Source organism: Sinohyriopsis cumingii, unplaced genomic scaffold (assembly GCF_028554795.1).
Source record: "Sinohyriopsis cumingii isolate HCF-2022 unplaced genomic scaffold, ASM2855479v2 utg000360l, whole genome shotgun sequence".
Lineage (NCBI taxonomy): Eukaryota > Metazoa > Mollusca > Bivalvia > Unionida > Unionidae > Sinohyriopsis > Sinohyriopsis cumingii.
The window spans coordinates 3,435,001-3,568,751 of record NW_028315892.1 but is presented as its reverse complement, the minus strand read 5'-3'; the positions used below and the strand labels follow the sequence as shown (position 1 = coordinate 3,568,751).

The 133,751-nt window shown below is 35.4% G+C and overlaps 3 protein-coding genes and 1 pseudogene across 12 annotated transcripts in view; 3 read left to right on the top strand and 1 right to left on the bottom strand.

The window, feature by feature from the left end:
- The first annotated feature begins 17,083 nt into the window (after window positions 1-17,083).
- On the top strand, window positions 17,084-23,117 carry LOC149774269 (uncharacterized). Its single transcript, XM_089945582.1, has 4 exons — window positions 17,084-17,337; window positions 18,849-18,911; window positions 19,666-19,768; window positions 21,244-23,117. Exons 1-4 carry the CDS (start codon window positions 17,214-17,216, stop codon window positions 21,821-21,823), a joined length of 870 nt encoding a protein of 289 aa, XP_089801708.1. The 5' UTR covers window positions 17,084-17,213; the 3' UTR covers window positions 21,824-23,117.
- Window positions 23,118-31,044: 7,927 nt separating this feature from the next.
- On the bottom strand, window positions 31,045-91,183 carry LOC149774268 (uncharacterized). Of its 6 annotated transcripts, none has more exons than XM_089945531.1 (14): window positions 90,927-91,182; window positions 76,320-76,354; window positions 73,119-73,166; window positions 70,683-70,753; window positions 67,006-67,326; window positions 64,358-64,491; window positions 58,972-59,104; window positions 55,993-56,124; window positions 52,618-52,683; window positions 48,226-48,291; window positions 44,103-44,174; window positions 41,790-41,843; window positions 37,059-37,121; window positions 31,045-34,412 (listed from the first exon to the last, which is right to left on the bottom strand). In XM_089945531.1, exons 4-14 carry the CDS (start codon window positions 70,744-70,746, stop codon window positions 34,168-34,170), a joined length of 1,350 nt encoding a protein of 449 aa, XP_089801657.1. In that variant the 5' UTR covers window positions 70,747-70,753; window positions 73,119-73,166; window positions 76,320-76,354; window positions 90,927-91,182; the 3' UTR covers window positions 31,045-34,167. The 6 variants fall into 6 exon arrangements, with proteins under 6 accessions (XP_089801657.1, XP_089801659.1, XP_089801658.1 ...); XM_089945533.1 differs by lacking the exon at window positions 90,927-91,182 and adding an exon at window positions 81,454-81,472; XM_089945532.1 differs by lacking the exon at window positions 90,927-91,182 and adding an exon at window positions 81,325-81,366.
- Window positions 91,184-103,279: 12,096 nt separating this feature from the next.
- On the top strand, window positions 103,280-121,576 carry LOC149774267 (uncharacterized; annotated as a pseudogene).
- Window positions 121,577-129,613: 8,037 nt separating this feature from the next.
- Window positions 129,614-133,751, top strand: part of LOC149774266 (uncharacterized) — a 46,784-nt gene continuing 42,646 nt past the window's right edge. For 3 of the 5 annotated variants that reach the window (XM_089945579.1, XM_089945577.1, XM_089945574.1), the window contains exon 1: window positions 129,614-129,993. The gene's annotated coding sequence lies outside the window, so the exon portion shown is untranslated. Of the gene's footprint in view, window positions 129,994-132,664; window positions 132,764-133,751 lie in introns of all 5 variants that reach the window. The other 2 variants (XM_089945575.1, XM_089945576.1) reach the window with 2 other exon arrangements.

Below are 133,751 nucleotides of genomic sequence, written 5' to 3'. Positions count from 1 at the left end.
ATTCAAAAAGAGCTGGAATGTAGACGGATGAATTTTTGTCACTTTGTATTGGTAGATCCATCTGGAGTTGAAAAGGTCAAAATTGTATTTTATTCTATCCGTATGTGGAATCTGCCAGAATCATTTTAAAAAACCACACTTGGTGACATATTTTTCATTTTGAGTTATATCAATAAAATAATAAATTCTTGGTATTGGAAATAAATCTGTTTGGGTGACACTGTTCGCTTTTCTGTAGTCAGTGCACATACGAAAATAATTATTTGGTTTAGGCACCAGAATTTCATAACTTTTGCTTGGTTCAATAAAATCATCCTCCATCAAATATTTAAGCTCCTTTTTCAAACATTCCTGTTTGTGTGGATTCATCCTCAAGGTTCTTTTTAACAGTGTTGGAATCTATAATTTCAGTATCATGGTAGACTTCTTTGTTCCAGTTGGAACATATGGGAAAAAGTTCTTATATTTACATATTCGCTGTTTTAACTCATTCGTTTCCCGTGAATGTAGATTAAAAACTTAAGAGTTCAGATTCTTTAATATTTCAGACCTTCGAAGACTGGTTAAGCAAAATTCACTACAATCCATTGCAGATCATTATGTAACTCGTCACCGTTTGGGACAGGAACAAACAAAATTTATCGAATGACTTAGCTAACTCATTCAAATTACTCCATTAACGTATCGTGGTGGCAGATTTATTTACGTTTCAGCCTCCCAGGAGTATCGCTAATACAGTTTAAGTAACTTACTTTCTTTTTAACTGTATATGGACAATAGTATATAGCATGAAGCGGACTTTGGTGAATGGCAGAAGAACCAGAACTTTATGACCAGGTTGAAAATTTTTGTTTTTGTGGTTTAGTCCTACGATAATTTCTTCTCTGTTTCGACACCGTGTATATTATTTCTTGCCATTTCACAAGCTTTGGATAGTTTATATTTAAAACCAGAGACATAAATTATCTCGCTGGTTCACGAACAGTGCGTCCTGAAAACAAGTTCAAATGGAATAAATCCAAAGAACTCTTGAGCTGACTCCCTAGCAGCAAACAACAAGAAGTGGATACCTTCTTTCGTATCTTTTCTGGTTTCAATTCAAAATCTGATGAAATATTTCCAACGCCGTATGGACTTGAACTCTTGGATACCTAATTCATTCACACATTGTTGGAATCCCTAGCATGAAATTAGAACTTTGATCAGATTGTAGGGACCTAGGAAAGCCAAAATGCATAAATAGCTTTATTAAGAATTTTACTATAGTTTTGTCTTAATATTCCGTAAAGGCATTGTTTCTGGAAACATTGTCGATGCGCACATTATCATGAGTTACTAATTTTTTAGATATACATAACAAGTCAGTTTGTCATATTAGATAATCATATAAATACTTTATATAATCCTTGCAGCTGAACCATCTGCCATACAGGTCATACCAAGCATCACGATGGTAAAAGAAGGGGATACATTGAACGTTACCTGTCTTACGGACTGTTATCCACTTTGTTCTGTGACATGGAGCAAGCTGGATCCGTTCTCAGGCCACAATAACGTTTTATTGAAAAATGATGTATTGCAAATTACGAATGTTACAAGAAAGATGTCAGGGAATTACTCATGCAAAGTTCAGAATCTTATAACTGGCACATCTATTGAAGGAACGTTATCACTGGATGTTCACTGTGAGTACAGTGTTACGATTACTAGTATTTTAGTTATTATTATTAATAGTAGTAGTAGTGAATGTAGTAGTTGGTAGAAGGGTAATACATGTTTCATCTTAACACAACATTGAACGATTTAAATCTTCCATATTGAGTAATTGTTTGCATGAAAATTTGTACCAGTAATCAGAACCAGTAGGTATCAGTCAATCTTGAAATTAATAAACAAAATTCTTTCGGAGGCGTAAATTGATTATGTCATGTGTCAATTTCACGTCCTTATTTCCTTATTTAATTCATATTTTGTATTGTGTATTTTCTCATGTTGGCATTCATGTTCACAGTATAGGAAGTGACGTCAACACATAGCACTCCTTACCTGGTTGCAACATTGGGTCATTCCATGAAGCTTAACCATTTTATATTCAGTCCCCATAAACCCTATATCATTAAATTGTGTTTAGTATGACAACCTCATTAGAAACTCTCTTGTTGATAACGTGTTGCATAATTAACAATTATATTCTAACCTACCCTAAATATTGCATCTTAGTTCATTTTCTACTTTCCAGATGGTCCAGATAAAATTGTTCTTAATACATCCAACAACATTATTGAGTTGGACGAATTTGATTCCATAGCAATACTTTGTGCAGCCGACTGCTTCCCATCGTGTCTTATTAACTGGACTGAAGGGTATGTAAACAACCTAATAGGAGATGCAGTATTGAAGCTGGTCAATGTGTCAGTCAATGGTACCTACACATGTCTTGCGTGTAATCCAAGCCTTCACACATCCAAATTGTCACAGACAATCAACATAGCAGTTAAACTTGGTATGTATACAGTTGCATAGTTTTAACTGTGGTCATCGTTATGAATGGTAAGACCATTTTCTGGTATGGCTTTAACATTTATGCCACAGCAAAAACGACTTGTGTGCCTCTCCTCGAAATTTAAATATAACCATAAATAGAGATGCATTTGGCATTGCCGTTCAGTAATACGTTTAAACGACAACGTGCTGAAACAACACCAACACTAATCAGACGCCCTTCTTTGTTATTAATGGCAATAATAATACTATTGCAATATGAAACCAAACAACCAGAGTAGTGATGTTATGCCTTGCTTGCCCCCTTTGCTTTTGTGAGCCCTGGTATACGTCACAGCCTTAATTACCCCATGTATCGGCAAGCGACTTGGATCTATGTGCAGCCTTTGTATGATTAGCATTACTAGTCTAGGAAATAACCAGTATTGGAGGTAGAGGTTATGGCGTATATCAGAGCTCAAAAACGTTAAAGGGGGCAAACACATGATAGAGCAATACTACTCAAACTACCTAAAGCACATATATGATTACCATTAGTAATCCACGAACGTCAAGATTATTTAACTCAACTTGTATTGTCTGTAAATCCGCAATCGTATGATTCCTTATTTCTGCTAGATGAATTTTAGTCTGATTGTTCTTTCTGTGAGTGAAATTCCTATCTAGGCTGTATGGCAAGGCGATTTCTAAATTGCTGCCGTTCTTCTTGTGATTTTTGTAGGTGGTGATACACATTATCTGTGCAGGTGCGGCTGTTTAAGGTACACGTGGTGCGCGTCGTTAAAGCAGTATTCGTTCATGAAGTTGGTGCTCTTGTAAACGTTGTTGATCTTAATTTGTAAAATAGTTTTGGTCGTTTCTTGATCTCAGGAACTTGTCTTTTACGCATTGTATTGCTGGTTGAGGAAAGGGTCTTCGTCACTCTCTAAACTTCTAAACGAATTAGAAGTTTGTACAGAATGACTCCACAGATCACACTTATATTGTTTCATTCTAGTAAACTTCCTAGTACAATTTTAGGACATTCAGAGTGTATATACGTCTCTTGTCTCTTTGATGAGATTCTTATCAAGTGCTCTTTCCAGCTGCAAGGAATTCAAGATAAACAACTTTAGGATGCATGAAGATTGCCTGGCGCACATTTATTTTCAAAGAATTGAACCAGTATTTGCATCTCTGGCTGATATTCAGAAGGCAAGTCTAGTGTCCCGGAAACTTACAAATTAATGTCTTTATCGACGGGTACCTTTTGCGAATACACCATTAGCCTCTCATATTTCACCAATGTACTTCTAAACTTCGTCGAGCGAGTGCGGAAGATATGTAATATTCTCTCTATTTGCTCTTGTGGATCTTTTGATTTACTTGGTGCGTTTAACTATGTTACGAACCGGTCCCGGCTCTTCTTTTTTTCCCATTAGCATTGCTACTTGCTTCACCTGTGCGTTTATGCCTTTATCATATCATCAGCATGCTCGCCAATTTCCTTTGTTAGTTTAATAAGTGGCTCGGATATTTGTTGAAAGCCCATTATGAGGTCTTGTTAGACTGTCTCGATGTAACATATCTTTGTCCTTTTTGCGGCCTTCTGTAACATCACAATCAGTTTATGCTGGTCTTGAGCGGTTTTACGGCGCTGTTTTTGACACTCTTCTATGACATATCTGTCTGACATTTATTATAATATTTTTTTTGTTAACCTCGTGTATCCAGACCCGCATGATATTTATCCCCGGAAGTTCCTGTCAAATACATGATCAAGAAGTGAATATTTCTAAGACCATGCGCGTGAATGCCATAAAATATCATTAAAACGTTACAATTATCACAGATTACTTTAGGCAGATGTACAAATCTTTGGATGAAGTAACCATGTTGACCTCGAAAAAAATATGTTCTGGACTGATGTGATATTGAAGCATCACAACGTCCTGCACGACAATATTATTAGGAGCTTTCATCGATGGTGAAAATGAAATGTCGTTTTGGCGTTGATACCACCCAACAGTGTGTGCTGAAGATCTTTCAAAACAATGTAACACAGATAATCATCAGCCGATGGTGCAACCGAAACAGACGATCCCACTTTACCTATCCTAAAATTATTTTCCACAACCTTGTTTTCCTGATACAACAAGACAAATGATTAGCGCACGAAATGAGTTTAAAATATATTACCATGCTTGGGTGGTTTAAGTGTTACTTGCTTGGAAAAGATAATGAAGTCGAAGTTTCTTTTTCGTGATACCTATGAATAATGCATTATATAGTACAATCATGTATTTATATTGTTTAGAATGTTGCCTCCAAACTCGTACCCGAAATCAATTTCGAGTTCAAAAGACGTAACTGATCAGCTGCGATTACTGGAACTTGGGTTCGATGTTGGGTAAATACGTTCACGTTTATTAGACCTGCCTGGTTTAAACAAAGTCTGCAACGACATCGCTGCTTCAATAACAAATGTTCCTTGGAAGCCATTGAGCAAATGGCATCGTGAAAAACATATACCTGGATACAATTACTGTGGGCCTCGTACGATGATGAATATACGACTTGGTTCTAGCAACCATCCAAAGCCTTGTGAATCACCTATCAACAGCGTTGATATTCGATGTTACCGACCTGATCTTGCGTAGCAATCATCAGAAGATATCCTTGCAAGTCAACCAACCGACGTGGATCTCATCCATGACTTAAATGCGGTTAATCTAATTCTAAGAGAATGAATTGCAAGATGGATCATCGATGGAAGTATGAAAACCGAGACAGGGCTGGGCGGACGAAACCCTGTCGGCAAATTCACTCATTTAAAACATATAATATTTATACAGACAAATAATGGACACAACAAACCGGAACGGATTGATACTTCAAGACAATCAAGATGGTGCCGTCTGGGACCGTCACCAGGAGATTAAACCCTCCTAGCCGAACATTTATGCGATAGGAATTGCACGTCGTTCCAGCACATTCAGAACTGCCACCAGGATTAGTTTCAATACGTTAATGATTCGCTGTGCGCTTAGCAGTCGTATGCTGGTTCACGACAGCATGATGGTTAAATGCATAGGTGCATAGGGGAGTATCCATCGCTTGGTATCTATAGGCGACAAATTCACTTTAGCGCATCGGGAAACATCCATGCGATTTTTTTGGCACCGTATCATATTTGCTGCGTGTACGAATTAAATTCCGCCTCAAAGACATTCCACGTACACGTTGTATTTGATATACTGTTCCACCTGTGGAACGCCTTGAGCCTTCTTGATTTTCTTAGGACACCACCCACGATTAAATATATTTTCAGTTTCGGTCCCATACACTTTTCAGTTGGGTGCCTGAACATTCGTCTTTGAACTTATCGACATCATTTTTGTTGACGCTAATAAACAACGGATCTTTGTTTAATTAAATTTGGATACTTGTTGGTATCATATTCATTTATTAAACATGATTGTACAATGTCTACGTACACATGGGTGGCAGTGATATGCATTAGCAGCAAGTGTAGGTTCATAACATCTTGACCCGATCCTGAGCAAACGATTTGAAATTGTCATAATAAACTCATAAACCGTATCGAAACGTCCAACACACAGAAACCAACAAAGATTAGTTTTCTCAGATTTAGTATTGATTATTTAACTGTGAACGTCGACAAGTCTGGCATAAAAATATCTTCAGAAATTCAAATCAGTGATGAGCCATCGAAGGTTTTCTTGTTCACAATGTCGGACAAGGTCAACTCGCATTCGTTGGAGCAGGTTCTTAATAGTTTTCTTAAGCTTGAAAAATTCCTTCTTAAACTCATATGTGGTGTTTATTCTCAGATCCTTTTACTTCTGGACACATGATGCCATCCACGGGTGCTGACGTAATTCAAAACTTGATTGATCTAGGTTACATGCATACCCAATCACAGATGCAGCTGGAGGATTCACACGTGCAGTGCATAGGTTTGCTGAATCTTAAAAGGCGGTAGTATATTGTTGCATTCAATGAATTTAAGTCCCGATTCATTTGCAATCGCACACTGATACGGGCACAGCAAAATATTGGGCACATATAGTGTTTCTGATGCCACCGGATAATCGCATTGCACATCATGCTAATATACACTGTATTATAGACCAACTTCAAGATATCCATGGTCAATGTTGATTTAGCAATCTTAAATGTTTGTTACGTCAATATTTATGTGACAAATCCACTGAAACCCCAAATTCGGCAACGGTTGTAGCATTTCCAAGCCTTAAAGCTTACATGATGTATGGGCAATAGGTTCACACCCGTCCACGTTTGGCTTGTTTGCTTGAGCGTGGCTGTTATTGACTTTAGAAATCCAGCCACGTAGTGATCGCTCGATAAATTGGTGAGCGATTTTATTTTGGACAACAGAGCATCACAAGCCATAACCGGTGATGAGAAGTAACGGACGGGACCTAACTTAAACAAGTTCATGGCAGTTTCTTGAAATGTCTGAAATCATATCAGCAAGCAAAAGCACACCAGGGCGCATATACTGATTTTGCTAGCTGTCCATGCTTTCGCATTCTAATGCGGACCAAATCTTTTTTTCTAAAACACCTTCACGTAACATGGATGAATGTAGTGCTTCGATCGTTTGCAGAGGAGTTTCAGCAGACTTGTTCCAGTCGCTCATGTACTCATATGGATATGAACCTTTTCTCTCGATGGTCTGTATTTGGGAACTAGCGCTCTGTGGACAATATGTGCGAGTGGATTCAAAGTTCGTCGCTGTTAGATTGCACACTTACTCAAGGACAACTTCGGAAGTTGCAACGAATCGATGAACTTCAGTTGACCCAATCTGAAGGTTACGTATTGCTGAATGTTGTTAGGGATGACGCTTTATTGAGGAGGTTAATGCCGTGGCTACTGCATGCATCACTACATAACCATCGTACCCACACAGGTTATGAAACACTAGAGAGATGTTTGTTTTGTTTTGTTAAATAGACGATTATAGATTGCATGCGTTGTGTGAGGCTCCTCTTTACGCACCAGTGACGTGACAATTGTCAGGGAATTTAAAATGTCCGGTTCCATTGGTGGAAATAATCGCTTCTTCATGGATCTAGTGATACAAATATTATCACGAGTTATAATCATGTCTGATGGTAAATTGAGTTCTTATCAAATCCATTTCGCTGTGCCTTCAATCGATTAAAAAAAAAAAAAACATCTAATCTGAATCCATGCCACTATACAACATTGGTGGTCCAATTACTAATTACTAGAAAAGAAAATCTGAATTGCACTTCTTCAACGATTGGTGTTGATTTGGCTGTTGACGGAAGCAGAACTGGATGCATTCGAGTCTTTGAAAACAAAGCTTTCCCCTGGAACATTGAGACAGTCAATGACCGCTTATATAATATAAGGAACTTTCATCATGCGTTGCACGGTAAATCAATTTCAGAATACATGTGACTAGTTCTGGCATTATTACCAGTTAGTTCAATAGTCCAACCACAGTAAAAGTTATGGTTGGTGAGCATTTGTTTGGACCCTTTTCTGTAAATTTCTTGAACAAAACCTTTTGGTTTGAATTTGATGATCGCCTGTCCTGATTTCCTCACATACTTGCGCTGCTACTCTTCTGCACCGTGATATAAAATTTTGTGAAATAAACACTGCTCTTTGATTAGGTGGAACCCAATTTCTATATATTACCAAGAAAACATTTGTAAATGTTGGTGTGCTTTTGGATGTCTTAACAAATGCAGCTAAAACTATCGCAAAAAACATCAAAGATAGCAGACCCTTCAGACGCAACAAGTTAGTTTTTCTAGCATTATATTATACAATACTTTATCTTTTACTTTCCATGATATACTTGACATATATTACTTGTTCCAAATCTAAGGTCATACCCATGGTATTCAATTTAACAGTGTTCTATGAAAAGGCATATCACGTCTTTTTAGCCTCTATCGTAATATTATATGATGCACTCAAACTGTACATTTGTTTTGTCTGCATAATGTTCTATATTTCAGTAATTTGGTACATTAATACAATTGTTAAAGATCTCCATAAATTCCTTCAAAATATTTTCGAGAATGCTGGTTGTTTTTTCATTATATACTATGATAACTCTTTAATATAATAGGATATTTATTCTACGGTATGGTAATATCGAAAAAATACGCCATTTATATTTATGTATACCAACAGCCTCGAGTACTGTTAATGACAGATAGTTATTTTAGGCCAACTTGAGGTTTCCAGCTCTCTTGCTAGAAATATTTCAGTTATTTGTCGATATTAGCAGAGCTGTTCTAAGACGATGCAGATTGAATGAAAAATAACTTATCTCTCTCTGAACTTAAATGCATGTAACTTGAAATGTTATGATAAAATCTCCATCGGTTGTATCTGGATGGTGTAATCACGTAGCAAGCTGATATATATATATATATATATATATATATATATATATATATATATATATATATATAATGTACACATTTTAAACAAAAGTCTGGTTTTAATCATCCATGGGTTGTAGATAGCATGAGCAGTGATAATCTGCCCGGTGTTTGGTTTTGCCTCTCGTGGTTTCATATACTTTAAAACCTATATTTTCGATGACTGGGGCATTTGTAGATTATTGATGCTAATCAAGCATGGGTTGCACATAGTATATAACTCGCTTGCCATGTCAGACTGTGTTATGTATATGGGCCCAAAAGAGCAAAACAGGGCAAAAACGTCATAATGCCACTACAATCGGGTCCCGCAGAGCACTGCCTATATTCATCAGTAGATTCCAAATATAACCATACTATATATGTGTGTGTGTGTGTGTGTGTGTGTGTGTGTGTGCTGTATTTACAGTTGATACGTATGATCAAAGTGCTGCATAAACAATTACACAATTACGAAATTATGACTGGATAATACAGTTGGTTCTTAAGTTTCCTCCCGGAAAAGCTGGGACAGTAAATTTTGAATAAGACTCAGTTTGGTGCAAAGAAATACTACGTAAATGTCTTCTTAAAAGATCAAATCATCATCCTCACTGTGTGAAAGTAAAACCAATGTTTCTCACTTTTACAGATGAAACATTGATTCCAAAGATAGGCATATTCAGGCATAATATTTCGGATTCTTCTCTAGTGTTACATTGTCATTCATTCCGCAAGTCCAAAGGGAAGTTTTCCTGGATGGTTAATGGATCACTGGTAAAACACAGTGATATATATTCACCTGACAATGCTTTCCTTTCTGTAAGACACTTAACAGCGGAAGACCAAAAGAACATATATACATGTAAAGAACCAGGAAGTGAACTCCACAGTGATCCTTTTCGGATAAAAACATGTAAGAAACTGAATATGTTTGTGTTTATTTATTTGAGGAAATAATGCTACACGTCAACCTTTGAATTTGTTTTCATCTTTCAAGTACTAATTATTCTGCCGGAAATGGTACGTACGTACGTTAAAATAAGCATTTGTTGGCTAATATCATGCCTACATCCATCCATGTGAGTCCAAACTAATATAAACAAGTTGATGTATTGAACATGTGAAAGAGGTAATATAAATATGATAAAATATGCTAACGTTTACCTAGAGCTTACATTTTTATGTCAATCTGGCATTTCGTATGTACATATTTTTCCATCTTATTATAAATTAGCACAGATTGATAGACAGTACAATTAACAGTAGATCGAATTACCGACACCCGATCTTTAGAACCTTTATGAGCTCGTAGTTATACGTAATTGTGACAATTGTTTGTATAATCCTTGCAGCTGGACCTACCTCCATCAGATTTAGTCCAAAATACTTGGTGGTCAAAGAATATAACGGGCTAAATGTGAGCTGCATTGCAGACTGCTATCATCTTTGCTCATTTCATTGGTTTAAATCTGATCCGTCTTCTGGACAAAAGAACGTTTATTCCGAAGAGAATGTATTGCAAATAACGAATATTCGAAGAGAGATGTCTGGGCAGTACTCATGCAAAGTTCAAAACATCATAACGGGGACATTTAATGAAAGTTCCTTATCATTGGATGTTCTTTGTGAGTATCGAATTAGTAGCAGTAGTAGTTTTAAAGGTCATATGATTATTATTATTATTATTATTATTATTATTATTATTATTATTATTATTATTATTATTATTATTTTAAGTCATTGTGCAACAAATGTAACGTATAAAAACACACAATCTTATGGATTGAGTTTTGTACCAACTAGCAGTATCAACAGGTTCAATCTATTTATGAAATTAGAGATGGCTCCATTTTTCAGAAACGCACAATAACGTTGTTTTGTAATGCTGGAACAATTGAATATACTAACCTCTCAGGAAATATTCATATACTGCGTACCATTAGCAAATTAATATTTTAGGAGAATGTTTGTTGAACATAACCCTAAACTTGTCGCCCGGAAATATTTACAGGTCTTCTCTTTGTTATGTTTGCTGTTTTGCATCAATTTTAAAGTTACGGTAAGTACCAAACATATTTCTAATCCAAGGCATTGTGTCAGTTCTATTCTATTGTATTTTTGATGTTACGGCTAATTTTAATCGTTCACCTTTCAGATGGTCCAGATAAAATTTTGTTTAATACATCCAACAACATTACTGAAGTGGTCGAGTTTGATTCCATAACAATAGTGTGCACTGCAGATTGCTTCCCTCCATGTCTAATTAGCTGGACTGAGAGATATAGAGAAACCATGATGCGACGCGGCTCAGACCTGAAGCTTGTTAATGTCCAAACGGATGGTACCTACACATGTCATGCGACAAATCCGGAAATTTCCAATGCCACAATTTTAGAGACTATCGTCATAAAAGTTAAATATGGTATCACTATACTTTATTATTACTATTTATGTTTATCTTATGGATACTTACACAGTACTAAAATTACACAAAAATAACAGTACATAACTTATGAATTTCTCTGCAATTAAATGCCACACGATTTGTCTTGAAATCCAGAGCTACCTTAATCGATATACACCCAAACACCAGTTAAGACTATTTGCTAAGATGTTAGTTTGTTTGTATAAAATCTATAACTATATAGTAATATGTATTAAATTGTTGTGAGAGTTGGTAACGCAGCATGCAAAAGACCAAAGCACATGCTTAAAAGGCAATAATGGGGTTAACTAGATAGTCTCAAGGTCTCTTTGCCAAGAGTATAGATTTAGAATCAAATTTGGTGAGACAGAGTATTACGTAAACCAACAAAATGTGGTCATGTAACAGCAGCTTACAGTTATTCTTATGTGATTAGATATTTGCCAACTGTAGGAAAACGGAAATCTTATATTCTTCTCACCTTTGCAGATGCAACACTGATTCCAAGGATAGTCATAGCCAAATATAATGCATCGGATTCTTCCATAGTCTTAAAGTGCCTCTCATCACGTACGTCAGCAGGACGGTTCTCATGGAGAGTTAATGGATCTATGATAATCAACAGCGATAAATATTCTGAAGACAATATGTTTCTTTTTGTAAAACATTTATCAGCTGATGATCAATATAACTCATATACGTGCACAGAACCCGGAAGTGGATTTCAGAGTGATCATTTCTCAATGAAAATATGTAAGTTGAGGAAAACTGTGGTTTTCATTCATTTTTTGAATCATTTATTTCGATGTTTATATGATACACCTGTCCCTGATTCTTGCCCATGGCACCAGCAATCGTTTGCAACACCATCGTAATAAACGTATTTAGCCTAAATAAAGAATTTCACAAATATAAGCAGAATATTGCAAATAGTTTTTAATCTTTTGACATATTAAAATATAATAAAGATTTGTTTATTATTCCTATTATATACACGAACCTAAAAAAGCCATTATGAGGTAAACAACATAGCATTTAGAGAGATCAGGTTACACAGATAAATCCTAAACGGGTTTTAGTCACGGATAGGAAGAAAAAGAGAAAGGATAGAAGTTCCGCTGTAAAAAGTTTCAGGGGGATCGGAATATCAACACTGTTTTAAGCCTGTCATCTGTGAAGTTATCTGACTCAGGCATAAGTCTCCACTCCTAGGATCGCAAGGCTAATGGCTATCGTAAGTGTCTTAGATACATCACCTTTGTAGTCAGTCAAAGCACCAAATTAAAAACAGAGCCAATTGACGAAAGTGACGTTTGGAAGAAAAGCAGGAGCCTTCTTGTCAATAAGTCAAGGTGACGAAGAAAGTTTATTTCAGTTCGCAAAATCAGCACTCACTCCGTAGTTGCTTTGATTTTTTTTCCTGTTTAACTTTGTGCGACGAGTTGTAGATTTATAATACTAGTCATGAAGATCATATAGATTTGATCCTTCCAACAAAGATCTAGCAAGTGATAAGGCATTTATAGCTGCTAATAACAAGGACAATAAATGTATATCCTAACGTGGTTCAGAGAAAAAGAAATATTTTCCGCTACTAATGCAGTAACCAATTCATATTTTTCACTATGATATATTGAAATATACCAGTGGGTTATATTGATCTCGCCTCAGTGGTACTTCCAAATTTATCTCGACAGTGGCGATATCAACTTTTGGAATTATTTTCGATTCGTTTTATATATTAGTTATGCCTCATACATGATCTTCAGGCATGTATTCTCATATTTAGGACATTTTTAATTTTTTTTGTATTTCTCTGTTTTACCCTTGTTCTCTCTTTCTCTGTATTCGTCCCTCTCTACCACTCTACGAGCTCTCTCTCTCTCTCTCTCTCTCTCTCTCGTCAGGATGAATAGTTGCTCAAATATGTAAAGACTATCGACCTTCTAATATACAGTCATGAAATCGATCAAATGTACAAAATTATTATGTGTCACCCAACCATATCGTATACTTGTTACACTTATTCACAAATAGTGTACATTATTTTATAAATAGTCGTCATTGCATATGGTAATAAAACAATTATGTTGCAAAATGTTTGTTCTAAACATTAAAATAAGCTCTTCTTCGAATCATATTTTTTGTCTGATATGTAAATACTGTTATGTAGAACACTGATATTACAAAACTGTCCTTGATTAGAACTGTTTTTAATCTGGTTTAGATTTTGATATTCCAACAGCGGGCTACATTTCGAGAATTGTTCAAATCTAATAATAGGAAGCTTGTTTAAGCGTTTAATGCATCGGACACTTATTTTCAGCCAGAGAACCAGTCTACTGGTGGAGAATAAGAAACAGAATGCTAAATTGTTTTCTAGCAAATAGCTTTAGTTGTTTTCCCTCCAATCTTTATGTTAATTCTCTTCCGTTATTCTTCTGTTAAACCACATATTACTGAAGATAGCTATATTGTCTTCTAAGTTAATTACAACATATTTTAAAGTACTAATTCAATTTTAATCTCTTGATAGTTTTGCTCGATTTCAAAACTCAAGCAATTGTTCGTTGTTCTAATTGCTTTTGAAATTTACTATACTATTCGAGATATTTCATAATTTCTAAATGCAAATATTCAGTGCATCTATCTTGCTGTGCGATGTGTTTTTATTGTATGTTTCCTTTCTCATAAATTGCACGGCTTGCATAGCATTATTAAACGTATTACCTCTCTTTTAAGTGTTATATATATATATATATATATATATATATATATATATATATATATATATATATATATATATATATCTTGCTGTTGAAAATCTCCATTTGTGACACCTGTATTCCATAACTTGTTTCGCTATATTATTCTTTCCAATAATTCACATCCAAAGGGTTATATGTTTTGTTATGGACACATTTTGTTCAAAATGTATGTTGTTTTATTAAGTACTCTGCTTGGGATACCTAGATTTGAGACTGGTTAGCGAGTCAAGATTAAGTCATTGCTTGTTGCTTGGTCAAAAGTTACAGCTTGTCCCTCTCTTATCACTAAGGATTTGAAACCACAATGACCTCTCAAAGTTTTCCCAAATAATTCCTTAACTTGCAAAAATGTAAATTGCTTCACCTAGGCGAAATATTTGTGGCAGTCACACCGTGAACATATATTACTTCACCGTCCTTATGTGTAACGCTTACATTTAATCTGTTTATGATATCTCTTAGAAGGAGATTTTAATAGCTACTAACACTGCCTGAATCGAAGTCACCATGAGCGCTCAGCAACTGAAACACCCATCACACTTGTAGTCACATTTTGATTTAGCTAATAGAATATTATATTTTATATTTCTTTCCGACACCTTTATCATGTTTGAATTCCTCCATAAACATGAGCCTAAAATTAATGCCACAGTTTGTCCGTGGAATACCAAACATAAGTTGAACACTTTGCATGATTTAAGGTTAATTGTAAAATGTACTTACACTATATTTCATTTATAATTTTAAGTCGTCCTACACTCATGATGAAATCTGAGCAGACTAACTTAAATAAGAATTAAATGAGGCAGCAAAGTTAAATAAACACAATGGCTAATATTGCTTGTTAATACGTGTGCAACGGACGTGGTGGCTACTGTAAACCCTGAACAGCAGAAACAGGAAGAGAGAAAATATTAAACACTGGAAGAAAGAAATCAATTACTCTTACAAATGGTAAAGACTAGAATGCGAGGAATTTGTAAATGAACAGTTTCTGAATCAAATATACCACAACGTTGAATAGCTTTGGTTCGCAAACATGAATAATAATTATACACGTGTTAAATCAAGACAACAAGCCCGATTTTGTTCTTTTCCTTTTTATTTTCTGATACAAAACAAACGAACACAAATGCCTTCAATGGTCAAACACGACATGAATATATGTTATTTATAATATGCATCAAAATGGTCACATGAAACAAGAAAACAGTAAACGCGATAGACTGAAGTTATTTAAAGCTTGCAATATTATCGTTGAGGTGAATATGGAGGATGTATTTAGTCTCACCTACTTATTTAAGTATCAAACAAACAGTCATAAAGTACTATGGTTATAATCCTTGCCAAGAGGAACAATACTTCGATTGCAAGACCAACGGTAAACATCTTATACCATTTATTTCAAAGATTTCCTTTAAGGCGAAACATTTCAAGTCTTGAGTTTTTCACGAACTTGTTTACTTTACTAAGAACGTTTAATGTTGCATATTCTCGACTGAGGTTGCAAGTAATGTATGTTAATATTATCCGGCTAGCGCTCAAATAAGATGGATAATATCTCAGCCTAAATCATGAAACCCATGACTGAACTGCATGCTTATTTTTCTTCATATAGTCTTTTAAAATTTTATATGCTCATTTTGTTCTCCATTAACTTTACATTGTCAGAATTGTGCAGTAGTTTACGATATAGCATTCGCGCGCACTTTATATTGAACACACGTTAATAATGGAAATATTTTCTAGTTGTAAATAAACAATATGCTAAAGCAGCTTCTATGTGGCAGTCCCCGAAACATGTGCTTTAGTTCATTCAGAAACAAACTTAATCAACTAAAACGTAAAGCGCATACTACGTGGGTGTACATGATTTGTTTACAAAGCAGTTATCATACAGCCATCGCTGCACCTTTCTGATATTACGTTCAGTCGCCTGCTTCGTTGAAAGTTTTTTTTAGTCTCTAAATTCATCCACAGTGTCAACCTTGGCATCTCTACTTTCAAATGGTTCAAACAGTTGGTATACTTCATCCACAAATAAAATAACTGAAATGTGCTAGCACACGACTAAATTCAAATTTATCTGAGACGGAGTTATGTGAGCATTAATAATGTTTTTGTTGTGTAATGATGAATATGCGCTTGTGCATTTAGTTTGGAATACGGAGTACATTCAGTTACTTTGTTTCTTGAAGTGTATTTTTTAAAAAATAATTAAGCCTTATGAAGTATAAATAATGAGAATATAATAAAAAGGTTACTGCATTTGTATGGGATAATATGAACTCCTTTTATCGGACAGATATACTGCAGTCCGAAGGCAGTGCACTATTTCTAGCCAAAAAACTCTTTGATATTTTCCCATACAGATGCAGTAACCTATAATTACTGAACGTCATATTAATGGTTTTCTTGATACTGCTTAACAATAACTGATATTAACTTCATTATATATGTCCTTTAAGCCACGCGGTTCAGTATACCAAACTTTCTCAATAGCTTAAACTTCAACGATTGTATCCAAAACCAATACTGTTTATTCCCCAAGCATTTTCTCAGAGTTTGAGGACTATTGTACTTTTGAGAGGATGCGGAATTGAGGAATGCCCCATAATAGGTAGTATAGGTATTTAACGTTTCAACGGATCATTGCCTCTTTGTTTTTTCATGCAAACATATTTCCTAGAATTAATATTTAATCGATGATAGTTGACTAATATTCACGCTTTTTTTTCTTCTCTGTATTGTTTTACATTAATTGTAAAGTTATTTTACCTTCTAAACCAGACATAGTAAAATGATACACAGAAGTACTAGGACATAACCGTGAGCAATTTGCTATATATTGTAATCACTGATGATTTGTTTGGTTAATGTTTGCAATTTAAGTAATTTTGTCGGAAATGCTACATATATTATCTATCCTTCTTTTTAGACGGCCCAGACAAAGTAGTCTTAAATACTTCCGAGAATAAAACAGAAGTGTATCGATTTAGTTCCACGACCGCATTCTGCTCTGCAGATTGCTTCCCACCGTGTCTGTTTAGATGGACGTTCTCATATACAGACACAGTTATGGAAGGTGCAAAACTGACTATTGTCAATGTGACATCAAATGGTAGTCTCACATGCCATGCCAAAAATCCAATGAATATGAATTCTACTCTCTCTGAGTCAATTGATATAATGGAGAAGCCAGGTAAGAGACAGCATTGAAAAATTATTTTATGTAAGGAGATTTATGTGAAGATATTTGTGTATATATATATATATATATATATATATATATATATATATATATATATATATATATATATATATATATATATATATATATATATATATATATATGTGTGTGTGTGTGTGTGTGTGTGTATTATACAAGCTAACATATTATTGAAGGTTATATCAATTTAATATTAATATGAAAATTTTAATTTTAAACGAGGATATCACTTATTTCGCGTGACATTAATATATGTTATCTTCATAAGTCTTCAAAATATTAGCATTAATAAGCGACGAATCACGATAATATTCATTTATTGTATTTGACACAGACAGTAACCAAGCATTTAAATTAAGTCGAAAGAGGTACAATTGGAATGTAGCCAGCAGAAAACCATTGCATACGTTATACAACGTCACGAAGTTTGGACAACGCCTGGGGGAAAATAACACACTTAAAACAAAGCAAGATAACCAGCGTGGCCGAGTGGTCTAACGCGCTCACCGTTACTGATCACTGCCATCTCACCTCTGTCTCGGTGGGTTCGAGTCTCTGGTTCGGCCAATGTGGGTACGTTAGAAAGCTTGCCAGTAGCTTCTCGTTGGTCGGTGGTTAATTCCGGGGTTTACTCGGGTTCTTCCTGCACCATTAATATTGGCCTCCATTTAAAGCCGATCTTGTGCTGGAAAATGGCGTTTAACCCTTTTAACAATAACAATACATAAAACAACATCCCTCTCAGGGGTCAACCAAACACACACACACACACACACACACACACATACACACACACACACACACACACACACACACACACACACACACACACATACACATTGATACACATGAAATTAAACGAGTATACAAACACAATCTATTTACAATTTTAAGCAGGTAACAAAATAATATGCACAATAATAAACATACATATGAATAAGAGAGTAAGACGGCGTACCTTCGTCGCTAGAAATGGCTCTATTTTTAGCAAATCAGTGTGGTTCAACAACAAATGTAGAAAGGATTTATTATCGACAATTTAAGATGGTGCAACTCCATATGCAATATATATATATATATATATATATATATATATATATATATATATATATATATATATATATATATATATATATATCGAGGAAAAAAGTGCCTGTCATATTGCATTACAAAATGTTATATTGCCATGTGAGGAGAAAGTATTGCCTAATCAACCATTTCATAAGGATGTTTTTCTATCCATAAATGCAAATCACGGACAATGTACACCATTTATGAGCTATATATAACTTTTAAATCCCAGCTGAATCGGTCTCATTAAAATGGTTGTAGATTCAAACCTCGCTTGTTCACAAAAAAGGTTTCATTTCATATATCATGCTCCTTAAACTGTCTCAAAGTAAAGAAGAGTAAACAATCAAAGACAAACACGGCGGAAACGTTCTTATTTTATGCGTATAATGTATTTCCTCTGTGCATTGCAGTGGACATTCGTCAAACAACGTCATCAATAGACAAGGACCAGGATAGAAAAGCTACTACCATAGGTAAAACAGTATTGTCTGCCCATATATGTTGACATAAATCAATGGACTCAAACGCATTTGCAGAAATAATTATGCACAAAAGGACAAAATGCTATTGTATGTAAAAAAGTAAAATATAGTTCCGTCGAGAAAGGTTCCAAATGAAAAAGTTCATTTTTTCATCTCAATATGCAGTCTAATTATTGTTCAGAATAATTTCTAAACTAAATAAGAATAATGATAATTCCATTTAATTAAAACACCATGCAGCAGAAATAATATATCAATATGTGAAGTGAAGACTGGTTTAAAATATGAAAAACATTAAACTTACTTTGTCGAACTAAAACTTGAATAAAGCAAATAGGTCGAACATACATGATGGATTGTAATTCTAGATACAAATAAGAAAATCTTACTTGCGCAATATTGTAAATAAAAATATGTTGATCATATGTGTATGATCAAGACACGGTGTATATCTACGACGTGGTCTAAATGCAACCTATTTATTTATCTTGTATTTTCTAATATACGTAATATATTCTGTGACATCAAATAAAATCTTTATCAAAGGCATAAAAACGGGAGAAAGTACGCTGCCTTTTTTTCTGACACGCTAATAACTTGTCACTTAATTTAAGCATTAGTGATTAACTCGAATATATATATATATATATATATATATATATATATATATATATATATATATATATATATATATATATATATATATATATGTGATAGGTTTTAAAAAAAACAAAATCTCTTTCAGACATTCCATCGATACGTTACCTGCTATACGTTATTACAGTCATTGGAGGAACTGGAGCTATTTTTATTGTCGTTTGCTGTCTGAGGAAGAATTATATACAATGGTATATGCCATTATTTGCATTCTACATAAAGTAAAATTGAAATGTTCTGAAGGACGATTATAACATGTACATACAGACATTCATATATATATATATATATATATATATATATATATATATATATATATATATACAGAGAGAGAGAGAGAGGGGTGGGAGAGAGAGAGAGAGAGAGAGAGAAAGACAGAGAGAGAGAGGGAGGGAGAGGGAGAGATACACTTTTAGTTTTTCAAATTTTCTTAACTTCTCAGACTAGAACAGAAACAACCGGTCTATGTGTTTGAAATGTGTTTTTAATAACTTCATCATTTTCATACGTAATACAAATGACTTTTGGATCGTTCAAGCGGTATCCGACGTAAATATTGCTATCTTGCGGGAATCATGCATATTGTTTATCATTATGTTTAAACACAAAGCCAATTGCCTCGAGTCAATTAAAACGTTTCAGTTTAGGATTTAGTTCAAATACCGCAAAGTGTCCACCAATATGCAGAATATCTCTCTGTCTTTGTCTGTCTGTCTATCACTCTCTCTCTGAATTTCAGATCGTGGTTACGAGCCTACCTTAAATGCATCAGTTCCATTGATTAAATGTCATATGGGAATGAAAGACGTCAACTGGAAAAGTGATTCATACTATAAATTGAAATACGTGTTAATTATTAAAATGCCAACAAAACAAACTTTCTTAATGATATTGTTCATTTCAGCTTAGGATACTTTTAAGTAAATGATATACGTTGTTAATAAAGGGATTAAAACAAAGAAGTGATATTGCTTACGGATGCCATGTTTTCAAAAATTCATAAGAAAGTGTCATTCATTTATCTTATGGAACCTATACATCAGAAGTTTACTTTTTATAGATCGTAGATCTGTCTTTGGGGTACGGACATATATTTCGGACGTTTACACCCCACGATGATATAAGTACGCTTAGCAATTTGTCACAGTGTGTGTACGCTAGAGAACGAGAGATATATAGAATATCCGTACGCGTTACAACAAAAGCGTTTACTACTGATTCAGCTTGTGTTGATGAAAATTAACTAAACCTTCCAGTTGTATAATAAATTGATTTTTAAATCATAGTTGCTTAATCACAATATATAGTTTTACTATTACTAATTGTGCCATAGTTAGGGAATCACTTAGATGAGGAACTATATCTCCTACCGTGATTGATCTCCATATAATAGAATGAGTTGATAATGGCTTTAATTACAGAATAATATGCTAAATTATGAATCATTGATATGCGTACATTTTTAGTCATGTTTCGAAATAATTATTTAAATCATACATGTTAATTATTGACGTCATAACTGAATTCTTATCTATACCCATGCATGCACTTTTATGACTATGAGAAGAATAATTATTGCTAAAGCATTTATTAAGATTTCACGTTTCAATTTTGTTACTATTGTATGTGATTGCAATCAGAATTTTTAAATTGTTTTCTATTTCAGCTCACGAGCAGCCCGAGTGTCAAATAATAATATAAATGCACCTTCTGATATAGGCGAAAGCAATCAAGAGGAAGCCTTATCGCAACATTACTGGACAATCGTGACTAATGCAAGAGGAGAATTTTGTACTGACCTTGAAAGCAATATTAATGTGGAACTCAGAGAGTTCGTCGATCAAGCTGCAAACAACACCCCAAGACACCACAATTCTGAAGAGCAGGAAGCATACTCCCATTCTTTCAATTCAGATCCCATAGATATTGCCACAAGCTGTTCAGATTCTGTAAAAAGTGAAGGATATATTAATCCTATTCCTTCAGATCCTACGAAATTCAATGAATATATCGATCCAAGATGGTCACATCCGATAGAATTGAACGAATACATACATCCTGTTCATTCAGATCATCTCGAACTTGATGGATATACTGATCCTACTCCTCCAGATTACAAAGGAGACAATGGCTCACACGATGATTCAATTCCATCACATCCCCGGGAACATGATGAATATACCGCTTCTGTCTGTTCAGATGCAATAGAACGTGATACAAATAGTGATCATGTTCCTAGCAAATAGTAGAAACTTATAGCTATTTCGATAATATTCCTTCAGATTCAGTTGAGATTGATCGGTGTATCGATCCCAGTCAGCCTGATACCATATGACTCGATATGCATATTGATCCAAGTATTTCTGATCCCACATACTTTGATAAGTAATCGAACCCATTTGTGCAGATAATGTCGAGTTTACAGAATACATCGTTTGAATCAGCTCAGATCAATTACATTTTGATGATTATATCCACCAAATTATGTCATTGCAATTGTCTTCTTAAATGCCATTATATGACCGATCACAAAGTCCTCAAATTGACATCGGTGTCACAAGTTCTCGTGATATGTGGCGTTTGTAGAACATGTTGCATTCTTTTACATCTGTTAGATTCAGATTTATATGGGGTTCCTTTCTATTGTACTATGAAAAGCCCTAATATCCACGTACGAAACGATAACAAACTACTCTGTTAGTTTTACAAATTATAGTATTAAATTGATCTGAAAAAAACTTACATCACGTAAAATTATTGAACTTTAGATTGGTAACGAAACTGATTCCATTGTTTAAAAATAGTTATCCAATGCATTTACTGTAGCAAGAACAATTTGAATATGTAAGTATGCCTCAGATACAAGAGTTATACATATAGGCGTCGATTATGCTTACGCCAATTATCTGGGTTAATCGTAGTACTGGGAAGCGGAGCGTTGAAAATCGGAAACACATATACACTATTTGCTATCATTTAAAGTGATAATTTCGATTTCATTAAAGACGCAGCACTGTATAATAATCTAATGCCAGCAAGATATTTTATATTCATAAAAGACCATCATATTTTAATATATCTTATGAATGAGATCAAGATGTTCACTAACTGGTTCTATGCCAATAGTCTGCAAGAAATTTCGTTATAGATAGCCATAAACTAACCTCTGATAACTATGTGAAATTTTGTGTCGGTAAAAGTGAAAGTTCAGATTAGCGTTATTTATCCTACTCACAATATCGACTATAAAAAATTCGTGGGTATCTTATATCATGCTTAATAGTACAACTAATTATTGGAATTGTACTAATAACAATATGTCAATTGTGACGTGTGGCAGTGAAATCTATTTCTACCTTGCTTGCCTTGACTAATCACTTTCACACGTGATTTCACCTGAAGATTTCGGCCACGACTTTCAGTGTTTAAAGAGCATATTTTAATATTTGACTAGTATAAACTGTATTTTACGTATTTAAACATTGTAGTGGTAGCAGCAGTTATAGTTGTCAGACCAACCTCATTAGATACGTTCATTCACAATTATACAGTCCAAGTTAAGATTGAACAGTCGAACACCTGGACCATTTTATCTCTACGAAATATCTTGTCTCCCTATATATATATATATATATATATATATATATATATATATATATATATATATATATATATATATATATATATATATATATATATATATATATATATATATATATATATATGTGTGTGTGTGTGTGTGTGTGTGTGTGTGTGTGTGTGCGATGTAATATAACTTTTGAATATGAAGTTACATGTCTTTGTCCGATTTGCCAATGTGCTTTATGTATATTATCGTAAAATTGATCAAATATTTTTCACAGAAATGTCGTATTTTGTATGATGGCAGATTGTAGTTTATATGTGTTTTGTTTCATGAAATATTTAAATCTCTTCATGCCGTATTCTTCAATATCTGTTTTTTGTAAATTTATATTGCACTATATAGCCAGCACTGTGATAAATAGCCATTGAACTGTACCTAATACATACATACATACATACATACATACATACATACATACATACATACATACGTGGGGCCCCGAGTGGCCTAATTGTCTAAAATGCTCACCGTTCCGGATCACAGCAATCTCATCTGTCTGCGTGGGTTCGACTTCAAGGCTCGGCTAGCGTGGGTACGTGGGAAAGCCTGCCAGTAACTTATCGTGGGTCGGTGGATCTTCCCTGGGTTTTCCACCAGTTATACTGGCCGCAATGTATAGCCTATCTTGTGCTGAAACATGGCGTTAAACCCTAGAACAACAACAACAACAACATGCATACGTGCAGGCAAGCATGGAGAACTCAGTTTCGTTGTCAATATTCTCTTGTACACGCATATCTTGGCGGAGCATGTTAGACTAGTAATATACTTGTTCGCCAAATTCAGCAAGGCCTACCTCAGAGAAACCCACCAAGTGTAGTATATAATATCTTAATTTGGAAATCAATATAGTTTCTTGTGGTACACGCAAAGAAAGAGTTTGTAATGATCTTATTGGATAATTGATCATTGCCAGAATTATAAAGTTGCCAGAAATGAATAAATCATTTGTATTTTGAATGAACAGATACGTCCAACACAGAAATAAAAACAGTTTTGTTACAGCACCTAGAGGGAAGAGGTACCATTTGTTTATGCTGTCAGGAAATAGCTGCATCATGGGCAAATCTACTCGTGATCTGCAATGAGTGATTTTCATTGGTGTGGGAAATAAAACTTTTCACATGTACCATTGCGAAACGGAATTTGTACTTGAAACGGACCAGCATCTAACTGTGTATTTTATTAATGTGAAAGTCTCTAACGCAAAGTCATGCATTGATAATTCACTTTTTGCTTCACTTTTTTATTGTAAAGGTAGGTATTAGCACGGAATTTTGTGTACTTAATGCGTATGTATTATGCATGCTCGCGATTTGTTAACTCTGGCAGTGTTAATTTTTTTTGTTTTTGTTTTCGTCATTATCTATTTCAAAATACAGTGTAAAGTTCACACATTGCTGCATTAGCATCGTGCCTGTAATGGTAAGCACGATTATCTTAAGTTCTCTGGCCGTTGATTTAACCATAACAAGGAGACTTATATAGTGGTTGTTGTTGTCGTAGAACTTAGCGTCATTTTTCAGCACACGAGGGGCTATTCATGGCCGTCAGTATAACATGTGGATGAAGAAGCCGGAAACAACGTGAAGAACCGTCGACCCACGGGAAACTACTGGCTAGCATTTTCACGTACCCTTACTGGCTGTACACTTTACAGATGGCCTCCTGACCAAAGCAGTGGTTTAAAGTAAAATACTTTACAGCCTGTTTGCCCAACCAAATCAGGTATTTATTGTATGTAGAGAAATACATAAAGAAATAACCGTCACGGATGGCTTCAAGAATAAACGAAAAAGACTTTCTAGTAAATTATCTTACAGTGGGCTCTGCCCAACCAAACCAGTTATCTACTGGTTGTTGAAAAATACATATACCAACAACCTTTACGATATAAACTGGCCTGTGAAATATAAAAATACATTATTTGTTATGTTATTCGTGTAATGTGACATTATTGATGGGTTTATTGAATGTTCCAGTATCTTTTTCCTAAACTTTATAGTTAGTCCGACATTTGTCATGTAACACAATGTTATCAGATATCCTATACTATGTTTCATGATAGCATTTTTAAGCTGAACATGCCAATTTAATACAATTATGCGTTATATACAGCGAATGGCGAGTTATGTTTGAGTTATTATATTCAGCGTGGTTTTGCTTATGGGATACAGGTTCATGAATGAACCATGCTATCATAATAACACTCGAGTGCAGTAGTTCTAATTAAATGATGTGGTATGTCTTAGAGCAAAGTCCTGTGCTAATTCACAACGTATATCCTGGGCCCAATTATTATATTTTTAGCTGTAACCTGTATGCTGCTGTCGTTGGACTGTAGTGCATTAAACGCGAGGGACTGAAACATCAGGACCAACGGATCTGCATCTTTTACGGAGGCTCTTCTGGGAACCTTCTGCAGACTGGGAGGAGTGTGCCATACGCTGTGGCTCTTTGACAATTTAACAAGAGATGTGTAACGGGATATATTTCATGGTCGTCAACAGGTCGACACGACATATACATGTTTGATTTTGTTTGTCAATATTCAGCATCACAATACGAATGATATCAATAATTTAGTATCACTATGAGTGACTATCAGAAATACGCATATCGTCTTTGTGGAAGAGATCTTCTGATATTTTTTGTAAACGTTATATACTCCCATGCTCTTATTGATAGTTGAAACATTGAAACATTGATTATATGTGTGCGTAAATTCTAAACATTCATCATCCATGGTGATAGATCCATACAGCAGTCATGTTTTGGTTATATGTTGATTCTGATTGATTACTCGCTGGAGTTACGTGTCTTGATTAGTTCCAGTACAGTACGATATAATTTTCTTATGTTAGTTCTTTAGCACGGTGCACACCATTCCGAAAGCCATTGTTGGGTTTATGCGCACGAGTATGGTGTCATATTTATTCTTCATTCAATTGCCTTATAAATACAACTCTCATTTATAAATTAGATTTCAGAGTGTCTACTAAGTCGAATTCCAAATCAACTTCATCCTGTTACACATATTCCTTTACGTTAGAACCAATAACGCCTGAAGTTGAAACTTAACGTATCATCATATTCGTATATTTACTGTACAGTATAATTGGCAAGACAAACAATAGCGCTAGTCATTTGGTAAACTTAGTCGCGCGTTACGCCATTGATGATGTGTATGTTATCATGTTGGTTTTATTTCATAAGTTTTCTTTAAGTAGGAATTTTTACAGAAGAAACGTAGCTGCACATTTTTACACAAGTATAAACAACCAAGGAATGTCAGCGGTTAAGTGACCAATGTAACGTGCTACAAGGTGAATCACGTACATCACTGAATTGATGGTCGTGTAAGCATATAATAAGTCTTTGTGAAATAAATGTCAACATATACAATCACATGTTTTAAATGCAGAAACCTGGATCGAATGAGTTGTTGAACAAAGGCATTACAGCAATTAAAGAGGTTTGTCCTTTTGTGCCTTGTTTTGGTTTAGGATGTTTATAGGGGGTGGCTTGTAACTATAATATGTGATACTGTATAAACAGCAATCTTGAGAATTCAACTTGAAATGTTGTTGTAAATTGTTTTCTCTTCCAACCTTTCTCCCACCTTTTTTAGTTTACACAATGATTATACGGACATCTGTCAGTCTGTTTTTCGTCCACAGCAATTATATTCTGTACATATATGTACATCTAGTCTGTTATGCTAGAGTATGGTTATGTGCTCCAAAACATGCGACAAATTAGCAAACACAGTAACTACAACCAATATAACGCATTCTAATGTAAACGTAATCTATTATTTAATATCCATGGAATGAAGCACCCATCCATGTACAAATGTAAGCACAGTGTTTTGTATAGACAAAACAGGTCACCAGATATCGTCGGCCTCAAGCATTGCAATGTATAAAAAAAATGTTTCATTGTTTTTTCTTGTTACTCTTGTTTTTGTTTTATTTTACACAATAAGGCTTTTTAATCCAAGAAAAAAAGAAGAAAAAATAACAATTGTGAGGCCCGGCAAAACAGCAACCGATTACAGCGTATTAAGGTCCCGTATATCTTGCTCATTGCAAGGACAGAAAATGCTAAAATAAAATAACAGCAAGCTGGTTGAGATCTGTTGTGAAAACAGGACCACGCTTAACCCCAATGGGTATACGCGCAGATAGATATACACATGCAATGTTATTTCCAAAAGCATTGGTGTATGGTTATGAAGATGGTTGTGATAATAATAATAATAATAATAATAATAAGAAGAAGAAGAAGAAGAAGAAAAAGAAGAAGAAGAAGAAGAAGAAAAAGAAGATTAAGTTATACCTAACAGGTCTCTGCATCGTAGATCATTTTTACATACAATCAAAAGGTAACGGATGAGAGGACTCCGACTCGTATAAGGTCGACAAAGAATGCTTTTTCAAACCATATTTCAATTTCAACATACATATTCTAGCGCATTTGAAATTATTTATTCTCATCAGGTTAAATGTGAAGACGACACGAAGGTTTTCATAGAGCATCTGCTTGAGAGACTACTTTCATTAACATGGAGCGAAAAACAACCCCACGAAATATGGACACTCTTGCTAGACTCCGATCGACTGCATATTGTCAACATGACTATGAGAGAGGCAAGATTCATGAAAAACAAAACAAGCCCGACATAATACCAAAATTGAATTGTCATGAAAGAGTACAAAAGGGAGAACATGAGAGTGCATCTAATGTTAGGTATAAAGCAGAAGATATAGAGATTATGCAAAAATAGAAGATAAAAAGCAATTAAAAATAATTTCTGTTTAGATTGTAGCCTTAAGATTTCCTCCGCTGAATTTGCGTGGAGATACAACTCATTCATATCTTAGATAAGATATAACAAACGTCACTTAGAAATCAATCATTTACCGGATCACACACCTGAGTAGATGTTGCAAATCAATGAAGATAAATACTCGAAATTAACGAACAACCATATCCGATTTCAGATGTTACCCACATATATAATATGTACCATTGCGACGGCTATGATATGATACAGACACAAACTATATATTCATTTTCTGAACATCTATATTTCCTTTTCTGTTAATATTTAGACCGAGGAAGATGCCATATTGAACTCTAGCAATACCTTGAAACTGTATATGTTTATTTCTCAGGTGAGCCCTCATTCAGAAATGCAAGCAGAAACATTGTATCACTTGTGCGTCTATCTGTGGTGAATTTGAATAGTTTCCGCTGCTATCTTCTATGCATTTCATTTGCTTATAAGATAAATGATTTCTGGTACTCTTCACTATTATTTAAATAGAAACGCATGAACATGAACCATCTGTGTACGAACGTCTATATGTTTTATACTGCTGAATTCACATGATATCTAAACTACGTTCTCCGAGAGTTTGCTGTGGATCAAAATATTTTGCAAACTTACTCTTGAATAATTAAGTGCAATATTTGTTTCGGATGGTTTTTTGGTGTGTTTCCTAACAGGTTTCGTAATCCTACATAACAAACTAGTATATTTCTCTATTTTATTTGTAGACCGAACCACTGATTATGACCGACTGTATTCAGATACAGCTTTTGTAAATGCTCTGAAACTGAGATGGGTTACATGTATTTTTATTTTAGAAAGCTGTTAGGGTGTTTCGTGTATTTACAATATTCTTTGGCATTCATAGGATCATCATATAGTAATAAAATTATAATAATAATCAAAATGCAAAGAATCAAAACAAGCATACAACACACATATATCGTGAAGAGGGAAGAGGAAGAATAATGAAGAGAAACAGGTAACACAAACACAACCGTGCTTTTTTGAGTGAGAGGAAAGCGCGAGTTTGATATAGCTTAGGAGTACTTTGAAGTCGTCCGGCCGATATGGATTTAAATACCATTTTAAATGCGTTTGTCCCTGACTCAAAACAAAACAAAGAACGCTGATGCAAATTTATTACATACCTCCTTTTTGCCAATTATAGATATGCTTAGATTTACTCTGTGAATGAAAAATAAAACTAACTGGGATTTGTGAACGTTTGATGCAATGTCAGTGGTAGAATACGAGTTTTAGTCCGGATATATTGTATTTGAGTTTACTGTATAACAAGGGTTGAGGCGAATGGAATAACATAATTACAGATAAATACAGTCAATTAAATTTACTTTATCTTTCAACAGAAGGAACAAGTCACAACATATTATGTGGTTAACTAGTACAAAACGTTGAGGGAAATGAAGTGCAATCGTTGTTGTATTCAATATTTCCCACGGGAGGGAATGTTCAACTTTTAGAGACGTCTTTACACAAAACAGAAACAAAATATGAAATATATTCTAGATTGTAATTCATTTGTTTTGATGATTTAAAATGGTGCAAATTTCAATGGAATTCTTTGCAATAAAGAGTTTTCCGTGCATGGAAAGAAGATGCATTGTACAGGCCTTAATAAATTGAGTTCACATTAAAGAGTGGTAAAAAATGTGTTGCTTGAAAGGAACGAAAATGATTACTCTTCAACCAGATGGGAAGGGGCGGAAGGCATGGAACATATAAAACATGCGAAAGACACAAATTAATTACCTTATATCTTAAACGACAACACCATAAGAAACTCATCGATCATAACATATTATGACATTGTGCAGGATGAAATAATTCCGTTGCGACATTTTCGATATACTGCTGGTTGGCACTGCCAAACTATAAGAACAATGAAAAATTTGCATGTAAAAATAATTTTTATTATCTCCAAAAACGGACAATATATGGTGACATAAAGGGTATAAACCTTTTCTATGACATCTTCTACAGGAAAGCACCATAGATGGTGCTCCCAATGGCTATGAGAGCACGTGGGTTTTAAGAGGTACTGTGATGTTCCAATACATGACTTATGTGGATTGACAAGTAATTTATATTCTTTACGGACTGAACACTCTGTACAAGAAAAGGAAATTAATTTGGGAAAAGGAAATTAATTAGTTTAATTATATTATCTCCTTCAGTCAAATTGCAAATTAAATGAATATGGCAAGTTCATACAATCATGAGATATACAACATTGGGTTATTTTAATTATATTTTATGTCAAACGTTCTTTTTATTCGACATAAGAAGCACATTGCCTCATACCCAATGTTATATACATTTGTAGTGAAATATTGTTGTGTTTTCTGCAAAGAAGACAACTTCGAACCTTGTATTCTATGTAAAATGTTCTACTAAAACTTGCTGAGTTCCCCTTTACATCTTTTGCGCTAGCATAAACACCAACCAGAAGCAAAGTAGTAAAGCCCTTGTAAAACTTAAATATGCAGTTGTAACCTTTACTTTAATGTATCACCATGATATGTCATAGTCGCCATATATTCCATATATAACCACTTAATACAGTAATTCATGTTGCACAGAAGAGTTGCGTCGATGATGACGATGTAGTTAAATAAGTTACTATATTATTAAAATAATTTTACAAGCTATTATATATGTGAAAGGATACTCAGTCATCACATAAACTAGTTCCCTTTTTAAAGAAAAGTAACACAGGATGCGTAAAATTAATAGATTCAAATGAGGAGCAAAATGCATTGAAAGAACTAAATGCCTCACAATGAGTACTACCAAATATGTATATCGTACCTTTTCTCGGGTTGACACAGTTTGTCTGTAGCTTTCGTGCAAATTATGTTAAATACGACTCAGCGTCAAATGGACAACTTTAATTAACGATATTGGGATTATAACTTATATGTTTAGTGCATCAAACCTAACTAAATATAAGAAGACAGAGAAACAAATAAATAGACTTTATTTTTTCATCAAAATAGAATATGACCTTAACATAATTAACAAAAATGAATCATATTTCGCGAAACAATAATTTCGTACGTACAAGATATACAATGAAAACGACTTTAAATGGCTTTACGTTGAGACTATTTCATCCTCATATGGAGAAACGACTGCCTAAAACTTACATCGTAGACTTAGATGGTCACATTACTAAATAATGTTTAAAAACCAATACCTTATGTAGAAAGTATGGCAAGGGGTATAATTAGCAATGCGCTATTGTTCGCATCATCCAACATATTCAAAACGATTAAGAAGAGAGATATACACAGGGACACGAATAAATTAAGTTTTCAAAATTGTGTTGTTCTGTGAATGCTTCTAGCATTTACTTATTTTTTCTACTTGTCAGGAATTTAGATAGATGTAGTACAGTAGAGAAATTATTACATCAAAATCAGTACACAACATATGTTTTAAACTGTTTCTATAGTGAAAGTAATACAGGTCATGTAGGCGTTCACTAACGACTATTTCAGTAATATGGGTGTAGTTAAAATTTCATTCTGCATACCCTTAAATGACGATTATTTACTTTCTTTGGATCCTCTAAGATTCATACACCTTTTTGAAGGTCATTATTTACACATCCGATAAGTACATATGTCATAGTCAATGCTGAAATACTTTGACAGTTTTGGAACTGATCAACCTAAAGGTTTGATATGGTACAGTCGGGATTGAATGTCCAGAGCTACGCAAGTCGAGAAGCAAATTCGTAATCCCGTGTAGTGTGACGATACTCTTTTTCTGTCACAATTTATTATCTGACCACAATTGTTGTAAAAGTCCACAGCAATTGATACATTTCTTCTGAAAGTTTCTTCCTCATAGTTAAAGCAAGAGCATACAATAATCACAATTGAATAGACTTCGCCTAAATAAACAGTATACAATTTTAAAACAATAATTTATATTTAATTTAAGATTAATAAATGATCATACATGACCTGTATGACTTTCACTATAGTATATGCCTTACGTATACGTTGCAGAATAACACCAAATAAATTTCGACACATACCCATCAACGTGAATACATGAAAACAATATTATCTGAGAAACGTTTTCAATTAAAAGGGTGAATACCTATCCAAGCTATTAAGAATGATTTGTATTATTTATAACATTATGTTTCTCAGGTAAAAATATTACATCATTTGTTACAAAACAATAAAGAAACTACACCTCTAATGAATGCTTCACATCGCAGATGAATCGAGAAAGATTAATATAGGAATATTTTCATAAGAAAGTATTGATTGCATTTATTACGCTATTCCTATGTCCAAAAGGTTCTTATGTACAAAATATGTAGGATGGCATTTCACGTTTTAAAGGACCAAATGCATCTCAGCAGAAACTATGAAAAATTTAAATTAATCTTGGTAATACCACGGTGTACTTATTTACAAAGGTACACATACATTTTGAATGGCATTATGTCACTTGAGAGACGAAAGGGTCGCTTTTACGCATGCGTTAAACCTATTCCCTACATTCGTAGTTATTTTATCCGTTTCTGCTCCACAGGGTTATTGTCTGTATACATGGGATATGCATAATCAGTCCATACCAATTTTGATTTTTTCCCTCATTTTTCTTTTCCAAAATGTGCATTTATAAGAATAAAATTAACTCCTCAAATTTAATGACAATATTTCTATTGTGTAGTTACATACAAGATGTTTCATATAAAGCGTACGTAATTTGTGGTTTATTATTTTATATAGAAAACGATTCAGAAGAGATGGGATTTCTCGCTTAAACACATCGAATGAAAGCACTAATTGAATTTGACTTGATGCCTGCAAGACGCCATGTCAATTAACCAATCAATGTATATCATATGATTTGCGCATGTTTATAAACATTATGTACATTAGGCTTAAAGATTTATTTCTTTTCTCAATTTTACAATTTCGGAAATATTCAGTCTGACACACATCGCACTAGAATTAATAAACAAGAGATAAATTTACATGCTGAAAACGAAGATCTTATATGTATTACTAATTTACCTTTAAATGGCTGGTACAATCCCAAGAGTTTAGACACAGATATAGTCCATGCAGACCAGACATTATTGGTTGTACTAATTTGAACAAGTTTTCTGAATAAAAGCCATATTATTGGCAAGAACCACTATTAGGTCTTGATTCAAACCTCAGAAACAGTTTATAACTCCATCCAGAAAATATCCAGAAAATGTACACACTTATTTGGAATTACAAAATGAGTTAATCTGTGTAGCATAGAATATGAGAACTGCCAAGGCGCGGTTAGGAAATGGATGGAGTCAGAACTTGAAAACCAATCAGTTCCCCACTCAAGACAGCTGCTGTGACTAATTGGTCAAGACATGAAAATTAGAACCAGAAGGCTGCTGATTGGAGCACACCGTCTACTCAGCCTGGAATCTAAATAAGCTTGCATTGAATTCGTCTGAGATCTTCGTGATACAACTTTACATGCCAGTCTGATCGAATACTGATCCAGTTATGGGTTCTATAGTGTTCATAATCTTAGGTAACTAGTTGCAAGATTTTCTCGGTAAAATGTTTCTTATTCATAAACAAATTATTCCAAGATCGTGTTGATACAAACTGAGATTGGAGGGCATATTTAAATCTTATCCAAAATCAATCATATAATTGTGCACAAACGAGTGCCTATGGACAAGGGACGGAAGGATGATACACGTCGAGTGTTGACACAGAACCATAATCTCACATGGCCATAGCCAGGTGAGCTGAAATTCAATTATATAACTGTTTAATTGAAACTTCTTCTTAGGGTCGTTACAATTATTTTGCCGTTTGCATGCAAACATTATGCATACTGCTGTATGTTTAATTTTTCCCTTCAGAGCGTGGCATTCTGACCACTGAATACTTAAATACTTCAGTGGGGAATCATGTTATATTCTCTTGCCAACTGACCCTAACTGCTTGTCAGATCGTCATATATATATATATATATATATATATATATATATATATATATATATATATATATATATATATATATATATATATATATATATATATTAGAGCTTATATTCATTCAAAACGAATATTCATTTTTTCCTTAACTTTTGCTCTACAAACTGGGCACATATCTAAAGGAATGCTGCATTTGGCACAGGTTGCCATATGTTTGCAAGGCATAAAACATACACTCATTTTGCTGCCAAAGCAGATTTTACACATGGCAGCGTCACGCAGTTCCAGGAGCTCTCTTATTTGTTCTGGGTCGGTGCCTGGTTGATGCTCATTTCTTGATTCTTCTATCTCGTGTTCCGGTTCTACAAAGGAGGTAAAACGATTTGCAATATTATAACGGTACGACAAACTACCCTTAAATCTTAATTTTGTTAGCAAAGTTAAAACATTCTAAGAAATAAATGCCTACCAATTTTGTTATTGCAAAAATGAATGTAACTTATAAGCTTATTAAACGTGCATACATTATTTAATAAATACCAGTGAGTTAGTAAGAAAGTCCATTTTTGCCCCATGTAGCATAATATGACCAATAGTAATGTGACATTTGAATGAGAACCCATTCCGTCTTCCATTACAACGTTTGCAGAAGAGGAGATGGAGTAAATGCGTCATGAATTTCGAATTGTGAACATTCCGTGTGGTTGTCGAAAAAGGAGACACTAGATAAGGAAACCTAAAGTCCATCTACATCTAGTGGGCACTTTCTCAGATAATTTTAATTTTGGCTTACGGATTTTAGTCACAGTGCCATGGAAGTCGGCACAGTAATCAACACAGGACAGGCATCCAACAACATGTATACTACCGTAGCTAGTGCCAATTTAATATCAGTACGAAACTAAAATAGCATTAGTTGTGGTATTTATGGGTTGCTTAATTCAGAATAGAAAGAAGTTCCAACTCCTATATTATCCTCGTTGATGTAGACTCATGGCACGGCCAGATATTTGTAAAAACTTAAAACAGATTCTTTTAAGTGGTTTGGTGGGCAAGACAACTTTCATTGAAAATTACACTTTTAAGGATATGATGGTTGTGATGGTTTTGGCTTTAGAAAATGACGCTAAGGACAGCTGTTGGCTCTTATTAATTAATTTGTTAGCGTCAAAGCCGATTACGGTGGGTCTTGAGGCCAAACAGACGACATACACACGTTCAAGCAAAACTATCAGAGAACATTTTAACTTCTGGGGCAACTGTTATGTATAGGTATGTATAGGTTTGAACTGCATCTGGAATGCATAATGTTTAGCTTAGTTCTAGAAGCTCATGTGGGGCTTCATTGCAAAGAGGTTGTTACGGATCTAGTGCGACTTGTAAAAGGAACTCCAAGAGATTATTCGTAGGGATTCCAATGGGGTTCTATTAAAAAATGTGTGTAATTAGATGATGCCACAACCCGCATACTAAACAGTCAGAAAAGCAAATGAATTTTGTCCTGGTTGGTTTAAGTTCATTGAGAAAAAAGGGGAGGGGCTAACATATGCCTTTTTACCATGAAATCTTCTCTTTTATCAACAAAATCCCATTCGCAACAGTTCTTTCAAATGTTTTAAATCGCTAGCTAGCCGCAAAAAGGTAACTTTGGCAGCGCACTTTTTCTCTTTGTTACACATTCACATTATATAGCCCATGCCGGTTGAGATATGCTTTCTTTCAGGATGTTGTCGTTCTGTTAGTTCTATAATTGTTGCTGATTGGGCCGCCAAATTAACTTAACTTATATTTTCATGGAGATTGCTCATAATCGTCTAGTGACTGTCAGCTGTTTTTCGTTTTAACATTTCTTCATTTACAACTGAAGTTGATACCTTCTACTACGCAACGTATATTTGATTGTGCATGGGCGTATCTTTAAAGACGTGAACATTTATGCAGATCACCTCTTCTTTGACATCACAGCTGTACTACTAAAAATAAAAGACGCCTTACGGCTCCGGTGGCCTAGTGGTTAGAGTGTCCGCTGCGGAAGCGGTAGGTCGTGGGTTCGAACCCCAGCCGAGTCATGCCAAAGACTTACAAAAATGATACCGACAGCTGCCTCGCTAGACGCTCTGCATGCAGAGGTTAGTGTTAGGACTGGTCGGTCTGGTGTCAGGATAATGTGACTGGGTGGGACATCATGCTACATGTCTGCAGCATGATGCCCCAGTGCTAGACATCACTATAAACTGCCACACTGCAGACATCGTAGCGATATGAATGAAAAATTGTTAAAGCTACGTTAAAAATAGTAATCACACACACACAATGGCGTGTTTGCTAAACTCTTTAGGATCGGCATTTGGTGCGTATTGGGAGAGATTACTTTCTGGTATGTTTTCTCAACACAAGTCAGATATGCTTCTAACCACACATCTCTGTGATGTAAACTTGACTCCACGCCGATTCTTCATCTTTTAGCATTGCGGAGATGATGCACACACACACATTCAATTAATACTGGGTTCACAGTTTTCAGTGGCGACCTGTTCATATGTACCTTGGTAACATGCATAACATGATCTATGGTTTCAAACGCAGAATACGCTGCAACCGAATAAAAGATGTTATCTGTGAGTTGTGTTGGGACAAGTCCAATATCTTTTTCTACCATACTTCTATTATATATGCTCAGTGGTGTGCGTCTCCTTTACGTTATTGATCGAGACAATGTACAGGATACACAGGATGATGTCGAAAAGATTGGAAGCTTAAACGCTTCTTGGTGGTCGACATATATTTTTGTGGAAATAATTTGTAGCTCTTTTGGCATCATCCACATTATAAATAATGGGACCTGCAGAAACGTGCATAAGCATGGCTCAGTGCACCATCTGTAATTTCTTGACAGCACTCTTCCCAAAATGGACGAACCGAACGTGCTTACCTGAACAGGTGGAAGGTTACATTTAAGTATGATATAACCCATGAATCTATTAAAATCGAGAAAAGAATAAGCTTACCTGATGACTGGGTAGATTTAGAGTTTGCAGCCTGATGTGTTGCCAACTCGGGAGCAGTTTCTTCTGGAAAGACATATAATAAAATGTTATTTGCAGATATGGTTTACCTGATTAATGAAGCAATAAATGATAATATATTATAAAGCTTCTGCATCTCTGATTAATTATTCCCTCTAAAAACACAGTAAGGCAGAAATATTCACATAGACCTGCCTCTGCCTGTTAACAATGGCTAACAGAGGTCAACATGTATGCATTTAGTGGCGTCTAGAATACCTGATGATGATTGTGGCTATATCACGCCGACTAAGGTAAAGTGGCAAAATAAAAACGAATGAAGAAGCTCACAACAATTAAGGAAGACAGCCATTACAAATGAATGCAAACATTGTTTGGCTTGGTTCTTTTTGTTTAGCTTGGAGCAACCAACAAGCTATATACAGCCATTGTGTCGAACTATAGCGGACACAGATGAGATTTGTGTATGATCTCTAAAGTCAGAGGCTTTAGACCACTCGACCATCCAGGGCTGCCAAAAGCAAAGATAGAGCTAGATAAAATATGACCAGAGAAGAATGTAAACATTATGTGAAATGTGTCTTAAATAAATGACAGCGATAACACATGAATACTGCTTAACACATACTTTTATTTTATTATGACTGCATTCATGCCAAAGGTATAAAATGTGCATGTTTATACAGTTTATTGATGCAACTCACATCAAAATACTCATGCCACGGATAGTGGAAATCGCTAATACAACAAGAATATGTTCTACAGTTAGTAGACACTTGTATGTTGTGCACTCTGGTGGAAGTTCCCCATCTAAGAAATATGTATGCGACTGAGGTATGTATGTCTGTTAAATGATTACTTAAAATTTACCATGTGATATAGGACACACTTGCATTGTGGATTTGATGTCTTCATCATTGCAGATGATAACAAACAGGATGATTTATATAATATTCTGAAGTCAGAATAAAAACATTTACATTCAGAAATGAATGATTACATGACCATTTCGGGTTCATTATCTGCATTCATAACAATGTGACACGACGTACATAGTACTTTACTCAGATTGCATGAGCACAGTATGACACAATTTGAAAGAGGTACATCGGTATTATCCTTCTATTGCTCTTTAGCATACTCTTTGTATTGTGCACTTTATTCATGATTTTCTTGGATGTACTCCAATCGATTGGACTATCATGATGGAGGGCAAGTATGAGTAGTATAATAAAGGAGGGCCGCTAGATCATCTTTATCACCATTAATACGGGCATTCCTTGTGGCATGATTTTGCTTGCTTAATAGTACCTGCTTAGCGGATTGCTTTCCTAGCATAGAGAGCAAGAAATAAAATTGCAGTGGTCTCATCAAATATTCACCAATTAAATACTTTGCTCGTGATAAATTTGGCGCGTTGCTAACAAATTATTCTGAGGTATACTTAAATTTGTTTGTGATTCTTAACTAGCTTTTTACGTGAAGTGTTCATAGGTCACATGCTTTCGAGAACGATAATTATTTACCAAGGTTATTTGGCATTGCAGTTACTTTTTCTCAAATTGTCCAAAATGGTTTACGATGAAATGCGGGTAACCTATGAGATTACAAGAGACTAAATAGATACATTTAGGCGTCCTCAATTTCTCGTTTGTTATCCTCCGCTCCATGATATCAACATGAAAAATCCAGTGATACCTGAACTTGACTCTACCTAGCGGTTACTGGGAAATCTCTGTCATATGCATCACAAATTACGTTTGCAGGCGGGATACGATTAATGTTACTAACCTCCCTTAGCAGGATCTACATGAATATTTCCCAACAGTAAACACCGTGTTATACATTTAGGCTTGTCTAGCGTATTGTTAAAGCTGACGACTTTGTAAGCATACAACCTGAGACAAGTTCGTGATATTTTCTTGTAGAAGTGTTATTAAGAACGTAATATTCACTAGATATGGGAACAAGTGGTAACTCTAAAGCAGCACAAATTATACAAGGAACACGTTTCTTACAACAGAAGTTTCCAAATTTCGATATGTGACATTGACATGGTCTCTGCCTTGATTAATAAGAAGTGTTTCGGTAGGAAAACCGTGTAAACATATTCTGTAATCGTAATTCGCATATTTGTGCTTGTTATATTGCCTATTTGTCAGGCCTGATAAATATTTAATCCAGACGTAGTGTCTGCTCTTGTCGTTGTTGTGTATGTATGTAGAGCAAGTCAACTGCACGCTCAGATGCCACTGAAGAAACCGGAAGCGGATTGGTTCTTTCACTGTCCCTAACAGAAGCAATATTTCCTTAAATACTTTTAGTATCTCAAATTTTGGCTGGTCCTTCACTTGCACAGGAAAATGTATGCCAGAGAAATTTAATGTATTTTCATACGTATTTGCCCTATGTGATGGAATGTTTCTTCGGTATGTAATGCGTGTAATTTATTGCACGTTGATACAATTCTGGCTGGATTCACGACCCATTGCTACCTACGTACGGGTAATAATAAAGAAAATAATTTATCTATTTATTTGTAGAGACGCTGTAAGCACATTAAAGCACATTGAATATATCACCAAATCAGATAACATGGCTCGTCATATTTTTTCATGCATTGAACCCAATCTAGTAAGCAACTATATTATCTATAAAATATACTTCAAAAATTGTAATTAAATAATATGCGAAATTAGATTTGTAGCGTACGTTGGTGATTGTTGAATAAGATGATCTGGTTTCTACGGCACACGAATAACAGATCATATCCCCTTTTGTGCCCAAATATAATTTTGCTCCAGCCATCGACAGAAGCCATTTTTTGCTCCTGTGATTCTACGTTTGACGCCTGCATGGGTCCTTGCGTCATATCTTTGCCTGTGCCACTTCGTCTGCAACATTCCAGTTGCATGTCCATTTCAAGGCTTTCTAATCTATTATAGATTATGTTGCCGTTCAGATGACCAAATACTAAATCGTATGGTTTGACTCCGCGATGACGTTCGTATAAAATTCTACTCGCCATCATTTTATTTGGCTCAGCGTCGCGACCCGAAACATTCAGTAAAATGAATCATATTGCGTCACCTTGACTTACAAGAAATCACTTAAGCCTAGCATCACTTATTTCAATACGTAAGATGGCTTCATAATTATTGTACATTTAGGTGTGTTCTGTTGGATGATATTTTATACAATACGTCTACTTGTAGGTTCAAGCTCAAGCAAGAAAGCAAAAATATAAAACGTAAGAAGAATAAAATATAAAAGAGCTATCATAAACCTTTAGTCTCTATCTTCTCTATCTTCGACAGAAAACAAGACCCAACAGCAGCTAATTTGAGAATAACATTTTTTCAAACTCAACAACAATAAAGTGCGATAGAAAGGCGGCTAGTTCGTTTCAATGTTATTTGTGTAAACTGGTTGAGCTGTCTTCTTTTTTTACTTTGCTAGTAAAAGTATTTACACAGGTCGTTATACTGCTTTTATGTTCTTTACCCTTTCATCCAGTATTTTGCATTTGAGATGATGAATATTAAAACCAATAGCAATTAGAAATACAAAGACAGTTTCCTTCTCCATCTGGCATCTTCTTATACTCTAGACTTCTATCAAATTTCATACTCTTCGTAATAATTTTGTGTACATTTCTTGTTTGTTTGTTTAATATAAATTGTATATGAGCCTTCTATGTCATTCTGTATAAGGAAAATTGAATTGTCTAATAGTAGAATTATTTGCGTTTTGTATTAAATGAGAATATAAGCTAACATAAGCTACCATCATTCGCTTTCATTTTTGTACAAAATCAATTATATAATAATCCGACTATTCATTATTCTGGAAACAAACATATATCAGTATAGTCGACTTCAGTTGGTAGTATAGAGAGATGGGGCTACTGTGCCACTCGTGACATTGATATATGCGCGAAGCAAAGTGTTTTCCGATAATACAATTCACAAACAAAATTTGTTTCCTCTGATGTTAGCTGATGCTGATGTCATCATATATCAAGGAAAATGACAATGGTATCTTCACTCATATTATAGGAAACAAACCAGTATTATTCTTGTATTAATGATACGGGTGAGCTCATCAACCCCATTTTAAAATACAACTAATATGTGTGCGTTGCCTTTAGTTCCCTTTAATTATACTAATATGGTAATCGAACCATGGTTCATTGGCTGAGCAAATTGGTATAGTTGTAGAAGGAGTACACAAAGTTCTAAATTCTAATAATCTGGTGACAACTATATTAGTTGCAGCATTAAATCTCTTTGGGTTAGACTAAATATGTCTAGTTAATTCCTGCCGTCAGAGCGTTCACTATCCATTCAGTCCTGATATCACAGCGTTGAGAACGTTGAAATTAGCTTTTCTGTAAACCTAGACAATGTATACAATGTAACAATGTACTTATAGGCAGATTGGAGTTTCGGGTTAACGCTGCTATATTAGAAGCATCATGGTGAAAGATACAAACTGAAAGGGTAAGAGGAGCAGCAACGTTTGTTGGGCTCTTTGGGCGTCGGGAATGAGTCTCTGTTTGTTTCAATCTTGAACCGCGAATTGATTGCCAAAGAAACCCTAAAACAGATACATACGACAGCGTTGCAAAACGTAAATTATTTGGTGATAAAAACATTAATACAAATGCAGGAAAAAGAAAACATGCGCTTTATTACAGCAAATGATACCTACCACAACGTATTTCCAAACTCTGCTGTTGAGTATCACTGATCGATTTCACATTATCTATAAAACAATAGAAAATTACTTCTCACGACAATCTAAAACAAAGAACAGCTTTTAATTTATATCAACACACTAAATAAAATAGAATGTTAGTGAAAGCTATTAATCTGTTAAAGTGACATTAACCGAAACATCAATCATTGAAATTTATTTTGTTCGAGACAAGGAATGTAGAATATGTATAATGACATCTCTGGACATTTAGTTTGGCAACTTTAAAGGAAAAATACCATAAATATAATTATTTTCGAGATATGTTTCCAAGCTGGACTGCTTATCGTAATGCCCATTGATTTCAAATTTAGCAGGTTAAAGCATGTATATACGCATACAGCTTGGTGTTTTTGACCAGGGTGTCATTTGTAATCGATTAAGCAAGAAATAAGAGGCTTTCGAGCCTGAAAGTAGTTAAAATGACCCACCTTGCTAATGTGGCATGTATAAAATGACATATGGTTTTAAACACAATGAGCTGGCAGATCAAGAAGGCTGATGACCATATATGAAATGAAAAGACGGAATTTGTTTGCGTGCATGAGGCATCTGGTCAGAAACCAGTCTCGAATATATCACAAGCTCAATAGGTGGACACTAGATGAATTGGTGATGTCTGAAGGTCTCTGTGCGGTATCCAACCTTTTCAGACACACCAGATCCAACCCGGAATTTAAAATTAAAAAATGAGGTAGATAAAGGCGAAACAACAGCAAAATATTGGCTCACAATGCCACCAAAAAGAACAGTACTATGTCTAATGTGTCCAGCAAGGCATGGATTAATCCCTTTATACTAAGAAAAAAATTATCAGTTCCTCTAGGTTTACCAAAAGGTCTAGCCTGACCACGACTGACCAGGAAAGAGACATATTTTGTTGTTGCCAGTATATATCAAGCTGTTGTCAATAACAAGAATAATACGGATCCCCACTGATTTTTTGGTAGGTGATCGTGTTGACCATTACTCTAGAATAGGTTTTGGGTGCAGAGGATAGACTGAAAGCCACAGAGCAAAACTAGAAACATCCCTGTCCTAGAATAAACTTGTCCTATTTTATGTCATCATGATACACAAAAAATCCTGGAGTAGAAAGCTGGAGACTTGACATTTAACGTTCTCTCTAATACACATTTTCCCTTAATCACACCAGATTTCACTGGCAAACAACCATGTCAGTCCAACCACGAATTGAAGCCGGTAACATCCGCTTATTATAAAGAAGACTCACTCCGCATCCACCATGCTCAACTAAGCATCTGAAACAGGGTTAATCTAACTGAAGAAAGAAGACCCACCCCTTAGGGGTGTCGCTAAGGATTATACCACGTCTTAAGAATTCGTAAAAAGGACCCAACGATCTTATCCCTGGATCCTTGTGTGGACCCATTCTAGCTCCTGGTGGGCGAGAGGGATGTATAATATGGGTTTGGATCTTGGACTGCGAGTGATCAGCATCATTTCTCTTCCTATCTTATTCCGATGAAACAGGGGCAAACAAGAGCGACGGGTGTTTTTGGTCATTCATATCTAAAGATTCAATAGTCCTCTGAAGAGGCTCGTTTACTCGAAAGTTTCAGTCTGAAAAATGCTCAGCGAGTAAATATTCATTGAAAAAAGTGATCTTGTTTGTTTTGACTATAAAACTGAAGTTGTTTTAACCGATATTAGTTGTGGAGATTCTAACATAAATGTTTCTAATGTCACATGAAATAGCCTACCTCCATTTACTTACATGACAGAAACAGGCCCATCCACAGTAGGAAACGATTAGATTATATTGTCTTATGTTCTCAGACTTATCTGGGTTTTTTTTTTGTTGTTGTGTTTTGGAGGTTGTGTCTGTTTTTGATTTGATCTAAAGTAATGACATTTTCATTTTCATTGCTTTTCAGTTTCTTTTCTCCGGTAGAATTAAAGATCATATGTGATATTACATAAACTCCATACCTGTTTGCCTGCTACTTGGTTCTTATCATTTGATCGACGACAGTTGCTAAAGCATGTTAATCAATTATGGATCCTGCTGACAGAGTGTTTTCTTGTCAGGAATTTGGTTGATTATAATAAAATTATAAAGTAAATAATGCTTTCACGCTAATTCTGCTAGAAAACTACCAAATGTGAAAATGTGTAAATTACATACCCCAAGGATACTATTATTCTAATCGTGTGCATTATTCAACTGGCAGCGTATCAATGAAGTACAACATTTCGACGGCAAATCAAGGATAGATGAACAAAAGAAAAGCAACCAATACGTACCACAATATGCTTGCAGCCCCTGTTGCTGATCATCATTTAGCAATTGCTTGATATCCTCCCACTTTAAAATGTCTGTAAAAGAAATAGTAATTTCTGTATTGACTATATAATATATAGAGCTGCTTTCGTTTATATCAATACACTAATCAAGCCAACTGTATATTATTTTTCCAACACGGTCACTTGTGTGCATGAACGTTGCACAAACAATACCTGATTTGTTTGTGTTAAGCCCAATTTCAGGCAATTTACGTATGACAAGCAATTTGCCAACAAGGTCTTTGGTGTGCATGATAAATGCACAAGCAATACATGATATGTTTGTGTTAAGCCCAATTTCAGGCAATTTGTGTGTAACAAACAATGTAGCAAATTCACTCGCATGACAAAATAACTTTTGAACCCAACTTATCCTTTATATATTGTTATCTTTGTAAGCGTTACTTATTATATTATTGTACATCTTCATTGCTCATTAACATAACGTAGTATATAATTTAAGTCCAAAGGTGTAGTATGTTAAAATAAAAGGTTTAATTAAAATGTTTTAATCCTAATTTGAAAACAAACAAAAAAATATTGTGTAACCTATTTAATGTTGTCCTGCATGAGGGAACTATTCATAACCGTAAAGCAATTATTTTCATAAATCTTATCAAAGTTACTTAAGTGGCTTTAATAGGCAAATTAGCAAGTGATTTTGATCATGTTTAGTCAACTATTTATTCAAACAATTAGCCATGTTTGATGGTAGATACGCATATGTTTACAAACTTCTAAAGGTCCTCATGTTAGTATCTTTCTGTCAAGTCCGGTCAAATGCTATACACGTTTGACCAAGGAGTCGTTTTGATGATTCTCAACTATTGTATCAATGTTGGTAATATTTGTTGATGAAATGGCATCATTTGCACATGCGTGCAGAGACTTAGTTCCATAATGATTTTAGCCTAACTTTTAACCAGATTCTATTTAACAGTTTCGGAGTTGTGAAAAAAGATTTTAATTAATTTTGTTAGTGATATTTGGTGGCGGATCTACGATAGTTATATAAATATATAAATGTGAAAGAACTTTGTCAAGATGAATTGCTTCAAACATTGGTAAAGACCTGTGGAGCAGTGTTTTTAATTTAAGTCGTTTAAACCTTCTATATATTTTAGTAACATTGGCCATATTGTGAAAAGTTGCTTAGATCCTTCTTCAACTTTTATTCACAACGTGAATATTTGATGATAGTTCATAATTGTTTGCATATTTTGTAACGATCTTCTTGAAATGATGATGTTGAAAAGATAAACAAGGTCGATCTCGCAGTCGTTAAATATTTTCTATATTTGCTAATGACAGTTACGGTTGTTTGTAGACGGCAGTTGCGATTGTTGGTAGAACAGAATCATTTGCATAAACTTGTAAAGTCTTCACACAATAATGTTTTATGCAAAGATTAGTCCAAATGTGTCGAACAGATCCTGAGAAGATGTCATTTAAAGGTTTTGGTAATTATAGTTGCTGTAGCAATGGTTGAAAATATTCATAAAACTAAGTAAACATCAGGATCCGAATATGACACGCCTATGGACAGATATGAATGAGTTTGGCTGAATCCTGTCATAAACAGGTCGCGAATGGTCCTATGTAACTCAGATGGTGGTGAAAGTCCGACGCTAGAGAAATGTGAGTCATTTGTAAATTTATGTGGTATACATGAAGTTTAATATCCTCATCAGAGTTAAATAAATGCGAACCGAAAGCAAACTCATTGCTCTCAGTGCCTCCACTAGGGTCGGGTGTGGGTTTACTCATTCGAGCTGGATATGGGATATGTTTCTGAGGATATTCGTCATACATAAACAAAATCCTCAGATGAAACTACCTCCAATTTTTCTACGCCTGGCAACGGTTTAAATGTCCATTATGGATCAAAAGGGTTTCAAAAATATTGAAGGATAGTAGTACCCAGTGGCACAGACCGGTGTCGGTTACTGCTATTACTCTGAAAAAGTCTCTTGATTGACCTAATATGAGAGAACAATACTAATATCTCGGTCCATACAAAGCCGGAGGTTCTTTTTATGAGGGGGCAATTTGGATGTGGAAAGTATATATCTTGCATGTCGATGGGGACCATCCAGTCACAAGGCCTTAAGGCATTATTAGCCGAGGTTTTGGACTCCAAAGGTTTGTCCCATGCAAGAATGAGCACGAATGAACTGTTAATAATCAAATGTTCCGCCTTCTTTTGATGCCAGAAAAATCAATATAAGTCTTCATAAAGGAATATTAACAGCCTCTCTACTGCACAATTTGGGGACGGAATCATAACTGTACCCTTAATTCCGCTACGAATAGGACCCTTGCCAGAGGATGATGTTCGCAAAACTGAAGCTTACATGATCGGTGTATTGTCGAGAGGACCCACCCATCATGTACTATGCTCAACCAAACCTCTGAAAAGAGTGTTACCTGAAAACCAATGGGAACTGAAAGAAAGGTGCCCCACAGGAGAGGAAGTGAACCCTGGAGGCAGCTCTCTCCAATTTGGAATTTATTCCCTTGCAATGGACTCTGGATCTAATCATAAGATGTGCTGACTGTTTGGAACAAACCTCATGGTTACAATGGACTTGCATATCTCACCATAGACTGATCCTATATACTCCTAGGAGTCTGTAGTACATTCCAACATTAAGTAGATACTCGTCTGAGACCCGAGAGACTCGGAGAAAGAATCAGTATGTTCTATAGATGATGATGAAATATGTCATTTTCTGTTCCCCCATCGATACAACTATTTTAACAAGGTCTTTCACCTCATCCGACCATGAAGGGCAATTGGGATATTATCACCGGAGAATTGCATATGTCAACATTCTCCTGAACTCGTCACTTATATAGATACAAACAAACTGAAAACAATAAACAATATTCACAAATGTTGATAATGCTATTAGCACATGGCGTGAGACCTGAAGTAAAATGCAATCTGAAATCATTAATACTGTTCCTCTCTGTATGGTATTGAGGATAAAGATGTGTCAAACACAATGAAGTTTCAACACTAAGCCGAGAAACGAAGACAATATTTTAATGACACCCAGAATGCATTATTATTGTTAAGAGCAAATATCATGGAGTGATATAAACTCGTGCTGCATGAGAAGCGTGTATTTCAGCCTGTAGTAAGCCATGTTTTAATACCATGACTACTTAACAACAGTTCCTGCGGCAATGAATGTATTGAAACGCCAAAACAATTATAAAGGACTTTTGCGTGACCACCTGAGCTAGCTCATTAAATATCTTAATGGTGTGAAACCTCCTAAATCAAGTCTACAACTGAATGAGCATATAGCATTACGTAAAGAATTTATAGTAATCAAATTATGTCAAATCAAATATCGACTAAACGTAGGTCACAACAAAGATGCAATTCAATGGGGGAGATTATGCTAAATTAAATGTTCGGTAAAATTAATTAAAATTAAATTGTAATAAAATGTAGGAACAATTACAGAACACCAAACTCACCAATATCGCAAAAGAATTATAAGGACAAAGCAGACAAACAAAACACGAATGTCACATGATCTCAAAAAGGGCAACAACGATAATCATGTATGCAATAGACTGAGAGACAACGTGTTACTAATTTTAAATAGATTATTTGTAGTCTGACTATACGTCTTTGTCAATTATAACATACAATTATAAACTATTACCATTTTATACTAATTTGTTAAATTTGTACCATACTGCTGTTCTCTAAGACACTTTTAAGCATAATAAAAATTAGCCAATCTATACTTCCATCCCCTCATTCGACTCAAGTTCAACCCGAATTATTAAGCAAACTCCTGAGACCGGCATGAAGCTAATATATTTGCTTAGGTTGTGGGATTCAACAATTTCCAAAATAATTATGCTAGCTTACAGCATATTCTGCAGTACAATATATTAATTGAAGAAGCAGAAAACAGAGAAATTATACTCACAAATAACAGAGAGGTTATTCAATCTTATGCAATAATCTATTACAAAATGAAAATCATTTTGACAGCAGAAGATTATTAGAAATAAAGAACTCATTAAAAAATAGAAACGTAAAGAACATTATACTCACCAAAATGTTTCTTCCATTGCTGCGGAAGGTTTGGCATTGATTCGGTATGTTCTCCATTTAGATTGTCTGTAAAACAAGATTTCATTATTTAGAATATTTCAAATAAAGTAATACTTATATGTATAACAACTTCGTTAACTTTGGAAATGAAACTCTGGACTATGCTGAAATGATACAAAGCACATAATCAGTTATCAAAGAGTGTTTTGCTTTAGACAAGAAAGATTGAATGAGGATAATTGTTTATGCTGTTTTGATAATTTTTATTGCCAAACCATATTATATCAAATTTTACCAATACCGCATTTATTACAGAAAATTCACTCGATTCATTTCGTATAAGAACCTATTTCACACATTTGATCACCATTCTATTACAGCAAAGGCTCTAGAAGGGTAAAGGTAATAATCTCAACAGATGTATCACTCTCATCCACTCGTATGGCAAGTCACACAAAGCATGATGAAAAGTGTGCAGATTCCTGCCAGAGAAGGATGTTCCCTGAACTCAATCCGGTAACCTCGATTTATTTTAGAGAAGACAAAGTTAACATCTACTAGGTACAACCAAACCTCTGAAAAGGGATGGTCAAGCATGTACAAAAATTGAACAATGAATTATTCCCAGTAGATCTGCTATGCTCAAGCAGACTTATAGCCAACACCCGCGGGAATTTGATGATCAGGAATGACTCAAAGGAGTGGCAGCTGGTCCATAGGGCTGAGAATGGAGAATGGTCTACATAATTTCTCTATGGACTTTTCTGGCGACTTCAGTTCAGCCGTGCTAGGCAATAGGGAAGTAAAATTTGGGATTGCCTCTTGTACTAATTATGTACTTGGAAAATCACTCAGCATTTATAACGACGTTTCATTCATAGGACAAAAGAGACAGAGAATTTACTGGATGAACATAACGAATGAAATTATCCTCTTTATAATATTAGTTTGATGACAATCGTCATAAATATAAACCTCTAAATAGATTATATAATTTCAGTCTATAAAGGGATAGCATCTAAGCAAATCTTATACTATACCACGATGTCACGAGCTTCATATCATAGAACTGCTCATACATGCAAACTATAGATGATGAAAAAATCTTTATATCGTGAATGGAAGCTAAAGTCGTCCTGAGATCAAGCACCTGGTGTGAAACTTGAACCCAGTACTCCAGCATATGAGTCATGTATGACATGCTTAAGAATAAACTAATGACATGCATAAAAATGCACAAGATACACATCTACGTCCCTTGTAACCTAAGCAATGACAGTTTTTGAGGTAATTTGTCTCGAGCTTTTACATATCTTTTGTAGAGCATTGTTGAAGATAAGCGTGCAGGCGGTAGCAAGTCTTATGTTATTTGCTTGGAAAACCGATGGTCAGGTTTTGTCCGGGTCACTTTAAGGCTAAACGGCAAAAGAAACAGCAAATCCATACACAGGACTGCACAAACACATTACCATTTAGTAGCATTTAGTATGTTTGTCATATGGTTTCAAATCGGGGAGGGGGGGGGGGGCTGCTATAAGAATGATTTACCTTGAAGTGTTTACCTTTACAACGAACTTTCTAAACAGTCTTATTGCTTAATAGAAATCCTTGAGTATAGCAAATCTAAGCAAGATAAGAGACGTTCACGTGTATTTACAAAAATAATGCCCCTCTTGTGACAAAAGGTGTCCATCGTTGTCGATGTGCTTGAGTGATGTGCTTTAAAGTATGAAGAAAATACTGTGTAGTTTGGAAACACCGCGCTAGCGACAGTTGAAAGAGGATGACCATTTAATCCTTGATGCTTATACAGAAAGGTCCTTAGATAGACGCAAGAATAAATAATTAAATACATTGAAGCAAATAGATGTTCCCGCTATACTGAAGGGGACCACTCCCTAAGCCCTCTGACCTGACACTGAGGGAACATTAAATTGGAGACTGTTCACTTACGCACTCTCACACAATTTGCACATGATAGCGTTTCTGCTACAGGTTAGTCCAGAAACAATTTCGGTAAAACTACTTTACCTTTCTGAGCAAGAATTCTTCTTCCCAAGAATATGCCAGACTTGGAAGGCAAATATCCACAGCCAAGGAGCTTCAAGACTCAGTGCAAACAAATGGGCTGATTTGCCTCAATGTCTCCTGGTGAACGCTACCACTAACGTTTTGTGATAGACAATCACTTAGCGGCACATTATTTAGACTCACTTAGTAATCAGATTCTGATGCTAGACACATTTTGATCCGCTAGAGATGCCTGTGACATCTCCATTTGACAGGTATAGAAACAGGAGTTTGTGTAAGTGCAACCTTCCTATGAAAATCTGAAAAAGCTTTTGGTGCCAAGGATAGACTGACCAGCAGAGAGGAAAGCTCCCGGTCCAGACAAAAGCAAGGAGTTGGAAATATTGAGATGTGGAGGTACGCATTTTGTGGGTCGATGGTGACCATCACTATGCTGGGCGGTAATATATTCCTTACTAGGGCAGTGATATACAACCTGTAAGGATACTCGCGAAGAGGATTGTTTAAGACAATACGGATGATAATCCACGAACATTTATTACCTTTCTCGGTAGACGAAAATTCTAAGAGTAGATGGTTGAGGACTCTGGTAAATATAATGCACTTGTCCCCATAATTGCATAAGAACTTTCTCGAGGAAAAGTATGGGTCCTTGCAAGAGGCAGATGTACCTGTAATAAAATCTCATATCCTTTCTTTTTTACATTCGGGATCTACCCATCACCCACTATGATCAACCTAATATCAGAAAAGAGGGTAAGTCGAACACAACCGGAAACTGAAACATGAAGGATATCTCGCAGAAGAGGCAATGAGATCCCAAGGCTTCTCTCTCGTACCACTCTGAAGTTTCCTCTCTTGGGATGGATCCTTGACCTAACCATACCAGTTGAAGACTGTAACTAGAGTCATATTTCCAAATGTAGATATTGACTTCTTATATCCCCTATGATTAGCAAGTGCTCTTAAGCATTGAATAGATGGTATCATAGAGTTTCAGATAACGATTGTATATGTTCTACAGAGAGGAAGGTCATGCCATCCCTTATGTATCGATGATCTTCTTTCGCAAAGCCCACACCTCATCTGACCAGAAAATTCCTAATAGACACCAGATAATACTTGGCAATTAGTATATGCCTGACAGGTATTACATGCAGGACAGGTATTCCATGGGGAATATGTATTCCAAAGTTTTTACATAATCTTCAGTGACATAGATACATCCAGACACCCACGAATTGACTCAAAATTAGTAATTACATTATTCATGGATTGCTTGAGAACTGAAGTCAATTGCAATCTAAAATCAGTAATTCTTTACATGCTTTCGTGCTTGTGATGAGTGAGGCTAGGCAGTGAAACCTTTAAAATTTAAGAAAATTAATTGAGCAAACCAATGAAAAGAACAATATTCTTAACAAAAACAAAAATGAGTGGATTGATGTCATCTCGCTATATATGAAGTAGCATGGTGTGAAAACTGTTGTCAAACACGATTTATTTTCAGCTTAACTTTAGTATTGGTGACAAAGAATGTTATAATCTCCATTAACATAGTTAAAATTTACATTTGTGCCACAGCCTGATCACATTGAAGAATATAATGCTGGATCGTGAATCACTAAATTAAGTCTACGTATCAACATATATCATTATTTACATAATTTTCATTAATCAACTCCTGGCAAAATTCAATGTTGACCAAAAGCCACAACAAATTCTGAACCGAATTGAAACTATGCCTACAAAAGTCAAGCAAATCCAATTACAATTGAAATGCGATAAATATAGTATGTTTGTTGAACACCAGAATCACTGATTGGCAACAAATTGTATTATGTATACAATAGACTGACATATAACTTATTACCCATATCATTGATATACATTTTCTTGATATTATATAATTATTTCTTTACTAGTAATACAGTATATATCTTCTTATGCCTATTGGCTCAAATCTGAGCAAACTTTTGTTTAAAATCATTTTGATCAAACTACATACATACAACTCTGAGTTTGTTTCTGCCTCCTTATCCAATGTTCACTCTTGTTCAGAACAAAGCTGCTTAGTTTAGAATGAACCATGTTGATATATTTGTTTTGGACGTGTGATTCTAAAAGATGCTTTAAATATAATATTTGCAAGAATATTCAAAGGTACCGAAATGTATCAGTTGACCAAAAAAGAAATCAATAAAGATAGAAACATATATAAACTAATTTCAAATGGGTAATCTAACCCGATGCATAGGTCTATGAGCTGATAGGGAAGGAGCAAAATTTATATTTGGATAGTAAACACTGGACATAAATACAGAACAAAATAAAGACAATGGTAAAGCACATAATATTTACCAAAATGGTTTGTTCCTGACCGAGATATTTCAAGCAATCGCACGGTTTGTTCACCGTTTGAATTTTCTGCAACAAAGAAGAGGTAATTACCAGAAATGTTTATTTTGCAAAAACTCATATATTTGTAGCACCCTAATAATTTGTTTGGAGCTTAAAGCTTGGTTCAAAAGTGTTTTGCTTAAGACTGATATAATAATTTTTTACCTTGTTTGGCTGTCTTTTTTTACTGCAGTGCTAAATATGCCAATGGCTTCCTTAAATCAAATTCACCCAATAATTTAAACATTTGATCAGAATTATATTAAATACAGAGGCTCTAGGGTGGTAGCAAGAATTCATTATCAAGAGGTGTAGCATGCTTGGGCATTCAACTGGCAAGTCATTCAGACCCTGATGAAAAGCACGGAAATTTTAACCAAAGGAGGACCTCCCCTAAAGTGAAACATGTATCCTCCTTTTATTATTGTGGGATGACCCATGACACACTGTGATCAACATCACCTCTGAAAAGGGCTAGTAGAACAAGTACAAGAACTGAGGTAAGAGAGATGATCCACGGGAGTAGGAGCTAGTCTCTAGGTCTGGTCCCACCTCAATAGGGAAGTACATAAAACAATTTGTCCCGGGAAGTCCTGGTGACCACCTCTAGCCTCCACCCTGCAAAGTGGAGGTAGAAATGTTTCTTGTTTCTTGGACGGAAATTGTGTCTTTAACAGAACGTCACTCGGATGCTACTGTGGTTGATCGGGATAAATAAGCTTCCAAGCAAGATTTGATGAGCCAGTGGTAAATGCGATAAACCGGTGCAGATGGTCATTCAGATCTTGAGAAGCCATGGAAGGAACGAACCCCTTATGTATTACCTCAATGGCTCCAAATAAACAGCCTGACAAACATTTTTCATTATAATGAATTGTCTGAAGATACTGCGATAATATACTGCCAATTATAAATCAGCCACATTCATCCGACTAATCTAGCTCAGCCAAATGTTTGACAACTTATAAACATGGATATTTCAATACTGACTGGTATTGCTTCTTAGTCTCGAACCTTGTCACATCATGGCTAGAGTCAAGACTACTAGCCAGCATATTCTTAGCTTGAACAGTCCAAGTCATAGATTATGTGGCTGAACGTTCTTCTTACAGAACCTTGTATTTTCAAATTATATACCTTTTCTGTATGTCCATTGTGGAAAATATCCTCCCCTACGCTGTGAATATTTATAATAGAGAGACTGTATTCCCTGATACAGCAAATATTCGATTATACCAATACTGGTCATTAGAAATTTGAAGATCGATTCATTGTTATATTTGTGACCAAAATTATATCAGTCATGCCAGTGATTATATCGACAAATCTATGTAACCAATCCCGATGGCTTTGGATGAGCAAATGCTTCCTTGTCTGTATTTAAACTAAACTCCTTTGTCAAACTTAAAATTCGTCAATTTATATGAAATAAAAATTTACTTTAAGCAATTACTTATCAATTCCGGAGTTTGTGTTTTCTAGGATGAATACATATTTGACGATTGTGCTAGGTTTAAAATATATAAGACGGTGTGATATTAAAATTCAAAATATATTCAAAGTTCAATATTTGATTTGTACTGATTACATTATTTTATATTCCACAAACAGTATCGTCAAATTATTTTAATATGTTAGCGTTACGATATTATAAAAGTTTGTCTCTCACTTTTCTAAATATTTAAAGTCCAATCCCAAGAGTAAATTATTAATCTCTCTGCCTTTGTACCACATTCAAAAAATTCACTTGATCTGTCAAAAACAGTACCTCTTTTGTAGCTCACCTACAACTATAAATACTTCATCGGACCCAAATGAATAACAGTCAAATAATAATGGTTAAAATGCGCATTCCATGGTAAATTAGAATGATTAATGAGTAGGACACATATTTATACCTGCAATCCTAAAGCTTAGCCGTCATAAAGGTGTTAATTACATTAATAACAGACAATTCGGAGGTCGGGCCCACTTTGGAATAACATTAAACTGTCCAAAGGTGTTCATATCCAATCATGACATCAAAACGCAATGTATTATTACCTTCAGAGAAATAATACACTGCGCAAAGTTTAAAAGCCGGACTTCATCTCTTTTTGTACCGTGCAAAACCAAATAAACCACAACATACAGATGATTCCTACTGCAGCAGCTGTGTAAAATTATGTTAGTTTTGTGTGGTGTGTCCTCCGCACAATAGGATAATAATTAAGTCTAAATTAGAACAACTCAACAATTCCAGTGAAGTAATTTCGCAATCCCAAGGATTATAAATCATGTAATACAATTATTTAGAAGATATTAAGTTATTGTCTTTAATAAATTACAACTGTGGAAACGATTTCAAGGTGTATCACAAGAAGCATTTATGCTCTTTAAAACAGAAACATGAAAAGGAACCATTCAAGCCTTTATAACAGTCTAGACAATTAAGTAGCACCACATATACTCGCTTATAGGGCGAGTCATACTGCAAACTCCAAAATCGCAGACGGCAGCACTGGGTCTACGCAGTGTCTTATCAGCACTCCGTAGAACAACCCAGATCCTCTTTTAGCGGAGCATTATTCGACGGCAGAACTTGGTCTATGTTGTGTTTAGATAGACTCAATTTATAGGACAGTATATATTGTGTATTGTATATATTACTATGTCACAATATTACAAAATTAATATCCTTTCGAGTTCATTAAATATGTTGATAATACCAAATTCAAATGTTTCATTCATTCATTTCTTCATATTGATTTTAAAAATCAACTTCTTGATACGTGTTCCTATTTTGCAAGCGGACGTTTGTTCAATCATAATAGAAGAGAATTTTTTAAAGTACAAAACGTAATTGCACAATAAGATTTTAATGAGGCCTGGAGAACTTAATTATTGAATACTCTATTAAGTCCTCTGAATGTATATGGCATGTTGTGTCCAACAGTGAAATTTTGTTTAAACTTTACGTTATCAATAAAACTTGATCTCGTCCAAAAATGTCCCCGGACTTATAGCATTTACTTTGTCGTATGTGCTTCTCGGGACGTGTAAAAAATGGATTCGCAAGGACTATACATGTGTGAGGATCCAAATAAAAGTTAGTATATATGTGTTAGGTAAAGCGAATTCTAAAAGGCACCCATTTATGACAATAATTGGTGTTGAACGCCTGCATGACCTGTATGACTTTATGTTATATAGACCGTTTAGTACAACCTTTTCCTTGTAATTTTTTCCATGTTTTCTTTTAAATTCTCAAATAGTGCCGGTATGTGAAAACCATATGATACAATTTATAGAACATATATAAGATGCTTTACGTACCAGGAATAAATTATAACTTACTTATTCTGCGAATTTTTCGGATGAGTATCAAAATCACAGCTATCGCCACAATGAATAGGATTGCCAAGACAATGCTAACCACGGTAAAGGCAGCCGTGTTACATGTCTCCGATGCTATTTTCGGACTTTTACCTGTAAAATGTCACAGCATATATATATACATACATATCTACTATTATAATTTACTAACGAAATATAAAGGTTTCATAACTAAAAGTCATCAGCTATTTTATTTTGTACAGAATCTTTAAGCAAAGTTCTGATGAATTTATATAATTGAGAAAAAAAATGAATGCATATGTATTTGTACTCCATTTATACCTGCTACATGTGATGATGAATAGGTGATATACCCATTTATTTCATTCAACCGGCTCATACAATACCTGTCAGTGGATTCTGAATCTGAAACGTATAAAGCAGGTTACAAACAAACCGATATTTATTTGCAATGCATTAAAATATCCTTATTGTGGAAACTATCACAGCCAAGTTCCAGAGATGTTCCTAATCTATTTTAGGTGGACACTGCATGAGTTTTTTTCGCCAGGTAAGACCCAATCCTCCTTGAGGTCCACCCAGGCTTAAATCTCGCTCGATTTGGCATGTGAATGAGGTTGTACTATGAATACTAATTAGGGCTGTACATTTGTTAGCATTACTTTTACCATTCACTACCATTAGAAAATATTATCTGAATGAAACAACTCTCACACCATTTTACCGGCAAATAACATTTGCGTCGCATCATATCGCATGTCAAGTTTATGTCTAATTGCTGCTTAACAAATTATTAGGCAATCTCATAAGAATCAACTGTAATATATCTCATCTGAATGAACAGATGTGAGTAATATCCAGTTGCATTACTGTAAACAGATACATTACGACACGATATTTATATTGCTCTAAATGTAATACTCTACACGCTCTCACTATGCCTGTTTTTGGTGGGAGTGGTAGTAGCGGTTGGGAAGAAGGGAACATTGTGTCACCTCTAAGCAATATATTTATGTTATTTTTAAAAAATACAGCATACGATAATAAGAATAACTTGGATAGTACTTTTGTTGTCAGGCTCACCACATCGTCAATCCTAATATGAACTATCACTGTCTGCATACGCAAAATAAGTTGCATATATATATATATATATATATATATATATATATAATTGGCCTCCAATTCAAACAAAAATTATGTATTGCATAATATAGGCTGCCGTGGCCGTACCCTACATTTGTTTTCAACAACCCTAATGTATACTACACATCTATGTACCAAAGCACACACACACAGTCGTAGTTCGTCATCGTGAATGAACTTATGTCAGTATGCATACAAGTTATTATTTTATTAGAGAAGCATAATTGCGAAAACATAACTACTGATTCGATCCAAAATTTGTTTTGAACAATCCTAATCAAGATGCCACATCCGTGTATACGAGTACTTTTGTATTGAGCTCATATTAGTCATAATATAAGTTAGTTTGCAAGTGTAGGATATTTATGTACGAAACTAAATAACAATTGTACAAACATTAACTAATGAAATTTTTAAAATGTAAATAAATATGTTTTGCTCTAACGGTTGTCTGAGCGCAAAAGAGCAGCGAATACACGCTACTCACTTATAATTTTATATTTTTGTAATTTTATATAGCAAACAGATATTTGATACAATAAATAATATTAAGGATTATGAATGAGTGTGCATAACACTGTAACAGAAAATAACGTTGAATTAAAAATAACACTGAACTGTAAAAATAAAAGTAAAATAATTTATGGTAGATTTCTGTTTTTGAATAATGTAAGTGTATAGCTAATAGTTTAACAGTATAAGCAAAGTCTGAGGAAATGTTAACTAAAGAAAAAAAATCGACAATAGACAACTTGTCGTTGAGGGACTTTATTACTTGTTAAAGGCAAAAAGGTTGAGATGCATGATACCACAATTAGAGCGCTACAGTATTCGCGGATGTGGCCAGTTATCTATGTCATTGCATGGTGATCGTGTTTCATAAGGTACTATATATTAGTGCATCATTATTCGCTTTTGGCCTTACACGTAGGACATACGTTTCACTACGATAAACAAAGATCATATTAACATTACAATGGAAGGTGGTAAATAGGTTTAAAATAATAATAATAATAATAATAATAATAATAATAATAATAATAATAATAAGAAGAAGAAGAAGAAGAAGAAGAAGAAGAAGAAGAAGAAGCAGAAGAACTTGATGAAGAAGACGAAGACGAGAAGGAAGAAGTAATTGGTGTAAATAGTGGAGAGTGAGGGTGAGTGAACAAAGAGGGAGCAATCTAATGTACGTTAGGTTAAACATATCACCTTTCGGCTAAAGCTTACATGAAAGGAAAATCATGTTTTCGGATCCACTGTATTCAATATTTCATTTGCTAGTTATTTATTAGTCCGCTTATTAAAAATTTAACAAAAAATATGCGGTACTCTTTCGAGATAATTTGCTGCAATTTGGCTCATATGGCTTGCTCTTTCCGACGTTTCAGGTGAGTTTAATACTTGTATCATCGCTAATATATCGCTGATAAAAGTACTCGGTTCCGATATATTTCATAAAGGAGCAGCTTATAATACTTGCCCGTGTTTCTTTCAATGTGTTTCCAAATAATAATTCAGTCATCATATTATGACGTTTCGGAGATATGCGATTGTTTTATATTGCTTTCAATGTGCTTGTTCTTTTACAATGGAAGTTCAACTACACTCATCATACACGAACGTTTATTAGTCAGTACCTTTAATTGTATATTTTGATTGTTTACACTCTGGCATTTTACAATCCATCATACCCTCAACAAAATTATCGAATGGACCAACAATTCAGTGGTGTCAAGATGCTTATAACTTCATGAAGAGTGGTGTTTCTCACCTCCATGTATGCATATTGTTACATACCTATATGATATAACAAAATTAAGTATGCCTTACTTCCTTCTATGGCGAATGGGGAACAATATTCTTGTGGCGTTGTTGTGTTTGCACATCTTATGGCTGGACCTTCAATGCAGGCATAATATATTCCAGATTCCTCTCCTGTGGTTAGCTTTAACATTGGTTCGTTCTGTAGTTGAACATTGTTATAAAGTATTATTTTCGTAATTGTACATGTTAAAGTAAAATTGCAATGCAGTATAATTTGATTGCCGCTTACCATAAAATAAGCATAGCATAAACTATCAGTATTGATGTTGAAAATTTACAAAATGGGCTTCTTGCTAAATATCCATATTTGATCCAATGCCTGTACTTATTGTTCATGTTCATTGTGCTTATGTTTCTCGTTAGAATTTTGTTTATTTTCAATCGGAAGCACTTTATGTACTGATAAAATTCATAAACTAAAATTCAGCTAGCATTTGTTACAAAATATTGTAAAATAAGTACATCCTAATTAATTTTGTTACTTATGGTTTCCGCTGGGAAATTCCTGAACTGACTGATATTTGTCATGTTATGTTTAAAATCTGACTTAAAGACGTGATCTTGTTTACAAGTTTGAATGTTCTAGAAATGAACATTTTACCGTCATCATGGTCCTCTTATTGTCTCTTTGGTTCTTATATTAAGGATGTTTTCATTATAAGTATTTCCTAATATCTTAACATGTATTGGAATCATTATTTTAGATGTGTTATGTTAAAATTCGAGAGGATTATTATATTTAAATTATTTATTTTGTATAACGAGGCGCTCAATAATACTTTGGGGACAGAATCACTCTTTTGGGATTATTGTGATTTTATTTGGGTACATTTTTGATTATATCATTTTGGCACAACATGACTTTTCGTACATGAACACTATTCTAGACCTTTGGTACAGCAACCCATTCAATGTTGTCATTCATTCGGAATACACTGAATTTCATTCGGAATAATCTTTACTTTTGAACTTTTAATGAAACTTTAAGAAGTATTAGGGTTTTAATTCACAATAATGAAAGTACTTTTTTAAATATTCACTTTTTATTCTAGGGATATCAATTATATGTTGTACTCTAATAAACATGTTGGTTTTCTCTCTTTTTTTACTTAATTTGCGACCATAGAGTTGCAACACTGGTAAAGCTAAATATCATTCCAAAACAATGCAACATAGATTCCTTTCGAAATCTGACTAAATAAATGATTTAATATTCCATTTTGTGTTATCCTTTCTCAATTCCATGCAATAGTATGCCAATGTGTAATTCAGTATTTGAAACGAAATTTGAACCCTTTTCGGACTCGATCTAATCAACGCATTATTTTGGCATGTAAATATAGGTGGAACAATGTGATTGGACCAGTTCCCCATTTCCACATTGCTCCACTAAAAAAGCAGATTGACATGTAGATATATATATAAATGATTAACGGATAGCAAGGTATAACCAAGCAAAGGATACTAAATCGCAACCGTTTCTTTACGACTAACTCTAGATTTAATTTAAACCATTTGATCTTCAAATGTAAGAGTACATTTTAAAGAAAATGGAATGCAAATGTATCCTTTGATTATCTGGGATCTGTAGCTATTACTTTCTTCGTGATGAGATTTACAGATCGCGTTGTCAGTCAGATAAAGTTCTTCAACTGAGTAAATGTCAGATAAAGCTAGAATGTATCATTTGCTATTAAAAGTACATTGAATCAAGTTAAAGTTCAATATTAAGACAGTGTCTCGAGTCCTTTAATTACCGTGCATTCCACGAATCTGTCAAACAGAGATGTCAAAGGTTTATCCACACTAGACAATGACAATTTTATTAACGCTATTTATTAATTCGTCCTTTTCATATACGGCGATTTAACCATATATGTTCATCGGTGCAGAAATAGATAGTAGAAAACCGAGCTTTCACAAAGCCCTATGTTAATGTTCACAGTTCCAAGAGTCCCAGTTAACTGCATTAATATATTTATTTATAGTTTAGCAATATATATGTAGTCATTGATATGCCAATCACATCGCCTTTTATTTAAAAGCAAAAATGTTAAAACAAATATTCCATCAATATAATACAACAAAAGACTAGATTCTACAACATGGCAGAAGTGCAAAAGTGATAATGAACACAGACATATGAATTATCGTTTCCTTTATTTTCAAAGAGAATCAGGCAAAAAAGGAATTTGCGAGAAGAAGTCGAATCTGATCCTGTTTTCAAAATATTTCAGCGGGCAGTGACTTGTGCCATGAATCCACTTGCAATAAAGTGCCGACAATTTTATTCACGTACAGCATTATGAGCAATCATATAAAACGTGAGCATGAACATACACATAACATAGCAATCAAAGTATTGAAAATTGATAGGAAAAGGAAAAACAAATACTGACATTAAACGATCACATAGGTGAATCAAGCAAAACACAAAATCAAAATGGACTAAGGCAGAATTATATCACTGAAACAATGGGAAGGATAATTCAGTAAACATATAATGAATGACTTATCTAAATATGTGATGATACCTGACTTGTTCTTTCGCTGCTCGTTCGTATTGTGTCATGTGCCATGACCCCAACCACCGTATTTAAATGTGATTGGATAGTCACAAGTAATGTCACTGGGTTGAGATATACACATGGATGCGATTTCCGCATAAATATTTTGAACATTATCGTCCGTTAATTACTTTTAGACTTGAATATCGTAATTTTCTTCAATCCAGTTTGTCTCAATATCAGAAATTTCAAGACAATTGAAAACGTAGCTGTTCGGGTCGTCCTTAGAGTACCTAAGACCGAGCACCTATCCCCTAATATGTATTCTCCAATGGCTGCCCGTTCGCACCAGCACCAAACTCAACATAAATTTTCTCTGTTATATTTTGTTAACTACCTCCAGTCTAAAATACTTCTAAAACTTCTCCCAATTGCACGGTCCTTCTAGAAAATTCCCCTACTCTTCTGAAACGCTTTATCGTATTATCCTTTCTACAAAATATAAGTACGTCGGGCCCATGTGCATTACTACACTGTATAACAATTTATGATTCAGAGGATGAGTCAGGTGGATCACTCAGAATCTCCATATCTTGTATAACATCAATTTTAGAATTGCGCGGTACCATATAATTATCACAGTTCTCTTGCTCAGCTATCTATTTTGAGAAAGATATATTTTAAGAGAAATCCCTGACTTTCAAATCACCGTGTGACAATGAGCGAGCACACCGTAAATAACTAGACCATTAATGAACAATCTGGCTGACTGAGCGATTGTACAGTTGGCATCCTTTTTTGACATTGTCCGAAATCATCCTTTTTCAAAGTGTACTTCGAGCATCCAAAGTGATATTATGGCAAAGTGTAGGTCACCATCTGGTTAATATCTGAATGAAGTATAATCGTGCAGGGAGATATTTGTGGATTTCTCGTCTTACTGATGTTTACAACTCAAAAAATAAATAAATATATTAACAAACTTAACATACGAATTATCTTTACAACAGTGTGATCGGAGTAGTTTTTTTAAATATTGTTTGAAATTTATGCATTAATATGTCAACTTATATTCTCTTCATTCAATACTTTCAAAATAGGTTTATTCTTTAGTCACTCTTTGTATTCCCTTCTTATGGGTTAAATTATATCCTTTGTACCATATGCACTTTTCAATTTGAATTGCAGTTTTACTTAGTAGAGAGTGATGTCACTATTTTTATACAATTACATAAAATCAGCACCAACAGCCCAATGGATAGAATAGTGCCTTCTTTTCGCGACAGGTCTTCGTGTAAATTATCAACTGATAGGGATACAATGGAAAAGTGACTTTTAGTACTTCAAAGCCCAAAAAGCAAGCAAATACCGTCTCTTTAAATAGAAAGACACATTATAACTTGAAAAGAATTGCAAGAACAAAATATTTATTGAATGCATGCTCATGAACATATTTTTCTCGTTTTTCTTTATAACGTACTGACTTTGATAGGCAAATATTTACCTTTCGGTTATCTTCGATCCCAACGTTGTATGGACTAATGACCACATATCACGAAAATCAAGTTTCATACTTGTAGGCTTTTCTTGTTTCATATTTGTAAGACTCATCACTAAAGTGTCTAAGATAAAGAACATGCCCTGAATAACGAGACACATCTCAAACATCAAACACAAAGATAGATTAATTCATCAGATTGCTTTGAACATAGGGAGGATCCATTTGACGAAACCAATCTATGCTATCACAATTATCGTGAATGCTGCACTTTATGACGTCTGCTGATACAAATTAAGTACGCGCTTCAGAAATATCTTCCTAACGCCGATTTCCCATAATGAAACAAATAATTGCTAAAGTCTAACAGAAACATACACAGATGTTAATCCAACCAAACAGACACACTCTAGTTCTATTACACTATGTTCTGTCATCTCAACACTAGCATATTGGACTGGACTCCTTCAAACAAAAATGATGAAGTAAAGATTAAATGGCTTGAATAAAATGAAAATCGCAAACTTCGGTTTCAATGTATTTTATATCGAATTTGCTAATTATTTCCGCAACCACGCGATATCATTGAAAATATGACCAGTATAAAAAAGACAGATTTGATAATATTATTTTTAAAAATTCTCTTTTGTATCATGTTTGACTTATTGGTGATTACACATCTTGTACCATGCTAGAAGCGTATATTAACGATTACACGACGAAGTTTGTAACACAATTTTGCTTATGTGTAAGAAGTCATTATTCGCAATAATGATTTTAGTTTACGCCGTCCAAACGAATTTTGAAAATTGCATGTATTCTTGTACAAAATGTAAACCCTCAGATGACTTGTCAAAATTTTTACTATTGACATTTAAATTCTACCAAATCTATAATATCAACGCACTCATTCGGCCGAAATTTATATTCAGGATATCTCTCTCTCTCTCTCTTGTTTCCCCGTTCTCTCTAAACGTTTTTTCAGGGTGTTATCAAGCGAGAGATAAGATGCATAACGGAATCAATCGTCGCTCAAAGTCATAAGGTATTGGTGTGGTTTGACCTGGGAATCAGAATATAACTTTTACATGAAACTCAAAACACTAAGTTTGCAACAGTTTGGGTGATCAAATGCTGCAAATCAAACTAGCTTCCATTCGTTAGGCCACCAGATACGTGTAATGATCTTTAAGCTCTTACTAATATAGTATTCCACCAGAAAGTGCTGGTCAATCGGCGATGTTTCGTTGCACATTATTCATGAATACAATAAATAGGCAAATATATTTAATCATTATAAGAAGGAAACTGCATATCCACCGATCTAACGATGGTGGTTTTGCAGAATAAACATAAACATAGGTATGGAATGAGTCGGTTTACTTACTGAGTCTAAACCACCACCATAGCCCTTCCAGTACGGAGTCGCTACAGGTTTGCCACAATCTTCAGATTTCAGACTTGCAAGGAGCTTGTTTCCCAATCGTACTATCGTCGGCTTGCAATCCTTACTTGGTGCGACTGTCGACGTTAGACATACAATATTCTAGTTATTCCATTAATATTTACGTGTGTAAAGTTCCATACCAATAGAAACGTTCTGTATTTCAAAGTATCATATTTAGTGTATTAATATGAGATGCTCATTTCAGTCTCATGTCTTAAAACAGCTACACGAAAGAATCAATCTATTTGATATAGTTATAAATTTACAATGCAATGCTAACAAGAATATCTTGAACATATTCACATAATTCCATAGGGATTCATATATTTAAGCTCCCTGGCATATCACAACATCGGTTTCTGCGGTGTTAGGTTATTCGTTATTCATTAACCATATAATACAATTAAAAGACATGATCGCACACATAGCGAAATCACAATTATTAGGATATGTATTGCTTGGCAAATTCAAACCCAATCACTCTCAATTTGTAATGCACTCTATCCCAGGAAAGCACACTTTTTAAATGCAATGCATAACCCTCTCTCATGCATACTAATTATTAGCACATAACCATATATAATAGAAGACACGACTAATATATATATATATATATATATATATATATATATATATATATATATATATATATATATATATATATATATATTGGTCATGTCGCCATTTTAAATCTGGTTATCACTGAGTAATGCGTTCTTGTTTTAAAAGACATATGCACAATGCTCAGTTTAGGACTTTATTCAAGCAAATGTCATTACACACTCTTTTTGAAGCAAATTCTGCCATAGTTAACAAAAGTTTGGAAATTGTTTAACATTTTACTTGCTATCCAAATCTCGTACATGCATACAAACAGACATACATATACACACACATACAAACACACATTAACATAGCACAAGTACAATAAGTACATATTATTTCCAGCTTGGTACACTAAATAAATAATAACGCAACAAAAATGCTTTTAAGAGTTTCGCCTTAAAAGCAGCAATTTCTGTTCAAAGCGATAGTATGTAAGTGTTTACAATTTTCTGTGTGATAGAGAAAAATTTAAATATGTGTATTTGTCAATTTAAAACAGCAAACTAGATACCGATAAATGGTGAGGAAATATGTCGATGTGCAGATGATATTGAAAGATGATCACACCGAAATAAGCAGTAACAACTTAGATATTTTGCTGTTTTAAAATAATACAGATCTGATAAATTGTCACAAGTTTATTTGGATAAATCTACGGAACTGTTTGAACATATGATAAATTTTCAAGGTCAATATGAAATGACTGAATAAAAGCAAACCAAATAAACAATGAAAATCAACCAAAAAGCAAATCAAGACATATGGAACTAAATGTTTAATATAAAACAGTATATCATCCATATCAACGGAACATATTTTCACAAGTTTCAAGGAACTCAGTAAATGCTACATGCTCATGGTGCATGCAAATTTGAATATATTCTACCTATGTTATAAATATAAAAATTGAAGTTAACTATTTTAAAATGTTTGCTTAGTAAAATACTGTACTTGGTGTTCATTCAACGACATTAACGTTGTGATATAGTATTTGCGTAAGATACGGGCAGAATGTAGGATTCAGTGTGTGATTATTTGGGTTTTCGTTTATAGTGCGCCTGCGAAAACGTGTTCGACAATACTTCTGTTCTGATCACAGTGTTGCCGGGCCAGCAAATCACTTTTATTATTATTTTGTGAAAATGTATGTGCTGTAACTCACCACTGTACACCGTCGTAAAGACACGCATGCAATCTAAATATCAAAATTATGGCTGAATGACTCAAATGCATACAATGGCTTAGCAAATGGCAATCCTAATGCAGTATATGTGTTTTCAATCCAGTGACGCGAGTGTATTCAAAAGTAACAGGAAACTTGATAATGGACGAATTGGTCAGGTTAAAAAGTATTTGGATTAAATATTTGGAAATTCTCAACGTATATAAATATTGGTTTGAAAACACTTTTAGGATAGATGCGGTTCTCAAATACCTGGTGAATGTAAACCGTTGTTTTACTCAAGCTGCAATGCACGAAACTTTTAAAATCTTTAATATCTAGCGGCAACAAAACTAAAAAAGTTTATAAACCTTTTGTTTGCCAGCTAAACTTTGCAAATCTATTAAGTGCACGTGTAGGATATATGTTGCTTTTGTAGCCCAATATGCCTTATTTCCTGTGCAATATCGCATAATTATTTTAAATTTTATAAGAATTTTGCGGCTTGTTTTCTATCATTTTTCTTTTCGGGAAAGGGTGTGTCCTGGCATGCATTACACTTCGGATTTTGTCTGGAGCACTGCAGTTTATAGGATATTCCTATCGGGAAGCTCCTCACATACACATACGTATGGAATATTAATAGGTTCATGTGTCATGTAGCCATGAGCAAAACGTCATTAATCACAGTACATGAACACACTCGTAAAGGAAAGACATGACAACGATTTATTCTTGGAATGAACAACGTGTACTGAATGGATTTACTTCACAAGGTGTGACATATGATGGGGTGACGCCAATATGATTGAATACTCACCCATTACATATATGTGTACTTCTTTTATTGATGGTAATGTATCCTTCTTAGAGATAACGACATATTTTCCCTGGTCAAAATGATGAAGGTTGTGTATCGTTATAGTTCCATTTTGGTCAAGAAACACCCGACCTTTATACTCCTTTAGAAGAGTTGCATTTAGTGTGCAGTTCTGCAATGACCAGGTGGCAATCGGTGTATTTCTCTCCCCATTTATATTAAGGGAAACAAGTGCATTGCAACGATCGAATTCAATGTTTTGAAACGCCTCCACAGAATCCCCTGGGCAAACATATTTCGAAGTAATTCCTGTTCCTGAAACTTAAAAGTACACAATATATAATTGGTATAGTTATTCAGATGTTTTTCCTCTCTCTCTCTCCTATAGCCCGACAGGTTGGGTATAGTACAGGAGTGTCCACTTATCTCCATTTCACTTAAGATACAAAGCAAAACAAGACATGGGCTATAGAAAAGAATATGTAGTGGATATTAAAGAATATGCTGAAAAGGCATAAAAAGTACCTGTATAGTTTTTTTTTGTGTGTGTGTGTGTGTGTGTGTGTGTGTGTGTGTGTGTGATCTGGAGTTTTAACGTAGCATTAACAATTGTTTAGTCATATCAGTACGATGTCTGCATTTTGGCAGTTTATAGCGATGTCTAGCACGGGTGCTTCATGTGGCAGGCATGTAGCCATGATGACCCACCCAGTCACATTATCCTGACACCAGGCCGACCAGACCTAACACTAACCTCGTAATGCTGAGCACCAAACGAGGGAACTGTTAGTACAATTTTTATGTCTTTGGTATGACGCGGCAGGGGATAGAACCCACGACCGCCGGTATCCAAGGCGGACGCTCTAACCACTAGGCCACTGGATCTGTACACATGCACAGTACCAGACATGCTGTCCACGAAATGCATATGGCAAAAAACGAGTAACACACTTTTAATCAATATCAGCGTAACCATTCATTAAGAAAAATGTTAATAATACTTGGTTGGCGTGTACTGACAATAAAAGGACGAAGGAGCATAGCAAACATGGTGAATATTTTAAAGTTTCATTTTAGTATGAACAAAACTAAACATACAGAGATTCATCACGCATTGTATTTTACGTATATTACTACCCCAGGTAGTATACTAGACGTTTTCAGGACCATAGTAAGAGGTATATTACAAGAAGATTTACTGTCACCAGACATTTTTTAATTGTGTGGATACCCTACTGACATTTGTATGACAGCACAAGTTCGGATACCGTCCAAGAAAGGACTCGGGAGAAATAAAATGTATTTACTGATGAATGATGACTCAAAACTATTGGCATAATTAATATGGGATAGACCCTTTAGTCCAGGCAGTAAATATTGCAATCTATGACATCCAGATGGAATATGCATCGATAAATACGCTATTCTAAGTATTCATCGCGATAAGATAAGACCATAACGAATATATACCAGGAGGAATTAGAGTCCTAATTGCAAACTAAACACAGCTAACAAATCATTGGCAGTCTTACAAAGCCGGAATCGTAGACTTGAATAAATTAAAACTTCAAAAGTAATGGATACCAATTTGTACTGTACCAATCGGCAATGCAAACAGATTGTACATGCCGAGGAAGAGATGGGAAGATAACCTTGATGAAGAAAGAATACCACCTCCAAGACAATGAAGACAGAATGAGTACCAACAAAATATCAGCACAAAATGGAAGAACATGAGAAGGAGAAAGGCAAAGCATGGACAGTTTATAAGATAACCAAAAGAAAAAGGACTATTTTAGATGGTAAAATTTAATATGCAAATAGACCGACTGTTGATGGCAGACGAATAACAAAAGCTCATGGTCACGAATGTAGTGGCGAGATACAGCTCGATATATCTAAATGTTATCCAGAATGGGGAAGAGGAAAGATATGAAAGAGAATCAGTTAATCAGTGTGTGCTGCAAACAAACATAGTACGGGCACAAAAAGCGTCATAGGAAATTTGTACTACTTTGCACTGGCAACATTCTCATATTTATAGAACAAAATGCTTATAAAAGTGCTACGAAACTGCAATAGATATCCTGTGAAATGTTCACATTCAGATGGTTGTTGTTGTTCTAAGGTTTAACGCCATTTTTCAGCACAAGATAGGCTATACACGGCGGCCAGTATAACTGGTGGAGGAAGAACCCTGGAAAACCCAGGGAAGGACCACCGACCCACGATAAGCTACTGGCAGGCTTTCCCACGTACCCACGCTAGCCGAGCCTTGGACTCACCCACGCAGACAGAGGTGAGATGGCAGTGATCCGCATCGTCACATTCAGATGGATAAGAGGATATACCATTGGAGGAAAGACAGTACGAATCTAGAAATATTGGAATCTAGCATGCCTTATACTCATTCCAGAGCCATTGGGAAGATCAGGTCGAACGGAGGGAATATAATAAATTAACTAAGCACTGTAAAATACAATATGTCTGGTTAATAAGCAAACTCTTAGCATGCCAGACATGATGATACCCTTGAAATAATAATCTACAAACACAGAGGCCTAATCAAATCCAGATCTACTGTAGAAAGAGAACCACATCGAGAAACGCAAGTAATACTACACATTATTAGCGAGTTCTAGGGTTGCAGGTAGTGTAAGTCCTCAAACTAAGAGGACCTCAGCGTTAAATACATCCTTTAAGAATCTATAATAGTAATAGTAATCATACGAATAATAAAATTAATCATAGTTAGTATTATAAATGCTAATATAAAGAATGATCGTACAAAAATATCCGATTGGCTAAAATGCATACTTCTCTCTCTCTCTCTCTCTCTCTCTCTCTCTCTCTCTCTCTCTCTCATTGACCATATTCAATAATATATTGAATTGTGATGCATACTTTTCTCTCTCTCTCTCTCTCTCTCTCTATCTCTCTCTCTTTCTCTCTCTCTCTCTGTCTCATTGACCATATTCAATAATATATTGAATTGTAATATAGACAATATTGGTTCCCATCCTCAACTAATCTGGAATACATATCAAATGTATAACATATATAAATGATTCGTAACATAAATTATAAAGCACGCTTTGCAATATACTTGTGAAATAAAAAAAACATAATTATAGTTGTACTAATAATCATGACATACGTCGCCACTTGCGTTCTTTCTTTTACTTTAATGCTATGCAAATATTTATCGCACCGCGATTTAATTTTATCCATATGGTGTTAAATTTAATTATGTATGTTCTTGTGTGTTTTGATAAATCGACAGAAAGTTCCAAGAAGTTGATTGTGCCATAAACAGTATTAATGGTCGGTATTACACATGTGCCTTCGTCCAAGAAATAAAATACTTTAAGCAATGGTTCCGATGGATATGTACTTTCAATAGCAATTACCTCAGTAATACAATATGCTTTCCCTTGACAATTTGTTTTCCATGGATGTAATTTAAGAAGAGAAAGTGAAGAGGAATGGGCGTGTCGTCCGGAATTAACGTAAAAGATGATCAATTTCCATGAGCACACACGCACACACACAGATATATATATATATATATATATATATATATATATATATATATATATATATATATATATATATATATATATAATAAAATATGTAGTTTGCAAATTAGCACAATGTACATATATAATATTGCATACCTGGTAACAATCCTGCAAATGCATTTACTAGTAGAAACATAAAACATTGGACTTCCGACATCATGCTCTATCTGAAAAGAAAAACATTGTGTTTAACAAACCCAAAATCCTAACGAGAGTAATAACAGAGAGTAAATTGTCAAACCTAAAAACACAATCAATGCGTTTTTCTATTTCTTGAGTCATGTGATAAATTAACTCCTTTCACATAATGAAGAGTCGTCTAACCAAAAACATAAACATATCTTGGTAAAGCGTTTGTAATGGTATAATAAGTTATAATTGCCTGTTATAAGCAAGTGCATATATGCATGTTTGACAGAGAAATCAATTGATTTATGTTTTATGTTGATACCTATTTTTTTCAAAAGCATCGTAGAATCACTTGGTAAATAATAACAGCAATTTAACTATATAAAATAAGATCTTTCTCATTTTTTAAAATTATATATCCAAAATTAGGAATGTTCGGCATTATACTAATGTAATTAACATGTAATAGATAATAAATAACATTCTCCTTCCTGCTATGCCAATCTTTATTTAATGATCAGATGATTCAGATTCTGCCTCGGATCATTTTTGTTTCAGCAATATTCGCAGATTTATATTTTAATTAAAATCCGTTACTGTTCTTTAATCCAGATAAATGCAAACCGTATATATGTCTGTAATCGTTTGTCAACATGACGCAGGGTATTTGCCCGACTTTGCAGTTAGATACACACACGTTTCTTAGTTTGTTTTTTTTTTTTACAAGAAATTATTGTATAAATTTCCAATCAAAAATGATAATTATAGCGACATAGAGTTGCCAAAATATTCAATTGTGAAAATTGTGAAACTTTCCAGCTTTAGAAACAGCAATAGTGGGAACGTGTTTGTTCACCAGGGCAATTGATTTTCTTGTGTTGACCTGTCCCCAATAAATTGCAGGTGCATCTAATAATTCAAAACAAGTCATCAGCGTGATACCAAACCACTAAAGATCGCCTTATATGGTTAGTTTAGCTACGTAACTTACAAATAACGAAGAAGAAAATCAGTTGCTTACTAACTGAAATTTACCTTCAGTCTAGACGCTCATACGACGCCTTAGCAGATAATGTGATTTAATCAGATATAAATTATTTGGATAGTTTAGTCGTTATCAGCGGTCATTTAGTTGACTTTCTCATGACAACTTTCATTACCATTTTGATTCATTCCGAGACTCAGCATATTTTATTTTTGCGCGAATGCAGCCACCAGACAAATCGTAGAATACAGATGCCGCTAAGGCATCCTCTTGCAACTGGTAGAATGAGCTCTGCACAAACTACATTATATTATGGATTAGATATGGTATTGGAGCCCCAGCAGGAGTCAGTTATTCTTTTTTGTATGCAGTGTGATGTAGACTACAAGACGTACAGCGGTTAAGATATCCTAATACTCGCTTTACTGCTTGTATGTTTAACGCAGGCATATATAATTCACTAAATGCTCGAGTAATACGTTTTAGCATATGTTAGTCAAAATCAGCAAATACAAATAAATTGTCTCTTAGATTTCTGAACTGCATTTGTATATGTGTGGTGCTGTTTGTCACTGTTATAAAGATTCAAAATCTATATAAGATTATGCCTTTCAAGTATCATGACAATTGAAAATTAAATATATATTATTCAACAAAGAACAGATTTTAATACCTTGTTGAGTTTAGCAGCAGTATTGATAGTAGTAGTAATGTTGGTAATGCTGGCAGTAGTAGTAGTAACTAATGTAGTGTTGAATCAAAAACAGAATAGTTGTTATTTAGGTTGCTTTGACTATTGCATTTGAAATAGCAATAGTTCTTGTTGCAGCTTGCCTTGTTTATGATTTTGCTGCTACTATACGGTAGTGGTTGCTGTTGTCTAGGAGCATGGGAATTTGATATATATATATATATCAATGGTTCTGAATAAATCTTTCCATTTGAGGAGTTTGCACGGAAAGGAAGTTCTAATCTAAAAGTTGGTATATATATCTATATCTATATCTATCTATCTATCTAAATATATATATATATATATATATATATATATATATATATATATATATATATATATATATATATATATATATATATATATATATATATATATATATATATATATATATTTCAAATACCGGGCTTGTTCTTATGGAAAGTCACACGAATTATTCGTAACCATTATATTGAAAAGGATTCGATTGTAGAAGTCAGCCCGTATCCTAACCAACTACAGTATTTCCTTGTTATCTGAGAAATGGCGGTTATCTTGAATAAAAACATCAATACTGCCCTCAGGAAAACTGTTGAACTCGATGTTGAGTTTGTGAGTATGAGTGCGAGATATCTTCTCAGTAATCTGGTGTAATAAACATAATGATCTGGTAAAATATGTAAAATTGTCATGTGACATATATTACGCATTATATCTCTTCTTTACAGCAGCCCAAGTGGATCACAACCGTCACCTATGTAAATAAAACAATGAATAACCATATCAAATTTCAAGTGACTGTTAACTACATTTGCCATACTTTGCTGATACGGACCAATTAATCTTTCTCGATAGGGAAACTTTCGTTATATTGATTGGTAACCATAATAAGAATAAAAGTATCGTTCTTCACACGATTTTTGCTTTAAGTTGGCTATAAACTAGTGTTATTTTCAGCCTACTGACAAACCCTTAAACATTAATCTTGAGTACACTTTCACAGACAGGCAATATATAGATAAGTAGACAGATTGATCTATGGATGGATGGATGGATGGATGGATGGATGCATGCATGCATACGTACATACATACATGCATGCATGCATACATACATACATACATATATACATAGATACGTACGTACGTACGTACATGCATGCATGCATGCATGCATACATACATACATACATACATACATACATACATACATACATACATACATACATAGAAAGCTGGATGGATGGATGGATGATGGGTGGATAGGTTGATGGACTTCAGCTACTTATCAACGAGGTGATATATTTCAACACCAACTTCAACCTTAATCTGGCCAGGGTCTCAATCGTATAACCGGTCATGATTACTTGTACAGCACTGTATTTTTCTTAAGGACGACCACATACAAAACTGGTCGATATCATTTTGATTTTGCATGTGACAATTTAAAAGGCCAATATTACAAAGGTGGTGTAGTAATAAACACAATCAGATGTCCTTACAGAAAGACAGGAAATAAGAAAGGACTAGAAGCTCGTTGCAAGTTCTTTTCTTATTCGTGTTGATATTTATACAGGACTTAATGATCGAATCGGTAATAAGGTTTATTTTTCTCTACGAATACATTCAGCATGACCTTTGTTTGAATCAGATATTGATCACTTTTCGATTGGTTTATAACATTTCTAGAACACTTTGTACATTCAGACTTGAAGTTGTCCTATCAAACGTTTATTAAAGCTACAACATCCTTTACGCATTTTTATTTCACTTTGTAATGTCCTCAAATTGTAAACAACTAACACCGTGTGCAACATGCGTATTTCAAGCTCCGTAGATGGATCTAACCCCCGATATTTCGAACATACTTTCGCCAATAACATGAGATATAATGTGCCTTTGGATCTTGTAGGTTAACGGCGGCATTCGATAACACTCCTAATTATTGTTAAACATCCTTAAACATATATGACCAAGGATATCAATCACTGAGACATCAGTAAGCGCGTTATATGTACACGATTAGATGGATCAATACAATTCTGTACCAGACTAAGAACTCAGTTGTGAGACCTATACTTTATTTTTGATTTGTATACCTGTCTGCTAAGACATTAAAATGACTAGTTTTGCCACATATGCTACGTTTGTATTAGAGTGTAAGAAGTGAACCCCAAGCAAGGATACTTTAAATTGTTCAATCCATACCGTAAAGTTGCATATGTAAAACGTTCATACAATGAAGGGCGTCAGTGTTAGATATGTTAGATTATACATTTCCTAATTCATTCAGCATGTTCCCTTCATCTCATTATCTAGCTATCGCGTTCTACTGGCACATCATATACATATATAAACAGTATTGCATTTATCCCCATTATGCCTAAGATTTGTATCATGTATGATTTACGCACACTTAACACTTGGGCAATGTATATTCTTTCCAATCCCGCAATTTTCTTCTTTATAATGAAAGCGTTTTCATGTCTCTTCTACAGTTTACCTTCAATTTCTGCTCGCTTTTAATTTGTTTAATACGGGCATGAAGCCACATGAAATTACTTGTTTTGTTTGTATCTTTTATTATTATTAGAAGTTGTAGTTTTATTACAAGGAAAACAAATGTTAATTGTTTAGTAAGGTGGGAATTAAACCTGTCGCTGCGTGACCAAATTGTAATCTTCATAGAGATTGGGCATATTTCACACCATTGACCATATCCTTGCTTTTAGCAAACCTTTATAACAGAACAATTATATCACTTTTATTTGCTTCACACTAAAGTATATATTGCAGTTAGAACGAATAATTATTTGCGAAACTAGGAGAACAAGATTACATAATGTCAGATGAGAATGTGATATGAAATGCAATAGTAACAATTCAGTTTTAACGAAAACGCATGTTCTATATCTCACAAAGTTTTTAAATACGGAATAAGTTGATAGATTATGGATGAATCTGGGTAACACCTGCAGTAATCAGATCAATAAATTCCATCACTATGTGCGTTTATCTTAGCCCCATGAGAGTATACTATCACAAGATATTACCTCAAATAATTATAAAATTGTAGCAACATACAATTTCACGTCGTGAGTAAGCAACGGTTGAAATTGACAGCATATGAAAATATACAGTGACCAATCTTATCGTATTTTTCCCCCATGAGACAGGTTAAGATGATCATATAATGACACATACACTTTCCATCAGACTTATAAATTAAATGAGGATGATGATATAAGCAGATAAGATATGAGTCTTATAAAATTGTGCAGCCAGGTGTTTAGTTCTCTTTCATACACTGTATGCCAACACTTGGATTCCCTTATTATGAAAGCAATAAAAGGAAACTAAAACCACTGTATAGGCTGTTCACTACCATACCTTTCTAAAATAATGCACACGATATATATACTAGAATATTTGTTAAATGTACCTTAATTGAGTTGGTGATAATGTATTAGGTCTTGACAAACTGCAAACTATGCCACATTTATATTATGACACAATTAGATTCCGTGCAGACAGAGCGAATACAAAATATGATAAATTGACATACGTATTTGTATCAATTGGTCCATAAGTATTAAAAGCTCTTTGTATGTCAAGGCTTGCAAGATCAAAGAGTAACATATATAGCATGATACCATATGTTCTGATGATGATAAGTTATGTTCTGCGCATGAAAAATGTGAACCATTAATGCACACAGAAATACATCTGGACTTATAATATATGTCAAGAAGACAGATGGAAAATTAAATTGAAACCAGGTAGCTTCTTAGTTTACGTCCAGTTGTATTAAGCGAACATTTGCTGAATAACTAGTTACTGTTGACATATTGCTTGTAAAGTTTATATCTGTTTACCTAGTTGTATGTACATACAATTGAATCACTTACCATAAAAGGTCACAAACAAGTTCTTCTGAAAATCCCTGCAAAAGTAAATGACTCATAGTACTTGCAAATGTCAAACTATGGCCTACATTATCATTCTATTATCATTATTGTAAGGAGAGATATAGAGATAGTTCATGTAGGTTGCCTTCTTTCTATACTGATTATACTGATTACGAGTATTCGATGGAACAAACCAACACTTGAAAAGCCCGCACATGCCAAAACTATTGTCATAAAAATCAATATTTTTAGTCTTAGCAAGTGTATCTATCCGCATGGAATGTTTTGTACTTCTTTGTCTCACGACTATTCTCATACAGTGCAGCAAAGTTTAATGAACATAAATTCATCAATAAAAAATATAAATAACACTTTGGATGAATACTTTATAAATTACGAAGCTGACAACAGGGTAAATAGTACATGCATGTTGTTTCAAAACATAACAACAGATAAGTCAGTTATAAACTGCTGGTATATGTTGGAGTAGACTAAATAAATAAAGTTAGCCATTCAAAATCTGTCATATATGACGCATTGATGGGTATATATATATATATATATATATATATATATATATATATATATATATATATATAGTTGTGTGTGTGTGTATGTGTCTGTGTGTGTTTGTGTGTGTCTATGTCAGAATGTCTGTGCGATTTAGCTATTTTTGCTTTACTCGACAGCTACTCGTTGAGAAATTTTTTCCTGTTTTCTCCCACCTTTACAAAATATAAGAGCTCTACATTCGAATTTTGTTTCCTTTTGCATTCATCTGAGTATGAGGCTAATGTTTTTCACCTAGATAAATTGGATTATGAAACGACTGCTGTAGATTAAGTTTCTATAGTAAACTTCACACTGGTCATGAGTTAAGAACCGATTATTTCAGTAATGGGCATTTTTTTTGCATTCGATTTTACATTCTTTTAAAGAGTAGTTATTCCCTTTATTTTGGATCCTCATATGTACATATTATTCTTCCAGGTAAATATTTACTTGCCCCGAGAAAGATATATTGCAAAAATCAATGTGAAATACGATTTAAATTGAATGTCGCATTTTACGTTGTCACACTATTGATTAATATATTCGCACTACCCTACACTGTGACGATTAGACTCAACATGCTCTTCTCTGGACAGTTTAGTAACTAGCAGCCATAGTAAATTGTCATAGCGATCGATAATGTTCGTCTGAAAGTTTCTTGATCACCATTAAGGTGCAGATCATTCAATAATTAGGATTGAATAGTCTTTGGTATATCAAAATTATTATTAAATTTTAAGCAACAGTTTAGATTTAATCTGAGATGATTAAATGCGCATACATGATATGTATGACCGTTACTATATATGAAATTTAATTGCAGATGTATTAGATGAAAATAATTGAATCTCAATGTCCATTAGACGTCATAAAACATCATTGTAATCAGTACAGTAATATTGAATATAATTTGAACAAACTGCCTTTTCTTCTCCCCCTTCTTATCATTATAATAATAATAATAATAATAATAATAATAATAATAATAATAATAATAATAACAATAATTATTATTATTATTATTATTATTATTGATATTAAACATTGAAGGATATGTATCACTTAAAAATATGTTAAAACCGTTTAAGTAATGTTGTTTAAGTACTGTTGATGAAAGCCGATAATTTATGTCGGCAAAATGCATTAAATACGATACTAATTAATGGAAGAGAATGGCTATATTAAATGTGTCTGTAGAAAACAAGCAAATGATATGAGGGTGTAATGTTATTATTCAATATGCTGTGTTGTAAAATTAGATAGATAGATAGATTGATAGATAGATAGATAGATAGACAAATAGATAGATATATAGATATATAGATAGATAGATGAATGGATAGATAGATAGATAGATAGATAGATAGATAGATAGATAGATAGATAGATAGATAGATAGATGTAAGAACGATCACAAGTAACCAGCAAGGAACACTCTAATACTATCTTCAAAATGTGTGTACGAGCATAATATTCTTAAACATATTCATAATAATGAACCTTTCCTTGCGAGAACGACCAAGAGCATACACTTATATGTCTGAATATGTTCAGTTGTCCTTGTTATGGTGTGTTTTTTATTGTCAACTGTGCAATGCATATAAAACTGAATGATGGTAGAAGAAAAGTTATAGCAATTTGTTTCATATTTCTCCAATTTAATTGCATAACATGAACAAAAACGATAACTGCGTTGCCCGTTCTCTTCTTATCTGGATATTATGACCAATTATCAATCGATATTCTGCATTACCCAAGTGCATTCAGTTGTGTTCTATCTCAACATAAGTAACATATGGATTGATTATCAGCTTTTGAACTTTGAGAAAATCTATCATGCCGCGAGGTTGCTTAATGTATAATTTCAGATGATATATAAATGAAAGGTAGTGACAAATTATTCAAAATATATATAAAAATCGGCCACTGACCATACTCAGTCACAATACCAGAAGAATCTTTAGGAACAATAAAGGACAGTTTTGTATATGGCACACTAATCAAATCTGTAAATAATATAATGTAAAAATATATTCTGTAGTTTTACATGTGAAGTATTTTAACTTCCGTATGATGCATTTCGGCCACAAAATACTTACAGATGTTTTCTTCTTACGACAGGAAATAAATGCAAAATAGAATTTGGCAAAAATTTAAATCTTTGGCCTTTTGATCATGACATTGTGCTTGATGTATATATTTAGTATACGCCATTCTAAGAAAAGGTGTTGTTTCGCTCACCGGTACTGTATTCGTGGTTCTTGTGAACTCAAGTGCTTCCAAATATATACGATATCTAATTTGTTTACAGATTAGGGCCTTCGGACCCTACACTTTTCTCATCTAGCCTGAATACCTCGCTTTACATATCTGCATTTTTCATGCCATTGAGCTATCGAATAAACTGTCATGCGCTCTAAATCAACATATCTTTTTATTATTTTGATAGTACTTTCAGAGACACGCAGTGAAGTTCAGCGGCGTAGTTAAAAGGAATTGCCAAGAATACGTCATTATGCTAGTAGATACTCAACCGAACGTACATAGCAACCTTTGTAAGCAACATACAGGAAAGGCAAGTTCATGATTATTGTACGCAAAACTGTTTCCGGAGATAATAGGACCAACTTGTTCCCACTATTTGCCGCTATCTTTAGTTGGCACATATAATACCGACATTATGAAATATACAAAATCTACGTTACACCGGCAACTATCCAAGCATGAATATTATCACAATTTCAAACACCAGTCATGACAAGAAAAAAATCGTTAATAACAAATATTTGCCTTTGAAGTTGTAATAGCATATAATATACTAAATGTACTGATACTTAGTAGCAGAAGCAGTGGTCACTGTTGCTTAAGGTATTGTTGTGCAATGTTGGTATTGTTGTATAACAAGAGACGAGGCAAAATCTATCTCTCGCGGTTGGGAATCGAGCCAGGTTCATTTGTCTCATAGTCGGAAACACAAAACACTATACTGAAAGGTCCGGATTATCTAGGCTGGCGATAGCCTTATATACATATACAAATGCAGATGTATTGGTTTGGTAGCAATATAAGGAATTTCTGGTCTGTCTGAACAATTTCGAAGTTAACAGTCAATGCAAAATCCTAACCGTGGAGTGATTATAGTTTTACCAATTAACGTTACTTTGCGTTATCTGATCACTGTACAGATATTAACCAGAATTAAAATTTCGAATTTCGATCCACGTAGTTGAACATTATAGCAAAATATTTACATGAACAATATGGACTAGCATATATTTATTATCCTACACATTTAGCTAAACACATATATATATATCCTTGTTGTCAAACGCGTATACAAACATCAATATGGTTCGATATTTTTGATTACTTTTTTTGCTTATTTATTTTCGAAAGAAGATTCACTTTCTGTGTCTATGCACATAAACGTGCTTTTATTAATATATCAACTCATTTAATAAATATATAAAGAAAATTATCCTCCTTATATAGTGCATCAAAACAAGCAAACATTATTCTAAGAAAATTAGGGTGCGTTAAGTCTGTTGAATTTGCAAGGTATGGCATGTTATATATTTATTGTATCAATAATATTAAGGGAAAAAACAATTAAAAATGAACATTATGATTAATGTGTTTCGAAACTAGTCTAGATAATTTAATTCAGGCCCCGAAATGAAAATACTACACTCTCTGATAATAATAATAACAATAATAACAATAATTGGCTTGATCTGTTTTAGCTATTTAGAATTTTAATCGGCTTGGTCTGTTTTAGCTATCGAGAACTGGAATAGAAGCGAAATACCTAATGGAGTGTTATTTTTAATGCTTACTGTTTCCTTTGCAGTAAATATCACAAACTTCTGCTACTTGGCATTTTATTTGATCATTATTGACATTTTACCTTAATGACAAAATTTTATTTGTGTTTGCGCATCTAGAACAAATATATTTCAGAGGTCATCCTTGAACAATATATGAGATATATCCGTAATAAGTAGCTTAATGTGGAAAAGTAATAGAAAGAACGTACGGAGAAGATTAAAAATGCACCTGTATTGAGCATATGCAGTGTCGACATATTCTCAGAAAAAGGATGAAATTATTTGTTGTTCAGAACAGACGTTACATATATATGTGTGTGTGTGTGTGTGTGTTCTCTTACAGATTGCACGCTCTTTCCTCAAGTATAAAAATTGTCAGATGAGATGCATTTGATTGGGAAATGGCGTATGCGTTTGTGCCATAGACTAAGTTTACCTTGCTGGATGAACGACAAAACTGTAATTTAGTATAGAGACGGGTTTGTTATTAATATGGTGATGTGGAAAGTACATTTAATACCACTTTACATACACCACAAAGATATTGCAATTTCATGCTGTGGCATTATTATTCGCAAATGTTTATTGCAGTAAAAATGAGAACACAGTGGTTATATACGACGTACCTTAAGCAAACCGCTTTAGAAATCCCACGCCAAATTTCAAACATCCGATCTCAAGAAAGAAAGGTCATCAACTTACATATTTATACCACAGCTAAAAATGTCATATTAGTTGTATATGCAACTGCTTACCTAATATGTCTTCTACAGTAATAGTACTGCTCTGATATACACTAAATTATAGCGTAGGTAAAGATAGTTACACCTGTATATAATGCATGGATTTCACCGTCAATATACCTATGTCCCATCCAATATCATACTATCTTGGCAACTGTGCAATCATGAAATGACATAATTTGCATGACCACATCAAAGTAGGCAAGCGATTAGCTGATACTTGCATGTACATACATGTGTAGATATATATTAGTGGTATTTATGCATCGGTATTGGATTTGTTTCGTTGGCGCAGTCTGTGTGGGGATCGTTCATCATAAAGCTGAGATAGGCACACTGGGTAGGATCAAACAAGGACACTAGTGAACTATTGATATATAGGAATGACGGAAACTGGAGTAATAATTTCATTTGACATTAGCTATTTCTATCTACAGAGGTTATAAATATTTCATTCCAATACGATTTGATTCTTTGAGTGTCGCTTTGATAGTCGCTTACATCTATTATTATCTGCATGCCATCGAAATCCGAAAAAGGTGTTAAAATCTAGTAAAGTGTATGAAAGCATTCTCATTTTCAATCAATGTTAGGACACAGCGTATACACTGACTACGATGAGTAAAGACTCTCCTCTTGTTTAACAAGAACATTCCAGCATACCATACATTGTTAAAAGCCCCCCACTCCTTCGCACACACACACACACACACACACGCACACACACACACACACACATACATACACACACACAGAGCAAGGATGGAACAATCCCAGTACAATTCAATAATTACAAAACAGAATATAACTCGAAGTGATATTTTTATGAAACTGATAACAGTTGTGTTTCTTTTATTTTTTTAATTACTGTTTTTATTGCTCTAATTTATATCCAGGGTTATTCATGATCTAGTGGACAATATGCACGTGTTTAGGTATTTTAAACTTTAACAAATGGATGGTGCAAAAGCATATTATACAACCGCCACTATTTTAATAGTTTTGTTTGTGAGAAGTAATAAGGCATAGGAAGCGCTGGTCATTTTTGAACATCGATTCTCAGTGACCTGGGCAGCTGGTCAATGTATGTGGTCTTAAAAGAAAGTTTGTGTGCAGGAAACATTTTTTCTTATTGAATCACTCAGAACGTAACTCCTGATAGTTGGATCCAAACTTCAACGCAATTCTCAGTTACCTTGGCTCATGAAAGTGAATGTGAAGAAAAACAAAATCATTACGTCAACTTACCATTGACCGTTTGATTACGAAATCAGTATGACTATTTCTTTCCCAATGTGTACGACATACACAAAATTTAGTGGTGGCACGACGTTGAAAAGTGAATTCTTTGTTCATAAACCACTTTTACTTTTAAGCCTAAAACGACTTTTATCTTGGACCATCAGACAACCCTCTATATAAATATGCTCCTGCCAGACATAAAGTACTTCTTTCTGTCACAATGACCATAACTCTAATACCCCAAACGATAGATTTCTTTCATATCCTATTCGTTAGCTATTTATAAAGATTATTAATGGTAGATCGTTCGATTAGGTCGAATTATTGTTCAAAAATTAAATTGGAACAAAATTAGTTGTGGTCGGATGCTTTAATATGTTACGTTCTGCACGTTTCTCAGACATAAAAAATATAGTAACACTATTGCTAGATGTGATTGCCTCAGACTAAATTATATCGCCCCATCCCCCCGCAAACAACACACACACATCACCTCTTCAGATGTATTCAATAGCATGTTTGCCACTAATTGATATTTGTTTAAGCTGCTTTGTTTGATAATCATAAAAGGGTAGACAATAATATATAAAAAACTGGCGTATAATTCTGTATTTAAATATTATTTAGTGAAAACAATAGTTGTTGTCCGCGGGGAAATGCACAAGACAAATGTTGGTGCCAAGCAATTGATGGCGCTAACCAGTAAAAACACAGACGCTGGCGGCATTTTGCAAGCTACAGCCGCGGATAAAGGCAAGGTCACAGTCAAAACTAATCCTTATGATGCCGGAGATACCATCGTCACTAGTTGTGAAGACCCAAATGATAAACGTCATGCGAGGGGAAGGGAAGGCACACATACCATAACCTTGCAGGCTATGACCACATACTCCCAGAATATAGTTGTAGACAGTAAGTATTCCACGCAAATAAATGCCAATCAGCATTTCTATCACCCCGGCTAAAATGTGTTGGCTTCTATGACTCGACACGGCTAACAAACCAAGAGTCCAACACTCTGGTATTTGATAAGCACGGCATTAAAGAGGTGAAATGTGCTTCAACTGCCATCAGCAGCAGGCATACGAATTCCATGTATACTTTGCCAAGAACAATGTGGCTAATACTTAAAATAAATTCTGAATTTTACGAGCCGCGATGAAAACCCGGACTCAGGAATCCTTATAAGTTAAAAGAACTTTGCAGTCTACAGCTTCAGCCAAGAGCACCACTACCTGATCAAGCAGTCTATCTGTTACAGGCCTACCGAATCTCCAGATGAAAGCCGAATTCTCCGGCTTTTTAGCTTCGTCTCAGAATGGTCAGTTCTGCATAAAATGTCTCCGTATTTCTGATTTTCAAAGTGTGAAACACGTTTTGGGTATATTGTGTTCATAACAATAATTGCAATAAAGTCTCAAGGCACAAAGAAATATAATGTCAAGTATTCTTCCCTCAAGTCTCAGTTAGAAAAGTGTCCAGATATTAAGAGTTGGTGCTTAAAAGCTACAAAACAATAATCGTTATATTTATTATTCGTTCTACGACAGAGATGTGAAAATAGCATCCAAAGTCATTCTGAGCATAAATAGTCACGAAAATACTGATGTAAATATAGAGAATGTTCAGTCAAGAACTGATACCAGAAATAACAATTCTCATGTGATTGCTACCAAGAAAGATACTTTTATCCAATCAAGAAACAAATGCAGACATAAAATGATTGCATTTCAGCAGGAAATAGCAGAGTTTTAAAATAAGTGACCACGTTCGTTTCTAAGTTATTTAACTGTATGTTTCCGTATTCAAAGATTGCTCAGTAATTAAAATGTGAGGTACAAAGGCAAAACCAGTTCTGCGTGTATCCGTGGCTAAAATTTAAAACAAATTGTTATTAATACAATGAAGACTTGAATGTTTGCACTTCTGGCAGACGACGCACTATATTTAACCACCAAATAGCAGTGTTGTATTTAGTTCTGCTATATGACGAGACATTTGGAACTGTCAGGGGACATGTTTCTAAAATTTTAAATTTTAACATCTGCCACATGATTGGATATGCTTGATGGAATAGTAAATGCTTTGAAGTCGGACAATATACCTGTAAAAATATACTAGCCATGGGTACTGCTCGTCTGAATACGGCGACCGAAATTTCAACAAATCGTCAAAGTATAATGTTGAACAGAAACAAAACAAGCGAAAAAAACAATACACAACTTTTGTGGAGTAATGAACCACAAGTTACTGAAACCTTCTCACATGTGATTTCTGGTCATGCATGAGATCCCCAAATGAAAATGGGAACCATTGAAATCGTACTTCAAGTTATTTCCTTCCGATTATGAGGTAGACATAGTAGGTAATGAGTTAACACAAATTGATAATGTACTGTTTACGACCAACTACACAATAATTTAAGATTTTGAAAGCAATATCTCCAAGGAAAGCGCAGGGGTAAGGGTATTTTAAGGCACTAGCGAAATGATTTCCAGATCTAATACGCAAAGAAGAGTTGAGACATTTAGATTCTGAATTGAAAAACTACTACACATTTGATATGGGTAAACTTAATGGACTTAAATAGAATAAAGGCACTGTTAAATACTGGAATCAAGTATATCGGATCAAATGCAAATGATTTCTTATCTTTCCAAAACTATTCAAACTTGTAAAATCACTGCTTGTCATTTCTTATGGAAACTTCACAATCTTTAAAACCGTTTAAAAGATTACAATTAATTAAACAAAATTTAGGACCAACATGTTTTCAGATACTTAAAATTGTATTTTTCCCGTAAATTCCAACTCTGTATGTGACTGTTTTGACTTAAAACCTACTCCAAAATTTATGTCGCCAGCAAAGATGGCATGAGCACATAGCAATTTAAAACAGTATGAGTGTGAATGTGATTCTTAGTTATCACGAAGTCGTATTAACTGAAAATGAAAACCAAAAAGAGCAAGGAAGAAGAAAACAATGATTTTATTTGTGCATAAACAAACATGGAATTGCAAACAGCTGCTTTCAAAGTGCCATAAACTAAACTGGAGTTAAAAATGTCAATGCATCATAACTTAATTTGTCAAAAGAGCTCGCGATTTACTTTAAAATTAAACTAATAATTAGAGACAATATCGAACGTAACTGCTAACTTAATGTGAAGGTAATCTGATTATTTTTGTTTCTTCAACTATGTGCCATTTTCAAAGTAACTGATCACAATCATCTATCATTATTATTTTATTGGGTGTTTGTTCACATATATTTGGTACAAACTATTAATACCTTTTTTATAAATGGATATGAATAATACATGATATAAAAAGGCAAATGTTAACTTACGTGTATATATTTATATAGAGAGAATGAGAGGAGAGAGACTCATTTTTGATGGAATATATCTGTCTCAAAATATCAAGTAGTAGATTTATAGCTGAGGGTATGGAAAATTAACTATTACAAAAGTAACAGTTAACTTGCAGAGAGAGACAGACAGACAGACAGAGAGACAGACAGAGACAGAGAGTAACAGATAAGCTCTTAATTTACTTTCTAAATAAAACGGTAATGGTTTCATACCAAAAAGATTGTCATTGTGTACTGAAAATATCTTGCGTAATGACACAAAGATAAACAGGTCAAATAATTCACTTTCCTCAGGTCCCTAAGATTAAACGAAATAGACTAAAACTAATACCATATTATTCATTTTAATTTTGAATAAGAATCGTTTTTACTTTTATAAACAATAATGAGAAGATGGCTTTTATAACGAAATAACAATGACAATCACTGTCATCTTGAGTCGAAACCGGACTGCATAAACTTTACACTTTCTTCGGTCGATCAGTGCAAAACGTCAAGTTTGCGGGAAACTAGTTCAACTCCACGTTTTACGTGAAACTGTGGCAATTATTCCTGATATTGATTATTGTAACTGAATAATGAAGTAGTGATGTGAATCCGGGGATATATTGCAAGTTTATGTGCACTATGGTCACAGTGCAAGTCAATGTGACGAAACACATCAGACACGTGATGAAATTCTGAGATATTTCCCCATCGTTGTTCTACACTGAAAAACATTATCCTATACATTTACGAACGTAATAAATGTATGTTTTCTATATCACTTGTTTCGATTATTATATCTTGTATTTGCATATAAGCCCAGATACCCGATTTGAAATCAGTAGAGCAATTATGTATGAAACATTATGGTCTAAATGACTCACTCGCTTCCTTTTTCCGTTTGGTTTCGTTCTACTAAATATTGAGATTAGAAATCTACATAGTCCCCACATTTGTCTACTCTGATCTTACCAGTTCTCTTTAACTTAAGATCTTACCAGATGTCTTTAACTTAAGTTCTATTGCCGTCTGTCCATAAAGGCCCGATTTTCTGGGTGCTCTTCTCTCTTGTTTCTTTTACATTCACGCTAACAATCAGACTTGCTTATATAAAGTATTATTGATTATTATAGAGTATTCTTTTACTCCCCCTACCCTCCATTGCAAGTTTAAAAATAGAAACAAAGAACGAATGGTATAAAAGTTATTTAAAAAACTTGGTCATTGTTTTAATTTAAAGTTTGAATGTATTACTTGATTGTCACCAGGAGCCCCAATCACTGTAGTCTTACTTGCGTTTCAAAGCTTGCAGATATCATGCAAACAACCATCGTACTTATTTTCATTTGCGGTTCTTGGAAAAGCCGATCATCCGTTAATGTTTGAGGTGCCTTGAACTAAACATGCATGAAATATACATACGTGTCGTCCTCATAGAATTTTGCAATGTTTAATTTAATATGTCTCAAAACACAATTGAAGATAAAAAGAGGACAGTTTTATCTAAATTGGTTGAAAATGATGCAACTCCCAAAGTTACTGAATGTACACGATTATTCAGGGCTTACAAAGGTCGAAAAAGTACCTCATTAGTGTCTGGAAAAATAAACTAGCTCATGAAAACAAGACTGCCGTGGTAATAAAGAGAAATGAGTGTTAGTGACCCCCTGGCGATAATCATGTTAGAAACTATAAATTAATAAATTAAATGCTGTGTATGGAATTTTGTGAGGGAGAGGGGTCAATCTGTTTGAAATGTAGGTAAATATTTTCATTTATTTCATTACTAGTATGCACTTTACACTCTTTAGTGGCAATTTGAATGGGATTTTAAGAGTCACAATTCAATTTCTTTACCGGATCCTATTTATCCTAATTAACTCTGATTCGATCGATGGATGAATTGACCTTTTCCCTTTCTTGTGTGTGCAGAAGATATCAGGGAAGTCCCAGTTAGTGTGCAGTTTAAATGTGTGCTCCTATTACACTTGCAAGTACAGGTGCATGCAATCAAACATTCTAAACATGTCAAGCCACTGTGCAAAAGATGTGTACATACATTGGAAGCCCACCTGTACGTGCGCCGTTAAGCGTTTTCCCTAATACCTCTAGGTAATACAGCTATCTATAAAGACCCTCAGCAACAAAAGGGTCGTTCTACCATGATAATACCAACGTTGTTATAGACTGTGTAGTATACTTTTAAAGCTGTGTTGTATATACCAGTATGAATGTTTATTCCCAGTAGAAATCATATAAGACTCGGCAATCCTATATTTAACATAACTTCATTACGAAACAAAATGCTTTAGTAATATTTCTACTTATTGCAACTTTTTCCCCAAACTCACGTAAACTCCAAGCTCCGTGACATTAATATGTGTTCTTTTACTAGTGAAACAACGCATGACTTATACAAGAAGAAGGTATATGTTGAGGTCATAAAAAGGCTTGTTATAAATGTGTTGCACTACACTGGACGGCCAGACCATGATACCTCGTATTAAGGAAGAGGCAAATTTATCCCATTTTCCAACAATACTAGAGGTGTGGAGTTGATTTATTATAGAGTAACAGTCAGATGTCTAGATAGATGAGATTTAGTTGCTTGGGCGTCATTTGATTACGTCTGCTACACACGATATGTATAAGTATGTGTCTATATATATATATATATATATATATATATATATATATAGAGAGAGAGAGAGAGAGAGAGAGAGAGAGAGAGAGAGAGAGAGAGTGAGAGAGAGAGGGAGAGAGAGAGAGAGAGAGAGGCATACAGACAGAGACAGAGAGACACAGACATAATTATATACACCAGACAAAACGGAAAGTGCTATTTGTTGGATTCTATAGAAGAATGCTTGCTAATAGTAGGCAGAATTAATATTTTAACACAAATAATACTCTCATGCAGGTTAGAAAATTTTTAATTCGTAGTCTACAAAGATTCGAACCCAGGTCCGCTGGTAAACGGCACACATCGCCTTGCCTGCTCAAACGAGAACATATTCCCTCACGACTAAGCAAACATCAACAAAACATGATGCTACTCAGTCGGTGTTATATACACTCATGTGTAACAGACATACTCGCATGACGACCAAGGAAGGAATTTATACAAATTCCCTAGTAGTCATTTTACGAATTTATTGATCAGTCATATCTTACGACAAAATCTTTTCAAAAATTATTTCTTAAAAAATAGTTATATTTGTTAGAAATTGATTTCGAACATTAAAGATATAATATATGAACAACAAATTTTCCCTGTCTATTCTATAAATAGTTTATCAAGTAGAGAATAGGTTTCAGAGTCAACACTATTTTCGTCAAAATGTTTTCTGATGTAATCACGGTGTATGTTACAGGGCGTGAGCTATCGAGTATAGATATTTTACTTTCTTTATCTTAAGATTTTTTTTTCTTCAGATAATGTAAAGGATATAATATGGTACTACTTGCTATAAATCGGAGCAAGATCTTGTTCCCGGTATTTGAAATTTAAATTGCTGGTCACTAATATGATATCAGTATACCATGGTTCCTATAGAAGCATGTTCAGAAATATCGTGGCACAATCCTTTATGTGGTACCCACCGCTAATGTATATATATATATATATATATATATATATATATATATATATATATATATATATATATATATATATATATATATATATATATATATATATATATATATATATATATATATATATATATGTATATATATATATGTATATATATATATATATATATATATATATATATATATATATATATATATATATATATATATATATATATATATATATATATATATATGTTCTTGGATAATTTACTAAACCTTTTTCTGCATTGCCTTTTTCTGGAACATAGTAGAAATAATCAATGAAATGTTTTTTGTGGATGCTTTCTGAAAATGAAAAGTGCCCCAGATTTAAATTGACAGACCCATATGTAACATGTACGTTTATCGGTTGGGTATTGGGAAGCATATTACAGCCTTTTATCCATTCACAACATAACGCCACATGCTTGATTTTTTCCGTTTTCGTTCTCGTTGGATTTGCAATAAATATTCCAAAAATACACAATACAGCCAAAATCTCTGATACATTGCATTTTATCTTTAGTAACGCATCACTTGACAAGCGAACTCCAGTACTGTATGCATATATAGATAACATCGAATGCAGAATTCAAAATAGTAGAAATAAACGAGGATGTTTAAAACAGCGCATATATAGGGCTTAGGAAGTTTAAAAATATTAACATGAAACGATTTGGCAGTATTCCTTATCTAAAAGAACAGACTACATCTACATATGCAAATATGATACATTAAAAAAATGTCCTATAGGACCTATTTGATCCAGGCCTAGTGAATATCATAACCATATGTGCCACATAATCAGGTTATTGGTCTTTCTGATGAACTGGAAAATTCTTAAATAATATAAAGACGTATACATGACTAGTATAGTGATTATATGAATGTGTTAAACGCTTCTTTATAATAGACCACTGACTCATTACAATGGTGGGGCCCCGAGTGGCCGAGTGGTCTAAAGCGCTCTTCGTTACGGATCACTGCCATCTCACCTCTGTCTGCGGCGGTTCGAGTCTCGGATTCAGCCAATGTGGGTATGTTAGAAAGCTTGCCAGTAGCTTCTCGTGGGTCGGTGGTTCTTTCCGGGATTTTCCCGGGTTCTTCCTCCACTATGAATACTGGCCGCAATGTATAGCCTATCGTGTGCTGAAAAATGGCGTTAAACCCCACAACAACAACAACAACAACAACAACATTACAATGGTGGCGTTAATATTCACTAATATTTGGTGCAGTTAGAACACAAAAGCATTTATCAAATACGTACCACAAGCAATGTCCGTTCTAATTTCCACGCCAAATTCACTCAGATGAATATGATGAAAGAAGATGCGTGAACTAGCACATGTACACTGCAAGTAAATGTTCGAATTATCTTTCTTTGTGATAGCTTCCCTAATAATCTACTGTATTCTGCACAACTAATGTAACAGACAGTACAATCTAGTATAAGTAGAAATAGGCAGACACGTATGTATTAAACATCTGTATATTACGTCATTTGAAAACAAAGCATGTACCCATGTCTATTCAAATGTCGCACGAAAATTTGGCAAAGACTCAAATGTGAATTGAATAACATGGCTAGGTCAAGTCTTAACAAGTAAGAGATAAAACGGTGCATATATGGCCGTATGTATTTAGATAATTGCTCTATTTCAACAAAGTTTTGGGTGTGTTTCGTTGGTACAATATGTATTGACATCAAGAAGATTGTCGAATACGACGTGGGTACGCAGGCTAGAATCCAACTAGTTCAATATGGATACATATAAATGACCAGAACCACAGTAAATATGTATTATAATATCCTCCGTTATATTCCTAAAATTACATAAATTTACAAAATTGGGCATGCTTCAAAACTTAATAATGACCTAAGTTTTCATGTACAACAATCTAGCTTTCTTGTGAAATACCATTATCTACGCTGGCTCGTTAATTAATTTGCAGGTCAAGTGTTCCAACTAAGATAAAATTAAAGAGACAGTCTGGAGAAAGGCAAAACATGCCACAAAAAGAAGGTATTTGGGTGATCGTCTAGGCTAAATAATTCGAACGTTTTGAGGTTATATTCAAATCGACAAGATGGATACTGTGAAAAATCTTTTCAAGTTAATATTGACCAGCAGTTTCTTGCAAAAGATAGATGTCTCCTTATTTCAAAACTAGAACTGTACTACATCCGGATGATATTTTGTTGTTAATTTCCTCATCAGTTTCATTGAGTACATTGCAGTTACAAAATATATCTTCATTTTGACATATTTATACCTGGCTTTCTCTCTATTTCATCATCTTTTCTGTTTATGTGCCCTCAACCAGATGTTTGGATGTTTTCATAGACTGGTGTCTGTTTTGACTGTTGATTGTTTTATAATAGAGACTATTTCATCTTGGTATTTAAATGTCAATTGCACGATACTTGAAACATCAATCAGTTGAATCGCACTGCGCAATAACGCAATTGTTGTATAGAGATTTCTGAACATGTACTTGTCTTTTATATTTTAGTACTGGATTAGGATGTGAACTGATCTTGACGAAGATCTTATTGCAAATAAGAAATGAACGACAATACTTTCTTTGTCATTATATCTAGCTTCTATAAAACTAAATTTATTATCTAATTTTTTTATCGAAAGATCACTCGTATTTTGAATTGAGGGTAAAGTATCAATATATCGTTGTTAGAATGCGAACAACAATCTAGCACTAACATCATCATCCTACATTGGCTGTAATTAAATGGTTGGCAGCCTAATATAAAGATCTTGCTAAATTCCAAACTATCTAACTGATAGTGTCGTAAGCAACATAAAAGCAAAACATGAATGTTAGTTTTCTGACTGCGTTCAATAATTCTCAGCAAGTATAAGATTCCAAAGTCAATCAAGAGTCCGAACTTTGCAAATTATAGTCCAAATGGCTTGATCATCTGCATGAGACATAATACAGTTTCCAGCTTTTTATATTGATAATAATATTTGACCTTACTATTGTTTTCATTACTCTTAATTCTCCTAGGGATATTAATGGTCAAATGATACTGTACGTGTGGTTTGGTATTCTAATCTTCAGCAAAAGTATCGTGTACATTTTACAGGTCTGCCCTGCAATGAATAGTTATGTATCTATAAATTAACAGGGCATGTTTGACTCAGAAAGACACGGACCAACAATTCTCACTGACCTTGACTTTTTAATCCAGGTATGCAGTCTTGGACTAAAGTTACTGTGCCACAGCTCATTAGTTCCATATAGGCTTACCTTTTATATAATTTCTGACCTTTAGGCCCCGACGTCTATACGTTTGGTTAAAGAGTTTTCTAAAAAACAAAACTGACTGTGAAACACCTATTTTGTTTTAAGTCAACATGACCTTGACCTTAGACAATATTTGATTAGCTTCTTTCTTACCCAGTATGAAATACATCCACACCCTGTGGCGAAACGTGGGGTTGAGAACTGAAATATGTGTGCATAATCCATTTTGTCACGTGTAAACTAAAATGAAAGTGATATTTAACCATTTGTCATCTCCCTACATAAATTACAAGCGAAACAAAACGTTTGGTACGTGTCTGTGATGTACAAATAATGCTAAGTTTGTCTGGGGATTCCTATTGTGGACATACTAACCTTGATCTTTGACCTTTTGACATCAAAATGGATAAACCTATTTCATATCCTAATAGCTAACTATTTATGAGGATTCGTGGCCGTAGGTGGTAGGGTGAGGTAAAGTTATTATTCTCCAATAAAATCGTAACATAGTGCCAATTCTGAGCTTCATGAGTCGCGAACAAAGCCTGAACTCGGGTGGCTAGATAAGCACAATGGACTTTGCTAGCCTCTACCTACTTTAACACCTTAACAATGTATACCTCAATCCAGTCAAGCTTTCTGTTGCAGTTTTTCTTCATGGCCACCATCCTCCAAATCATGACAATGCTGATTGACAACGTGAGGGGCAGATCAATTGTGATTAAAGATCCAGTGGAAACCGTAATTTAAACGACACAAGTAATCATATGTACATTCGCAGCATGCGCACAAGCCACACAAGATAACGACAAGTTCCTCTGTCTAGAGGGAGCGCTCTCATCATGATAACAACCACCCTATTGCAACCACCTCGAAGCGGCTTTAAGTCAAAACGCATTGTAGATCTTGAACTTTTGATTGTGACCCTGAAAGCCATGAACAAACAAGGTGGCTTTTCTGCTCCTGCTAGCCATTGCAATTCCAGCTTGTTTAGCCGCTGGCAAGGCAGCAGTGATCACAGGAAGTGGCCTCGCCTTCAATGAATTCGGTGAAGCCGCCATCAACCGCAGCAGTGGTTTCAGATATAAAAAATTGACGGTGTGTGTACCTGCCGGGGTACCGGTAAAGGCTCTCTCCAACGTTGAACTTCTGCCGTTGGCCAAACCCTTAAAGCAATTCGGCTTCAACATGTACAGTGAGCCAGACAGCTAGCAACAACTTCGAAATTGCAGAAGATCAAAGAGGTAATGTTCAGCGATTAGGGCGATGCCATAGTATGATTTTACATTGACTGGTACGCACTTGTACCGCCACCTGAACTAAATTTGTATTTGTGCAGAATAAGAGGTTGACTCCAGTCACTGTCGTTGACTTACTCCACGCTCCCTCCAGTAAACAAGACTGACAGTCATTTTAGAGGCCGTCTCTCCGTCGCAGTGCCTAACGAGCTTCAGTAAAATCTAACGCCTCGAATATGTTTGAGGTAGCGTTTTCTTTCCTCAGAAGCTAATATGGATGCAGCCTATTCTTTGGCATATTCTCGTTTGAAGAAAAATCAATGTCAGAAAAGATTTTCGGACCTTAGCACGTGGACCTCACCCCGTTTGCTCGGCTCCTCCAACTATACAACGAAAACTATCTTCATTGCATTTAGCAACCGCACTGTTAATACAGACCCAGATAAGTTGGATGTAATCTCCGATGCAGCCTTTAACATTAAAAAAAAAACCCTCAGATGCGATTCTCTATTCTCGTAAACTTTCCATCCAACATTGCGACCTTTACTACAAATGGCACAATAAACGAAAATTTTAAGCTTTTTGCCCATCTAGTTATTTACGAATCTGCAATCAACACTATCTGGTCTTATATGTATTGAACACAATGACGTCCACCATTCCACCATCATTTTACAGTCATATATATTCATTAAACGATATCTTTGAAGGGCTTCCCTTACCGCCAGCTTTCTCAGGTGACCTAGTGGTCAGAGCATCAGCCTCGGATGTGGGAGGTCGTGGGTTCGATCCCCGGCCGAGTCATACCAAATACTTATAAAATTGGTACTAACAGCTGCCTCGCTTGAAGCTCAGTGTTACGAGGTTAGTGGTATGACTGGTTGAACTGGTGTCAGGATATGACTGGGTGGGACATCATGCAATATGTCTGCGGCACTATGCCCCAGTGCTAGACATCACTATAAACTTCCGCACTGCAGACAGTAATATGACTCTGACAAATTTTTGTTTTGAAATTCGAACTTAGCGTTCCAGCCCCTGCCGAGAAGAAATACGTGAAGCCCAAGGATTACATAGGGGAGGTAATCGAAGTTCAGTATGCGAACAGCGCGCGTGACTCATTGCCAGTGGCTGTCATTGACCTCGATTCACCGTACGTGAAGGGGAAAATTGAAGCTGCGTTCTTGGATGGTCTATGAAATGGCGTCATACTGGGATGTCGTTATATGTTGCCACAACCGAACCCCGAAACCTGCACACCGATGCCGGTGAGTGATGTGGAAACCAGGTCCAAGAGTCGACAGACGAAAGCGAAACCGATGAAAGTTACATCGACACCGGTGAGTAACGTTCTTCGGCCGAGTTGAGGAAGCTGCAACAGGAAGACGCAACTCTGGCGCAGTTGCAAAAACACGCTTCAGCAGGAACTGAGAAAGAAACTCTGAATGGCGTGGTGAAGTTCGCATACAAGAAGGGGATCTTGTATCTCCACGCCAGGAATGGTAACGAACACTTTAATAAGTCGTCGTTCCAAAGGAAAAGCGAGGTGAAGTGTTGAAACTCACGCACGGGAGTCTCATGGGTGGACACATGGGAATTGCCAAGACGCGTGACCGTCTTGTCAAAGAATTCTACTGGCCAGGGGTCCAGGGAGACGTCAAGCGGTTCTGTCTCTCCTGTGACAAGTATCAGAGAATGGCACCGAAAGCGGATCATCGACCCGTCCCTTTGAGGAGTACAGCCATTATCGATGAACCGCTTAGACGCGTCAAGATGGACTTGATCGGACCGATAAAACCCGCGTCGTTGCACGGAAATCGGTATATTTTAACGGTCGTAGATTACGCTACACGCTATCTGGAGGCCGTCGCGCTGCGAAATATTGATTCGGAAACCGTCGCGGTACGCTGTTTGGGATTTGGTCAAGAGTCGGAGTGCCCGACGAGATCCTGACCGACCAAGGGACACAATTCATGAGTCGCGTGATGGCAGAGGTAAACCGACTGATGTCGACTAAACATCTTACGACTACCCCATATCACCCTCAATGTAACGGGCTTGTCGAACGATTTATCGGGACATTGAAGAACACGCTCAAGAAGCTGTGCGAAGGCCACCCTAAAGATCGTGATAGATACATTCCTGCAATGCTTTTCGCATATCGGGAAGTACCCCAAGCGAGTTTAAGGTTTTCTCCCTTTGAACTCTTTTACGGGAGGACCGTACGTGGCCCAGTCGCCGCACTGAGACAACTGTGGACGGACGATCAGGCTGTGGGGGAGGTACGCACTACCTAGCAGTACGTCGCGGACTTGCGCAACAAACTGGAGGAAGTTTGTTCCCTCGCACAGGAGAACCACAAGCGAGCGAAAGCGCATCAGGCGAAAAATGACAACAAGCGCGCAAAACCACTCCAGTTTGAAGTAGGGGAGAAGGTGTTGTTGCTGCTGCCCCAAGAACACAACAAGCTGCAAGTTTCTTGGAGGGGTCCATACGTTGTTACTGAGAAGGTCGGAGGTCAAACCTATCGGATACGGCTACCAACGAAGGAGAAATTGTACCATGCCAATCTCCTTAAGAGATACCGGGAAAGAGAGACCGTCAGCGATTTTGTTATCGCCACGATAGTCACCGAGGACGCCGAAGGCGATACGGAAGTGCCAACACTGTTCCGAGCTGTCCGTTAACGAGGGCTGTTACACCCGATGACGTGGAGTGCGACCCGATGTTGACTGCGGTACAGCGGGAAGAGATTGAGACGTTTCTGGCCGGGTATTCAGATGTGCTTACGGAAATACCCGGGAGAACGTCGCTTGTCGAGTTCGGGTTAAAGCTGGTTGACGACCGGCCAGTCGAACAGAAACCCTACCCCTTGCCCCACGCAAAACGACAAGTCGTAAGGGAGGAGATCGAGCAGATGATTGCTCTAAGAGTAATCGAACCCGCCGACTCTCCGTACAGCTTTCCGGTAGTCCTAGTGCAGAAGAAGGATGGTACACATCGGTTTGGTGTCCACTACCGGAAGCTGAATCAGGTGACGAAATTTCAAGTCGAAACGCTACCAGACCCAGAACATATTTTCGCTTCTGTATCGAAAGCGAAATATTTATCGAAGTTGGATTTGTCCAAGGGCTGTTGGCAAATTCTGGTAAGGAAGGAGGATAGGGCAAAGGTCGCTTTTGCTACTCCCGACGGGACCTACCAATAGTTGGTCATGCCTGTCGGGGTACAGAACGCGTCCAGCCCAGCGTCTTTACTAGGATGATGCGGAAACTTTTGGAATCCTTGCGCGATAGGGGTGTCCACACCTTCATGGATGACCTCTTGTTAGCCACAGAGACATGGGGTGAAAACATCACTCTGTTAGCTGACGTTTTGGAGCGGCTACGTCAGGCGGGATTGAGAGCTCGCCTTTCCAAATGTCACCTTGGGTTCCGGACATTGGACTATTTGGGACATACCCTGAGCCAAGGCACGCTGTCCCCAGAGAAGTCGAAGGTGGAGCAGCTGAGAAACGCCGCACAGCCCACCACAAAAACTGAGGTGAGGTCATTCATGGGATTGGCCGGGTATTACCGGAGGTATGTGGCCAATTTCAGTTCGATTGCGGGGCCGTTGTATGACCTAACCAAGACACGGGCCCCGAGTAAAGTTATTTGGACTGATTAGTGTGAGCACGCTTTCCAAACGCTAAAGGATAGGTTTACAGCCGACGCGGTTGTCTGTCTACCAGACCTATCCAAAGAATTCGTCTTTCGTACTGACGCATGTGACACGGGACTTGGAGCAGTACTACTGCAAGAGCACGAGGGTACGCTTTTTCCTGTTGCGTACGGCAGACGGAAACTGTCTGCTGCCGAGAAGAACTACTCTGTATCGGAGAGAGAATGCCTCGGAATCATTTTCGGAATATCACGGTTTGAGCGGTATTTGTACGGACGCAAGTTCATATTGGAAACTGAACACCAACCTCTCGCCTATCTCGGGCAGGCGAAATTGTCGAATGGACGCTTGATGCGATGGTTGCTGTTCAGCAGTACCAGATGCAGATCAGATACGTGAAAGGAACATAGAACGTTGGCGCTGATTTCATGAGTATTAGCGCTGAAATGTCATAGATCGCTTTGTAGATAACCGTATGTTGTGTGTATATTCGTGTCTGCAGTCAGCGTGTAGTGTCGCTATAATTTTGTTATTTTATTACGCGTAGTAACGCGCATTTGCATTTCAAGTAATTTGTTGAATAAAATCCCGATTTTATTCTCAACCGTGGGGGGATTGTCACGTTTGCCTGCCCGCGATTACGTAAGTTAGGAACAAAGGAATGGATTAGCGCAATGAGTATGTCGACCCTGCACTGTTACGGCGATTTTGTTTGTACAATAATCCCTCGTTATGTGTTATCACTCACATATAGATGTTAGAAGCTTTGTTCTAAGAACAAAGGACCCTCAGCGCTATTGTAAATCTCACCGCTTTGACAGATGGCCCCGAGGCTGGTCTGTTATTCTGGACCGACTGGGCGTGGAATTGATATCCAATCAGAACTGAGGAAGGGTTGGGCCATCAATTCGAACCAGAACTTAACAGTCATTTGAACTGATAACGAATTAGTGATTTGTAAGCCGTCCTACTGGTCAAGCAGAATATACTCACTCCGATGGAGCCACTCCTTATTTGGCGGGAAAACTCTTAGTACATTCTAAGGACAGAAAGCTTCGTAAAGGAAGCTTTTGGGGACAGAGTAGTCAAGTCCCGAGTCTCAGAGAGACAGGATAGAAGTAGGCGGAGAACGCCGAAAGGAGAAATAGAGATTAGAAGTAGGCGGGGAACAAGCCTCGTTGAAGGAGAAAGAGAGAAAAAAAAGGAGGAGGAGCAAGGAGGACAAAAGGGGAGGAGGAGAAATGAGGACAAAAGGGGGGGAGGACAGGAAGAATCGGAGAACGCCGGAAGGAGGAAAGCAATTGGCGTAGTAAACACAAATGAGTAGAAACCAAGTACAGGGGAAATATATCTCACAGTAAAATCACGTGATGAAATAGGTTGTCACATGGTCGAGAGGAAGCAGATTGGTTGAGAATTTAATATCGTTTAATTTGTATTAAATTGTTATTTTTTTGGATTTCACCTTCGTGTTCTTAATAATTTAATTGTCGGTATTGCTGACTGGGGGCTCGGAGCTTTACCTCTCTCTATCACTAATTTCACTTCCTACAAAAACGAGCCAGGGTGGGAATTCCACAGTAATTCAAATAAATTTGGGAGCACCCCACCCCAACCCATAACAGTGAGTCACACAGAATTTCACACCCTCCAGCCGCTTTTCTCGACTCGACATCCACATATATCAACAATATGACATGTACATCAGGCCCGAGTATGTCGAGAAAAACACATGCTAATGTATTCCTTTTATGTTTACGTTATATCGTCATATCTTTGTTTTCGTTCAATTTTCAGTTTTCTTTTCACTTTATTTTCAGTATTCCGTTTTTCTGTTCAAGCAAAGTATTCGATGTTTCTCTCTTCCATTATATCAGTCATGGTTTTGATCTAAGAATAATCCTTTTGATAGGCATTTCATACATTTATTTTCTAATTCTTCCATTATCTATCTTTATATTTATCTGAGCCACTTGCGCCATTTTCATCATCAAACTCTATTTCTCTTACTCCATTTATTTTCCCTTCTTTTTCCATCCATTATTGTATTATCTAGAAACAAATTTAATTGTTCGGTTTATGCATTCCCCTCTCTCCAACTGCAAGTTTTTAAATTTATAAAATGTTCAGTTGTAAGGATAAAGGAATTGCACCAATTATTTGGTTATAAACGAAGCCAATATCATTTTGGTTATATTAGTTGTGGTCTTATATTTTGTTGTTTCATATTTCAGTCAAGAAGAGAAGCTCGTGTGTGAAAATCGGCTTCACATCAAAACTAATGATGTATGATTTAGATACGTGAAACGAATAGTTTATTGTTAGCTCTGTACATTTTGGTGAAAACAAATGTTAAGTTTGTAAGTGAAGTATCGAATCGAACAGAATTGCGTTTGAAAGGATACTTGTTTGTTATTCTGAATTTACCCTCATTCATTGAGAAACTTTTCTATTGTTATCGTTATCGTCAAAAATATACGATTGATTGGTATGATCACTTATTCTTAATATAAAGTCTACTGTTGATCAGTTACAGATGTACAATGTCATTTACAGCCGATGATCTTGAAACAAATATTGTGAATGAGTACCGTTTATTAAGTCTGGTCCTATAACAAAACACCACTGGCATTTGAAAAAGAGTTTGTAAGCCATTTGATTTTTTTAATTATTTTATACAAATTATATTTCACTTCAAGCATTGTGCTGGGAGGTTTGCACTAGACATGTCATACCTCTTGAAGATCGTTTTCCAGTTAACATGGACCATTTACTGGCATCTCTAAAGTATCGACATTTTCAACAATAATTTAACCTGGAATGTAGAACCAATACTCGTACTCTTAATTAACATCAACTATTACAACTTATTTCAATGGCGATTCCGTTGGTCATGCCTAGAATTGTATAGGTCACAAATGTTCTGCATAATATATGTTCAAACTAGTTTGCGGACCTTTATCAGGAGTACCTCCCTAGTCATTTCAAATGGTGTTTTGAGTTTTTTCGTCGTTTTTTTTGGTGTTCGCATCTCAGCGAAACCATTACTAAGCTGGGTACGTTAAGTTTGAACAGCTGACACAAATTAAGATTATAAACTTTTAAATTTCGTATCTGTGATTATGAGGGATATTGTTGTTCATATATTATTTCGTAAGACCTTTGAGGTCCCTATTTTTACGGATTTTGAGTTGATGAACCATTTTCCACATCATCTTCCACACAATTCACATCCAGGTTCATTTTTAATTGAGGGAATATTACATGTAAAATCTCCATCAATAAAGTTTCCGCCACTTCTTACATTTTCTCATAGCTCGCTTCCATACATTTCGGTGCATTTTATAAATCTTCATAAACTATTTTGCTTTGGTCGACTCACCTCATCACATCAGTAGTTGTAACAGGGTTCGGGGACCTTCATCTATTGATTACACGAACAGATTGTGTCATTGTTCGTTAACATACAGGGCATGAATATCATTTATGTGACTCTCAATCTGAACATGCTGAAACAACTTTCTCAGTATTTCTTTCTACTGAGAATAACCATTGAGAACACCAGCATACCACAGGCCACCTAAAGGTATGTTGGACAGATTCATGTCCAAGTCCCAGCACGACAGAGCTTCAAACGCCTTCTGGCGTTGCATTTCATATGTATCCAAAGTCAGCTCTCTAATGTCTTCAAAACAATGTTACCATTTTGTAGCGTGCATATTGCTTTCAAGGATATTTCTTTACTGGTGTACAAGTTAAAGGGATTCAATCTAAAGTTCAAAAAGAAGTCTGCAGATACGCATTTATGACTGATTGATTCTCTAAGCGGTTTGGGTTAATTAGACACACGCGTTGATAATTTTGACTTGATGCCACAGTAGATAGCTTTGTGAAGATAAAACACCAGTTTGATTCCTTTTCTTGTTGTATTAAACTACAACAACGCTGTTATATCAGGCTTCTGGGAAAAACAATGTTCACTATCTACCTATAGGGCTTCCGTTTTACGAAGCATTGTAGATATGATTTGACTGTGGGTTCAGTGTAAACCATTCTCGTATGGCATATGAACTATGCAGCAGCGGCATTGACTCTATTGCCCATCAACATTTTGCTCTGTGCCTTGAGAGACCACGATAACGTTTCTTGACTTTGTGAACGTCTATGCAACATCCGTCAAGGCAGACAACATTTGGAATGTAAACTGACAAATTTTCCAGATAAGAGTAGCCAATTAATTCATTTTATTTCTAATTAAATAAATGGTCTTTTATCATGTTCTCTATTAAATACTGTTCCCTCAATATCACACTCTAGCCACTGAGGATGAAGCATTATAACTCTGGGTTATAATCATCGGGTGGAATTCTGTAATGATCTCTCTTACTCTTGGACATGCCAGATAAGATAGCGAAGAAAAAAAGAGAAGATCATCCTTGGTTATCTGCGGCGCAAGGTGCTAGTCAGCAACAAGAAAGTCAAACTTTCAAGATGCTTCTCACTTGTGTGACCTGACATTAAGTACTGCATAGTGAGAACACGATAACAAGTCAGAGATGATTCAGATGAAGGCTGCCATATACACCATCAACATGTATTGGATAACACTGCATATAGGAACATTAGCAGTTTCAAGACCAGTGCTGAATCATCTCCAGTGGGAGTCGAGTCCACGTCAACCAAAAGACAAGATGACCATGGTGTTCAAGATCGCCTAAAACAAATATCTGACCCCATTATCTAGTCAAACCAGGGTCAATCACAGCATGACGTTCATAAACATATCTGCAGCTTCTTACAAGTTCAGATTTTCTTCCGTGTACCAACACGGAACTGAACAACTTGCCGGCCACCATTGCCGAAGATTTAGATTTAATATAATGCAAGTAAGAATTATCCGCCATCACATGTTAATGTGGTCATCAGTTACAAATAAGACCTAGTGATTTCCATAGCTACGTCGGTTCGGGTACATTTGACTATTTGCCATTAGTCGGATGTTCTGAGTATGAAGGACAAAAATGTTGAATGACAATCTTTCACTTTTTCTATCTTGTTTTAACTATTCTACCAGTGCTGTCATTGCCATATTAAAATGATCATATTATCTTTATCAAGCATTGCCCGTTCTTTAAAAGTCAATCTTGATTATGTCAATGCATGTTGTAGATACTAATGTAGATGTCCCCCGTATCTTTGTCATTCGTTAAACGAACACCGCTGTGCCTCAGTGTTAAGCAGACAGGTCCCCATGGCATGAAAATAATGTTCCAATCATGTAGGTAAAACTTTATTGGCGGACATCCTCCACCATCTACAAAGACTCACCAATCACTTTTGTCTCTTTCTATGAATTTCTGTTTAGCATGTTAGTTCTTGGTTTTGATTTATCTGATATTCCCATTGTGTGTAGAACAGTTTTCATTATATACATGCTGTTTATTCACCAGTCATGGCAGAGAAAAACAAAGAACTCTACCCACCCAATCACCCAAAACAAGCAAAAAGGTAAACAAAACAACTGAGAAAATAGTGATGGTTGAAGCGACTATCAGCTAGGTCTCTAACAGGAAGATTTACATTTGATTCCTCAGAGTGATATTTCATTATCTAGGCCATACCAACTATAATGAGAAGTGTATACTTCAAAGATATCTTAATACTTGGTTTCCACTAGAAACAGCACCATTGATATTATATCCAGTCAATGCCATCTTAAAACTTCACCCGCTCCCCTTAATAAATGCTACTTAAAGAATTTGTGCTCTTGTGTACACATCGCGCTCTAAAATGTAAAGGAAAACATGCCTCTTCGTCTAAAGCTAAAATATGTAACAAGTTTGGGACCAACACCGTCAGCTTCATCACTTCATGGTCCTGCTACAGGTCTTTTTAACCAGGATAGTCATTAAAATTTAGTTTAGCAATTCTAAGGTTTGCTTGAGGTTTGAAATTGATAGTGATAAATCCAGGAGGATGGTTGATGTAGTTTGTGACGAATTGTGATTTATATTTACTTTTCCAAATGGGATTCATCAGCTGTGATGTTTTGGTCAGTGTACTCAACCTGGTTGTAATAACACGTTGCTCTGTGTGCCTGACCCTATATTTTTGATCTTTTTATCATAAAAAGATTCAGATTTGCTTTCTTGTTTCTTGTAATTGTTAATATAAAAGACATCAAAAACTGGATGTACAGCTGTCAAATAAGAATTACCGAACTGGCGTGTACACACACCACATGTCCTGATTAAAGGGAGGTGAGCAATCTAGATGAGCGGAGGGGCCTTTGTAGGTCTACATTTAAACCTCGAAAGCAACACTTGAACTGATGTCCTATATATGTGACACTATATATGTTATTATAGATATAATTGTCTAAGTATTAGATATGGTTTAATTTAACACACCATAACTGGTGTGATGACCAAAAATATGTACGATGCAAATACGAATGATAAACAAGCAATTAGCTGGATAATGATAACAAGACAATTTTAATCATTAAAGCAAACAACTGACATGGGTTATGCTGAAGCTAACTCCATTCTTTGGTTACACAATGGTTTCAATTATTCGTATAAAGTCTACAACATCAGAAGCAAAAACAGAAATAAAGAAACAGTGTAATAGCCTTGAATCACTGACGGAAATGGAAACTTATTTATATGCAATACAAACCAAAATGTAAGCTCAAGGTTAACCTCAAATTAGTGATATTATGTGCAACCATGATAGCTTTACAACATTGAGACTGCCTTTCAACATACTAGGAACATTATTATATATAGACAGCATATGGCATTATGACTTTCCTTTCTTTATGGTATTGGCAAACGTATCTCGAAACTTAGATTCTTCATTTAAACACACATACACACAAAGATATATAATCCTCATTTGATCTACATAACATCGTCTATAAACATGTCACTAAACAATTCACTTTGATATTTGATTTTTAGATGAAAACCCCATGTTGATATGACCATCCATAGAATATAGTTAGTGACAAGATTTTTAAGATGCCTACCATGATGGCTATACTGGATTATCATTAAGATATCATAATTAGATTTCTGGTGAAAATCCCAGGTGCGTATGAGTATCAATTTAGGAGAATTAGTGACAAGAGTTTCAGTAACCTCATTGTAATAGTCACATCTGAGGTCAAATCAACAAAATGTTGATTTAGTGGCAAAGAGGTGCCACAAGCCTTTTAGAGAATTCTCAATATTGATATCACTTTCCATTGTGCAGGACTAGTGGCAACATTTTCAGAATGGCTGCTATGACACATATTGGGTATCACATCAGCGAAATGTTTAATGAAAACCACCTAGACATGACAAGTCTCCTGGTGAAAACCGAAATCTTATGTCTATTTAGGGTACTGATAACAAGATTATCAAGATGGATGTGGTAGCTGTATATGATAAATGAAGGGGGTGCAAATTTTATTCATGACCAACATATTTGAAATCTTCTGTTAATAACCACATGCCGATATGACTTTCTATTTCTAAATAAAAAGATTCACAAGATGGTTGCCAAGATGACCATATTGGTTGCCGTATCTGCACTATTTTCATCTAGGACCAACTAGATATGAAAATGTGTTCAAAGAAAAGCCTATGCTGATATCTGCATTCATTGCCAATGACAAGTGCTAACAAGATTTTCAAGATGACTGCTATGGTGGCCTGTTGGATATTTGAGCAGAACTATTTTCATTAAGGACCAACTAAATAAGACCTTTTTCATTTCGGAAGAAGAAACGATAAGATTGTTCAAGATGGCTGGTATGATGGCCACATAGGACATGAGATTGGTACCATTTTCATTTAGGATCAAACAGACATCGTTAGTGTTTTAATTAAATCCTCATATTGATATCATCATCCATTCAAGAAGAGTATCAATAACATTTTCATGATGGCTGCTGTGGTGGCCAAACTGGATGTCTGAGCCGCACCATTTGTATTTTAGACCAGCTAGATCTCAGGATGAATGTGTGTAATACGTTTCATGACAGTCTTTGAAGTAGTTGAGGTGGAATTGTGATAACAAACTAGTGGCAACAGTTGGATGGATCCCATATGACAGACAACAATGGACAAATATGTCATAAAAAGGACAGCAGAAAACAGTCCATCCCATAAGCAAATATGGTCCATGACCTGTAGAGTTAATAAGACAAACAAACAAATTACGAAAAAAAACAATGATTTCATTTTTAAGTGATTTTTATCTTATTTGTCTTTTCTTTCAAGCAAGTTTGGATGTTTAAATCTTTTCTATCTCTGTTTCACAAAGGCTGAATGTGTGTGATTTGGATTTTTAACGTGGCTTTAACAATTGTTCAGCCATATCACTACGACATCTGCAGTGTGACAGTTTGTAGTGATGTTTAGCACTGGGGCATCATACCGCAGACGACACATATTATCATGTCCCACTATGTCATATTATTCTGACACCAGTCCAACCAGTCCTAGCGCTAACCTCTTAATGCTGAGCATGAAGTGAGCCAGCTACTGGTACCATTTTTATCAGTCTTTGGTATGAGTCGGCCAGGATTTGAACCTGTCTTCCTGCATCCAAGGCGGATGCTCAAACCGCTAAGTAACCAGGGCGGTCTGAGACTCTGATTAAAAAATACAAAGTTCTATGTGTGAATAATGAGTGGGTATGAAACATAACACACATTACTATGACTGGAATTGCATAGGAATTTTATTTTTTTCTAACATCATGTATAGCATGTTCTCAGTAGTTTAAATACCTAGAAAATAAAATGCACAGTAAAATAAATTCCATGTAATAACACTGCAATAAATCAAAGACATAGTGTCTTGTTTACATCCTCTTTTGCCACCTAAACAACCTTTATCAGATGCAGTGTCCCACTAAAAGATAACCTGGTAAAACAATGGAATGTTTATTCAAATGTGTAAATAGAAACAAAAGTACACAAAATATACGAGAATTTGGTCCCATTCTAGAATAAACATAAGCCTTTATAAAATCGAGTTCTACTTCTAGTTGGTGACCTCTAATCTATGTAAACTGCCTGTGTTGGTTTAATAATAATAATAATAATAATAATAATAATAATAATAATAATAATAATAATAATAAAAATAATAAGAATAATAATAATAATGATAATAATAATAATAATAATAATAAGAACAACAACAATAACAATACTACTACTACTACTACTACTGCTAATACTACTACTACTACTACTACTACTACTAATAATAATAATAATAATAATAATAATAATAATAATAATAATAATAATAGCAATAATAGTAATAACTTTATGAGGGTAACTGAATTAATACAAAAGTAATCTTTCTTTAGGTCCTGAAAAATGCCTTTTGTTGTCATCAGAAAATATCACAAGGAGAATCAGGATACTGAGGATTTAAGCATGGACCAGAAATTTCTGTTTCAATGTGAATTTCTTATATGGAATAATACATGACACCTTTACAATGTTTTGTATTTGTTTAGTCATTTGTCACCAAAAAGTTATACAATTCATACGACAAGTACTGGTTGGATTAGATTTAGAATTGTGAGGGAAAAAATCATCTGAATTTTAAAACAAATTTTAAGACAAATTATGTAAAAAGTCGACATTCAAGGTTAATGTCATTATCTACATTAAGAAATATCACGAATAAAATAGGAAAATCATTTCACTTTTGGCAGTTACAAATAGAGATGCTGCAAATGATTTATTTGAAAATAGTACATTACGCAATTTGTCATAATACATGTTAACAATTTACAAATACATTTTTGTTCTGCAAACATTTATCATTAAATAATGTATGTAATCATAATCAAATATATATAAATCACATGCAATAATTCAGTATTCGAATAAATACAAGATCTTTTTTACGAAGCAAATCTTATTTCTATCAAAGGCTTGTTTCCTCTTCAAGAAAATCAGTCATTTTATAATTTAAGTAAAACAATATAAAATTTAGTTGTTATAGATCACAATCAATAATTACCAGTCATGACTTTACTTTCTTAAAACAAGAAAAATCATATTGCTAGTAAACCAAAATCTCATTTCTGAGTGCATTCAAAGGCTACATCGATATATAACTATAACAATCGTAAAGTAAGTCTATTTCATGGATGTTCATAACATCATGACATACTATATCTATCAATGACAAACAAATTTATCGGATATTTTTGTTTTGCTTCTTTTTAAAGATTTCAACAACTTCATTCTAAGTAAATAAAGGCCATAGACTCGTACATTAAAAACAAAACAAATTTGTTTACCACACTCAGGCATTGATTACTATGTACAAATCCTGGCAAAAGAATAAAGACCTACATCAAAATGTCTCCCACTGTAGATTTCTAAGGATTTATTACACAAAAATAAAATACAAGTGTCAATTAATTTGTGACACATTCCACTCAACAGTATAACTATTTATTTTACACTGGTTTTATGCTTAATTTTTCTGTCCATCTATCCTACAAGTTTTGGCTTGTTTATTTTCCAAAGTGCAACTCAAACTCACTGATGACAAGTCACACGGATGGATTTATATTGTAAAACAAATCCAGGCACAAAAGAGAGTCAAAGATAAATTAGAAAACGTAAGATTAGGACTTCATGTTCGAGTCATCTTATAAGCAAGAACATATGATAGTGAAACAATCCTGACTACTAGTCAACTTATATTTTTATAAAGTGTATTTGCACATATCATTGTTTGAGATAATGTATAATCTCATTTTATTGTCAACATTCCCTTCATGTTGCAAAGTTGTACCTCTGTAAGTAGTAAATGTAGAATCAGTTTTGGATATATGACCCTAGCACAAAAGAAAAGTAATTTGATGCAATATGTAAATCGTATATAAATGATTTGTTTAAATATGTTTCCATATTTAGTCATATTCGTGAAAACCTATAAATAAGGGTGAGATTTGACAGTTGTGGTTCTACTGGACTCCAGTAAAGCTCTTACGACCGAGCAAAACAGAACAAAAGTCTCTAGTCATTTCAGCAGATAATTTCAAGCAAGGTTAGCTAGTTACAACCGACACATTACGTTGTTCCCAGGCTTTTCTAAATATAAATATCCAGGTCTTTTCCATGTTTTTTCCAGGATGAAATTAATTGTTTCAAGGTTAACATTGATGAATGGAATTAAAGAACATTTTGGATTATAAAACATGCCTTTTCCAAATCTGAATATGTTTCTCTTTCAAGACTCTCCAAAACATATGTTGGAACAGATGATCATGTACACAACCACAGAATGAGTCACAAGAAACAAATCTGACTGTATTTCTATAAACTGGCATTTAAAGCCATTTCAATGTACAGAATACAAATCCTAACTTTACTTTGCTGACCTGCATTATGTTGCTACGTGGAAACAACATAATGAACATAACTTATTGTGTTTCCTTTCAAACCTTTAATTTTAAAGAATTCTTGAGCAATGTATCTGCATGTTATACAAAAGTAAACATTTCCTATCACAGTATGAACTAAACAAACAATAAATGCGAAGTATTAGAATCCTATATTGTAAGGAAAAAGTTTAACCCTGAATTTATGTACCCCAGTAAAGTCTCAAACAAGATGTTTCAACCAAGATAAACTTCTTAAGAAGATTTGGTTAAAAATCCCCATTATTTAAAGACATTTACGAAAGGATTTATTTAAAATTGTACACAAGACTTTCAAAATTATACATTGTTGTATTACCATGGACTGAATTTTCTGTAGAATCAAAAAGTCTTCTTGTAGTTCAATAAACCAGTCCCTAAACCTGTATTGATAAATGGGCTCTCATCGTTTCTTGATATATAATAAAGGGACACCAATGCCCATTTATCCTGCGTTCTATTTAAAATATGTAACCAATGTTTCAAGCTACATGTCACTGTGTAATAGTTTCGCACCAAATTTCAGCTCAGATATTCGACATTTTTTAATTCGGGTTTCCTCTGAATATTCCAACCCCATTTTGCACATATAGACATTTAGTATTGAGTGTGAGTTCAGAGCTATTACATATCAAACATTTAGAATCTGCCGCCACAGTAAGATAGCTTACCGGCAGGCCTAACAACTTTAAACCTATGTTATAGCCACTTATAGCCGCATGTAAGCGATAGGAAATTTATTTATTGTCTCAAAATGGCAAGTATTATAATCGTTATGTCTTTAATCCGCTGACAGATGAGATGAAACTCGGCATAGATGAAACCTGACCTGGTACTCGCCTTTTAATTTAATAGTCACTTGACTTTACAACTCTCACACAAGGACATCTGAAGTCCAATAGCCACGTGATATCAACAACAAACTTCTTTTTAATGTCTTTGTTCAAGATTGTTGTTGTTGTTGTGGGGTTTAACGCCATTTTTCAGCACGATAGGCTATACATGGCGGCCAGTATTAATGGTGGAGGAAGAACCCGGAAAACCCCGGAAAGAACCACCGACCCACGAGAAGCTACTGGCAAGCTTTATCACATGTCCACATTGGCTGAATCTTAGACTCGACTGAAAGTCAGATCTTTTGCAAAAACCGGAAAGAATATATAATTCTGAACATATTTATTTCGAGGAGAACTACAAGAAACTTGGCCAGTCTGATTCATCCAGCAGGGTAGTCTGGTTCCATGCTTCGTGTGCTCCCTGCTAGAGAGTGCACATGTCAACTTGGTAGCCACGTGATGCAACAATACTTCTGAAGCTGGTCACGGTGTAAATACAGAGAATGTTGTGCTCTTTCGTTATTGTATTTTAATTGCAACCAGTATACGACATTCATTTAATTTTTATTTGAAAATGATGGTTGTCAGATTATGTCGAAATCGCTAGTACCAACTCAAACTTCATCAACGCATTGGTTTTATTGTCTTTCTGCGGATTAAATACCAAATGATTTTAATGCTCGTAATTTGTGAGGAAAAAATAATTTTCATATTGGCTTCATGCAGCTGATTTAGCTGACGCCACTGTCACTGTGTCGTCATCAACATAGCTGTCTGCTATCCATTGGGAATTTAGTATTGGCTTTATCGAATTTCCTACTCAGTTTCATGTATCATTTTGAAGTCACAAACTTCCATCCATTTTGTAGTGTCTGTGTCATTTAGATGTCGAAATATTATACCCGACACAACAACACACTTTGATGTTACAAAACGAAAAACTGTCGCATTCAACTCAAGCGACACACTATTGACATCCTGTTCAAAACGAGAACCTTAATCGAATGTACAAAATCATCACCTCTTCGTTTTGTCATATGAACATATTTTGAGAACCATTAACTTATTTTTATGTGCAAGATTAGTTTTGTAACTGGTATTATCTGAGTTACAGATTATGTGAATTAGGACAAATAGAACATGTATGCTGATTTTCACATGCAATTTAACACTGAAAATATTGTCATTTCAACATGCTTTATCAAACATCTGTTCTGAAAATTAGCAAATATTATATTTCACCATTTTGAACATACAATTTTGTGAAAAACACACAAGCCTGGAAACCATATAATAAACTGTGCTGCCTATTTATATTTGTTTTGTGCTTTAATGATCTGAATAAGAACATCGGTGGTGAACACACCATTTCGTGACACTGCAATAGATTGGATAGATCTAGTAACTGAAAAAGGCGTGAACTGTCCTTCTATTCCGTTTTATTTTACCTTGACCCTTGACACATTACAATACATGCCAGAATCCTAGCTTAAAAATGAACATTGCACATGAGGTACCAAAGTGATCATCTTTACTTCAGTGCCTTCCACATTTCACAACTTGTATTTGGATTATAATATACATCGATACTGTTAGATAGATTTGATTACTTTAAAGATCTTATGATGCGTTGTAGTTTTATATCAGGTATATGAAAGGAAATAATGTTGTGCACATCCTCTTTCAAAATATCAACGTTGACTTTGAACACAAAATTTTATATCTTCAAAAATACTGTTTGTTTCAAATCTCATGTTCATAACCCGACCATGGAGATAAGTTTAGCTATTTTGTATTGAGAATATCAAGTTCTTGACATTGATGTTGCTGCATCTTGCATATAGGTATGAAATTTTACAGCATTATCAACACCCACATTAAACTAAGTTGTAAATCAATCATAAAACAGTGGAAGCTAAAAGACTATATTGATATTTACGTCAAAGAACTCGTGTCAGTAAAGGTTTACGAAAGGTTTGTAATCTATGGGAGACAACTCAAAAGACACATGTGAAAGGAAATGTAATCAAAAATTCAAATTGTATCAAGCTTACTTGAAATGGCTATCATACAATTAGCAACACTTTTACAACCTTGGTTAGCAAGAATTTTTCAAGGTTACAGCTTCCTCCCATTAAAATCTGACATTTAGTATACATGATTATATGTTAAAAGTGTCAGTATTAGATTATTCATTTACAAGTAAGAGCAACTAAATATCCTCCGCATGTATTATTGAATCTTCTAAATGTTCTTCTTTTCAAATCACCAGCAATAAAAATATGAACTTCATTTAATTTACTTCACACATCAATTAGGTCATGCTCCAACAGTGACACACCATCACCTTTAGATATTTTTCTGTAAATGACTGATACTTCCAGAGAGATGTGTAGAAAAAGCTGATATCAAAAGACAAAAACAATATATCATTTGCATCCATATATTTAACTTTATATAGTGATATATTTATAATTATTTTTATTTTTTTATACAAAAGCTCTCCTCCCACGGACTCTCTTCCTTTATTAGGTTTTGTTCTACCTTAGGATATATGCAACACTAAGTCAATAAATAAATTGTAGGCATCAGGTCCTGTTTTTAACAAACCACACATGGTGTATTCTTTCAATGTGAAGTATAATACGTGTTATTGCATTTATTTTAAAACCAATTCACATTCCATTCATTCCATTCAAGTAACTTTATCAGAAAGAAATCATTGCAGTTTTGTCAACAAAGTTTTCTAGGTCATGACCCACATCCACTTTGGTTTCCAAATTTGTGTGTTGTAATGATTCCTATCCTGGATGTTCAGTGGTTACTGGTACTTCAGCACCCACAACTGCATCGATTTAGGTCAGCAAACAGGACCAGAAGGTATGCTACCGACTCCCAAAAAGTGGTGTTGACCTTGAGGCCCCTGTCCCTTCAATCAAGTCCCCATTTTGTAATACAGGCCTTAACAAATTTAGTGTTGTAGTTTGGGGACAAAATTAACACGTTACATTATTAGACATACTGAAATGTTGTATGTGAGTTGTAATTAAATCGTTGTTGTTATAATAATAATAATAATCATGAGAAAATCTGCACTAACTACGGAATCTCATACAAATAAACTAACCTAACAAGAACTAGAGGCAATTAAGAAATATAATAATCCTCAGTGATATTGTCAAACAGCAGCTATAAAAACGTCAGGAGTCAGGATGCTCATATAGAATTTACAGAAGGTACACAATAGTTATTTAAACCATTCACAAAAGCCACTAAAGATCTTTTTTCTGTCGTTGGTACAAACCGCTAAATAGACCAAGAAAATAGCGGAAAGAACTAAAAAAACAAAAAGATTATACAAGAACTTCCAGCTGAATGACTGCTGTTCAAGCACAATTACAGCTAGCAATACAGCAATCAATCGAGGGAATTGATCAAGCCAGTGCTGAAATCGGCAACGTATGGGATCTTGTTGCACCAGTTAACAAACCACCTGCCGAATTTACCAAGAAAGGTTTAAAACACTTCGCAATAAACCCATAGCAATTGCTGCAGCCAAATATTCAGCTCGTAGTATTAAACCTTGACCCATTAAAATATGACACTACCGGGTCTGCTTTCAATGTTGAAAGTTGACCCAGGTTCAGTTCTTAATGTTGAAGTTTGATTTTCACAGTTGTTGAAAACTGATATCATTGTTTAATTTTGATCCGATTTCCGGGTCATTTTTTAACAGATAATGTTTAAAGTTCCTCATACATGGGTTTATGAATGATCAATGAGGAAATGTATAGTATGTAAAAAAATCAACAAAAGAAATGTAATGCAGTAATGAAATTATGGATATAGTAATCTTCCTTATTTCAAATGGATATAACGTAATCTAGCTTGTACTTCGCCTGCTGCATTCCATCAAGCATATCATAAGTTTGCAGTAGTTTTCTAGGCATTACAAACTAGGTTGGACGATTTATCCCAAATAGTTCAACGGCCTTAACCAAACAGAATGATCCATTGAAATATACTGGGAAACATGACAAGATATTTGAAAAACTCAAACAAGATTTAACAAGTAACGCAATAATAGCGTATTTCAATCTTCATAATGAAACACAATTAATTGCAGATGCAACTCCTGTCGGTCGAGACCCTTTATTAACTCAAAATGGAAAGGCAATTGCTTACACCAGTAGAACACTTTCAGAGCTGGCAAAGCGGTACTAACAGGTGGAACGTGAAGCCCTAGCAATAGTTTGGATTTGAGGGTAGTTCCTTCTGTATCTCTTTTTGCAAGCTAATCAGTGACCACAAGCTCCTGTGAATTATTTTCAATAATTCAATATCACCCTTCCGACTAGCAAGAATCAAGAGCTGGTGATTGAGATTACAAGTGTACAGTTTCACAGTAGTTTACAAATCAGGTAAAACAAAATGGAGCAGAATACATTTCGCGACATCCAAAGGCTGGAACTGAGTGCTGTAAACATTCTGAAGTTGCAGAACCTTATGTTCAGTTCATATATGTTAATACTGTAGGTATCAAGTAACAATTCTATTACCAGAGACCTCAATACTAATGTTTTGTGAAATAGTTATACTTTCTATCCTACCTCAGCATTCCTGTCACACATTGTCATAAAGAACAATGTTAGACTGTCAATTTGGCAAGAACAGAACCAGGTACTCCAGTCCATTTAAGAGCAATAACTCTGCAGGAACTAAACAGGGTTGCACACAAGCCATATTTTACCATAAATAGTTAAATATTACCATCCTTCAATAAATTTTAAACACAGATACATTAACCGTAGCAAAAAGTTATTTCATGGATGATCGCTTTAATAAACGATCACCTGAAGGCTAGGAATCGAAACAGTCTGTCATAGTGAGTCAATATATGTATAAAGTTGCCTTGCATATTTTGGTTGTTCATTTAGGTTTCTTATTATATTAATAATATTAGCCATTTGAATAGTTTTAGTGACAGGATATTTATTCACTCCTCCTTTGTATCCTTGTACAGGTATTCTCGGTAAATAATGTAGATTTTCTTTCCAGTATCCTATTTAAAATTTTGTTAAATTTAGGAGATTAATCCTTCCGATCCTGTAGTTTTTCCATGCCTTAATTTCTGCATTACCTCATCAATTTCCGTACCTTTAACCTTCCCCTTAAATAATCTGCACTTTGTTTATCTGGTATGTTTTGCGATGTGTATAAATTAACATAATATGTTTGTATCTGTCTTAAAATGTTGGTCTTGTTCGTGTACACAATGTCATTTATACTATGTTCTTTTAGAGTTTTGTTCAGCTCCTTTCCATTTTGTCTTCTCCTTTCCGTATTTTTCTCTCTTATAAAGTCCTATATACACAATCGATCCGACCTTTCCATTTCTTCATGAAGAGTCCATTTGATTTTGATATGTTAAGTTTTACTCCAGAAGCTTGGTAATAAAATTTGGACCAAAATAAATATGTCTCAATTGATTTTTCAGAAGAACAGAAGCCCATACTGTGGTCTGCAAATACAGAGATTTTACAGGACTCTGTTGTACTGGGAATTTGGATGCCAATGATTTCCTTTTCTGATCATATTCTATCTGAAAAGGATTTAGTTACTCATGCATGGTCCTCCTAAATACCGCAACGTCATGCAAAGTCAAAGTCATGCTGCATTTTACACTCAGTAGATTACGGCATTGGAATACAACTGAGCTACTGTATTGTAACTATAAGATTTTGCTGGATGCAATGAGCGTTAGATTTTGCATGTACATTGTGCCTTGCATAGTGCATGAGAAAAACGTGACCATGCTACATATGGGGGGCTTCCATATTGGTCTTCTTAACTCACGACAGTCATGTGGCTGAGAGTCATAATTACATGCATATCGTTAATCTGATGGGCATAAAACGTTCCATATAGAAACTATACTTATGGTTAATTAGGTTAATACTAATAATAGGTTAATTCATAATAACAGCAAATATTATTCTGGACCATTACTGGTATAGACAGTATAAAATGGGTCCTGTGTTTGTTTACATTCCACTTCCTGTTTTTCCCTTTGCCACATATAGTACATTCAATATGTTTTTGTGCTGAAGTGTATATCTTCTGGTATTATTCCTTTGGTCTTGATACTGGTGTAATGGTAATTAAAAGAACATAAGCTAAATATTATAAATATGCATTAATTGTTATGCATATATTTAAATTATGAACATTAGTACTTGTAGGCTGTATTTCCACTTGTGTGTGATAAGGCAATTCCTGCATCGCAAGAGTGTGGTTCAAAAGAAGAGAAAGACACATTTCAGGATAATTACGGAAAAGGAGCATTTGTACAATTTGTTAGACTGTTATATCATTATTTATTTTGAATATTACAATTGTCAACAATCATCTGGTTGAAGTAAGTGCATTGTAACATGGTACTAGGCAAGGATGACATGCATGCATGTACAAATCCATGTGTTGTTCTACAGTGGATTGTTCGGAGTGTCGAATAAGCCACGTATAGCTGAAGAACTTAGACATGTTTGTACACATAATGTTATACATACTTTTTGTACTTAGTGAAATATTTGATATTTCTTTTCAGTATTTATTTATATAGTTTTGTTTGTTAATTTTGGACACTTTAGGTAAGTTGGTTATTATCATCCTTCAGTATAATGATTTTGCATCGCCATGGGGTGTCTCAAAAAGAAGGATGTTAAGTGTGATTTAATACTGCTGGTGGTCCACACATTCAAAAATATATGCAAGCCATGAAGTACACTTGTACGTCCAGAGATGATGAGGTGCAACATCATTGTACGGACAAGATTAGATGCCCCCTATATCAGTTGTATGCTGGAGAGAAAGCCACCAAAATTATTCGTTTTCATCACATTCCTATACAGCACATTACGAAGATGCATGATAATAAGAATAATGTTTTATTTAATATCAAACAATTTGATGACATTTTGGATGGTTACATAGTTATAAACTTAAACTATCTAAATAGCATGTCATGGAGATCTCAAGTCACTCTGTTTATATAATGAGGCACGATAGATAGTAGACAATGACAGCAGTCTTGTAATAGTGCATACCAAAAGTAATACAAGGGAACATATGAACATTTATGGTGCATTGGCCATGGTTGAGGAAACAAATTAATAATGAATATCAACCCAAGCCTGAGTGATTGGACAAGTACTGATATCTATGTACAAGCTGTATGGAAAAGTATGTAAACGTTTGCTGGCACATTTTCATTGAAATAACTATTAGGCACTATTGCAGCTTCAGGTATAGTTGGAAAAATAAATTTTTCCCGTGAGCACAAGTTTGGGAAAAGGAGGAAGTCTATACTGGAGAGGAAATTATGAAAGTTGGGGCAGAAAAGAAAGGATATGCTACATGATGGGGTGGCTATGATTAGAATGTGCCAGTCATCAATGTGGCATGTGATGCAGGTGGAGTCGATGAATACATAAGCATACATACATTGCACTGAGAGGTGTAGTGTCATATTTGTGGCTGAAACAAAACACAAGCTGTATTTAGGTGTATGCAGCAAATTGTTTTAGATATGACAGTAAGCTGAACGAAAGAGTTGTCAATAACCAAAACATGACTGCTTTAAAAACTGGATCGAGAGCCCACAGCCAATGGAGGCTGACATGATATAGGAAGATTTAAAAAAGGTTGAGTCTCTTCTTGGTTTAAGCGACACGTGGATCATGGCTAACGGCCACAGTTATTTTGATGCCGAAATACAAATGATGGTGCCATTGTGGGGTCGATATGTAAAATAAAACTAGTATGGGCAAATAACAAGTGTTTGAGAGTTACATTACAGAAAATGGTACAAGAAAAGACACAACATAAAGGGAGAGTAAAGTTAACCAAAGTGAAGTAAGTACCACTTACTGCAACTGTTCTATGTGAATACAAATGACAAGTATTGATAAAAATGACAACTCTTTGCATAGGACATCCATAACTACAGGAAGCATGTTTTATATTTCCATGATAACTACAAATTTGTGCAATAAAATACCTAATTTGCATAAAAAGTCTGAAGTTTGTACTAGTGATGATGATGTAGGGACTAACAGTTATGATGATGAAATAAACAGCATATTAGAAGGTCAGAGTTAGTTTTGGAAAATGGCACGCGATGAAGAACTAAATGAGTCTTGCATGGCCACATCAGGTTGTTGGGACGATACTAGAGACAGCATTAGAGATGTGTCTATCATCTTGAACAGGATTACTAATAAAAGTGAACGGCTGATTGTTAACGATATTAATAATGTGGCTGAAAGTCGGATGTCCATCAGGTCCAAATATCATTGTGGAAGGTTTATCATGGCCCTCTGAAAACACAATATTTAAAGCTTTTTAGCTTATATCACAAGTTTTGAGATATACAAGCTTTGCACATAGGTCATGAACATCACAAAAGAAGGATGATGTCAAATTACAAAGAAAGAGAGTGCGACTTGAAAAGCAAGCAAAGAAGGACATAAAATACCATGGACCAGATATGCTGAATGATACCAGATGTAACACCGGATAAGCTATTCAATCTTTGCTCATTATACTTAGAAAAGGTCATACAAAAGACAGATGAGGATATTAAGAACATTGAAGAAGCAACCAGACAGCAGTATTGTAGATATGGAAAAGAGAACTAAACATTTGACTTACGTTGAAACTTTGGGAAATAATGGTTTGCAAAACTGCTAAAGTCCCCAACAAATTAGTGAAAAATCTTTACGACACCGTATTCCAATTTCCATGGCAATATAGTCACAGTCAGGGCTTTGTTACTGGTAAGCAACACTGTAACATAATACGGACATCAAAAGCGTGATATAACTTTGGTGGTCATTAATAGAGACCACCTGCATCTGGCATCATATAGTGATGAAACGTTTATAGAAAAAGATGGAAATGTTTCCTTTCAGGAGATTAAAAAGTTTGCCGAGAACAGCCAGATCTCATTAAAAGAAGCAGTTCTCAAGATTATTTTTTTAAAGTGTGACAAAGAAGGGACATGAAAATTAAAAGAAATTCATGACTTTTGCTTTCAATACCAAGGTCAGTTGTACATCCTGAAATGACTGGTTGAACTTTCATTTCAGGCTGACCAGTCCATTTGAAATTTTTGTTCAGCATATCTATAAATGCCTCTTGTTCAAGGAAATGCTCCCCAAACTTCTCACCTTCTGCACACCTCCTTATCCCAATGGATACAACTTACTTTGCATGGATGAAACAGATAAGTATATAGCTTGTCATTGTCATTAAAGACAATAAATGTACTTCTGGATGAAATTTTTGTTAATTCTTCAACTGTTAGCTTTATAGCTATATTATTGACAGCTGCTATACACTATGGACATACTGATTTTAGACTGCTGATGGAGCCGGGAAAGGTTAAACAGGTCTGCTTCCACACTAATTATGTTCTGCCAGCATTACTTCTGCCACCACCGCCTTGAGTAGATTTACGTTTCAAATCATACCTGCTTTAACATGTCATGTTGCACAAAAATCATGATTTTGGACTCAAAACGGTCATGTTTTGAAAAACACAATTTTGAGAAATTTTAGTGTCAAAGTTTTCTCAGTAAAAAAAAAAATACCAGAAACATTTGTTGACCACCGTGATATAATTAGGTATGTAATCAATACGTATGAACGGTAAACGATCTTGCTCAATGCTCACCTCAGGGAAACAGTTGATATTAGAGGCAATTAAAAGTATCACAAACTGAAATGAACAACCACATTTCAGAGATTGTTTAACAATAGCTAGAGTGAAATGTTGAGTCAAAGTCTACAGTGTGTTATTCCATTACTTATTCAAATACATTCCCCAGTTACATTATGTTAGGAATATTAACCTGCTATTTCGCAAATCCAGCCCCACTAAAAGACGAAAATCATCTTACATTGTTTATTTTTAGATAGACAAAGGGCATAACTCTTGTCCATTGCCTCCCCTTGATACCACCAGGTCTCGCCAGTGTTAGCATCAGTGTTGTGCAGTACACACCGAGTGCTATAGCCTATAACAATCCAGCCTTGTTCTTCTGACCTATAGGCCCATCCATCAAGCATTTTGAATTTATTCAGTGGATTTATTCATCTCCTGCAGGTTTGATATTTTACAACTCCAGTAAAAAATCTGACAGATTGTGCTATTTATTGGGACTTCCTCTGTGAGACCCCATCTCAGCACGTTATTGCTGACCTCCATAAGGTCATTCTGTGTTGCGGGTGAATTAGACTTTTTTATTTCGCTCACGATGTTTGTTGCTGAGCGGTTTTAATGACTACAATTTAGTGTCACTGGATATTTAAGATCATGTCATTAATTTTACGCTATTTTAATAGTATTGTGGTTAACTAGGTTAAGTCCATTATGGCCTTAGAATAATGTTGCAACTCTTAAATTATTTGTCCATTTGACAGTGTCTTTTAGCATATTAGTAATTCAAGGTGCATAAAATGTAAAAGATTTAAATCCAGGGAGGACACTCATGACCCTAACATTACATGTACAAAATGCCCATTTCATTTGGCATGCAAAATATGCAGTGTTTGCTCAGGAAACACATGAATGGCTGTACTTCAGAAAGCAGCAAAGAGGAGAAACAGTTTACATAACAGCAGGATACCTCTGACATCCTTAGTCTCCACCCCAAATCAGCCTCATTGTCAAGTCTTGTGGGGATGCTGGGTTTCCTCCCCACCACTAAAATTTGTCACACGGGACCAATACATTCTGCAACGTCTGGGGCAGAGAAGATAAAGGAGGGGACCATCCGTCTCTGGATAAGATGCATCATTTGGTAAGTTGGAAGAAGACATAACTCATTCAATCTGAGCAAAATCAGCCTTCTCTTCCCATTATTTGTTCCTACGGACACAATAGGGGAATAGTCTCAAAAGTTTAGGCAAATTTTAGGTATCCCAGATGTGGCAACCCTTCCCACATGTCAAAGCATGTCTTTCAGGCCTGTAAGTTGGAGTTCATGGGATTAATGATAGAACAGCTGGACCCAAATAATAATAATACTGCCAAACCGACACCAGCCAACATTGGCAGTCTCCGCAACATCACAAGCCGACGCCAGCAGTACTACCGTCCAAGTATGAAGACCTCTTTGCCAGAATGGTTGAACTACACAGTGTTTATGGGGAACATAGTGATATATCTTTCCGACCGGCTGGGCAGCCAGCAACATATTATTATTTCACTGGTATTGGAGCGACCACCACCAGACTACCATGTATACAGCAAGTTCCAAGGTTGTCCTCACACTGCTGACACCAGCTTGCAGCAATGCTGGCAGAGCTGCCGATGCGTGATATTAGATTACTCACGGCTTATCCTCAAGGGAGAGCTCATGTCTTGGACAGATATGACTGAGCAGATTCGTTAATGCCACCCGGCAATTACTTATGCCGAGCTTAAAGACAAGTCGGATGAGGATCTGGCACACAGTGAGAGTGATGAGTCACTGACAGTTCTCTCTTATGCTGACGCAACTATGGAGCAGACCAAATTCAGCTTTCAAGCTGCCATTTAATACATTTATCAGGTGTTGGCCACTTTTGAGTGTACCCCCACACAAAACTTAAAAGCCAAGGGGTCAGTGAATGTTGGGGACGAGAGGGATACGCTGTCATGCCGGCATCTCCTCCAATCTTCTAAGATTAAGGAGATTAGCAACTGGCTTTCGGGTAGAATTGGCTACCCCTTGTAGTTCAATATTTGTTTTCTCGGAATGTCAGATTGCAGGTTACTTCACCTCGCTAGAATGATACACACTCCAACACTTTAGCATGGACCTTCTGGCATTTGACAAGAATATGTTAGCTGTTCGTATGTCGGCTCCATTGTATTACATACTAGAGAAGTATGTGTACCATGCCACGTCGGAGCTGGTTCAGAAGATAGTGGCGATATCTTCCATGTTAGATTTGGCATCATTGGCAATTTTTGAACTCTCCAAGCAATCCAGTGGTAGCTTCAGCTAGGAGCCCTCTTGTCATTAATCAAGCAGCTTACCATACTATGGCCAATGCCTTGATAGCTTGGCCAATCTTGATCTTATCCATTGTGACGCATGTCTATGGTTGGCACCACTTAAACCAGATCAAATGCTTGCATTGCGCCCACCTCTGTTTGAATCTCTGTTGATATTTGGAGGATGAATTGAAGCTATTCGTAGGCAGGCAGCTCAGGAGTTAGCCATCCAATTTGTTACTTACCCCTACACATGCATGTGGAACCCTCAGTTCATCTGGATTTGTAATAAATTGGGAAACGTCCAACCTTAATCCATCCTAGAACTTTGTTTATCTGGCTATGGAGTTTTTCACCAGCCTGAATCTTGTGTGGCTTCCTAGTGTCCCCGTTGGCAAAATAATAGAACTGGTCGAGTCTGTGTGTGATAAACCATGAATTCAGCAAGAGAGCTTCCTGTGTCTCCTCGTTCATTTAAGGTGGCAGAAGACTTGCACATCTTTTTATGCGCCCTTACAGATGTCACTGCTGACTCAGTTGTTTCCTTCCCGGTCCCCTCGATCAAACCTTCCAGATGATGTGAGAGATTTGATCCTTCTTGCATCCATGGTGCACCCCAGGTTAGCTGTCCAGGGGACTCCCACTGGAGAAGCCCCAAGGAGAAAAAACTGTTTGCACTTGCACCAGTGCATATAGTTTGGGGCATCCACCTGTTGATGGACTTCACTACTGTAGACGGCACATGGGAACCATATTAGTGGCCTATGCACATCAGCATCCTAGAAATGAAGGCTGTCGTAAAGGTCTTTCACTTCAGAGAAGATCGACTCTCAGGCAAAATTGTCCTCGTTATGTCCGACTATTCAGTAGTGGTGACTTATCCACAAACGGTGGGCAATAAATCAGGTCCTTCACATGGAATGATCTCTCAAGCCAGCGATCTTTACCCAGATCTTGGCCCTCTGGGGACGACAAATAATCGATTCTTATGCGAGAAGATTTAACCGCAGGTTTCTCACCTTTATCTCTCATGTTCCAGATCAAGAAGCCTGGGCCATGGATGCACTGTCAATCAGTTGGGAGAGGCTTTAGGCGTTTGCCTAACCTCCCAAAATCCTCATACCAAAAATAGTTCAGAAGTTATTGATTCATAATTGCAAGATGATTCTGATCATATCTCTGAAGTGGGAAAGTTTCTGGGTCACCGACCTACCTGATCTAGGGATAGATCTACCCAGTCTGATCCGAATCTCCTCATGCAACCACTGTCAAAGGTGGTCCATCCCTGCAAGGACCATTTTATTTTCTTCTACATGCTTGGCTCTTATCAGTTCAGCCTTACGAGTCAAACAATTCAAGTCATCGATTGTGGAGAGAATCTCAAGAGCAAGAAGGCTCTCCACTCTGAAGGCTTACGAGGGGTAATGGTGTGTGTTCAGGGACTGGTGCCAAACCCATCATGTCATCCATTTGCGTGCCTTAGTCCCTCATTTGGCCAACATTTTTCTTTGGCTCTTTGATGAGTAACAGTTGGCTCCGATCACTAGTAAAGACCATCACTCTATGATCTCGGACACTTTCCATCATCACTGAATATATGACAGTGGGTATGATATAGATCTCTCAGATATGTTAGCTGTTTTTTATCTCCAGCGACCAAAATCCATAACATTATCTCTAAAATGGAATTTGTCCTGTGTTCTAACTTGGCTCAACTCAAGCAAGTTTGAACCTCTCGCTCAAGCTTCACTAACATTCCTATCATGCAAGACATGAGTCAATGACCTACATGCTCTTTCATTTGACCCGAAGTATCCAGTTTAGATAGTATAGTTTGGTAGTCCTCCTTAAACAGGTTTCATTGCCAAGAATATGCGGCCATCCGTATATACCACCAGGTTGTCATTTGTCCTCTCTCTCTGACGTAGACAATTTGAGAGTGGCAGTCATGCAAGATCACTACTTGAGACGCACAGAGAAACATGACTTGTGCAAACGTCTCTTCCTTCCTTCCTATATATCTTGGGTCATTATAAGCACGCATTATGTTTCATATGGGGAATCCAGCTACCTCTCTTCAGACGGATACCCGAGATAGAAGTCTGATGCTCAGCATCCCCTCCTCCTATTATGTATTCTATTAACGTGATGTGATTGGGGAATATATTGGAAGAACAAAGCAAATTTTTAAAGTAAATTGTATTTCTCTGAGAATACTTACACAATCACATTACTTAAAAACCCTACTGGGGGGGGGGGGCATTTAATTGATTGCACATTCCGTAACAGAGCTACATTAGTCATTCTGATATATGCAATGTCCGCTGAAATACGATCATCGTGCTGCATTGAGCAATCATATTAGTTCTCTTTATTTTCAATTTATTATCACACTTTTGTTAAAATTAATTGATTCATACTTTTCAGGATGATTGTAGCCAGGAAATAGATTGATTGAAAGACAATAATAAGCATTTGCCTGTGTTTGTATTGTTGATTTGTGTTGATGCAGCATGAACACCCAAACTGGACAGGGACTTTTATTACTGCTGTATTAGCTGTAAGGATCCTATTAAACGTAAAAACATGTTCTTCCCGTTCCCCCAATGAAATGGTCACTCAGTTACCTGGGTCTCCCCAAAGTCACATATAATTAGTATAGTCACATTAGTACGTTAATGGACTGTACATTCCTGAATCATGCTGACAATTATTGATGGTCACAATGAATAATGCTTATGTTTTATATTGAGCATATTTAGATATATTGTGAGTTTGGTTTCAAGCCTAGGCCATATGAATTATTGCACTGAAAAGATGCATGTGCCAGTAAATTGTCAGGTGTTTATAGTAGCATAAATTCTGCAATTATAGCATATCAACATGATAATTGAATACAAACTCAACACATTTGTCACTTATTGGTGCAAACGAATTATCACACGATTATCAAATAATTGATATCAATTGATATGTTTAAGCTTATTTGTTTTATGCACCTGCAAGCTTTAATAACCACAGATTGTCATTATCCATGGCCTAGTAACTACTTTCTCTTCGCAATCTGTTATGGCGATAGCAATTAGTTAGGATTACAAGTACAAAATCATGTGAATGTGCTCATTCCATAGGTATTATGCTTTGAAAAAAGAATATCTTTGTACAATACAAAATGTTTTGGCCAGTATCCATGTATTACCCCAAGAGAATATATGTGTATTAATACTGAAACATGCTTCATTACATACTTAATGTATATTCCTTAAATTTATAGTTCATCCCACAACAAGGCAAATCCACGAAGAGGAAGGTGACAAGTGGGATAGAAATGGCAGCTGACGATCTTGAAAATAAAGGGTTAACATGTACAGGATTACCAGAAGCAGGACCAAGTGGTGAACACAACATGTGTACAATACGTTTTCTGTCATTCATTACTGTATTTGGTCTTTTAGTCTACCATGTCTTGTATATTGACTTAACCTTATTGATAGAGCACTGAGTGACAATCAGATATGGCACATGTGCACTTTGAAACACATAGGTTAACTTTTTAATTTTCTGCTTCTATTCCAGGTTACAGTCAGGTAGTGGGATATGATATAATTCGTCCTGCATGTTATAGTCCTTATATTATCCAGTGAAGTTTTAGACTAGTTAGTTTCTTTCATGTTTTAGGGCCCGGAGTGTCCGAGTGGTCTAAAGGGCTCACTGTTATGGACCATTGCCATCTCACCTCTGTCTGCGTGGTTTTGAGTCTCGGGTTCGGCCAGTGTGGGTATGTGAGAAAACTTGCCAGTATCTTCTGTATTCAAACTCGAGTGCCCAGATACACATCGACATTTTTAGTAGTTTGTTATAAAAATCTGGTCATACTTGTATTTTGCAAACATGTTCAACATGTAGATGGAATGATAGTAATAAATATTTCTGAGTTTTTTTCTGGGTATTGGTCTTTCTTATGTGGAATAGGTTACAAGCAAGTAGATTTTGAATATGCTTAACCTATGAGATCTAATAAGAAAAATGGACAATATACTTAAAGGTTTGTGGCCTCATGTTTTTGATTGTAGGGATTCTTGTTAGCCATCTATTGCTAGTCATTGTATTAACAGTTGGTGTGTATAAATTCAGTTATCCAAATAGGTCAGGGGATCAGTAAACATTGACAATGAGGAAACCTTCGTATGAGAGCCGGACAGTATTACATTTTCCAATTTGCAACTGTGTGCACACATGTGTGCATTGATATTGCAAAGTATGTGCCTTCTGTGGCACAATCCTTGCTTGGAAATGTGTAAGTTCAGTATAGTTATTTCTTTTACAAATGTGTTACTAACTTAGACTTTCTCACAATTTCTCACGTTGATGCGGTTAGGCTTTTTTCTTCTGGATCAAATAAGGATACTTCCTCTGTATTTTAATTTACTTTAACTTGACTGATACGGTTCAGGAAAATGTATTGGTAGCATGTTGTATGGAAATGATGCAAATATTCTAAATTTTGCAGAGCTAAACACAAAGAGCGTGTACACCCCGGTGACCTCAGCGTTATGTTTGATTGTGTTACTTTGTTTTGGCAATGATGCTGATCCTGACCCCACCATGTATACCACTTTGATGAATGAAGCCGTATGAATTATGTCTGCGTCAATCATTTTGATTTTTCCGTCTATGTAAGCGAGCTTTACGTTGAGGAGAGCATTGGATTTCCTAGGAAATATTGAGCAACTTTATTAAATCTCACAGTGTTTCTGCAAACATTTGTAAATGAACATCATACCCAGATCACGATGTGGTCAGTTTATCACCCGTTGTTAATAGCATGGTACTGATCATGGCATCGCTGTTTTCCACGTGTTTCATCATCGCCTATTGCTGGGTCTCACAGAACAACAATTCTCTTTCCGTTCATGTCAAGTCAACCAGTCATTGTATCGCCGGTTTTAGAACGCATTTACTGGCCTCATTGCGGATCTCGTTTCTAATCATCGCAATTAATATGTTTGAGACTGATTCTTCCGCCATCAGTAAATACTGGGATATTATCAGCGATCACACATAAAGCTCTCCGGACAATATCACCCCACTTAATATTGCTCACCTTTAGCCACCCAACAACTTCATTCCGGTCAACGCCGGCGAGGTTCATAAGATCAGCAAGCACATGTTGTGTCACATATATTGTAAAATCAATGTCACCAAGACCAGGTGTCTTAACTCTAGTGAAATATCTTTCATAAATATATACCATTATAAATTATTAACCTGTTTAAAATGACATCAGATGGCTATGCAGTCTGCTGGTATACTCATGCACGCCTTTATGCTGCAGAGAACAACAAGTACTTCTGGACTGCATATAGGTGGATCCGAAAATGTTGAATACCAGATCGGAGCAGTAGTACCACTGGTATATTGTAAAAAATAATTTGGTGGTGCCAATCCGCACGAATCAAAATAAACAACACCATGTGAATCAACCACGTATGCAACCCAGTAAGTGCCTGGACCAGAACGGCCATCGAGATTAATGATACCAGATTCAATGCGGTTTGGGGTTTCCGGTAACTGATCATGCATGAACACACCTCTGAAGTTGTTTGTATTTAATCGCCGAACAGCATCACGTAAATCAAAATTGGACATGGCGAGTTTTAGCGAAATACCCCGGCAGTGGCAGACCTTAACCTTGTCATGCTCACCATAATCTTATACCCCGTCCCTTTTTTCAATGCGCTTTTTTTATCACGTGCAAACATGATCATTCTCAAAATTCAGTAACATTTCTTCAGATGGTTTTTGATGTTCATTTGTTCTCAGAGAAACTTAACTAACCCAGGTGTGTCAAACACCTTTGGGGTTTGCTGTTGTGAATCTACTCGTGTACTATCCTAAAACACTATGCATATATGTCGTGGTACTGAAACTCCATGATGTGATATTCGTTGCTGCGACTTCAGTTCCAGTGGCGTTCATTCTCACATTACTGTTTTTGAGATGATTAGTGGTATCCTTCGCGAACATCTTTGATGGAATGGAAGATTGTGAATACTCACTGGAATATCTTGACAGACCCAATATCATCGTGGCAAAGTCAATATTTTTGAGACATGATTTAATTTTCTTTCCATCAATGTTGTACGTGGCACTGTTAAAGAATGCCAACACCATTGTTAACTAAACCAGCTTGATCTCAAACTCTGTATGCAGTATCATCAGTTTTCAGAAGTTCCTCTTCAGTGTCCGTGAATGCCTCAGCAGGCAAGAAATATCTACCAATATCTTGTACTTGTAGCTAGAGTCATCTACTTGCTTCAAGTGCTTCAGGTACATGCGCGTCATAACAATAATACTGATTATTCAAAGGATAACCCGTTTTACTCTGCAGATAAGAAAAAGGTTCTTGGATAGTTCAAGGACAAAACCAATTGAGTTGTCATAGTCGAATTCATCGCATTAAGGTAAAAAATATAGTGTTTCACAACAAACACAGGTGTGATCAAGAAAAAGGTCAAAGGTGTCAACAAATATGCTGTCAGCCATTCTGTTACCACCAACCATTCCAAAGAATCCGTATACAGAGGTCTTCATTATTACATCATGAAAACATTAAAGTTCGACCTAGATCTCATAGCCAAATGCTTATCAACAAAAAAGGATTTCTCAACTTTGATGATAAAAGATACGGCACTAATGGTATCTCCACATTAACCTTTGGGCATAAAAACATCAAGCACCTTTCCTAGTCTAACTAACAGCACATGTTGCCACCCAATACATTCACACAGACCCCATTAAACTGATCAAAGCCAACACTTTCTTCACTGCATTTGGATACGCAACATTTTACACGTTTGCGTTAACACCCATTAAGCCCCCACTTTTTCTGCTATAGACAGACCACCATTAAAAATGTGGTCCACAACCCCCACTTGTTCTGCAACTGAGAGACCCCTCCTGAAAAATTTGTCCAGAACCCACCACTTTACTATAATACTCAAGTGGGCAGAGTTTAAGGTGCTGGGAACATTGTATTCATATACAACATAACTAACTATGATTGGTGCATTAGATAAGAGTTGTAGTTTCTCTCAGGCTTAAATAAATGTTGAGTCTCTTGGCAACATGTGAGATTGTGTTAATTCATAACTAGATCATTTTTGGTGTTTCTTATGATTTTTAAAAAATGCCATTATTAACCCTGGTTTATTTAAGTATTTTAACCAGCATTTGTTTTTATAACTTGCATTGCTTGTTAGTTATACACTTTATTTTGCATATGTAAATCTTTATCATGTAAACCTTATGTGGCGCTTTATAGTACTACAGTGCTGGTGCACTGTAAAATCCACAATCAAGTAATCAACGTTACGTTTGAAGTTATTGAACAGTTGCCAAGTCTTTCGTATGACCTTTTGATTATATGTATTCATACATACATGTTTGTTTTTCGACTAAGCTTGGTGGTGAGATGATATTGTCTATACCTGCACACACTGTTAGCTAATATATCAGACCTGTTGAACCATACCAATGTGAGGTAGTCTTTTGAAAGTTATTCAGTTGACGAAAATAGTGTCAAACTATTTCAAGTGACTTTGTATTGTTGTCGCTATAGGCATTATTGACTCTACCCACGAAGAAATGGAGTGTATGTTTCAAACGTACCAGATAATGTAGTACTATGTTAAAGGCACTATCATAATAGACAGTAAACGTATCCAGGAATCTACGTATAGTGTATATATAAAAGTGGAAGACTTTCGTATTGTATCGTCGCTTATAAGAGCGAATTTGCTGTGAAAATGACATCGGGGCTTACTTGTGGTAAGTACGACATAACGTTTGTTCTCATACCACCCTACTCTTTTGTGACAAATAAGGTCCATATATTAACTTGTATGTCTGCTGCTTGTTGTTCACTATTAAGTATACAACGAACTGCATATATATGCCTGCACAGAGATAGGTATACATATATACAATACATAATTTCACTCTGTATTATCACTCATCCTCGAGTAGGATCAACGGCGAGTGCTTTCCCACTATATATGGTGTGTACTTTTACTTATCTATATTAATTTTCATACGCAGTGATTACTGCTCTATGTTAGCTGAATTATTGTGACTAGTCGTCTTCATGCATGTCTGTTGCACACAAATGCTTATGCCAGTGACACTTTTCCAGTTTCGTTTGGGGATGTGCGCATAATCGATGGCTATAGGGTTTGGTGCGGAAGGACAACGTGATTGTTGCGGTATCCCGCCGACCCATGTTCGAATCTCACATAGGAAACCACTTTAAAATTCATTAACGTTTATGATAACATTATTTCCCTTTAGATAATTCAAAGCTATATTATCACGGACAGTTGTGTATTTAGATATTAACTTTTATAATGATGTACCGACCGTCCCACGCCAACCCTTCCTTTCCCTCAATAAATGTCTCCATGGTACTGCCATCCTGAACGCAAGATATTACTTGCACAACTGATTCCATTGACACCATATTATCTCTCTCTCTTTCTCTCTCTCTCTATCCATCAAGGTGTTTTGTTGTATATAAGTGTTATATATATTTGTTTACATATCACTCTATTAAGGTTCAGGTAATTTAAAGTGTAATAAAGTAATAGTATATATGTACAAAAATACGTTGAAAGTATAATGTACCTTCCGAAATAAATTATTTTGGATGGGGTGGGGAAACATGTAATGGTCAGCTAATACGTGTTATGGCTGTTGGCCAAAACATGTTTAGAGGTGAAATCGGGGTGGGGGTTCCCTCGTCTCAATGTATGGGCACCCTTGGTCCCTAGGTCAAATAGTATGTCTTATGTGTGTTTACAAAATTGTCATGAAGCGAAATACATGTATTTGCTTGTCAGCAGAGATAAACATTGATATCGATAAGTTTAAACATAGACCATACATTATCTCTCTCTCTCCACCCACCCATCTATCCATCCATCCACCCACCCGTCCATCCATCCATCCATACACGCATGCATACAAACACACACAAATACATACATACATACATGCATACATACATACATACATGCATACATACATACATACATATATACATACATACATACATACATACATACATACATACATACATACATACATACACACACACATGCATGCATGCATGCATACATACATACATACATACATACATACATCATACATATATATACATACATACATACATACATACATACATACATACATACATACATACATACATACATACATACATACATACATACATATATACATACATACATACATGTTGCATTGCTCTTGGGTGAGGACTGAGAAGTGTGTGTAATGGTTATGTCAGCCTTACAAGGTGTTTTGTTGTATATAAGTGTTATATATAGCTGTTTACATCTCATTGCATTAAGGTTTAGGTAATTTAAAGTGTAATGTCGTAATAATATATGTGTACAAAGTACTTTGAAAGTATAATGTACCTTCCTAAATAAATAATTTTTGAGGCGGTGGGAAAACATGTAATGATCAGGTAATACATTTTATGGCTGTTGGCCAAAATATGTTTAGAGGTGAAATGGGGGGTGGGTGGGTTGGTTCCCTTGTCGCAATGTACGGGCACCCTTGGTCCCTATGTCAAATAGTATGTCTTCTGTGTGTTTACAAAATTGTCATGCAGCGAAATACATGTATTTGCTTGTCAGCAGAGATATGCATTGATATAGATAAGTTTAAATATAGACCATACATTTTCTCACTCTTTATTAGCATGCATTCTCATTTATTATCCACATACAGTATTTTCCAATCTGTCTAGTTTATATTTGTATATATGTTTACTAATATCTATACACCTTGATGACTGCCGTATGTATGTGGAATGACTGCGAGTGGGTATTCCTCGTGTGTTTGTTACCCACAAATGCTTATGCCAGCAACTATGGTCCAGCCTGTCTTGCGGATGTGCGTATGATCAACGTGTCTTGTTTATATTTTGGGACGTCCAGACAGAGCGATTAATGCCAACCCATGTTCGAATCTCAGAAGGGGAATCACATAAAATATATCTAGCCTGTATGATAGTATTTCGTCCTTTAAGATGTTTTCAGGCTATATTATAAAGTAGCCTCTTGCAGGATCCAGGCAATAAAATTTTTAAATGACTGGACATACAAGCTTCCTTGCACCACTGGATCCAGGGATAGTGCTTTCATCTCCGACTGGAATATAGTTTGCAAATCTCTCTCTCTCTCTCTCTCTCTCTCTCTCTCTCTCTCTCTCTCTCTCTCTCTCTCTCTCTCTCTCTCTCTCTCTCTCTCTCTCTCTCACACACACACACACACACACACACACACACACACACATGTATGGTATATGTTGAGTGTAGTCCTACAATGTAAGACGTCACCCCATATATTTTGCTTTGTACGTCACCGTTTTACTGCCTATATAACGGCGTTGTGTAGCACGTTAAGCTTATTAGCTTTAGTTTCAGACTGCTATCTGCACTAACTCTCCCGGCGATGACTGACAGCTCCCTCCCTGCAAAAAATCCTGCGAACGCCCATGTTTGCTGAATTGTTCTTAGGTTAGTACTGTGAAGGATGTTTAATGGTAGTGTCATACTTGGAGAAAGGTATGTTTGGTTTGTACTGGTATGGAAGTGTTACATAGACGTGATTACTTTTCGTCCAATTGACGTTGAGGTAACCTAACTTGTAATACGTAAAATTGTATCTTTAAAACAAAATGCAGTGAAAATATAATGTACCTACATGAACAACACTCGACGATTATACGAACGCACCTTGAGGAATGATATATGAATATATTATTGAAAATATGTTGATCCGGTAAATGAACATATTTGCTTTTCTTTTCACACACATACAGACGCACACACACACTTGATTATGTATACAAATTTATCCGTTATTGCGTAGACACTGCAGGAGAATTTACTTCCGTTTATAATGGCTTTCAATGCTTTCTGATAACCTTTGACAAGGCCCTGGTATGTATTGCTAGATTGTTTTTTATTGACATAAGCGGCATATATTTCTTATCTTGCACTACACAGATACTCATTAATAGTAGAGACGTTAAACCTGACCTTGAAAAGACTGGGACATCTTGTAACAGATTTCGACAAGAGTTATAGGCGTCATTAGGGCGTTACTAGTGAAATGCATGGGCAAATGTAACGTTCTTCTTCTTGTACCAAACTGTTTCCCACAACGACGTGTCTTATCACTCGTTTCCTTTCTAAAGCTTGCAAGATATTTTTTTGCTTTGGTTAATGCGTGACAGTCAATAGTGAAAGTTAGTTTAGGAAAGAAATCATGCTGAGTCAATATATTACTTCAATTAATAATATAAATAGTCGATAATTGTTACTTCCAAGACTTTATCGAATAATTTGTTACTTCTGTGGTGTATTCCAATATAACATAAACTGTAGTGCTTTGTTCTTTTCTTAGTGCAATTCTAAGCGCATTATAATCCATTTAGTTTAAACAAAACATGTTGCGCCAAAATGATTTTCATAAAAATTGTATAGTGTGGGATACTGTAGA

Coding starts and splice junctions, on each gene's coding strand:
- LOC149774269 (XM_089945582.1), top strand. CDS start 17,214: ATGGAAGGTGCAAAACTGACTATTGTCAATGTGACATCAAATGGTAGT. Junction 18,912..19,665: donor TAGAAAAGCTACTACCATAG/GTAAAACAGTAT, acceptor AATCTCTTTCAG/ACATTCCATCGATACGTTAC. Junction 19,769..21,243: donor AGGAAGAATTATATACAATG/GTATATGCCATT, acceptor TTTCTATTTCAG/CTCACGAGCAGCCCGAGTGT.
- LOC149774268 (XM_089945536.1), bottom strand. CDS start 70,746: ATGATGTCGGAAGTCCAATGTTTTATGTTTCTACTAGTAAATGCATTT. Junction 56,125..58,971: donor CCCATTCGCCATAGAAGGAA/GTAAGGCATACT, acceptor GACATTTTACAG/GTAAAAGTCCGAAAATAGCA. Junction 34,413..37,058: donor TAAATCTACCCAGTCATCAG/GTAAGCTTATTC, acceptor CCTCCTTTGTAG/AACCGGAACACGAGATAGAA.